The 144179-nt window shown below is 38.0% G+C and overlaps 1 protein-coding gene, 1 non-coding gene and 1 pseudogene across 3 annotated transcripts; 1 reads left to right on the top strand and 2 right to left on the bottom strand.

Annotated features, from left to right (window-relative positions):
- Nucleotides 1-6809: 6809 nt before the first annotated feature.
- Nucleotides 6810-6891, bottom strand: TRNAS-CGA (transfer RNA serine (anticodon CGA)). Its single transcript has one exon. It is a non-coding gene; the product is annotated as a tRNA-Ser (tRNA).
- A 17942-nt stretch (nucleotides 6892-24833) lies between these two features.
- LOC145987860 (uncharacterized) lies at nucleotides 24834-141422 on the top strand. Of its 2 annotated transcripts, XM_083122617.1 has the most exons (20): nucleotides 24834-24962; nucleotides 30490-30687; nucleotides 35736-35794; nucleotides 48864-49047; nucleotides 49550-49722; nucleotides 53644-53905; nucleotides 57074-58075; nucleotides 62558-62904; nucleotides 64184-65125; nucleotides 77055-77187; nucleotides 84519-84947; nucleotides 90318-90510; nucleotides 101887-101950; nucleotides 104527-104670; nucleotides 105466-105566; nucleotides 106742-106811; nucleotides 115243-116342; nucleotides 120024-120131; nucleotides 130240-130365; nucleotides 140236-141422. In XM_083122617.1, exons 2-20 carry the CDS (start codon nucleotides 30499-30501, stop codon nucleotides 140604-140606), a joined length of 5997 nt encoding a protein of 1998 aa, XP_082978743.1. In that variant the 5' UTR covers nucleotides 24834-24962; nucleotides 30490-30498; the 3' UTR covers nucleotides 140607-141422. The 2 variants fall into 2 exon arrangements, with proteins under 2 accessions (XP_082978743.1, XP_082978744.1); XM_083122618.1 differs by lacking the exon at nucleotides 64184-65125.
- On the bottom strand, nucleotides 96638-98185 carry LOC145987558 (26S proteasome non-ATPase regulatory subunit 11 pseudogene; annotated as a pseudogene).
- Nucleotides 141423-144179: the final 2757 nt, after the last annotated feature.

Raw genomic sequence — 144179 nt, 5'->3', positions numbered from 1 at the left:
GTATTTAAATAATATGTTTTGTATATATGTAATGAAAAAACTTTGAATACGTACATAATTTAGTGTTAGCATCTTGCATATGTATTTTCTTATTTTATGTTATGTTATGTTATATTTTCTTTATATGTTTTATGTAATTTTTAATATATTGTGTCGCATTGGCACATATTATGGTAGGGTACACAGAGGCACTTGCCCCCCTCCCCCAAAAGCTATAAGTAACAGAAAAGAGATAGTATCTTGAAACTGCAACGAACAAAAAAAAAGAACTTCGAGCAACATCAAATAGCAATATTTCAATAATGACCTTTCCAGGTTGCCAAAGAATATAAAGTTTAACATAAATAGGCTAATAGGGACTGTACCTACTGGATATTGTAATTGATTGATTTGGTGTTTTAAGTCCACTTTATGCACACTAAGGCTAATTGGAACTGGACCTACAGTTTAAAGTGGGATCCGAATCATTATGTGCCTTCACCCTACTTGATATTTACAGGTCGATAATGTTAATTGATGACTAACAACATCTTTGGGCCTCTCTGCAGAACTGATTAAGGGAGCCCTTTATAAATCATGCTTCATAATGATTCCCTCTAGTTTCCAGTATGCAAGATTTTTTACGCACAAAGGAATCTATCGAGAATCCAACAACACATTGTGTTGTGTTGTACAAGCAAAATCGGATTAATTACATAATAATGGTTAGGATCTGTACTTTGATGAATTGTGGAAAAAATTGTAATACTTTTTTTGACCTTGCTAAAACATTAAAGCATGGGTCCCTTAGTCCACCACGGACTCTATTTCCTTCAAAGGGGAGAGACTTTTGAATCACTACAGACAATGTTTGCCTACCGGTTACGTTAACCATTTTGCAAAATATTGTGTGAATTGTATTATATTATAGTTGAAATACATGTTTCGACACCTGACAAAAAATAGGAATCCCTTGATTGACCAATGACTTCTTGGATTACAATGTCATCATTAATATTTGATATTAAGTTTCATAGAAAGAAATTGTTTTAATAGGGCGCAAATAATTTTACGGGGGCTCCCAGGGCCGACTCCCGCCGCCCCATATAGCTATGGCTCTGAACTTGGACTATAAGAATAGGAGAAATTGTGAGCGAAGCGAGCAAGATAATTTTACGAAATGTATTTTTATTTGTATAAAAATTTAAATCGAAGGGTGCAATTGCCCCTCTGTGCCCTTTGCAAGTACCCTTGGCCGTCTGGAAGAAAAATGCAAGGAACACGTCCTCCCCGATGGCGCAGTGGTAGCGTCATCGCCTTGAAATCAAGGGGTCCCGGGTTCGATACTCGGTGGAGGCACAAAGTGGTTCGGATCCCACTTTAAACTGTGGATCCAGTCCCAATTAGCCTTACTGTTCATAAAGTAGACTTAAGAAACCAACTCAAACCAAACCTACCTGTATTATTAGTAAAACACATTTTATGTGTGTGTTGGATATGGTATGAGATTTGATTAGGAAAAGCGATGGATAATGTAATATTTATACAAAATAAATTAATGTATTATGTTCTTACAACAAATGTAATTATTACAGAATAGGAAGCCAGTGACGAAATTAGCCGTAAGTTTTTTTTAATTCCTCGCAGTAGTAAATATTGTTACAAATAAAATCCAAAAATTTAGATCCTCAACTCAGGTGGATAAGAGATCAAATTATAATTCTCAGCTTGCATTTACCTCCGATTATTAGAAGTATCATTCGACCGAAAAGCAATCTCTGACTGTTGGCTGATACATGCGACGTGCCTAAAATACAGGAAAACGTAACAGCATAATCGTTCCATTATTTTTGTTTTGTATTTGTATTGCTTTTGTTTTATTTCAAGTATAATTTACCCTTTGTATAATCGCAAAGATGAAAATGAATGGTGAGTAGATGAAATGGATGATCACAAATCCATGTGGATCACAAACAGTACAGAGTACTACACAGATTGTTGGCCCACATGCCAGAACCTAGTAAGCCCGCAAGAATGAAGTTCCTAGGATATATTATGTGGAAGAAATATTGCTATTTGAATGATTCCCGAAAATACACCATTTATACAATAGCCATCATCTAATTCATTCACCGGCTCGGTAGCCGAAGGCGTTAAGTGGTCCACTTTCGATTTCGCCTCCGAAGTTCCCGGTTCAAATCCCAGCATGGTCATAGGTGTTCTCTGCCAGTCAGGCATGTATCCAGGAATTCCTTTCTTGGGGGACTAAACACCAGATTTTTAAGGGGTATAGATAGAACCTCACAATTGTATGTTTAAGGCCAATGGTGGCAATTGGGTTCAAAACGGGAGTGGGGGGTGCAAGAAAAGTTTACTTTCTCTTCCCTTGGTATACAAGGGTTAGCATAAAGAGGTCATAGTGTGAAGGCAAAAAAATGGGGAGCAACTATCCCCAAAATCGTCGCCACTGTTCAAGGCTGCCAAATTATTCAGAACGTGAAATCGGAACATTTTTTACTACTCAACTCCTCTGTTTCCATGCATTAACATTGTGTGCCGGAACCATCTCAGTATGTGTGTTTGTCCATTTCTTATCATCAGACATCAAAACATCTATGGCGTCTTCGACTGTTTTTACGAAGCTGTTACACACGCACGGGATGGACAATCCACTCGAGGACACGAGACTCAAACTGTGGGCTGCGAACTGGACCTAGAAATTTCTCGAATATTTCTCTCTGATTCGAGCCTGAACACCACTATTGTGTCTTGTCCTCCCATGTTTACAGTTCTTATAAAAGCCGAAACTCACCAAATTATTCATATTGAGGCCTAAGCACTCGCAAGTGTTCACAATTGTCTGTCACAACTTCCGCAGTCTTGTCATATATTGGCACAAAACAAAGTAAGTCTTCTCGAATACAGTTCGAAACAATTAATTCACAATGAAAACCCTTCCGATCCCAACACATCTAGTGTTTCTTCTTCCAATATGATTAAATGCTTACTCATTTATCTCCAGTGACGTGCCCAAGGGAGGGTTGGTGAGGTCATAACCCAATTTGACCAAGTATTCCTTAAAAAAATGAACGTCAAAGAAAGGAAAAGATGGCAAAATGAGGACTGACCACCAAAAATAGTATGCATAACCCTCCTCTTCTAAAATTCTGGGAAAATTTGGTCCGGGCACAACTAACTCATCACTCAAAACTTTGATTTTCAGTTGATCTGTGCAGCTTATTTATTTTTTAATTAACCGCTCCAATACCCGTTACTGCTTAAATATTCACTTTAGAGAGAGACCTTCGATCTCTTCGGCCCTCGACACTGAGGCTCCGGAAATTCCGCTGTCGTTAATGTCTTCTGCTTTGGAGCCGAACTGGAACTAGTAGTAGACTTCGTTACTTTATGGTATTTAGTCCTTTTCATTTTCGAATCACTAGATCTTATAAAGCCACCAATAGACACTGACTGATCACTAATCGACTGTATGAACTATCACACTTACCTTTGAATACTCATTAACCGATTCTGTTGTACAGATCAACCTGGAAATTGAAGCCGCGTATTTTAACCTCATTATATTCTAGAACGTTCCACAGATAAAACGATTCGTTAATGTTGCCAGTAGTTCGACTCCATCTCTTATTCAAGAACGTTCCCTCTCGCGCTTTCCAGAGATTAAAAAATTACAATGAATCGTCCTACGTGTGGCGCTACGTTTGCAGCTTCCAAATGCTGACAAGTCTTTGCATAGTGTTGCGACAACACCGAAAGCGCAAGAAAAGTTTTAATGTAATATTATCAACAACAGGCTTATAGAACATTCTCCGCGTTGCCTTGGTAAGTATTTCTCTCCTTATATATTATCGGAACACTATTCAAGAAAACAAAAACCTAATTTTGCCGGATCCTGTGGCTGAGTGGTTAGCACATCGCGCTGCGACGCCAAGGGTCCCAGGTTCGAATCCCGCTCAGCCATGGTTGTATGTGAATGTCCTTTTATCATTTTCATCATTTCATCACTCATTCCCATCTTCGTAAATTAGCTAAGAGGAACAAAACGCGAAGTAAAATAAAATAAATCAAATAAAAAAAACAACAACTAATTTTATGTAGTGTAAACTGAAAAAATTAAGGGGGGGCTCAAGCCCCCTGATCCCACCTTGGGTGCGCGCTATTAACAATAACAGGGTTATAGAACATTCTGTGTCTTGGCTCGAAAATTATTTATCTCAAATTATCATCACATTATTTAAGAAGCCATGAACCTAATTTTATGTAGCGTAATTTCCTGAATGGGGTGCTGGAGCCCCCTGATTCCCACCTTGCATACGTACTTGACTCGATAATTATTTCTCTCCTTAAATTATCGTCACGTTATTTTATTTCACACCACAAGAAACCAAAAACCTCATTTTAACTATCGTAAACCGCAAACTTTCGGGGGGGTTCGAGCCCCCTAAGCTCCCCCTTGGATACGTGCCTGCTGCGAGTGTCCCTTTATCAATTTAAACTAATCATCACTCATCCTGTTCGTCGCGATTAGCCAAAAGTGGAAGAAGACGATAAATAACAAAAACAAATTTATCCTCATCGTGGCGATCAACTGGAGAATGTTAAAAGTAGCGTAAAAATATTAAAGGGAAATTCCAGGACATTCAGTAAAAAGACATATCAGAATATGCCCGGACAAGAACTTTCCTTAGAATGAGACATTTAAAATAAATGCAATAGGTTAGCTGGAAAGAAAAGCCGGCAGTGGACTACAGCCTGCAGGGACAAGATATCACGCAAAAAATAAACTATGCATTGTTTTGGAATAAATGTATTCTTCTATCGCGTATTTGATCTCTTGCTGTCAAATCAAATTAACAGCTTTGGTGTATAATATCAAAAGATGCATGAAAACACAGCGTTTCATGGTCCATCTGCTACATTCTACGCCAGGGGTTTCCAACTGGCGGCCCGCGGGCCGCATGCGGCCCGCGATGCCTTTTTTTGCGGCCCGCGAAGCCTGTTTGCTGTTAAATGAAAGACAATATCACAGGTAGAATTGATTTTGCAGTCAATAATGATCATCAGAAGAATCTAAAGTGACGTAACGTTCTCTTCACACCATGCATTCAACCCCTTCGCTATGCGGAATGAACTTGCCCGCTTCCCACCTCTTCGCTATGCGGAATTGCAGGAATCGTAATAAACTGATGATTTTCAACGTTACTTTGGAGGGGAATAACCTGATCCATTTTCCAAGCTGTTGGCGTCTAGCAGAAGATGAAGAAACACTGGACTTTTCTGAATTCCGTGCAAATATTAAAGAAATAATGGACGAGTTTGACTCCAGATTTAAAGATTTTGAAGAACTTAAAAGCAGCATCCAGCTATTTAGCAATCCTCTTGGCGTTAATATCGAAGAACAAGAAGCTTTTCTCTCCTACTTGAATTGTGAGATTTGCAAGGCGATTTCCTTCAAACTAGGCAAGAAAAGGGGCCCGAGTTTTTCGAAAACCTTTCAAAGGAACGCTTTCCAAACCTTCGTAGTTTTGGTCAAATAATGCAGAAGCCGACTGGCAGATTCTTCACTGCTTCACCTTCTGAGACTTTCAAATACAGAAATTGAAGTGGACATTCCAACTTTAATGAAAGAAGCAGATCGGCCTCAATTTTCTGTTCAGTACTTACAATCTTTGTTATTTTTAATCCCCCCCCCAAAAAAAATGCGGCCCGCCAATCAACTGCTGGATATAATTTTGGCCCTCGAACCTTTTGAAGTTGGAAACCACTGTTCTACGCCATTCTACGCATAGCTTTCAACCGCTCGTGTCCGCTTGGTGACGTCACAAGCTCTAGCCAATAACGTGCAAGTCGCGGAGTGGCCCCCCCTGCTTATCTACGACGAGAAGAATCTTGACTGGGCTTATGTTGTTATACTCAGTCACAATTATGTTTAAAATGTGTATTACACGTTTCTAGCATCCGATTTTGTTAACTTTCAATTTGAATTTTATTTTATGTCCACTTTTATGCACAGAAATGTTAATCGGAACTGGACCTATAGTTTAAACTGGGATCCGAATCTGAACCACTATGTGCCTCCACCGGGTATCGAACCCGAGACCCCTTGAATACAAGGCGACGAAGTTCGTCTTGTTTGTAAATGTATATAAAAAATTACGTTTAGATTAACTTCGTTATTTAATAATCCCTTATCAAATTAACTGCTTGTTCTGTTTTGTTTGTACTAATGTGTACAATATAGCTAATGTTAATGCACCGGTCTTCAGTTGCACTAGGAGCTTAAGTAGGGCCACCCTTGATTCACCTACCTTACAGATTTGAAGAAGTTGAAGAAAATCTGTGCAGTGAAATACGAATATGACGAATAAAGGAATATATGTATATCAACCTGATTTAAATCAATCCACCCTTGCTCGAACCACAGCTCTATAAAGGACAAGAATGATGGAGGACAAGAATTTTATGTGGAATCCGGGATTGTGTAGCATAAAAAAAAATCGCTGCAGTCAGGATTGGAAACATCCATAGTATTTTCAGCGAAAAATGCAGGATCGACCACGACTCAAACCCGGGTCTCTGGCATACCGTGCCATTGCCATTCTACGTAGTACATCTCATGTGGGTGCTTAATTTAATGAACAAATATCCATGTCTTAACCGGGATTCGAACCCGGAACCCCTGGCACAGTAAAGCGCTGTGCTATCCAATCGCTGATAAAATACCGGCATATAAGCCTACAGCATGGAGATCGACAGTTTTTCGTTTATAACTTAACCGGAAATATGTTGCTCTAGATATAAAATTGGAACGCTGTGGACAGGATTCGAACCTGTGCGGGTAGAACCCATTGGATTTCGAGTCCAACTCCTTAACCACTCGGACACCACAGCTCACACCTTTAACGACTGCTCAACATGTTGTAAAAAGAAGCATTACTACGTGTAGGAGAACGAGGGGTTATAGAGTGTTATCCACTGATTCGTAACGCTTTATCCCGCTTTACATTGTAGGTCCGTCCCGTAGTCTCGACTACCGATAACCCTTTATGCAGGCACATATCCTGGGGGGAAGGGCTTAGGGGGCTCGAGTCCTCCCCGAAAGTTCATGAGGTTTTTTGTTTCTTGTGGTGTGAAATTAAATAATGTGACGATAACGTAAGGAGAGAAATAATTATCGAGGCAAGACGGAGAATGTTTTGTAACCCTGTTATTGGAAATAGCAAGTATCCCAGGAAATTTTTCAGTTTACACTAGATAAAATTAGGTTTTTGGCTTCTTGAATAATGTGACAATAATTTAAGAAGAGAATAATTATAGAGGCAAGACGCCTTCAGGAAATGATTCAGTTTACGCTAGATAAAATTAGGTTTTTGGCTTCTTGAATAATATGACGATAATTTGAGAGAAATAATTATCGAGACAAGACGGAGAATGTTCTATAACCCTGTTATTGTTAATAGCGCGTATCCAAAGTGGGGATCAGGTGGCTTGAGCACCCTCCCAGGAAATTTTTCAGTTTACACTAGATAAAATTAGGTTTTTGTCTTCTTGAATAATGTGACGATAATTTAAGGAGAAATAATTATCGAGGCCGGACGGAGAATGTTCTATAACCCTGTTATTGTGAATAGCACGTATCCAAGGTGGGCATCAGGGTGCTGGAGCCCTCCCCACCAGAATTTTTTTCAGTTTATATTACATAAAATTAGGTTTTTGTTTTCTTGAATAATGTGACCATAAGTTAAGGAGAGAAATACTTATCAAGGCAAGATAGAGAATGTTCTATAACCCTGTTGTTGATAATATTGCATGAAAACTTTTCTTGCGCTTTCGGTGTTGTCGCAGTACTACGTAAAGACTTGTCAGCATTTGGAAGCTGCAAACGTAGGGTCACACGTACTGAGATGGTTCCGGCACACAATATTAATGCATGGAAACAGAATGTTCCGATTTCACGTTCTTATTAAAATGGTAGCCTTAACAGTGGCGACGATCTCTTTCTTTGCCTCCACATTATGACATCTTAACAAACTTTCCTTGCACCGTCCCCTACCCCCCCCCCCTTTTCTGGAACTCAATTTCCACCACTGGCCTTAAACATACAATTGTGAGGTTCTATCTGTACCCCTTCAAAAGATGGTGTTCAGCTCCCCCCGGAAAGGAATTCCTGGATACGTACCTGCCTATATGTACTGTACTATATGTCCAGAAACTAAATGCTCGGTGGTTGTGGCCAAATATGGAACTAACGATGGTATGAGAAATTATTTGCAAGATATAACAATGCCCCTTCACATTTACAATACGGGAGTTTTTTCACAGTAATGTAGACGGGAGAGAATAAGTTTCCACAGAAGTCTAGTTCTGAGTTGCAGACTTTAAAGCCCCTATCACACGGAACTGGATTTCTAGTACGAATGCCCTAGTTGGCGCTGAACTGACTTCTAGGTAGAAATCATGGCCGCCTGGCTGACTGCTTGACTGGTTTGGAGGAATGGGACATGTTCTACCTTTCCTCGACTGGATCCTGTGGAACAGCCAATCAGAACAAAGTTTGGCCATGTGAAGATAATCTGTGAGTTTGCAAAGGAGCGTTTTTTGTCTGTGGTTTCCGAGTGTTGGCTGTTTATGTTATAGTCTCTCCTTTCTCCGTTTCTCGATAAAAAAAATAGTAAAGAGATGACGTGCAGTGCATTCGTGCAAACATGATTAGCTGAAAATGAAAATCCTTATTATTACAAGTGTATTAATAAATATTTGGCTTTTTTTGTGAATGAATCCTGCGAATCTCATGTATGAATAATGCAAACCCGAGTTAAAAAGCTTGTTCGGTACGCATTGATTACCATATTTTTTTCGAGCCAATCTCTAGTTCATAATTTTCCTTTCTTAATAAAAAGCACAAAGCAGTAATTCTCCTACAACATTCTTCAAATTGCTCGTCCACGTCCACCTTTCAGCCGGCTTTAGACGAAAGCATAAATGCTACGTAAATGCTTCCAAAAATCTAATAGACGGTGTTAAAGGCGGAGCTACTGCGGAGCATGCGCGCTCGTCTGGTTCCCCTCGAACATCCGGTTACGCTTACGATGCTATGGACGTTAATATGAAAGGGCAATGTGGAGATTCTTTTACAAGGAAATAGGGTGTCAGCTGTGTAGCACGTGGTTGTACAGTTCGATCGGGAACAAATTTATTGAGTCAAGTATCACTTCGTAGGTTTTTGAAGGACGTAGAGAGACGAAACCTGTTCATACAAGCAGAACGAGAAAGGACTGGTACCCGGAAAGGATTTTTACGACTTGCATTTTGTTACAAACATGTTGATCGTTTATCTGCGTATTGTGTTGTGGTGAAAAGCACGCCTCTTAGTGAGGTTTCAAACCGAAGCGACACGCGACAGCAGTGGTTCGTACCGTAGTGACAAGCGACACAGGCCCATTTACTCTATAAATAAGCATTTACCGCTCATGGGAAATCAAGTTTCAGGCGGCACAATACACACCATTGGTAATGTGAGCGACATGTGCAGCGTCGTGTCGCTTCGGTTCGGAAGATTTCATTGATCACTGAGAATTCACTTTATTTTAAGTGCCACGGAGATTACACACCGAAGCAACAAGCAAGCCCCTTTACTCTAAAGGAAACAATTCACCTTGCATACGAGCACAACAGAGCGAGGCGACACGATGTATGGTACTGAGAAAACAATAGTCCAGTCCAAGCGACACGTGCATTTTCTCGTGGTGAATTGGTTCGAAAGGAAGCTTTCAAACTGCAGCGATGCGTGTTTCTTGGAAACCAACATTAAGAAATAAACAACACCTTCCGAACGACAAATTGCAGGTGTCGCTTGTCGCTCGGACTGGGCCGTTTTATACTAATGCCGTGCATTGTGTTGCCCCGGCCTGTTATTTGCGCAAGCGTGACTGGTGAATGGTTTGCTTTAGATCGAATGCTTCTGTGCGAAATCCCGATATCGCTTGTCGCTTCAGTCTGAAAATTGTTGCTTGAAGTAAATTCGTGCAAGTGAAAGTGGCATGCCATATAATAGGTTTTCCCTAAATCCCTCAGGCGGAAAGGCGATGTTGAAAGCACATATATTCACTAGCATTTGTTATGTGTCATTACTTCTGCAGATTTGTTGGCAAAGATTCAAAAGCATACTTTATAATATAATAATATCACTAGTTTTATTTTTTATAGAATTATCTTTCCCTCACTTTTCCATTTACAAAATAATTGAATATATCTAAACGTCCGTCGTGCGTGTACATGAGATACTTGTATGTCGTAGTGTGCTATACAACTGGGGGCCACAAAGACACGTCTGCAGTTGATCATCCGACGGATTCTAGACGTCCACTCCTTCATAGTAGAACTTCATAGTCTATAGACCGTGTTAAAAATGTAAACATAAACATTGGTGAGGTCTTGCCCGGTCCCCCCGGAACTTACGGTTTAGGCCAGTCCCCGTTGTTGCCAGTGCAGATTCACCGACATACGAAGTAAGAAATGAACTGTTTTCATCAATTGTGCGACGATAGTCAAGAAAGGTATTTGTTAAAGTTCTACTATGAAGGAGTGGACGTCTAGAATCCGTCGGATGATCAACTGCAGAGCAGATTATTAAAATATGACGTGTCTTTGTGGCCGCCAGTTGTATAGCACACTACGTACTACAGAATCTACGTACATACAAGTATCTCATGTACACGCACGACGAACGTTTAAATATATTGAATTATTTTGTAAATGGAAAAGTGAGAGAAAGATAATTCTATAAAACAAGTGATATTATTATATTATAAATGAATCTTTGCCAACAAATCTGCAGAAGTAATGACACATAACAAATGCTAGTAAATATATGTGCTTTCAACGTCGCCTTTCCGCCTGAGCGATTTAGGGAAAACCTATGATATGGCATGCCACTTTCACTTGCACGAATTTACTTTAAGCAACAAGGGAGTTTTCAGATTGAAGCGACAAGCGATATCGGTGTTTCGCACAGAAGCATTCGATCTAAAGCAAACCATTCATAAGTCACGCTGGCGCAAATAACAGGCCGGGCCAACACAATGCACGGTATTCGCGATTAAAATTAACCGATATGCCATCTGCCGGGATTTTCAGGAAGTACTCTAAGTAGGATACGTTGTGTTGAAGTCGTTTAAGGCATGGTGAATATGCGAGAAAGTAAGGTCTACTGTTCAGGTTTTTTTTTTTTTTTTTTTTTGCTCTAAATAGTTTTATGGGTCAGAACAAATTAGAAGTTTTCATGTGTTTCCACCCCGTGGAATCAACAAAATGAAATTTGTTAATAAATCAGGGAAAACGTAATTGACAGAAGATTGGTATGGGGATATAACACTGTAATTCGGCAAGGAAATTACGAAGAATGCACAAGTCTGCTTACTTTATTTATCGAGAGATAAATATATATTTCCATGAAAGTAAAGTTTTAAATTGTACTTTATAAATAAAGCTTTTTTTTCCGAAAAATCATGAAGCGTCTTAACCAATGCGTCCATGTATTACCGGTGTTACGTATGTGTGAAATTTGGAACAGGTGCAAGTCGATTAAGAGGGAAGATGAAAATAGTTTGAGAATGAATTAATGTCAAATGTAACCAGAAAAAAAGTGGACATGCTAATGTTACTGTTTCATTCAGTACGATGTCCTTTTTCAGTGAGTAGCTATAGCCTGGTCATGAAATTGTGAATATTCTTATTAAACCAGCCTTTCTCTTTCGAGAAAGAACTGCAAGGATATGTTCGCAATTTTCTCCTGTCCCAGCTTTTCAAGTACAGGTCAATTTCAATTCCTTTATTTTCAAATAATTTCTGAGAACTCCAGCTACATGACGTGCAGATGATACAGCACTGCTTTGGACAACCAGTGCGTATACATGGTTTCGTCTGCATTTTCCGTGTTATTTTTGCCTATCATAATTAAATGCTTCGTTCTCAGTACAGCTTCACGTTTGTTAGAGTAACTGTAATTCACATCGCATTCGCAATATTTAAAAATAATGCGTAATTTAAACGTTTTCTACCATACCAGTCATGACACGTATCGCTGCAGTCTGAAAGCTTCCTTACGTGTCGCTTGGACTGGACTGTTCTTTTCTCAGTACCATACATCGTGTCGCCTGGCTCTGTTGTACTCGTATGCAAGATGAATTGTTTCCTTTAGAGTAAAGGGGCTGTTGCTTGTCGCTTCGGTGTGTAATCTCCGTGGCACTTAAAATAAAGTGAATCCTCAATGATCAATGAAATTTTTCGAACCGAAGCGACACGACAAGCTGCACGTGTCGCTCAGATTCCCAATGGCGTGTATTGTGCCGCCTGAGACTTGATTTCCCATGAGCGGTAAATGCTTATTTATAGAGTAAATGGGCCTGTGTCGCTTGTCACTACGGTACGAACCACTGCTGTCGCGTGTCGCTTCGGTTTGAAACCTCACTAAGAGGCGTGCTTTTCACCACAACACAATACGCAGATAAACGATCAACATGTTTGTAACAAAATGCAAGTCGTAAAAATCCTTTCCGGGTACCAGTCCTTTCTCGTTCTGCTTGTATGAACAGGTTTCGTCTCTCTACGTCCTTCAAAAACCTACGAAGTGATACTTGACTCAATAAATTTGTTCCCGATCGAACTGTGCAACCATATGCTACACAGCTGACACCCTATTTCCTTGTAAAAGAATCTCCACTTTGCCCTTTCGTATTAACGTCCATAGCATCGTAAGCGTAACCGGATGTTCGAGGGGGACCAGACGAGTGCGCATGCTCCGCAGTAGCTCCGCCTTTAACACCGTCTATAACAAATAGTACTTTACAGTTTTACACCAAAGCATTTCATGGATCATTTCGGTTAGTTGTTCCAATTACAATGTATAATACATACAGCACGAAAGGCACGTCTAGTTCCACCGTTTATGGTGAGTGCACGGTGTTTACAATTGAAAAAGCTAAAATATTATTCCATACGTGTACAGTAAACGTTGTAAAGTATGTATTTTATCAGCGCCATTCTTCTCTACATAAAACTATTTAATACGAAGCTATATTCCTATCGGTTAAATAGTTATCGTATTTTAAAAGTGTGAAGTGATACGTTGTTTACTACTCACGCGGCCGCCATTATGGGAACAAAATACTATCGACAAGTTTGGTGTAACAAGTATCGTGTTGTGGCGAAAACTAGCAAATGGGTAATGAGTTCAGCGTCAACTAGAGCATTTCTACTTTCAATCCAGTTCCGGGTGATTCAGGCTTGAGTCTATTCCAACTTGCAAAAATAAACTAGTGCATGTTAACGAAGTAGGCAAGATTGCTGACGATCCTTAAGACAAAAGTTCAAGTTAGTTTCTTGGATTGATAAAGTGGGAAAGTGGTATAGGCCTGGCCCTGTTGTCTGAAGGTCGCAGGTTCGACTCTCTTTTAGAGCCGATTATTTTTTTTATTAAGTATAATTAGTGTATTATTGACATTTATAAGAACCAAAATACGATAGATCTAATTCATCGTCGATGCCACTTAGGGTGTTTTTCGTGTAGTTTCCCCAATACTAAATTACTTCTAACACAAGGCAATAGGGTAGACGGAGAGAGATATTGGCGAAAATTGTAACCCTTTGAGGCCCACCCTGTGAAGTGAAATATGAGTTGATTGTTTTTAAATAAAATAGAAGAATAACGACAAACCATATATCCAGTGGCGTAGCAACATATCGCGAGGTCCTGGGCGAGATGAGAATAAGAGTCCCCAACCCGTTTTTAAATTTGAAATCTCAATGTGACTCGATACAAAATCTTTAGAGATGTGTCAGCAAATTATCGTATTTTTATAATAAATTATTGAAGAAAATTGTGTTTAATAATTTCACTCACTCTAATAATGTCTTCTTTGTTTTCCGGGAGCTGAAATATGAAGCTGTAGGAAGGAAGTATGAACTGATTATGCATATTATCCATTGCCTTCTTGAGTTGCAAACGACCCAAGCATTTAAATGCCTCGCACTTGCTTCATGGCAGTTGGAGGTGCTATATTGTTAACCTATTAAAATCGGGAGTGCAAGGTCGAGAGATAGAAGAAAAGATAAGACAAATTGCTTTTTATTCGAGAAATGAATAAATGGATAAAAATGTCCACGCAAGATATCATGAATTTTTGTGAAAATGTTACACATGAGAATTATCACAATAATTTTATATTTTTCCGGGCCCCCTTAGGCTTAGAGCCTGTATGTTACGCCCCTGATTTGACGTATTATAGCGTTTAACTAGAATTTAAAGCCAGATAGAAACAGACTGTTTTAATTTTATTGCCTACAAAAATTAGCCTGTTCCATCTTTCTTCCCCTCACTTCTATTTAATACATTTTTGTATCAATCCCATGAAACGCGAGCGTCCGGGCCGCCGCCCACTTCGCCTAACCCTTGATACTCCACTCCACTGCACAAACCTCCTTTTAGGGGTGTCCCGATCCCGACTTCGGGAAATGACTTCCCGACTTTTCGGGATCCCGACCAGTCGGGAAATACCGAATGGTCATTTTAAAAAGTTGATAATTCTCGACGTTTTCTGCATTGCACGCGCCTGGAACCTATCGGAAATTGTTTGCTTTTATCCCAGAAGTGTAAAAACAATAACTTAAGTTAAAATGACGTGTAGAATTCGAGATTTTCAGAGCTTCGGGAAATTTCGAACATTTCCCGTCCCGAAAATTTCCCGACTTTGTCGGGAAGAGGCGAATTTTTCCCGTCTTGAATGTCGGGATTAAAAAAAATTCCAGTCCCGACCAAAAAAATTCTGTCCCGCACACCCCTACCGCCTTTACAAATTCTTGGGCACCCCGCTGCAAAACAAACAAGGATGACGTCATACTGCTGAGCAAACCTTCGCGATTAAAATTACCACAAGAGCGCTAGTGTCGCTTCCAATATGGCCGCTCTACATAGGATAAATCATTGTTTACATTCAGTAGTAGTACGTAATAGCAGCGTGTTGTCATGGCTGGTATGGAAGAAACGTTTAAATTACGTGATATTTTTAAATATTGCGAATTCGATGTGAATTCCAGGAACTACAACGAAGGTGAAGCTGTACTGAGAGCGAATTATTTAATTATGATAGGCAAAAATAACACGGAAAACGTAGACGAAACTAATGTATACGCACTGGTTCTTCAAAGCAGTGCTGTTTCATCTGCACCTCGGTTGTAACTGGGGCTCTCAGAAATGATTTGAAAATAAAGCAATTCACCTGTATTGCAAAGCTTGGGCAGGAGAAAAATGTAAACCTGCCGTTGCAGTTCTTTCCCCAAAGAGGCAGGCTGGTTTAAAAACAACACAGGATAATAATAATAATAATAATAATAATAATAATAATAATAACAACAACAACAATTTCATTGATGCTATCTTCAGTCTTCACTGAAAATTGACTTACTGAATGAAACAGCAACATTAGCATGTCAATTTCGTTTTTCTGACTTACCTTTATGATTACAGACATTAATTAATTCTCAAACTATTTTCATCTTCGCACTCAACCGACTTGCACCTGTTCCAAATTACATGCATAATACATTGTTTTCGAAAAAAAATGTTATATTCATAAAGAACGATTTAAAACTTGCTTTCATGGTAATAAAATCAATTTTCGGAAAATAAAGTGAACATACTCGTGCATTCTTCGTAATCTCCTTGCCGCATTTCAGTTATGCCAATCTTACCAATCAGTTCTGTTTTCCCTGATTTATTTACAAATTTCATTTTGTTGATTCCACGGGGTGGAAAACACATGTAAGTTTTTCAGTTCTCCTGGCCCACAAAACGATTTAGAGCAAAAAACTGAACAGTAGACGTTACTTTTTCGCATGTTCCCCATGCTTTTAACGGCTTTAACGCTTTAATACAGCGAAGTGTCCTACGTGAAGTGGTTCCTGAAAATCTCACCAGATGGCATATCGGATAATTTTAATCGCGAATAGCCCCGTGTAGTTGGCTGCACTTTTTGACTCTCTTTGCACCGAAGCGTCTAGTTGGTTGCACGGTGCAACACCGAGTCGTCTAGTTCGTTGATTTCCAGTCAAGTAGTGTATTTGGTTGGTGTCGGCACCGTCTGCACTACCTTTCGGACCGGTGTACGTTTGGTGTATGGTCACGTGGTGCGTGCTAACTAATCAAATGACCGTTTTAAGCAGCAGACAGGCATTTGTTGAATCTTCTGAACTTGATCATCGCTTTCCGTCTAGTTGGTTGCACGTAATTTCCTTGCACCACTCTGACACTGGATACACCTGCACTGCACCGAGTGTCAAAAAGTGCAGCCAACTAGACGGGGCTAGTGAATGGACATTTCCACTCTACGGCACTGGATTTTTAGTAGGAATGCCCTAGTTGGGGCTGAACTAACTTTCTAGGTAGCCATCATGGCCGCCTGGCTGACTGCTTGACTGATTTGGAGGAATAGGACATGTTCTAATTGCTACTAACTTTCTTCGACTAGATTCTCTGGAACAGCCAATCACAGCAAAGTTTGGTCATGTGAAGATAATCTGTGAGTTTACAAAGAACCTTTTTTTGTCTGTGGTTTCCGAGTGCATACAGCACGAAAGGCATGTTTACAATTGAAAAAGCTAAAATATTCTTCCATACGTGTATAGTAAACGTTGTAAAGTATGTATTTTATCAGCGCCGTTCTTCTCTACCTAAAACCATTTAATACGAAGCGATATTCCTCTCGGTTGAATAGTTATCGTATTTTAAAAGTGTGAAGTGATACGTTGCTTACATCTCGCGCGGCTGCCATTATGGGAACGAAAGGCTATCGACAAGTACGGTGTAACAAGTACCGTGTGAGGCGAAAACTTGCAAATGGGTAGCCAGTCCAACGTCAACTAGAGCATTCTTACTGGATATCCAGTTCCGTGTGATTCAGGCTTAAACTAAAATATGATTTTAACTGTATCACTGCATGCCATTCATTTTATATTAACGTTGTGCAAAATAGTTTGTGTTAATGGACATTTCCACTCAATTTTTTTTACAGCAGTTTTAAAAACTATACCCTGGAAAAATACCCCCTGCAAGTTCTCGCGTTTCTCTGCGTCCAGTTTAAGGCAGAAACGAGACTTCCAAAGTTGCGAGGCTAGCGTTGCGCTGAAAACACGCCGCCGCCATGTTACTACGTCACTCCTTAGGGAGAGCTCGTTTGTCGTCTGCTTCGAGCGTCCAGTTCCGGATGGGTAGCCCACGGTGAGCGAACACGTGCAGCAGTTTTACAAATCTGTCCCGATTTAAATAATGGAAGGAGGAGCGATAGGAGAAAGGAAAGCTATGCTTTGTAATGATCATTCTTCTATGAAATATCCGTGCTGCTCACGTGCAAGGTAAATGGAAGGGTTCAGTTGCGTGTGTGTTCTCAGGCCATACGAAAAATATTGCTTATAAAATTGGTTTGCTGACCAGACACTCAAAAATAATTTTTAAACTTATATTTATCGATACTTACCGTAATCTATGTAGTGCAAGATAGGAATTTTCATATTCTTCACTTTATTTATAAAGCCTATTTAACTTTCTTTTCCATAAAGCAATTTCAGTTTGTGTTCCATTTCTGTTGCGCAAATTATGATCAAATATTTTTGTGCAGATAAGAGAAAATACACTGAGAAGATTACATTAGTTGCACAGTACATATCTATACTTAGTTTATGTATAATTATTACAAGGAAATGATGTGTATAACCATGGGCGTATTTAAGGGGGATTCAATGGGTCCAACCCCTCTCTTTTTTTGGTTCATTAAAATTACCAGTTTCCTTGTTCTATCCCATTGTTCATGAAAAATTCCTTCGGACTTATTTCATTCTCTTAAATTAGAGACGTATAGGACGGGATACGGATGGGAAGGAAATTTCGTAATTCCACACACCAGATGGGACTGCAGACCAATATCTGCAATTTCCTGATAGTTTCGGAATTTCTGCGATAAGAAACTACATTGAGACTGTCAAATCAGTTATTCCCCCCCCCCCCCTCGAATCATATTAAAGAAATTTGGTTCTTAAAAACGTAGTGACACAAGATGAACAGAAAAGTATCAATACTAATAAGTAGTGTGACTACATACACAAAACTTTGTCGGGTCCAGCACCCCTCCCCCCCCCATTGCCATTTGCAATATACATTAAGTGAAGAAAACTGTCATTAACTGCAGGAAATTTAAAAACTCACGTACCTTTTTATACCGTATCACCTCTTATATTGCAGAAATTGGCGTGTAAACCAGTGTGTTCTAAAAGTATTATCTTAAAATTTGCGAAGAAAATATTATGACGAAAATAATTGTAATTCCAGAAAACGCATTCCTATAACATTAAGTTCTTGTCAGTCAGAACTAACCTATGTATTCGCAATGAACAAGGCTGTTCACGTGTTCAGCCACTGACTGTTACAAGGTTTGTTTTGTCACCCTAATGGGATAACCCTCTACCGAGTGGCTGAATTATAGTAAATACTACTATACTGCTAGGGCATAATTCATCTCCAAGAAATGGACCACAGATTTTTGCACTGGAAGTTGTAAGATACTTGTTTTACACAGTAACAAGTTCATTTTCTGTCGCTTCCGCGGCTCATGCTAAGTTGACGGGACGAGCAGAAGCCCCGCCTCCACGCATTTCTAAGTGATGACGTCAGAGGACCTCGTGTCTGTGGAGAGAACGTTTTCAAATCTGTGACGTAGGAGGTGAATTTCAGCGGTGTTTGAAGGCGTGTTTCTCGAGAACCGAAACAAATATCGCCGAGATATTTTGCACATCTCATGTTTGTGTCATTATCTGTAAAATGAATGTATTTAAAACGTTTTTCATGTCAAAGTGGAAATGTCCATTCGACATAGTTTGCGAAAAATTGACCTTAGAAGTTGTACCAGATTGATGATATACTTCACGAAAACGAATCGGCCTCTGATTGGACATTGCAGTTATGACGTTCTCGTTCGGCAGTGAAAGCGGTCGTCTGCTTCGCGCTCTGCAAGAAGGTGCTGCTCCTCGCTTGTAACGTTGAACATTGAAGATTCTCTGTTATTTTCATAATGAAAATTTCTATTATTAGAATTCTAGAATCACTCGTCTCTCCACTGCACGGAGGTTTCGATTGTGGATCCACATGATTGAACCAAGGTGTGACGTCATATAGTAATCGTATCATGGATGCTACACGTTGAGGCACAGACCACTCTTCCACGACCTTTGGGTAACGTTCTATTACAGAGCGATCAAGGAACTAACTTCCTGTGAGTGAATTCTATCCCGGGCAAAATAGGCTTTTCTGTGCATGATTCCTACTTCCCTACACTTCCCTTAAATACATAAACTTGCATTTATTGTCGAATAAAATAAAAAGTGGTATAATATATTTTTTACAGAAGCCTAAGTGGATAAATGAAATGCTTTGTGAACGTGATATTGTGGTCAAGTCGGTACGATAACTTCCCAATATACTAATGGTCCTGGGTTTGCCTGTTTTTTTATTTATTATTATTTAATCATGGATTAAAAATGCATGTTCTGTGGTTACAGATTTTTAAAAAAATCACTGTCTAAATGCGGATTCGAACATCCACATGTTGGTGTCTCATTGGCAACTAAAAAAAAAAAAAAATCTGTAACCGCGCTCGAACACTCATCCTTGAGAGCGTGAAGCCGTAACACTAGGCACTCACCTACAGCTTCTATTGGTGGATATTTATTTGTTTATCATGTAAAAATTAAAGTGCTCACCTGAACTTTGCACCACGCCATGAAGGCGTATAGGAGGTGTGGGGTTAGGGCCCCACACTTTCTTGATCTCGGCCGAGCTGGGATTGATGTGATCAGCACCACGACCCTGGCCGCCTTTACCTACCAGAGTTTCCTCCAGGGTTTTCCCCAGATACATTTTTTTTACCTTCTGCCACCCATGCATATTCTTATGGAATACATCATTGGAATGCAACTCACAGGAAAGAGTATATCTTAGTTTAAAAAATACTTGAGGTGGGAATGATGTGTTCAGTCACACATTTGACCTCAAAATTTTTCGTCTTTGAAGTTTTGCTTGCAACGCCACAACCAACCGAGCATTAATTTTCTGGACATATAGTACATAAAGGATTTACAAATTCAAACTTTGGCTCTGTCCGAAAGGTACAAAGTACAGACTTGAAGTATGGTCTTGGCGGAAGTGACGTCACCTAGTACAGTTCGAAAGCGCCAAGAACAGAAGCACGCAAGTGCATAGCTCGCAGTGCAGATGGTTGGTGACTAGGTCACGTGGTTTCTGCACTCGTTGTTCATTTGTTTAAAATCACGGAGGTAGAAATCCAGCGACACAGGTAGATATACGTTATGGGGCAGCAAGTTGTTGGTTATAGTTCTTCTAATGTGTGGAAATGTATGTGTACAAACATTTGAAAATGCTATGTGATTTCTAAGGTGAAAAATAAGTGTTTAAAACGCGAGGAAAACAACGAGTACTCAGTTTTATCTACTGATCGTATTTGGCGCTGCAGTCGAAGTGCAATTCGAAAGACGTGTACTTCCAGTCCACGACTCGAAGACCGCACTCCAAGACCATACTCGGAGGATGCTCGCTTCAAGTACGGTCTTGCACCTTTCGGACACGGCCTAAAACTCGTAGCTCTCTACGCTATTCACTCGACCTTGAATGCTGGATTGGAGGACCTCACATAGAACAATGAAAGAATAAGAGGAGTCAAGGAAAAATGAAGATATGACTGGATAAACAGAAATATGAAGAAGAAATTATAAAACTGAAAGAGACAAAGCGAGAAGTTGCATGGAGAGGAAATTCAAAAAGTGAGGAAGGAACAACAAATACCCTGTGCATATTGAGCATCATTAATTTATTCATACAACCCCAACATCCCCTACAACATCCTAAAATATCCACAACACACCCATATTTTTTTTCCCACATAGAAACAATTGATGGTCATTTTGGCTGTAAATTTACAATCACAGCCCCCTAAATATGAACTTGCAACCATCAGGTGGAACATCCTGAATGAACCCATTGAAAAATAGGACATATTTGTTTTTTTGGAGTAGCATCGTAGACCGCAGGACATGACCCTCAACGAAAGGACTGTCCTACGAAACAGGGGTGCCCATCCCCCCCCAAGGCCCATGACGCACTCCCCCCCAAAAGGCAGAACATCCCACCCGTTTATGCCGAATTAATTACTCAAATTATTTTTGTCAGACAAAATTTGCGGAGAAATATAATACCAGAGGTGCAACCACAAATTTTTGTCTTGGGGGGGGCAAGTACCAGGATGAACGTACCAATAATAATAACAATAACATTACTAATGGCTTTATTATTTTTATTATTATTATTACTACTACTAAAGTGTGTCCCACGAACGGCGCAACTGGGAATCAAGAGTGGCGTTACTTTGTAACCGAAACCTGTACATACATAAGTCATACACCAAATGTTAGCCCTGTCCAAGTAGATATTTTTAAACATAGAAACAACAAACGGGGTGCAGTGTTGTTCATGCAGTGTTGCCAAATGTAAGTGAAAGTGTAAATTTATTTTTCCACAAAGCATGGAAAATTGCATGTCAAACATTCGTACGGAAATTTGGACGTCAATTTCCACCTTGGGTAGGTGGATTATTTCCCCATCTATAGTTCAGAGAAGAAAACCGATCGTTTTCGTGTATAGCCAATCCTGAAATGCCTCGTAAAGGCGTACCGGTCCAAATGGGTGTTTTAAAAAATTATGAGGTACAGTGGCAACACTGTTGATGTTTGAAGGCAACATAAGGTGTGTTTAGTGATGGTCTATGACATGGAAATACTGGAAACAGGAAAAAAAGAAAATGAAAATTTAGTGATGGTCTATGACATGGAAATACTGGAAACAGGAAAAAAAGAAAATGAAAATTTAGTGATGGTCTATGACATGGAAATACTGGAAACAGGAAAAAAAGAAAATAAAAATTTTCTTTTTTCCTGTTTCCAGTATTTCCATGTCATAGACCATCACTAAACACACCTTTTGTTGCCTTCAAACATCAACAGTGTTGCCACTGTACCTCATATTTTTTTAAAAACACCCATTTGGACCGGTACGCCTTTACGAGGCATTTCAGGATTGGCTATACACGAAAACGATCGGTTTTCTTCTCTGAACTATAGATGGGGAAATAATCCACCTACCCAAGGTGGAAATTGACGTCCAAATTTCCGTACGAATGTTTGACATGCAATTTTCCATGCTTTGTGGAAAAATAAATTTACACTTTCACTTACATTTGGCAACACTGCATGAACAACACTGCACCCCGTTTGTTGTTTCTATGTTTAAAAATATCTACTTGGACAGGGCTAACATTTGGTGTATGACTTATGTATGTACAGGTTTCGGTTACAAAGTAACGCTACTCTTAATTCCCAGTTGCGCCGTTCGTGGGACACCCTGTACTACCAGTAGTAGTAGTAGTAGTATCAAAGACGTTATTATCATCATAAATTACGCAAAAGGGGGTAGAAGTCGGTGCTAAAGCATTTGTTTGGAACAAACGATTTTAAATATTTTTTTAGCACCGTCAATTTCACATTAACTAATAATGGAAATCAAAAACACAAACTGTATTTTTGAATGGCAGAAAATGAATGATAAGTGTATTCCGAAGATACATGTGTAACTTTCATGTACAGCATATGTTTTAAACATATGACATAAAATAGAAAATACATTTGCAACAAGTTTACCACTAAATTGTGTACGTATTCAAAGCTAATTAATACAAATATACAACACATATTATTTAAGTACATTAAATTACACAAAAAGAGGAGAATGCGAGCGAAGCGAGCAAGAAAATTTTTTAGATCCAATTTTTGCAAATGAAAACAATATTGATTTAATAGGGCGCAAATAATTTCACTGGACGCCATGGCATTTTCTCTTTTACAATTTTCCGCTATGATTCCAGTTCTGAACTTGACTAAAACGAGAAAAGCAGATAAAGCGAGCGAAGCAAAGAAGAAAATTTTACAAAATGAATTTTTATTTGCATAAAATTTTAAATCGAAGGGGTAATTGCTCCTCTGTTCCCCCCTTGCTACCCTAGAATTGACTTCGGTCGAAGGTTGGGGCAGCAATGATCCTCTGGCCCCCTCCCCCCCCCCCCATTAGGCTCACTGCCATTGTTCGTCAACCTTATTCTGCACAGTTTGTCTGCTCGACTAACCTGTATTAATGCCATCCAAACCGATTCTAAAGGCATAAGAGGTGGTGTTTCATTTCAACCCTATCGTCGCGATCACCCACATGTAGGTATAAAAACTAAACATAATAACCAAAACCAAAAATCAGTAACAAGTCAAACGATGCGATCTCCCCCATTTTTGTGTGAAGATATATAGAATTGGTATAAAATTTTGTCCCCCCCAAAAAATCCCATGACGCAGGCGCGTCATGAAATCCACCTGTGGGCACCCCTGCTACGAAGCATCAGCGTTTTGGCGCTAATCAAAGGGGTGCTTCCCTGTTTGTCACCCTCGCCATGATGGCGCCCCAGTATACCGTCCCTGTGGAAAGTCATGACGGAACAGAAAAGAAAATGTTTATTCAACACTGCTCTGTGTGTGACCGATTTTTGACAAGTAGGGTAAAAAAGACGCCGATTGTGTGTTTTCGGAAGGGCGCCGAGACAAGAGGGCGCACCGAGATTTTGTTTACAATGCAACTGGATTTTATGAGAACTTGTGGGATTCGTGTATCAAAATTCGAAGACATGTGAATTTATACTGCGAAACGTGAAACTTATAACATTTTATTAAAAGAAGTAAAATAAATAAATCTATGCGCTTGAGTTGAGGGGTTACGCATATCCAATTACTCCCGACAAGCGGCGGGGTTCCATCCGCTACACGAGCCGTGATCAATTTTGTAATAAATGTAATGAGCAAAATTAATTTCAACAAGAAGTCATTTCAACTTGTTATAAAATAGTCACAAAAGTTGTCAGAGTCAAAGGAGAAATGAAACAGAGTCATTGTATTCAGCCCAACCCTGTGGCCGAGTGGTTAGCACATCGCGCTGCGACGCCAAGGGTCCCGGGTTCGAATCCCGGTCGGGCTTGGTTGTTTGTGAATGTCCATTCATCAATTTCATCATTTCATCACTCATCCCCATCTTCGCAAATTAGCCAAGCGGCACAAAACGCGAAGTGAAATAAACTAAATCAAATCAAATCATTGTATTCAATATGTTGGGCCCCTTGCCGGAGAGGGGCGACTAGTTTGTAAGGGGCCCGTACTCCGTACCATAGTACTATTATCTGTGGGCCCAACCCGACCCATTCGATTTCGGCGCCCATGGTCCACACCAATCTCGAGTACGCAACTGTTTATTGTTTATTAATTATTTTTTACTATATCATATTAGCATATCTTGGTTATTCGTAATAGCTGATAGGTAATGCTTTTATTTTTAGTTTACAACGAATTAATCTTTCGAATTATCTTACCTATCGTTCATTGCCCCACTTGTTTTGCGGGATTAGACGTGATAAATTGAAAAGGTGTAAAAATAAAATCAGTATCTTGTCACGTACGTTTTGATTCAGACAATTAATAGCGATAATGTTGAAGCAAATACAAAAAATATACGAAAACATCTTGAGGTAATATAAATCGAAGAAAGAATGAAATAAGGCACCATGAAATAAATTTCTGAATGTCTTACTTCCGTAAAACTCAGCGTACTTACAAATCTGTCGTAGCAGCAGTGAAACGTCATGAAGTTTGCCTGTTGTGATTGGATACAAGAAATTACAGATATGGCTGCCGGACGATGCAGTTGTGGTAGATTTAGCGGTGACTGGAGATCATATCATTGCTTCTGATTATATACAAGAGTAAGCTTATTTTTTGTACTGTGTAGTTAAACATTTTAACAAATTCAATCGTATACTTAGTGTTTAGTTTGCATTTCTTTGCACAAACTTCGTACAATCTATTTAGAAAAGGGGAGTAGGCGAAGCTGCAAGTAGTAAACTTTGGATATGGGTATTTAAATACATGATGCAGTAATTACACCCATTCGTTTGTATTGTGGTGAGGATACACACTTTATGCTTTTTACAATATATATTGGCTTTTCTGCAAGTTATTTACATGGGAGATTGTAATGCAAGAAAACTGCATCCATCATACCTCTGAGATCCATGTTGAGTATTTGCGTGTTTTATTACCCTAAACGAATTTTTCCCAATTTTCAGTTTTGCTCTTAAAATGAATACTATATTAGCATATAAATTACAGTACAAATAATTTGTAATAATCCCACAAGTTTATTGGACAAATTATTCATTTTACACTGTTGACTAAACATTGAAAGCCTAGCTACTTTCAATTTACCTGTAGATACATATGTGCAAAAGCTAATGTAATTTTTACATAGACAAACCAAAATATGTTGAATATGCATGATGACCAAATAATATTTCTTATTGGGAAACATATCCCTAGTATGATTTTCCCCAGTATTATACATTAATGTTCCTCTGATACAATTTTGTCTGAATGATTCTGCGAAGATATTGATAATGTTTTGTTGTTTTAAGTTTATCACTTTTAAAGATATAAAAAAACAATTCAAAATAGCTACAAACATCACAATTACAAAGGATGTGTCAAAGGTTGGTGGGTGTTCATTGTATTACATGGAGCAGTCCACCCAATATTGCCTACATTATATATTCTGTATGTTGTTTATTTTCAGTTAAGCTAAGTTCATATCTCTCAAGAAGAAAATCAGGTAAAATTTAAGTATCCCTGAAACGCATTTCTTCAATTTTACAGGAGAAAGTACTTACCGAACTGACTTTCTGTACACTTTTGAAAGGTCGTGGAAGTGTTTTTTACCATCGCTTAATTAATATCGCTGGTAAATAATGTATTTTAGAAGATTAATGCCTCTCCGATGCATGAGAGCTGTTTCCTCTATGTCCTTCCACTACATGAACCAAATGCTGCGTGCGCTCGATGATGTAACCCCCAGTCAGTGTTTCCAGCCACGCCATTTTTTTTTTGCAAAAACATGACAATTTTAACTGCTTGCCTAACCTAACTTAACCTAACCTAACCTTGCCATGCATGGTTCGTGGGGCTATCCGTGAATGGTTCATGGGGCTATCCATGCATGGTTCATGGGGCTATTTGTGAATGGTTCGTGGGGTTTTCGAACCTGGGAAAAAATACAAAATCGGTAACACGAAAGTAGGTATTTTTCGATGAAGAAGGTTGCAACACTGCATAACCCCTCATCATCGACAACGCTAGTCAAGATTTCTCTGCCATATTGCATGTAACGCAAGTGAAAATGAACAGACAAAAATTTCTCTGTCGAAAATTGAGATTATTTGCGTGAAAAAAAACAAAATGGCACCTTCAAGAATCCTTAGGAATGCAGAATACATAAGTACCAATGTGAAAAAGAAGAAAATAAAGGAATTTCAGACGTTTCGGAGATACTTAACATTTAATGAAAATCATTTACTTGCAGGTTATGTTTTTATCTTTTGCTGTTACATGTACGAGATATTTGAAATGTGTTGCTAACGTAGAATATTGAACATAAGATGGGTGAAGATAATGAGAAATGCGAGGGCATTTTAATTCATGAAAGCTCTTAAAGTGCAGCTGTGATGGAAGGAATTTTGGAGAGAAAATAAAGTTTGATGCTGTATGAATGTAAAGGAAGTGAAAATGTTTGAAGAGCTCAAAAAAGAAGTTTGGTAACTGAAAGTAGTGTCTTCAACTTAATAATTGCCCAGTAAGATTTCAATGAGCAATCAGTATTGTAAAATTGTAATAACGGAAGAATAAAGCATTTGTTGCAAATTTGTCACTGTAAGGTGGGTATTGCTACAGAGTCAAACTTCAAATTTAGTTTTTTGTGTTTGGCTGATATTGTATGTTACGTATTATTTGCCTATCAATTTCTTACATGAGTAGATACATAGGTAGAGTTACTGTGAGTTAAAGAATCTCCTCCTCCGCTGTATAAATGTAACATTTTTCTTATGATGTATTTTTATTTGCACACTTCTTTAAGCAGGAGAACTTCACTAAGCTACTTTTTGATGTGCACAATTACTGCCTCCGATGATATGTAAAAACATATTCATGTTTTACAAACTTCAAATATCAGTTGCTTTCTTCATCCTCTCATGCACATTGTAGAAATCATCCATAAGCCTATGGTAGCTGGAAGTTGTTTCAATTTCTGCTCAGGACTGAATATCTTGTGTAATTAGGGGTTTGTGACCAAATGTTACCCTCAAAATTTCAACTTTTTTCCTTTTATTTAATCTACAGATTTCAGTGTTTTATGTAATATCTTTATTTCAATCCTCAAAGTGTGACCAGCATTCTTCCAATTCCTCATATCCTGGAGCATATTCACCTTTTTTAAAAAGAAAAACAAAATATTGTTGTATACATGCACAAAAATCCAAAAGGCACACAGAAATACTAACAGTATTGATGAATCTAACACTCCTAACCAAATAAAACTGACCCCATCTAAAAGGATACCATTGTCACGAAGTATGCACACTTACCTTGAAATTATGCATTTACCACTATGTAATTGCAGGATGAAAAGGATATTCATGAATATGTCAGTCAGTTTCCTTGTAACCAACATTCATCCATTTCTCATATCCTGCAACACTTTTACCATTTTTTAAAAATAAAATATTCTTGTATTGTCACACAAAGCCAAAAACTATGTAAAATTCTAATGGCATTATACCTAATATATGTCTATTGTAATGTTATAACTGATTCCACATAAAAAAAACATCCATTACTTTGCAATAACACAACTCCTCAACTGAAACTAGCAGAAAATATTAAAACAATCTTCATAAATATATATAAAAAAAAATCACTTTTTGTGGGTGTACAGTGACTCACCAACATCATGTAATTATGTACATTGATTTTCTAAATGTCAAGCTTCAGCTACTAAGTAAAATTTTGATTGTATTTAGAATTTTCCATCAAGTTTCATGTAAACTTTACAATTAGGCAAAACAAAAACTCAGTGTTTGATGGATGTGGTGATAGGGTGGGAAAAGCTGTCTCATTGCATACTTGCAGGTTGGAAGTAGGGACAAAGGAAACTATGTGTCAGAACTAATTCTTACAAGATCACATTTGATGTTCTCTGACATCCACTTTCCTCTCTTGTATGACCATATTTATTCCTGAGTACAAGCAGCATGAAAGGTAATTTGTATATTACTAATATTAGTGAATTGGAATAAACACAAGTGTAAATACAGTTTTCAAAATTTAGTAGTGTTGATAGTGAAATAATGTACTCTGCAGGCTGTGACACATCTGAATACATTTTTCCATTAATAAGTCAGATGTGTGTATATTTATAACATTACCAGCAATAATGCCTACATCGTGCAGAAGATCCTGATTCATCATGATCACAATAAATACAGATTAATAGAAATGCTACTTGAAGAGAACTAAAATATAACAATACCAAAAGATTTATATTGCAAACCATCTTTCTTCTTCTCAAAAAAGAAAGTTACGAAATCAAGTGCTCCCAAATTATTTTGATAGTACAAGAACATGAATAGAAATGATTTATTTATGGAGCTCAACAGGTGGAGCCTCCCTCCTTTTTTTTCAATCGTGTTCAAAGAGTTGCATGCTCATAAAACTAGAGAGGTTGAAGTAACGGACTTTATGCTCTGGCAGTGAAATATATATTTTTTTATTGTTTGTGGTGTATCTTAAAACAGGAATATTAAAATGTTACACCTTATATGGTCTATTTTACTGTTAATTACTTTGTAAAGAAAGAGCTGATGCATACTTCACAGCAAATTGTTTCCTTATTCATTTGCTGAGGTTAAATGAATCATAGTTGTTATCAAGAAATGCTTTACATGATTCATGAATTTGTCCTGGAAATACCAGGTGAATATGCACAATATGTGCCAGTTTCAAGTTCTTTGGATACCCCCTAGAGAAAGTGAAATATCTTAAGGTTTTTGAAGATTTTGTTGTTTATGAACGTTTTCAGTTTATTTTAACTCTCGGAAATGAGTTATTGTGAAGTAAAGTACATCTGTTACCTTAGCATTTTATTTTACTGTGAAGCAGAACGGTCCGAAGCCTTCACGCAAGTGAATATAGCACCCAAAACGACTTCACAACAGCAGCTATAATTTCACGTAGTAGTTTAAGAATGTTAGGTTTGGTACTGATAGTTATTTTCAGAATGTTGTTTCGCTATTTTAGTGTACATACAAACAGTTATTAACAAAAAACAGTACTTTGAAATTGCAGGCTTTAACTTACATGGACCATTCTTTCGGATCAAATATCTCTGTTATTTGTACTTTCCTAATGCTGGAACCACTTTTATATTGCATAAAACATTGAAATCTGTCAATTAAAAAAAATCGATCTAATTCTCGACGGGGTACAGTGGGTTGTTGAACTACTACTAATTGTGGAAAGTTTTAATTTTGGCTTTGAAAGATTTGTTAAATTATGTAAAGGAAAAAAACAATAATCCATTGATATCCTTCAAAATAAGACATTGGTGTTAATAAGATAATTGTGTTAATGTTAGTAATTTTATGTTGTTAGGTTCAGGACAATAGTTATTTTACATATTTGTTAAGTGTTAGGTTTTTTACTGTTAGATTTTCAAAGTACTGTGGTATGTTCGCAGATGATTGTAGGTTCGTCCTTATTTATTTACTGTTCACTCACAAAAATTATTTCTTAGGAATTTAAGCCCAAAATACATGCTTGATCTTCTCTTAGGTTTCTAGTTTTGCCCAATTTTATGCTTCTCTGTTTAATTATGTGGAATTGACTCTCACAGCTCTACTGAAACTCTGTTGTCTTTGAAAGACTGAAGATTTTGATGGTATTGCAATTGCAGCAGTAAACTTCATTGTATAGGAATGTGAGAGTGTTAGCTATAAAGGTAAAGTTTAGATTTTTTTTTTTAATGAGGTAATATTTCTGTTATAATAAGGCAGGTCAGTTAGGTTTTTTGCATTTACTGGATACCTACTGAACCTGGGAGTCCTTGAAAAATCAGAGAAATCAGCCAATGGGTGAAGAGGTTATGGTTATTAGAATTTCAAAACACCAAGAAATGGTCTAGAAATGTATTTTAAAATTTTCTGGGAAGCCTAGAAAAGCTAGGAAATTTGTTTTGCAAAACTGATTAGGAACTCTTGATTTTTCTATTTTGCATGCTTTCTTATTATGCAGCATAATTTTTGTACCTCAATTTTTCATAGAAGGAACAATAATCATGTAATGTACAAAACTCAGACCATATAAAATACATTGTTTTTATACTAGCAATCTGTTTGTTCATTTCAGTTACACATAATGGCAGGGAAGGGAGGAAAGGACCTGGACTTCACCCTCCCCTCTGCCGATCCATGCCATGTCAATAAAAGTATACCACAAGGGTGTATACAGCGTGAGTTGGGTTTTAGCAAGAAAAAAGGTGGCCCTCCAAAAGAATTCCTGTGGGCTGCTGAGGATAATCTGGTGAAAAAGCCTTTTGAAGAGATGGTAAGACATGAGTGCTATGTGGAAATACTAATATGACAGTGCTTCTAAAAGTTCTTGTTTGCCTGCTTTAGGATTTTATGAGCTTCATTTTTTAATTTTACAAAGACCATATTTATGCATGTGTAGTGCGTGTGCATGTATAATGCTCACCCTGGTTTTTTGATGGGGAAATGTGACAAACAATTATATCTTGTATATAATGCGCAATATAATTCAGGTTCAAGCAGAGGCGTGGCATGCATGTAACCGCTGTTACCGCAGGTAACAACAAAATATAAAGAATTGAAGAACCTGTCTTAAAATATTATTACATACATAAACTGGTAATATTGTCGTAAAGTAAATATTGCAGGCTAACATTTTTTCTGACACCGGCAAAAGCGAAGAGGAGGACTGTTCCGGTACCCTCCTGAGGCAACATAAGGAAAGGGCCGTGAGCCCACCCAAAGAAGACCTTCCGTCACGGCAAAGACTGTTTCACGGCGGGAGGAGGAGGCAGGTTATTGCCATGCCTGTTTAGCCGCCACAGTTGCTGGTGATCCTTACCAGATACAGATCAGTGTTGCCATACTCAATTGACAGAAAAGAGCTAAGTCGCCTAATCGGGTCTATCTTACTCTGAAGGTGTCCAGTCACACTGGGAAACAATGGTGCAGCGGTAGCGTCGCAACTTTGTAATCAAGGGGTCCCAGGTTCGATACCCGGTGGAGGCACAAGTGGTTCGGATCCCACTTTAAACTTTAAACTTTAGGTCCAGTCCCGATCAGCCTTACTGTGCATAAAGTGGAATAATGCCAAATCAAAATAAAAAAAATCAAATCACACTGGGGAAAAGCAAACTACCACTTTGTCCTTCTTCGACATCATGGGCGAGAAGGATGGGGATGGTCAAGGGGTCCGCTGCCCTTCTAAAAATGTCAACCTAAAATTCTATATTTCACACATATATTACTATTTCGGTTACAGGAATTTGTGATAATTGTTGAAAGGCCTATTTAGATTGACATACGTTATCACAGGAATGAGATAATTTCTGATTGAAGCAATGTTTTTGAGGTAGCAGCACTGTTTTTGGGTGAAAACATTATGTAGGAGCATAATTTCCCGATTGTTATCTTAGCATGCCCTGAAGTGTCAGGTGTCGCAGGTTTGAATCCTCAGTAAGAAATGGTTATTTCAATGTTTGTTATTATTCTTTTACTTACATAATTATAAAAATTAATAATTACATAACACAAAATAATAATAATTTTATTTCAATAATTCACCATGCATCCTCATAGTCACGATTACGATTATCCTATAAAGCGAGCAAGGAACGTAAAATATACAAAATAGTAGTGATGTCAGAAATGAGATTTCTGTGGATTTAGCGAAACATGGGAGTAGGAAACAGATAAAGACTAAATCTACTCTACATACGTCTCATTTGAAATGAAAAGTTTCGCGATTTGGGCAAATCTGGTTTCAAAAGAACTAAGATGGCAACAGTAGTAGAACTGGACTTCTTGCAGTGTAAGGTTCCGAAGGAAATATTGTCTATTGGGGAAGCGCCGATGCTGAGAGGGGAGGTGCAAGGAGGGTGCTTCACATGCTACAAAAGTAAACAACGGATGGTGAGAGGGATTGTGCAGTGCGAGTTTTGTGAGTGGTGTCTTTCGTCCTTTTGTTGTTTTCGGGCATTGTCAATTAATTAACAAATGGTGTTAATTACTTTGATGTTTCTGTAAGTATCAAATTAAGTATTTCTTTATTAGGCTAATGTTTATCGTGTCAACAACCAATGTTTGCGATTTCACTCAGTGCTTCTGCCAACATTTTTTCCCTGATTAATAACTTTACCAAAATATAGTATTGAATTGCAGTCGTACCAGAATAATAATATACGAACTACTTGGAAGACATGGGGGGAGGGCATGAGGTGGGGAGGTGTCCAAGTCTTACGGCTCCTTCCTTAAATGTCCTACTGGTAACACTTTTAAAAATCTCATGCCACGCTACTGGGTTCAAGAAATTGCTTTCTTGGTTGTAGGTTGTAAAGCTATTGCTATGCTGATCATAGCATACCGGGGGAAAAGATATACCTATACTTATTCAATGAGTTACTAGTTGCTGTGTGGACCAAGAGGAGAATATCGTCTTGTGCATACAATGAGTCACTATGCCACCTCCCCCACTGTGTTTTGCATCCCAATGCTTTCACTTCCGTAACCACCTTGTTTATTCTGTAGCTGAAGAAGGTGAGATGAAAATCACGTTATGGATTTGCAGCCCTCAGGAAATTATTTTCTATTATTTCTCGCCCAACAAATACTGCTGATACGCATCCTATGTGATGGGAGGCACATGCTTGAATTCAGCCAGAACGGCTGCTGTTACACGTTAAACAGTGACATGCTTGGTTTCATTAATTTTTTTATGATGATAAAAACCCACGGGAGTAATTTGTATTTACGTCTGTTGATATGTATGTGTTGCATGCAGTTACCGAGAGTTGCTAGCATCTGTTCACAACAGTTCTTAAAACAAACTATTTTTGAGGAAGTTATTTTCCATTTTTTCTCTTGCGATGCAAATACTACTGATGTGCCTCCTGTGTGACGGGAGGTATGTGCTTGAATTCTACAAGAATGGTACTATTTTTCTGTCTCAAAACACCCTGATATAATGTGAAAAATCATGGGAAACTGCCATTTTATTTTTATATTGTTTTTCAATTAATTTATTTTATTATTACTAAAGAAATCCAAACCTGGTAATTTGTACATACACCTGTTCATATGTACATGTTATACACAGTGACATAGTGAAAACCTGCGTGGTTTCATGTTGGCTGTCCAAATTATTCTGTGGATAATACAGACCACAGTGTTTGGGGGCAAACATTTTTAATAAAGTGTGCATTAGACATGATTAAATACAATACTTATGCAACCAATATCATATTATTTGTCTTGAGACAACAGAGCCAGAATTTTCAAATGTTTTGGAGTTCCTCAAGCCTGCCTGTGATCCCTCCACCTTGACTGACCATCCTCTTTCTACTGTTGTTCCTATTTCACATGGGGCTGGTAGGCAAAGTTAATTCTAGGTGGCAGCAGGGGTAGCCACAGGGGGGTTTCATGACGCGCCTGCGTTATGTGATTTTTTGGGGGGACAAAATTTTATACCAATTCTATATATCTTCACACAAAATTGGGGGGGATCATATCGTTTGATTGTTCTACCTTTTTGGGGGGAGTGCATCATGGGCCTTGGCGAGGCACCCCTGGGTGGCAGCATGATAGTTGTGTCCTTGCACTTCAGCAGCTGTTTTCCTACTTAAATATCTGGGGAATTTCATGCTGGACATGCTGCTAAATTCCTGCTCTGGTGTAAGATTTTATTGTTACACCACTCCACCTGCAATCAGCACCTAAGATTTACACCTCAAGTGACCAGAAAAAGTGAATTTTCGAAATGTTGGCCTGCTCATGATGCTGATTACTAGAGACCGGATTTTAAAGGGAAAAAGATCATTTAAAAATGACAAAAAAAGTATTGCCAAAAGAAGGGGAAAAAAAGGACTACAGTGTTCTTTTGCACTCCACTAAAAATATTATTTTGAATGAAAGCACAATATATGTTATTCATATATAAAAAGGGATACATTATAATGTATATTTATATGTGAATGTTATATATTGTGCTTTCATTTAAAATAATATTTTTAGTGGAGTGCAAAAATAAAGTATATCTTTTTCATTTCTTTCTTTTTGAAGGTAAAGTACAGCGAATAATCTTACCATCCGTTTCAATGAAATCTTCCTCGCAACAGCTTACCACATTCCATAGCTTGCTTTCACTTGTAACTGGCTTCACCATTTCACCGACACCCAATACTGTTGTCACTGCTACACAGTTAAGTTAAAACTATTCTAAAAAATTTCACACAATAAATATCGAAATCTAGCAGATAAGTACACTTTCAACCCAACAGGCGTACTGCTTACAATGCGTTTGTTGCTGCATAAGCCCCTATCGCATTGTTTCAACAATCGCTGCACCATACTCCAAACACTCGTGGAGGGAAGGTAAGGTAGAAGGTGCTTGTTCTTTCAACACTTTTGTTATTTATCCCATGATCCCTGTTGAAAAATAAAGGACTTCCCTTTAAAATCCTGTCTCTACTGATTACATCACCTCCACAACCCCATCTATGCCTATCTAGGGCTATCTTTACTTTTACCTATTTTAGCTAAAATAATAGGACATTCTTCCATTGATATAACACAACCCTATTGGATATAAACCTTGGTACTGGAATCATGATAGTTACTGATACTTTTAAATTTGCAGATAGTTTAAATCAAATGTATTAAGCACTGTGTGCATAACTGTTACAAACTAATTTAATCCACCAGAAGGCAGCATACATCAATATGATATAAGGTGTAAGTCAATTTTCCAAGGCCTGCTATCACTAGTATGCACAAATAATATGGAAATAGGGTGCAAATTTTGTTTCCTGTAGCACACTGGTCAGGACATATAACAATTGTTCATTATATTTTGGTATAGATGGTGGTAGTGCATGCTTACAAACAGAGCTTTATTTACATTGCTTACTATTGAGGTACATTGTGCAGTTGGTGTTAATGCATACCATTTCGTAATTTGAAGTTTGGAAGTAAATGAAATAATAATAAATATTAACCAGTGTGTATAATTTGCCTACACGTCACCTTACAAAGTTCTAACAAGAAAAATTGACATCAGATAATCAATATTATTCGAAACTACTATTTGTGTAAAATATAAAAAAGGAACAATAGGAACACTATACTCACATACGTAAGTACAATTTTTAACTTTCCTTTTTTATATTTTGGATTTGTGAGTAACACGCGACTAACCTACAAAATACTTGTGTAAAATAGCACCACTGCCCTTCCCAGTAAAATAGTGAAATGTGGTCTGTTATTTTATCACGTTAACGACAGCATGAAACAAAAGCACAATTTCAAGATAATTTTTGAACTGACTAAACTATATTTTTCTGATTGCAGAAATGTCATCTTCCAGGGAACTCACGTTCTACATTTCTTATGGTATTCAGCCCTGATGGGTAAGTTACAAATAATAATTTTTGACTCTCAATGAATTAATATTTGCAACATGTATTTTACACTGTTGCTTGCAAAATCATTAGGCAAGTTGCATGTTGCTATGATTATTAACCTTGTTTCAAACAAGCCCAAGTTCGAACATTGAAACAAAATATGCCAGCGAAGAAAGGATCCTCAGGTCCATCAATGCGATTTGTTTCCCTTAAAATCATAGGGTGGGAAGAATGCGAATGAAAATAGCAATGAACAATATGCTTATATCGTTTGTTCTGACTGTACATGTAATTAACTTTTTTTGTTGTTGGTGTAGTAGTTACTTAATGATGGTAGCAACTTGGTATCCAAAAATGTAAAGGTGTTTGAATAGATCATACCTTGCAATACTCAGTTAGTACAGAGTGTACAGAAATGGACATTGGAGATTTAAGTGTTTCGTATGGTTATGTAAGTTGTCACCTACATATGATGAAAGAGCAACTGTGGAGGTTTTGATTCTACTTGCCCAGATTTGTTTCCTAACGTGACAACACCACTTGTAAGGATGACAGTGACTCCTGAGTGTAAGGTTTTTTGAGTCTTGGAGTTCGCAAGGTGTAATTCAGTGATTACAGTTCAACAGGCCTATTGACGAAGATTTGAATGTGTTGCCCCATCTGACAACAACATTCGTAGGTGGTATAACCAATTCCAGATGACAGGGTGCCTGTGTTGTAGCAGTAGAGTTGATTACACCAGACGTGATAACCTCAGTGTGGAAATAAATGGACCCAGCTAGAAGTATGCGATGTCACAAAAGGCTCCTACGTTGAAGACTTGTAACATGTGTTATGGAAACTTGTTGATTTTCTCTTCCATCTCAGGTATGATTCAGTATTGTATTGTACCGTGTGTTCATTTCGATCTGCAGCCGAGAGATCGGGAGAAGCGTGGCGGCCGGCGCTGACGGAGATGCCGACATTTGCGGCCTGTAATGCCCGCTTATTTTTATAGACATATGCAGACATTTATATAAATATTGCAAAACGATCACTAACCTGTGTTATAACACGCAAAAGTTCTTCTGTAATTCATCCAAGTTCTGCTCTTATATACACAAAAAAATACGCTTTAGAAACGATGTTAAGAGCCACAGATAATAAAACATTTTAATCATAGTTTTGACCAGTAACGTCCTGCTTAAGTTTATATCCTTGAAAGAGTTTTGTGCCGATGGGGATCGTTTGGAGGTTTTGAATGTGCAACACTGTATCAAGATTACGCTGTAGAAGAAACCGTTAAAAATCAATAGTGTTCGTGAGCTTCCTTGCAATCCGAAATCTCCGAGCTCGAGTTTTTTGTTCCTTCGCGACTAGATGAAGACAGAGTTGTAAATGTAGTGGCGAGCAATGTAAACCAAGAGCGTGTTAATTTCGTACTGTGCGCAAGAGTGTTATTCTTGGTTACTTGCAGTTACTTGTTTGCGTTATTGTAGTGTGTATGTGTGACGTGTCAGTGAGACGATTGGAATGCCAGCCGCAAGATTCACGTTAGAACAAAGATTTTTTATGTATGACACGTACCTACGTGAAAACAAACTCGTGTCGAGACGTGTGTAGGTAATTTGTACAGAAATTCCCATGCGTTTCAACTCCACACAGAGATACGGTTAGACATCTTGTCCTTAAATTACGAGAAACTGTATCGTTAAATTTAAAACACCTAAGCAAAAACGACGGATTCTAACCGAAGCAAAACTCGATGATATTGGTGCAGCGTTAGAACGTTCTCCAAACAAACCTCTACGCCGTGTTTCACAAGAGGTGGGCGTGTCAAAATCATCGGCACATACAGTCACTAAGCTACTAAAATTAAAACCATACTCTTATAACACAGGTTAGTGCTCGTTTTGCAATATTTATATAAATGTCTGCATATGTCCATAAAAATAAGCGGGCATTTCAGGCCGCAAATGTCGGCATCTCCGTCAGTGCCGCCCGCCACGCTTCTCCCGATCTCTCGGCTGCAGATCGAAATGGACGCACGGTATATTGCAGAGAAAATACACATGCATAAATCTACGATATTCATTTGTGTACACCCTGTATATTTTCACTTGTCACAATTTCTACACTTAATTTCTTTGTGTTTTTCTTATTTAGCAAGATAATGCAGATAATCGGCTGGGGAAAGTTAGGAGTTGTGTAAATAAATTACTGGATATGAAGAGAGAAATACAACAGTGTAAAATAACTAAAGAACACCATCATTGCAAAAGGTTTTGTGACATTTAAAGGAAGCTTATTGCCATCTAGAAACTAAAACTATGGGCATTGCATTACTCAAAATTTATTATTCTAGTCCAAAGCACTGTCTTAGAGAAACACCTTTCATATTTTTGTGATAAATATGTTAATACATAATGAAAAGGCCCAACTTTGACCATGTTGGTAATGGCATGAATTTATATATTTGTGTCCAAAAAATTTCTAGCTTTTTGATTTGTTGTGTATGTGTGTGTTTGTGAGTTATGAATAAGAATAAATTTTAAGATATATGTTTTCCATTGAAACTATATCGTAGCAATTTACCAGAGTTTTGCTTTAAGATATTCGTAATTTCTTGCGAGATAGTCATTGAATCTCACAGTCCATTTCTCCCCATAATCATCCTTCGCCGTTTCCTGCCTCTGGCTGGGTCGGCATAGAAGTCAAGCCTCTCCATTTTTTCGTGGTTTTCCACCACTCCTCTCTATCCAATATTCCAATTTTGTCCTCTTCTCCTAACACTCTCCGCTATCTGCTCTTTCCACCGACATTTTGGTCTCCCTCTTGGCCTTATTCCCATATAGTGGTTCGGATCACACTTTAAACTGTAGGTCCAGTCCCGATTAGCCTTACTGTGCATAAAGTGGACTTAAAACACCAAATCAATCAATCATTCCTTATTCTATCCCTTCTAGTCTTCCCCAGTATAATAATCCTTAAAAATTTCATCTCCACTGCCTCCATCTTTCTTTCGACTCTCTCTGTCATTGTCCAAGTCTCTGCTCCATACATAATTATTGGCACATAGTATGTAATATACAGGGTGTTTCGTAAGTTCATTTACAAGGCTTGGGAGGTGATTGTACGAGTGAAAATAAGGTGGAAAGTTCATGTAACGAAACTCTGGAAACGGCTTTGTTGCCGAGTTATTGACCTTTGAAAACATGGGAAAATGATTTTCCGAAGTGAATAATGGCAAAACGGGTGGAGAGAAGTCGTCGGTGTTGGGCGGTTCACTTAGAAATTGGGTACGCTCTTGTCAAAAAATCACGCGGCAATGTTGTGCAATGTCGGTGCAAGGGATTCCCCAAAGGATGCGAACGAAGATGTTGACGGGAGTGTGATGGTTGGGTGTGCGTTCTGCGTGAGCTGGTATCGACGAAAATTGGCATGTGTTGAATGGCACCAAAAAACAAAGAAAATTTCCTGAGCGAAGGGCACCATGACGTAAAAACGAAGAAAAAAAAATGAACTGTCATAGGTTGCATACCCTGAAGGGCAGATGGGTGTCCGTGTGATCTGATGTTAAGTACCACATTTCCCGCTAGGGGTGCCAACAGTGTAGGTTTCCTCATGAAGGAGCGCACGTGTCTGCCATTCGTGCTTCAGGTGCTGTGCCAGCAGCAGGTTGTTAAACATTCACGGTTGAATGGAAAGACGTGAGGTTCTTGGACAGTAGTGTTGGGCAAACATTTGACCTAGCAGTGTTATGTGTTAATTCTTAGCCACAGCCCATCGTGTTCTGTGAAGTGTACTAGTGTTAACGGCCATAAACACTTGTAGCCCGGTGTAAGGGATGGCTGCATACACGTCCCAAGAGCTGGCGGACATGCATCTGATTTATGGGGAGGCTGGAGGTAATAGCCGTGCTGCAAGGTGTCTGTATGGGGCACGTTTTCCAAATAGGGTGTTACCATCGCACATCTTATTTCAAACTGTAGACACTCAATTTCGGGAAACAGGATCAGTGTTGCCACCTCGTTGAGAAGTTGGATGACCGCGAAGTGTGCAAACACGACGGTTTGTGGAAGATGTGCTAACTGCAGTGATGGATCATCCAGGCACCAGGACGTGCGCACTAGCTCACGAACGAAACACCTCCCATGTGAATGTGTGGCGAGTCCTGGCAGAAGAGGGGATGCACCCGTACAAATTGAAGAAAGTGCAAGATCTTTTACCTCGGGACTTTGGCCCACGTTAGGACTTTTGCCAATGGTTTGTTCATCAAATTGAAACTATCCCCAATTTTCAGAATACGGTACTATGGACTGATGAGGCTATCTTCACGAAAACTGGTGTGTTCAATAGTAAAAACAGTCATGTGTGGGAACATAAAAAACCACATGCACTGCTAGTGGCACATCATCAGCACAGATTTGCAGTGAATGTGTGGTGTGGGATACTGCATGACCATTTGATTGCACCTTACATTCTCCCTGTTCGCTTATGTGGACCCACTTATCAAGCATTTCTCAGTGAGGCTTTGCCTGAGCTACTAGATGACGTGCCCTTGGCACTGAGACAAAGACTGGTTTCAACATGACGGTGCACCCCCACATTTCGATTGGAATGTGCGCCATTTCCTCAATACCGTATTCCACAACCAGTGGATTGGCAGGGGAGGGCCTGTGCCATGGCCACCTCGATCGCCTGATATTATGCCCCTGGATTTCTTCCTCTGGGGAGAGATGAAACGCCTTGTTTACGAAACACCTGTCGTGTCAGCCGAGGACCTCGTTGCCCATATCAATGTAGCTGCAGCATCGATAGCAGAAACGCCGGGGTTGTTGGGTCGCACTAGACAATCCTTGATTCGCCGTTGTCGCCTCTGCTTGGAAGTACATGGTGGATACTTTGAAAACCGTCTGTGATGAGGTTCCCTTCACATCTCCATTAAGCATACTGTGTACCCTTCAGGGTATGCAATCTATGACAGTTCATTTTTTTCGTTTTTACGTCATGGTGCCCTTCGCTCAGGAAATTTTCTTTTTTTTTTGGTGCCATTCAACACACGCCAATTTTCGTCGATACCAGCTCACACAGAACGCACACCCACCCATCACACTCCCGTCAACATCTTCGTTCGCATCCTTTGGGGAATCCCTTGCGCCGACATTGCACAACATTGCCGTGTGATTTTTTGACAAGAGCGTACCCAATTTCTTAGTGGACCGCCCAACACCGACGACTTCTCTCCACCCGTTTTGCCATTATTCACTTCAGAAAATCATTTTCCCATGTTTTCAAACGTCAATAACTCGGCAACAAAGCCATTTCCGGAATTTTGTTACATGAACTTTCCACCTTATTTTCACTCTTACAATCACCTCCCAAGCATTGTAAACGAACTTACGAAACACCCTGTATATTACCTTCTTGCATTTCATAGGTACATCCCTGTTCCATATTAATCTTCAAGCACTTTGATGTAGTCCTCCACCCATTTGTCCTCTTCTGTTTACCTCATTTATTCTTCCACTTCTCTCAATTATGCTTCCTAGATATTTGAAGCTCTCCTCTACCCTCAACTCTTCCATGTCCATTTTTATTCTTGGTTCATTCCTGCTCTTCTGATTTACTCATTCCAACTATCAAGTTGTCTGTACTACTTCTTCCCTGTTTCCCCATATTATTAAGTCATCAGTAGAGGCATGCAGATTTCGTTTTTTACGAAAACACAAAATGTGAAATAACACATTCTAATGTTAATTTTTCATGTTTCTGAAAGATGTGAGGTCCATTGTTCTACCCTGTTTTGTCATGAAATAATGCGAAATGAACTGCAAAATGCAAAATAGACTGTTAAACACGAAATTTAGAGTTTATTTACAGATGTGACACTCACTAAAGTCAGAATTGTCCTGTAAGTTATGCAATTCACGGAAAATTGATTAATTCTGCTGTAATTTGAGAAGCAAAAAAGGACCCCATTGTACAGGAATAAACTTAATATTCTGGTAACGGCATAAATGTGGTATTAGAAAGTATATATTTTTATTTTGTGTAGTAAGTGCAGTTTTTAAATCAAATTTGGGAATATATTCACATTTTTAAAACCAAAATGTCATTCTATAGGTATTCTGCTTTTTCACCGCTGTAACAACGAAATTTTAAACTGAAATTGACTCAGTTTATGTACCAAAATTTTGCTTTTTTATTTACCAAAAATATGTGCCTCTAGTCATCAGCAAACAACAGGGCCTTCATCTCTTCCTCTCCTATCTTCTTCCCCACCTCTTTGTTAATTGCATCCATTGTAATTATAAAGAGCAGTGGGGAAAGAGCACTTCCCTGTTTTCGTCCATTACTTATACTTAACCACTCTGTTCTTCCCACTGGTGTCTTCACACAACTCTGGTTGGCCTTGTATGTTCTCTGCACTCTACAGAGTGGTTCCTCGACTCCTTTCTCTCTTAGAGCGCTTCCAAATCTTTGTTCTGTCCATGCTATCATATGCCTTTTCTATATCTAGGAATGCAATAATCAAATAATTTCCATACTCGTAGTGCCTTTCCTGCATTTGCCTTATGGTGAATATCAGGTCTACTGTTGATTTGCCTCTTCTAAATCCATACTGTTCCTCTTTCATATTCAGCTCTGTTACTTCCCTTATTATTTTCTCTAATATTTTCTCATACACTGATAGATATAAATTATAAAGAAGGTAACCAAGTTCGTAATCTGTGTGGGTTACCATGGACACATGGACAATCTTTTATGTCAATCATTTATGGTGCAGTCGTTTAGGATGGAATACTGTGATTGGCCATCAAGTGGTTGTAGGTGAATTCATGTATACTTACTAATTTGCAGGATTTGCATTACTTTAAGTAAGGGTATAATTCGGAATGACATAATTTCCCTTTACACCATATGGTACAATGGTTGTTGATATTCATGTGAGTAGCAATTTCTATTAATTGTCATTATGTCGAATCCTATAACATTTGTTGAGTTTCGGTCTGAAACTGAAGAGATTGGTGATTATTTGCTTTGTTTTGAACAATTATGTGTTGTTCAAAAGTTGCCTGAGGAGCACAAAGTGCAGTTATTGATTTCGGTGATTGGAGCTACCACCTTTAAAGTATAGATAAATCTGCTGGCTCCTGAGCAAGTTCAGTTACAGCTTTATTTAGTGCTGAAAGATAATCTATTGTCTCATCTTAAGCCTAAGACCAATAAGTATGTCGAAAGTTTTAAGTTTAGGCAATGTGTGCAAGAGATTGGTGAATCAGTTACAGTTGTAATATAATTAAGCCTTGTTTCCATATTAAAAACACTAAGTTGCTGACCAAGGCAGTTTATTAAGATAAAAGCACTTAACAGGTAACGTTTCAACCCTGTATCAGGGTCTTCCTCAGACAAAGAACTAAACTAAAATGATGAAATATACTACACACAGAAAGATTACATACACATAGCAGGGTCACTAGCCACACAACAACAAATCAAGTTGACAGTCCTTATCTAGGAAGATTTCTCCAAAGGAATTAAACATATCACCTCCTGACAGTTGTTGACTAATGAGTCTACTACACTGACAGGTTATTGACAGGTCAAGATTAGCAAGAGTCTAGAACCACCTGCTTACCACTCCCCCACCCCTCCTGCCTTTTTGGTTATGGATGAACACCTCCTCCTCTGGTCTTCTTCTTTTCTTTTCTCTTCTTTCTTCCTTGTTCATACTTCTTTTTTCTTCATTCCTTTTCTTCATCCTTTCAACTTTCTCTAACACACTCTTCCATTCCTTGTTTATCTTGAGTCCTCCATTCCAATTCATGATGTCTTCTCCTTTCTTTTCTATTTCTTTGGCCTCCTTCCATTTTCTCACTAGTTCTCTCTTCTCTTTTCCTATTCGCCTAGCCGAATCCCATTCAACTTCATGTCCTGTTTCTCTAGTGTGTTTGAATATGGCATTCCTCTCTCTCTCTTCAATCTCACATCATCCATGTGTTGCTTTAACCTGTCTTTAAGTCTCTTCTTCGTTTCCCCTATATATACACTTTCACATCCTCTGCACTTCACCTCGTAGATAAGCCCTTCCTCTTCTTCCTCTCTTTTCTTCCTTCTTGTTGCTGGCTATACTTAAAATAGTGTGTCCTCCCTTCCTGTAAGTTCTTATACCCACTTTCCTCAGCACTTTGCATATCTTCTCTGTGTCATCGCCCATACTTCTTATACCAAGAAAAAGAAAAAGAGAGATGATTTCTGATACAGGGTTGAAACGTTACCTGTTAAGTGTTTTTATCTTAATAAACTGCCTTGGTCAGCAACTTAGTGTTTTTATCAGTTGCAGGTTTCATGGTTAGACTTCAACAACAGGCTCTAAAATGTATGTACGAGCAATATTTAGAAGAAGCCTTGAACAGTTGATAGTGGGAATTCGTTCCGAGGCTACTAGAAAGAAGTTATTATCTGACGCTTGTTTGACGTTTAGTAAAAGTCAGGATATTGTTGTGCAAATGGAAACATTAGAAAAATAAGTTAGAATGTTTGTCCACAATGAAATTACGAAAGATGTTTCTTATGTTAGCAGGACAGTCGGGATACATAAATGCAATGTGACAAGCAATAATCCGACTACAGTTTCATTTGAGAATCAATCTGGCGGGGCAAGTTCTTCATCTAAAGTGCACTCTTACTCTTCGCTGGATTATAGGAAACAGTTTCACCCTTGTACTAAATGTACAGGAGTCATGGAATAGGTTCATGTCCGGCAAAGAATTCTATGTGAACATATTGTGGGATAAAAGGTCACTGGCATCAACGTTGTAGGAAGAAACAGCGATTCAAAGATTCTGCGGTGAATAAGTCTCAACCATTACAAAAAGGATAATACTTGCAATGATAACTCGTTATTAGACAAAATTCAAAATAACCTAGATGTCTTATCGTTATATCATTTATATCTGGTTAGGCTTAGTCCTAACAATTGTAACTCATCTTCTAACACTATACATGTAGTTACAGCAAAGCCTTATTTGGTAAATTTGAACATTAATGACTGTATTATACAATGTGAAGTGGATACAGGATTTGCTGTTAAGCTTTTTAATTCAGATTTGTATAACAAATGTTTTCCAAATATACCTATTCAGACTACTAATATCGTGATTAAAGTTGTAGGCAATAATGTGTTTTTGCGGCCAAGCATTCCTAGATGTCGAGTATGGTGGCAACACTTACCCTCTACTGACTATCATTTGTTCAGAAAAACTAACAAATCCTTTAATCGGATGATCGTGGTTGAATGTAATTAATCCTTTGTGGATAAATCAATTAATCAGTAGTTATCAGAGTTATAAGAGAACTCTACACAGTTAAATAAGCCAGATGAATTTGCATACAAATCAAACAAGATTTTAGTGCAGTATTTGACGGAGATATGTCCAAGCCTATAACACCATTCAAAGTGGACATTCCATTGAAACCAGGAGCTGTTCCTGTCTTCAGAAAAGCTTACGATATTCCATATGGTTTACGTTCCAAAATCGAAGCTGAGATTGGTGAATTAGTTAAGTCAGGATTGTGGGAACCAATTGCTTACTTGGATTGGGCTTCACCACTAGTTACAGTAATGAAGAAGGATGGTTCGCTGAGATTATGTGTTGACTTCTCCTCTACTAGTAATAAAATGACAGAATGTAAAGTTTAATTGCAGCACACCTGATGACGTTTTTATTAAACTTGTCGGATGTACATTTTTCAGTTCCTGATTTGAAGGTGGCTTATCTTCAGTTACTGTTATCAGACGCAGCACAGAAGCTTACAATTGTCAACACACATATTGGTTTATATAGAATCAAAAGGTTATGCTTTGGAATATCTATAAGTGGAGATATTTTTCAAATGACATTGGCAAAGATCCTTGGAGAAACACCAGGAGATGCTTTCTACTTTGACGATGTCATAACTGGTGGAAGAACGAAGAATGAATGTTACGAGAACTTGTGTAGTGCTCTCCAGACTACAAGCACACAATGTGAAAGCTAATTTGGAGAAATGTACCTTTCTTCCTCAACATGTTGAATATTTGGGATATTTAATAAGTGATAAAGGAATCAGTCCCTCTCCTAAGAACATAGAAGCTTTAGTATGCTGTCCAGGACCAAAAGATGTGACCCAAGTTAGATCATTTATGGGTATGGTAAATTTTCATCGAAGATTTATTCCAAACCTAGCCTCCAAATTATGTAACATTACTAATTTGTTGAAGAAGAATGTCACATTTAAGTGGTCAAAGGATTGTTCTGATGAATTCCACAATATAATTTCGGAAATAAAGAAGATTGAACCAATCATCTCATTTGATTCTAATAAAGAGATTGTTCTTATATGCGATGGATCACCATATGGATGTGGAGCTCATCTATGCCATTGAGTTAATGGTAAACTGCATACTATTGCATGTGCGTCTTATATCTTTAATGAAACAGAGAAGAAATATGCTCAAGTTGAACGCAAGGCAATGAGTATGGTATTTGGTATCAAGAAGTTTTATAAATTTCTACTAGGTCAGAAGTTTGACATAATATCTGATGCCACTGCAATAAAATACATATTTTCTCCAGACAAAGCTGTGTCAAATCATATGTCGAATAGACTTGTTCGTTGGTCTCAATTGTTGTCAGCATTCAAGTACATCATCATATCCTCCTCTCAAGTTCCAGTAGCGGATATGTTAAGTAGATTAGCATTACCAGGGGAGACTTCAGTTGATATTGATGCTGTTCAATGTTGTCAAGTAGACGAGAGAAGAGGACCAATCTCAGTAGAGGAAATTGCAAAACACACGAGTAAAAATCCTCTACTCAACCAAGTAATTACATTTATTAAGAATGGTTGGCGTCAACACTTAACGTTAGGACTGACACAGGATGGTTTGGCACCGTTTTATGAAAGAAGACTAGTTTCATTCCTATGAATCCAATTGTGTGTTGTGGATGGGCAAACCAGTAATTCTGTGTTCTCTTAGAGATAGTATATTACAGCTATTCCACAAATATCATCCTGGAGTAAATGCAATGAAAGAGATGCTCACCTCACAGTTTTGGTGGCCATTAATGTCCAAAAATGTGTTTATTTTCATGCAGAAATGTGATATCTGCCAGGCTTGCAAACCTAAGGTTCGGAAAGGACCGAACAATAAATGGAAAAGTGCATCTTCTGTAGGAGAAAGACTCCACGTGGATCATTTCTTAGCTGGTCGTAAATTCTTAATTATTGTTGACGCTTTCAGTCGTTGGTTGGATGTTTGGCCCGTACATTCTCTCGATTCTTCTGAAACTATAAGGTGGAAACTACAGTCTTGTTCGCTAATTGGCTTACCTAAAACATTGACGTCTGACAATGGACCTGCATTTAATAGTCTTTAAGTTCCAGACGTTCTGTCAACAGTACAGAATACAACATTTGACTAGTCCCCCATACCACAGTCCAAGTAATGGGTTGGCAGAGATATGTCAGAACGGTCAAGGATCATCTTTACAAGATAATTCAACAACATCCTCACTTAACGCCCTTGCAGCTTGATATAAAAATTTCAGATCTGTTGCTGCTGTTGCGTAATTCAAGACTAGGTGAAGAAAGAACTCTTCCTTCACCTTCTGTATTAGCTTTTACTCCTAGAACTTGGTGGACAATATGACTGTGACATTAGAGGAAGTGATAAAGCACCATTTCTGAAGGCTCGGAAGCCGGGAAGGCAACCAGAAGAAGAGTATAGGGAAGATGATTTAGTCTTGGTACAATCCCCTAAATTTGTGAGACCCGCCTTTCCACCGGGAGTGGTACACCACAGAATAGGTTGTTCTTGTCTCTACGAAATTCAGATGTTGGATGGAACTCAGAAAATTGTGCACATTCGATGGATGTGTCGTAGATGGGACAACACTTCTAAAGAAGACACAAGTTCTCGTGGTGCTTTCCCTACACAGTTGTGTGAAGCTAATTTATGGTGGAATGGTCCGCATCATTTCTTTACTCGCCTGAGTTGTCTATGCACGAAAAGAAAGAAGAAAGAAACACCATGGTGGAATGAAAGAACTAGAGAGGCAGTGGAAAGAAGAAAGTGGATGGAAGAATGGGCCAAAGTGCTAGAAGATGATGCAGATGGGAACAGGAAAGTATTGTATGGATTAGTGAGACAAATTCAACCCCACTTCATCTGCCCTCTTCAGTCCCTGCCCAGTACAGTCTTTCCTCAATTTCATTTCTCTTCTTCCTTTCCATTTCATTTCGCTCATTCCAAAGATGTTGATCCCTCTTCTCCATTAGATCCACAATTTCTTCAGTCCTTCCTGTTAGTGTTTCAATATTCAATGTCCCTATACGTAGCCCGTGTCATCTCTAATTTCCAGTCCGGCTTGGTTCTGTCTTAACTGGTTACACCTGAGTGGTGGGGCTGACACCTCTGGTTTCTCAGGTACACCCTTGTTTTCTGTCAGGGTTCTAACTCCCTTAGCCTTTCTGGATCCCTCCAGGCCCACAAGGCAGTGGGGGCAAACACTTTTATGGTGGTGTCCATTTGCCATGACACAAGGCTGTCGATGGGTATCTGTGGTATTTGCTGGGTATGTCCATGCCACTGGACATCCTCCACACCCTGATAGCCTTGCTGCCTCGGTGCGGGACTGCTTATTAGGGTTTCCCCTTATTCGCAGCTACCCCTCATATTTGAGGGAGGTTTTACTATCCACCACCTGTGATCTGTCCAGTAGCTGAGACTCGCACTGGACTATTTCTCCCCATTGCCATTAAATCACACAGTCCCCACAATCTTGTAACTATAGGAAAGGAAGTTATGCATTTTGGATAATTTTAGGATGTACAGACTGCACAAAAGTGTCATGTGCGATTTTTGTGAACTCTGTGAGAGATCCGGACTCTGGAGAAGTATCGGTCACTATCAGTGATTAAATTTCATATAAGAGACTTTTCCGATGCACATGCTTTTACTTACCCTATTTGAAATATTAAATCTTGTAGTTAATTGTTTTGAAGTATTGTGCCTTACTTACTATCATGACTATTATTATTTAAATAGGACAAAGGTTGCTTCAACGCACGGGGACCATAACGTGTATGTGACAGACCTACCAAGTGGGAAAAATGTGAACACGTTGTCTGGACATCCTCGGACTCCCTGGTGTCTTGCTTTTCATCCATCCTCCAACCAGATACTTGCTTCAGGCTGCTTAGGTGGCCAAGTGCGTGTGTGGGACCTTCACGTAAGTTAATTTCTTCTCATCACTCTTTAAAATGTATTTTGTTTATTAGTATACCCCTAAAGGTATTACATATACTTGAATTGCAAAACAATATACCCATTGTTACGATTATTAACAAGTGCCGTTTGAAAAAGTCCTTTCTTTCCCTTTTGTTACTATGGGATAAATTGAAGATACAAGGCTATAATGCTTGAAAAGGTCCTGTCCTCAGCATCTATCTAGGTGTGTGAGTCTTCATCCACTAAAGGTTAAAGAAATGTAAATGAAATTGACAATTATTGGAAATTAGTAATATCCATTTCAGACATTAAAACAATGCAAGAAAAGTGCAAAACTTGCATTATGTTAATATGGATAAGAATTGTGTGTGGTGATGACCTAATAAGTTAAAAATTAAAAAAAGTAGTAACATGTTTGAATAGCAAACACTGTACTTTTGCTGTTGAGTCTTTACATCTGACTACATGATTGCAAAATTCATCACTTGTTCATATTGTTTCAGGGTGGAAGTGAGGTTTGGACTGCCGAGAGCCAAACAGTCATCGCATCATTGGCCTTTCATCCAACAGACCGCATGCTAGTGATTGCAACATACAATGAACTGCATTTTTGGGATTGGAGCCAGCCACACCCTTTCACAAAGTGTTTCACAGGAAATGAGAAGGAAAAAGTGAGGTAAATGGACAATGCATTACATTCATAGAATGTGGAATTTAAGTGGTTGAGGTACAGTTGTGCATAAAGTATAAATTTATGTCAATTCTGTGTAATTGCTTGTCAGTATCAACAAAAGGAAGACATAAGTTTTTGGTTATGGGTTTCTCCTCCTGTTGCAGTTGTAAGCTGATGGTGATTATAAACCCTTAAATGACCAAGTGGCAAATTGGCATGTGTAAATTTTAAAAAATGTTGCAAATTTTATAGTTTTGTGTATTGCTGATTGAATCTCCTGCAATATTCTCTGTGGATGTTTATGAAGTTTCGAGTAACATAGCATTGAAAACTGTGGAGTTTACCAGAGTTTACCTCCATGCAGGTACTTTTTTTTTGGTGTATGGGGAACTTATGACCTCACACATTGTAGCAGGAAGTAAAACTCTCAAAGAAATCCAGCGTATCTACCCTAGTCAGTGCTGATGTATGGAATTCCGTAGGAGATCATTTATTGATACATAATAATACTGTTTGTCATTAAAAAACTTCTTACATCACCAGTGGCGCAGGAACGTTTTTAATTGGGGGGGGGGGTACGAAATTCAGCCTTCCATATTGTATTTAAACACACATACTACTGCACCTAGAAATACATTTCGGGGGATCCAACCAAATGTTGTAATAATAATAATAATAAATATAATTATAATTATATTTAAATTAAAATATTAATTAAATATGTAAATTAATTAATATTGTATTGTTGTTATTACATGAATAGGTAAAAGATAGTAAAAGAATAGAGATATAACAGCATGTCTTCATTATGTAGCTTACGTGTAGTTAAGATCACCAAGATTTGCATAAAAACAACTGCCCTAGCAAGGAATTTAATGTCAAGTAGAAAAATAATTTAATATTTATTGAATAACAAACAAGGAGTTAGATCCAATTAACGAAAAGTAAAGTTCCTGATTAATATTTTATGGATATTATTATTAGTTGTGTGCATAAATCTTCGGAAACCTTCAAAGCCGTATGAGCCAAATTCCTTGCCTTCCAATAAGTTCAGCGGAAATGACCATCAATTATATAACAAATGCTAAACAGTTATATTTTGATAATTTACTTTTACTACTTGGTAAGTCCTTGAGGGGGTGGGGGTCCGAACCTCCTGGACCCCCTAAATACATCCTTGATACCTAGGTATAATGTGAAGCCATGGGAAATATTCTATTTTAGAAGAGTACACACAAATGTCCCTGTTATTTAATGCAGAATTTGCATAAATATTTTTTCTTTGTTTTTATTAAGAAACAGATTTTAAAACCAGGTAACAATTCTGAAACATATAAAGCTCTGTACCTTGTTCTGGGCTTATTTGAATTTAATCAAAATGTGGAGTTCGATATGTGAAAATTGCGAACAAAGATACATCTTTTCATTTTAATGCAGGTTGAGATTAAAGGGGGTGAGCAGGACCTTGATGCACCCCAACCAGGAATAATCATCTCCCACCCACTGGATATAGAAACCACATTATTGAATATATCAAACTGAAAGAGTTCCACTTCATTCTAATTGAATACCTTTCTAGTTCCTGGGTGTGTGGTTTCGCGTACGTCAGTTTCACTCTGGTACAAATGAAACATATATGTAGATTAACTTATACTTTAATAACACGAAGCATTTAAATAACACTAAATATAATGAAGGGTTCCGCACAAATGGACACAAATATGATGAGGCGTACAACACACGTACGTCGCCTCACGACTGAACTCTGACTCACACTGCGCATGCGCACACTGCATGGCAACAAGCTTAATGAGAATGACAATTCGTCTGAACACTAAGTTTAAAGTTGCATAGGTACGCATAAAAATATCTAAACAATTTGACAGATGTGTACCACATCCAATGTCTTTTAGAAGCCATGTATTTGGTATTTACTCAGAGATCTGTAGGACATTGTATTAAAAAAGAAAAAACTCAGTTGAGATGGTTCCCAATCAACTCGTAAGAAGTCTAACTTTGAAATATTTGTGAAACATTTGATAAAGCATTTATTTGTTATATAATTAGCTATACCTAATGACACTCTTCAAGCACTGAAAGTACTATCATTACATATACAAAACCGAAATCCTTCAGATGTCAGAGGAAGCAAGGAAAGGCATACACTGAAAAGTTTTCTTTTTCTTTCAAATCTTTGGTGGACAATATGAAGAGCCGCCCAAGGTTTCATTTCGTATGTAGTGGTATTATATGCAGATACATGCGTGTGTTTTAGGGTGACGTCAATTTCTCGTTTATGTGAAAAGGTAAACTAATGTAAGCAAAAGCATGTGCATTCCCACCTCGCCGGCCTCCATGGCAGAGGGGTTGGCATAGCATGCTTTGATGCCAGAGGTCCCAGGTTGAGCATGTGATTGTTCATCAATTTCATCATATCATCACCCTGTTCATCAATTTCGTCATATCATCACTCATCCTCATCTTCACAATTAGCAAACAGTGGCAGAAATGTGAAGTAAAATAAACCAAATAAATAAATCAAACATTCCCATCTCACTCAGACCTTGTGAATCCAATCCGAAGTCTACCAATAGAACCTGCATTCATCTGACTAATGTAATTTTCTTACAGATTTACTTTCAGGTTTTACTTAAAATGGCATTGTGTTTGTGTTGCATTTGATACCAAAATTATATTTTAAGCAATTAATACATAGGTAGAAATAATTGCCTTCCTCCTCTGATAATATCGCAAATTGCACCCTGTTTAAATGTCTCGGAAAAATTTCATTTCACCTAGGAATGATATCGCGATGCGATGACTCGAGAATTGTCACAGCATCATCTCGTCTCCTGTGTGGCAAGGTCCTTCTCGTTCTTGTTTGTGCTTATTTTTGTTTCGGTTTCCACTCTGAAGTTATTAGAACATATTCTAGATTCACTTCATACTCAGATAGGCTAATCGGGACTCTATTTTCAAAATCACTCAATATATAGGTTTAAGTATAGTTTTCCGAACACTCTCTTACAAAGTTATGAAAAATATGGTTGAGGTACAGGAATACATTATACCCCCCAAGTTGGTATGTAGTGTCTAGTCTTGTTCGTGTAAGTATTTTGTTTTGGAAAATTCCATTTTATAAATATTCAAAAGAAAATGGTCAGTCATACTCTTCTGATGAAGATTTGTATCTTATCTTTGAATCGACGCGACCACTTCTTTAGAAAAGTGTACCCTCCTTATGCAAAGGAGCATTCATCTGCAGCGTGATTTTCTGTAGCAAATCTGATTCCTTTGTTCCACATGCATTTTAAACAATTTTCATCTTAAAGAGATTTCCAAGTATATAGGTCAATGAACTAACTAGTAGCAACCACAATGTAGTAGAATACGTTTAGAATGATTTGAATTTCTGTGGTAAGGAAGATAATGTGTATAAGTTATAAGCAATATACACTTTTTTTATTGGGCGAACTGAAAGTAGGTTCTTTTAACAGTAGCACCTTGCGTCAGCTGTCAAATTACCAAGGAGGGTACAGGGGGTACAACTCAATTTACGGATTTAGGGGGTACAGTACCCTCTTCAAAAATTTGGGGGGTACAATGTACCCCAGCGCCACTGTACATCACGTGTCGGGAACATTCTTGCTAAAAACCACACAAAACATAAACGGCACATTATGAAACACTTTGAAAGTTTGTCCAAGCTTTTAAAATGTTTTGTATTGTGCTGTTTATATGTTTTGTGTGGTTTTTAACAATAATTATGTTTGCATTTATAGATAGAGTGATAATGAATGAAATTTTCATCTGTACTAACCTAAAATATACTGATACCAATAACCACTAATGCACTCTGTGTTTGATTAATGTACTCCTGTGTTTTAATTATTAATCAACAGTTGTATTTTTAATATCTTTCAGGTATGTTTCCTTTGACCCTTTGGGACACAAACTCATCACTGGAATTGCCAATCGCCCTCTTATTCAGTCTCAGTGGGATCGAGTGGCTGCCCCATGTACATCCTTAGGGTCATCAAGTTCTTCCATTTCAAGTTTGAGAACAGGTACTCTACCTGAACAGGAGCGTCGGATTACAGTGTGTTACCGATCCCTGGTGGAACAATATGAGCAGTTGGTGCAACGCTACCATGACCTTTCTCATGCACGGCCTTTGGCATCAACAGTAAGTAATGATTTCATAAATTAGAAAATTCTTATGAGGAGTCATATGGTGAATTGTTGGTGCTTGGAATTAACCGTTAGTGACTGTTGAACCACAGTAAGCCTAAGTCTATTTTCTCTTTAGGAATGACAAGAGGCTCAGCAGAATTGAAATTTACTTTTTTTAGCTCCCAATAATGCAAGTTAAAGAATAGAAGAAGGTATTTGAAGTTTTTACATATAAATTCTTATTTGGTAGGTCACTACTGTGATGCACGGCGGCGACTGTAGCTCTGTAGACGTGCCCGTAGAGTATGAGTAGGGGCATGCATATTTGAAAAAACACATTGTAGTGTTAATTGTTCATGTTTTTGAAAGGTGTGAGATGCATTTTGTGACCATGTTTTGTCACGAAATAATGCGAAATGAACTGCAAAAAGCGAAATTAACTCTTAAACACGAAATTTAGGGTTTATTCACCGACGCGACACCTTCTGAGGTCTGAATTATCCTGAGAGTTATGCAATTCCCGGAAAATTGATTAATTCTGCTGTTAATATTGGAGAAACAAAAATTGATTCCTTAACACAGAAATAAACTTAATACTCAGATAACTACATAAATGGGCTATTAAAAGTGAAATGTTAATTCTGTGGAATAAGTGTAGTTTTTAAATCAAATTCAGGATTATATTCACAATTTTAAAACCAAAATGTAATTTTATGTAGCATTTTTTATGTGATTATTCACCGCTATAACTCCGATATTTTATTTTATTTACTGCTTTTGAACCCAAAATTGACTCCCTTTTTATACCGAAATTTTGCTTTTTTATTTACCAAAAATATGTGCCTCTAAGTATGAGTTATGAATTTTGAGTCAAAAAACATTTTTAATTCGCTAGTCTACCTCATCAAGTCACCAGCCAATGCCCACGAGCTCTGCATTGGAAGAAAGCAAAAGAACGTAGACTTTATACATATATTAATAACACACACAGACATATACTATACACACCTTCCTACACAATATGTGTACACTTGTACAAAGTTTATACATTGGCCAACGTTTCCCTGCATAATATCCCCTGGGCCCAACTTAGTTGTATGCGCTTTCATCGAACACTAAAGCACTGTTGTGGGGGTGGTGGCCACAATCCTACCTTGTCCAGGCATCCAGGGTGATGTGTTTCGTCCTCCGTCCAGCACTGGTCAGTATGCAGGATGACAGGATCATAGTGGGGTCCTCGGGTTGTGTCTGGGTGAGAACACTACGACTATAGTCAGCCTGTTCTTTAGCAGCCGTATGGTATCACGGTTGAGGGTAACTGGATAACGTACTTCCTTATTAGATAGCCGTCTTAAAGGAACTCGAAAATGCACTTCTGTATTCCATAACAGTCAACTCCAGAAACTTACTTCTGAATTACTTTGCAGTTTTAAGCCAACCGTCGGCTTCCCCTTTATCGTTGTCCTTTGTCCTGTCACCTTTGATTTCAGAGTTGCCACGTCTTTTGGAGTCATGTCCTCCTTTGGAATATCTAAAGGGTGCCAATGGCCACTATTGGATCCGTGAACAAGTTTGCAAGTGGCCCTGGGGCTGTCGCTTTCCGGGACTCCAAAGAGTTATTCCCTGTCCGGTGCTGCCTGCACACAATCACACACACACACACACACACACACACCCCAATGAACATTAATCTTCCATCTAGATTGCATCTCCTATCCATCATTTTGATGTTATGTCACTTACGGTTACAGTGTTATTAAATATCACGCTCTATTGTGCTGTAGCACCACACATGTATAAGAATGTCACTTCAATATCACTCAAATACACCTACATCTCTCATACAATATCAAGGTTTTTACCCCTCATAACAAAGACATGGTTCCCATCAATAAATTTAATTACCCCTACACATACTATTATATACAATGAACTGATACTGATAAACAATTGTGATTGAAGGGTTGTTTTAATGCCGGAATATTACATATAATTTAGATATATAAATGGTGAATTTGTATGGGGGTTGCGATCGCTGTTGCAGACGGGTGAATCGTGGGTGAGCAACACAGACATGCCACCTTTCAGCAAAGAACAGACCCCTCCTTGGACGTAAGTGCGGAAAGCAATGAATCAAGGCTTTCCTATACATTGCTGGACAGGAGAAGCGACAAAACGATGCCCACCGGCATTTAGGGCCAAAGAGAAGTCAGGCGTCCGTCCGACGTTGCAACATGTAGTCAGCAACGGAGAACTTAGCCTTCCTTTTTTTAAATAAAAAACTTGGAATTTAGCTCAAGATTGGTAGAGGCTAGTACATGAGTGGGCTGGAAGTGATATCTAGGAAAATTTCCCCCTTACCCATGAAATTGGGAAAAGTGGATTCCGAAATAATAAGCATTCCTGGAGCCGAACCAGGGAGCCGAGAACGTATTCCCCAACCGACAGTGGGGACAAGCAGCTAGACAGGCCAATGTGAAATATATATGCACGTAGAAAATGATACAAAAAGTAGACAAAACTGTACATTACACTACGGTCACCACAGTAAACCAAAGTAAACGAAAGATTTTAATACATAGTATTGTTATGTTTCTACAATCATGCGAAGTTGCATTGAAAATAGTTAAGTACTTCTTGCAGAAAAATAATAAAAAATATATAATGCATCTTCAAGGAAAGCAGTGTATCAGATTCACTGAAGAGGTTTACAGTAATTCGGTTGTGACATCAACCCTATGCACGCAAATTGCATGAAATTGATAGGGAAGCATCACAAAGACCACTCTTCCATGTAGGAATTTCTATGTGTACAAATACTTCTTACACACACTGTAAGTTTTCACTTGGGACTATACTGTATCAATTTATCAGTGTTTTGCTATAAACTATTCATAATGTCATTAGATGTAATTCTTCCTGAATTTCGAGTCCGCAAAAGTATAGTAAAACATATGCAGACTCCCCAATACACTTGGATTCCAAGGAAGTATCAGCAAGTATCAGTGATCAAATTCCAACTTGCACTTTCCGATGTCGATACATCAATATTGGTTCCACCATAATTATCATTGACATCAACAAATTAGACCTAGCACATAATTGTCATTTGCAAATTATGAGTTTTGTACCCGTGAATGTATATGTAACACATTAATGCAATAGAAAAACTTTGTTCCAGATCGATCGTGGCACAGACCCAATGGATGTTGATTCTGAAATGTCACCTCAGGATCTGCGCACTAGAGAGAGATGCAGGTCATCAGAACCTAGCACCAGCAGAGGATACAGTACATTAACACAACCAGTTCAAGTCACACTCCCAGGTCGATCTGCATCTAGTAGGAGAACTTCCCAGGTATCCAGCGGTGGAGATGGCACTTCAAGTTCAGCCAACACTCGCGATCAAGCTTCCACGGCTGGTACTGCATTTCTGTTCTCGCGCAACAGAAATGAAAATGGCAATGCTCCGAGCAATGATCAGGAAGAACTGTTTGAAGGTGGGTCCTCGTCTGCTGAACAAGAGTCCGAGAGCCAAACAGACCATCAGGCAACCAACCAGCAAAGTAGCCGAAACGATGAGCAGACTACAACCACCCAATCAGCAGATAGATCCGGTTCAGGACAGAATTTATTGTCAGCTTCCAACCAAAGTGGTGAACAGTTGTCGCGACCGCCATCAAGGAGCAGCACTCGCAGAATTTCTGCTTTCCGTTGGTCACTCGATAGGAGTCAAGGTGTCTCGGCAAGTGACGGGGGTATTAGCAATGAATCGGAAGCAAGTTGTAGTAATTGTGGTGCGAATGTTAGTGTTTCCTTCAAAACAAACCTTTCCCATTCAAACAAACCTGTCACAGCAAGTGTACATAGTAATAGTGGGACAAATGTACCACCACCATCCGTAAAGACTAATACAACAGCAGCAGGTGGTACTAATGTCGAGAGTAGAAGAGACAGTTTCTCTGACAGTTCTAGTTCGGAGTCTGAGTCTGGTTCGCAAATGTCTGCTAACCTGGGTGAAGCTAGTTCAGTTTCAGAAGGTGGTGCAGGCAGAAATCCTAGAATTAGTATACAACTAGGGGAAAGTACTCATTCTCCAAATATTATCATAGGTAGTCCTCAAACACCTGAGCCTTCCGTTCCATTCGTTGTTGAGGCAACTTCTATTGAGACTTCAACTCAGGTAAGCTAAATGGTTGCTTATTTCTACCTTGTGTTTTTTCCCCTCCTAAAGCAAGAACAATTTGAGCACATTGGGTTATTTTAATGTAGTGTTTTCAGTCATAATGCAAAATTTTCTAGATTTTGGGGTTGGTTTGAGAAAGAAAGAAATGTTACATAAAAGCACAAATTTTTGACTTTCACATTTTACCACAAAATACATGCATGCAACATAGACATGTGCTAATTTCTAATTGTTAGATATGAACAGTAATACAAACTAATGGATCATTTTGCTTGAAATTTGCTTAAGTAATATAACTTTTTTTAACATTATATCTAAGGAAATTACTTAGGTGTGCACATTAAGGAAGATAGTCTAGTCTCATAAACTTATTCATAGTTCCTCATAATTTTGCCTTAACGCCGGGAGCGTTTTCAAGCAGGAAATTTGAAATTTGCCAACATATGAATAATATTTTTTATCTTGGAAACTACAAACGCCAGAGTTACAAATGATACCTTCTTTTGTTCAGTGTAGATTAGGCTAAAACCCTATAGTCCAAAAAATCCTAATTTACCTTCACAAATAGAAGAAGAAAGTAATAACAATTTCCTCATATTTCCAGGTACATATTCCATTTTTGTGGCAAGAATTGCACACTTGCTGCTGATACTTTGAGAAAAAATAATTTGTGTGCTTTTTATTTACGGAAAATTCTAAATTCTCAAGATTTTCAATAAAATTTATTATTTAGCTAACTGTGAATGCTAGAGTTACAAATTATAGCTTGTTTTCTTCAATACATTCTAGGCTACAAGCCTATATCAATAAAATACTTATTTTCATTTAGCAAATAGAAGAAATTTTAAAAATTTTATTTTTCTTAACGAAATTTGAAATCTTTCAGGCTCCCACATAGGCAATGCAGGGAGGTGAGAGTTCAAAAAATTACCTGCATATTGCCTGATATGTGTTCCATTCTTTTGCCAAGAATTGCACACTTACTGTTAATTTTAGAGAAAAAAGTAATTATTTTTTTCTGCAGAAATCTCCCCCTATATGGTCTAAATTAAATTATGCTTTACTAATTACTGGCATACTTCAAGCCTCATATGACACTTAAAAACTATATCTCCGAACGTTATCTGTGCACAGGGTGTTCCCAACACCACTCCTTGGGACACCGGTGTCCCAGTTGACATTAGCGACCATACTTGAGAAACACAAATGTTCCAGCCAGCGTTAAGGGTTAATGTGCAATGGTTTTCACCACCATGCTAGTAACTTCTTGAAGCCCAAATTCAATAACTCTTTAGGGAAATGAGTGGAACTGCAAGTAAGTTAGTGAGAACAGGTTCATCTAAGAGTTACAGTCAACTCTCGATACAACAACCTTTCACAGTTCCCGGGAAAAGGGTTGTTATTTCGAAGGGGTCGTTTTTGGAATTTGCACCAATTTTCAGCTTAAACAGAGCTCAAACTGACACAAAGATTCCTAGGAGACTGTAACACCATATATCCTGGTAGTTATACAACCTGTTATTCACAGGATGCATGTTGTGAGAAGGAAAATAGAACATAAAAACGTTTTCACCAAAAAGGATTTAAAATAATTTTACTTTCTTTCAATTGTGCACAGTCATTGCTCTTCCAGGAAATTTTTACAATTCTAGTTCTTGAGAAACCCGTTTGCACTGAGACTTATGGAAAGGAAAACAATCTCTCGCTTATTGCAAGCGAAACTCGAAGAATCTTGACACCAGTCACACTGGCGTCAGCAAAAGTCTGTAGATAATCAGACAGAATGAATGTTGGATTTTATACGGGTCTACTTGAGCATTGTCTGTTACAAGATTAACTGGTGAGATAAGATCTCTCTGGAGAAACAACACAACCTTTCTAGGCACCAGACAAAAAAAAGGCATAAATTTCGTTCTGGTTTGGCTGTGTTAAATACATCGTAAGAAGATTCAAGTTTTCTTTGTTTCAGCCAACTTCGTAGTCCCTCCCCCATTCAAGGGAACAGTCCAAACTCCTTCCTCGACTTGCATTGTAATCCAGCCTGAAAAAGGAAGCATGCAACTTTCAATCTGTTTTCACCCAATGCGTATTCTAGGACACATTAAACAGTGTCCCACTCGATAATCATTCGAGTTTGGAATTGGATTTCACTTTAAACTGTATATTTAGTCCCGATTAGCCCATCAGCATAAAATGAACTCAAAACAAGCTTTATGAAACCTGGGCATTTTCAGATATCAAAATGGGAGATTGTTATTTACTCTCAAGTTAATAGACTATTTAATGTTGGATTTAGGAGTATTCTCGATGTCAAACATCTGCTCTTCCAAACCTTCTCAGCGTCCATTCTTACATTGAGCACTTGCAGAACACGAAGTCGTTTTAACTTTTGTTTTCTTTCTGGAGATTGAATTTCGTTATCTTCAAATCAAAACAGCTTTGCGAGATTCAAAACTATGACTTTTTGCTTCCCCCTGGATGAGTCATTGATGTTATTAGCAAGATACAGCTTTGCAGATGCTAGACAAAACACAGGTGCCAGCTGCAGCTTAAAAAAAAAAAAGGAGACTGGCTGGAAGTTCGAGCAACAGGTGGTGGAAGAGAAAATCCTCAGCATTTTAAGATGATGCAACTGTTGAATACTGATATCAGTAGTGTGAAGAAGAAAGAAATTACCCTTGCTTTACGTTTTACTATGCAACAGACAATAATACGGGCAATATTTCCTATGCAGTAATCAGTAAATAGCATTAAAAAAAAATAGGACCTGAATTTTGCAATTATCTGACATTGCACACCAGTAGTGGAGAATGAGCTGGGAAGGGGGGTCACTTTTTTTTTACTTGTCCTATGTTTTTTGTTCATTTTCAAAAATGGACCCAGAAGTGGTTGCCCCATTTTAGACGTCAAAGGAAAGAAAGAGGGGTCCACTTCCACCCTCGCCTGTAATCACCCCGTGGCCCGTGTGCACACAGGAGCAAGAAAATCGTGGCTGACACAAACTACAACCCCTCCCCTACACATTTGCTGAGAGGAAAAAAGAGAGAAGTCACTCAGCCAACGGAACACTTTTTGGCAAATATTACGACATTGGCACAGTTAGGAAAATGTATGAAGTGGGAAACGGGAGTTATGATGCACAATATAATCATGTAAGAATGGATGCTCCACATTTGATGACGATGCACGTAAGATCGAAATAAACTTATGCTGAAGCTTGGATGACAAATCATTAAGTGGGTTGACGATCTTCAGTTGGCCTATGTGGCTTTGATTATCTCTAACAGTTTCGCTTTTTTATGAAGTGTTACAGGGAACAAAGAACACGTTTTGAATGAAAGGTGTTACCAGAAGTTGTCGGCTACAAGGCCAAGAGTTGCTCGCTCACTCACGGGAACCTGCTAAACTCTAGGTCAGATCGTCTAGATTTCCAGACACCATGCATCTGTATTTTGGAACATTACTGCGATCTTATCTCTAATTTCTCAAGGTGGTGTATTTTTCGATGAAAGAGCTTGACCTGCCATACATAGTCAAAGACTGCAAGTCCAGCACAGTCATTTCAGGCTGTTCCCCCCTCCCCCCATCCAATGGTCAACAGCTCTTAGGACAAGGAAGCAAGGTCGATTTAAAATAACATCCAAGCACATTCACATTCGATCTTCTTTTCTCGCGTATCCAAGAGCAAGCGAAATCTCACAATGGCAAAACAAGCCTAGTGCGTTGGTAGCGGCCGTCGGAGCAGGGTAACATTGGCACACTTGGGGAAGGGTAGGGTAGAGGTCAAGTGCTCTTGGATATCACTCAAGCTTGGTGTGATGGTGTCTATTTATAGATCAGACCCCCTTGCGAGCGGTAGAGCGGAAACTTTGAAATTCTGTACTGCTTATAATAAAGTTTGTCTTGGAAACTAACAACAACATAGTAATGGGACATGCCTTTTTTTGTTTAGTACATATGAGGCTATAATCTCATGGTCATAGAAATCTATTTTGCTTTATCAAACAGAAGAAGAAAACGAAAGTTCGAAAGAAGAGTAGGCTTTTCTGTTCTATTTTATTTATGAAATTACAACTTTGGTTGTCCCACCGCAGGTGGGTGGTTGAAAATGGTACTAACATTTTTCCCACTCCCATTGCAAAAGTTACAGGCATGGTGTTGTTCTTACTTTTGGAGAAAGAAAATGTTTTCACAAGTAAAGCAATATGCCTCGTATATACAAAAAAAAGTAACAACATAAAGGCATTTTTCCAAAATTTTTATCTCTGAAACTGATAACAATATAGTAATGAGTCATACCTAATTTTATTCAGTTCAGATGATGCTCTGGTCATAGAAACCTATTTTACTTTATCAAGTAGAAGAAGAAGACAAAAGTTTAGAAAAGCAGTTTTTTTTATTAAATTTCAACTTCCAATACCATTTAGACAATTGAATGTTAATCCTTAACCTTCTTAATATGTGATATCATTTCTACAGGATGAAGCAAGCCAAAGATCATCACAGGCTCCTCAGTCAGGCAATGCTGAGTCTTCAGATGCAAACCAAAATGGAGCCTTAACAGGCTTTCACATACGATCCCAGTGTGATTTACCCCGACCACCTGACAGATCATCGAGGCTGTCTACCTCGGAACCTTCAGCATTCCAACCCCGAGCCGCATGGGTGCATAGGAATGAGCGACAGGAGCGACCATCAGAGCAGCCAGTTGCTCCTACAGAAAGTTCCCAGACCAGTGAAAGGATAGACACAAACTCTGATTTAGGAGTAAGATTTGGAATCCAACTTCTGAGTAGGCATATAGATAATATGCAGCGTTTGTGTAGGTAAGTTACGTAGGTTGCTTTCCTGCTTCACAAACTGAAACATAACATGAGCTGAACCGATACAGATACCGATTCTTACCAATACTGATTTTCATATTCTCCTTGATTATGATTCAGTGATACTGATTCTCACCAGTATTGATACTGGGCTCATGCTTATTCTCAGTGATAATGATACTTGATCACTGTAACCATTTAAGGTTATTCTGAATACTTTTTAAGATGTCTCATTCTGGAATGAACATATTTGTTGTACTTTCACTAATTAATTAGCAAACCAACATTTTTACAATCCTGTCCAGTGTTTTGCAGTTGGCATCTGCATGCTTATTATTGTTTAAACTTAGCTATCGCGAGCAACAAATGTGCAGTCTTAGTTTTCTTAGTGCATATTGCCATTTATTGGTGACTGGAATTCTGATCTGTATAAACAAGATGAAAAATTTGAATATTATATTGAAAATTTCAAATTCAAGTGCAGGGATTAGTTATTTTTGAGTAATTTTCTTTAAATTCTTGTGGCCACTCAGTGTTGTACAGTGTGTTTAGAAAAAGCTGTGTAATCTCAAATTTCATTGCTTTTAATTGATAGAGATGTGTACAATGAGTTAGTTTTCTGCATCTCCACATAAAGATTCACATGAATGCTCTAGAAAGAATTTTAAAAAATGTAACTGCTTAATGTAATTTTGTAGAATTTGAAATCTTGTAGTGTTTTTCTGAAAGTAGGAATTTTCAATAACAATATTGCTGGTGCAGGCCAGCATTTAGGAGCACCTAGTTTTCTATTGTTGAAGCAATTCTCAGTACTTGCCCAGTTTTATTTCTACAGCTCAATAACACATGAAATTTAGTATTGTGGTGTTGGATTTCATGGTAAAATCTTAAGCCAAGCAACCCAAACAATGGTAGAAATCAAAAGTGTATTGTACCTGCATTCAATAATTATTGTGCAACCATCCATAAATACAAAAGGCCTTTATGTAGTTTTTATATAGTTTAATAAGAATTGTAATGCTGACATCTGGGAAGAATTTTTACAAAAGGCAAACATTATAATAAGAATCACGTATTTTATTAGTATTTCTGACACACTTCATTTGCATTTTTTACAGTATTTCAAGTATGCCAAATTGTTTTCATTAAATGAAGTAACAAGACAGCCTTGTTGATTAAGTGGGTCACTGAAAATGGTCAAGATTGTATTTTGGTAAAGTTACTCTGATGCAAGATATCAGTTTTGTTGTTGTAACACCTGTGTTTAACTTCTATCTTTGAGGGCTCGCTTGGAAATTCTGCAACTCCAGCAGATTCGAAGAATGTGGGAGGATTTGCAACGTCAAATCCGGTCTCTTCATGCGGCTGTTAGAGACAGCACCAATGCATTGACAAACTCACGAAGGGGGAGGTTGCAACCTCAGTTGCCTTCGGAAACCGAGCTGCAGGATGGTCAGCAGAATGTTCGCTCCGAAATTACGGAAGACAGAAGCATGTCTAACATAGTGCAAATGAGTGTTAGTGAGATGCTAGAACTGGCAAGGATTAGCGGGAGTGAGGAAGAGGGAGCTTCGAATTCGAGTCAAGAGCCAAGTGCTCCGCTAGCAAGTAGTGTACGTGAAAGTGTTGCAAATGGTGTTACACAAGCTGGTGTTAGTGAATCATCAAGTGGTGGTGCTAATTGTGATGATGCGGCACAAGATGGCAGCGGTGGGCCTAATGCACCCAGCACAAGCTCTTGTGCACCAGCTAAGGCTGAATCTTTGCAAGAAACTGCAGACTGTGATAATGCATGTGCCGAAGTGGCCCCAAGTCAGAGTGAGCAACAAGAAGAAAGCGATGGAATAACGGCGACAGCACTGTTGCTGCCAGACGTTAGTGAAAACATATCGCAGCCTGCTGGTAACACATCAGCAGTCGAAAATCAGCTCAGGGACGAAAGCCAACAATCTACGCAGGCCAGTGATGAAAAATCATGTTCCTCCGATCATAGTTCTAAATTGAAAAGGCATCTACCTCCTTCCTGCCCGTGTGCTTCAAAGTCTGCTTGTTTCTCACCAGGCACTTCCAGAGATCAAGCTGCCAACAAACCCAGTAGTTACAGTCAGCTGAAGTTGCGGTTGACTCGAAGGTTTTATCTTCGCAAACCTAGGCTGTTGGCTTGTTCAAGAGGAATTAAGAGATATGCGCTAACAAATACCAGCAGTCAGAGGAACATCCAAAGGTAATGTTTCTTTAATCTTAGAGCCACGTAATGTGCTAAATTTATCTATTTGCTGAATAATAGATTTACTCACCAAAATAGAGCATGCTGGATAACCAGGAACCAAATAAACCATTATGATGAAAATCTTACAATTTCAGCATTCTGCCAGTTTTGCATCATCAACATCAGAGGAGGAGGAAGGTATATAGGTGTTCATTTGTTTTAAAACTTCTATATTGCATGTAAAGGAGCAAATGTGTTGACTTGTGTATGCCACTGTTTCCACTATCTCCTTCCAAGACAATCTCCACAGCAGTTGTAACCTGGATCCTTCAGCAAAACACTCCTTTATGACCTGTGTGATATCAAAATCCAACCATGGTGGCCATGCTTTCATATGATTATTGGGCTTAAGTTTTTCGCCAGCTGGCAGACTCCTCCATGTCCACACCACAAATTATTGACTAATGACTAAAGTGTCCTGTATTTGTGAAGTTAGTTCATTAATTCGACGCAGCCTGATGTTTGGCAGTTTGAGCTGTGGATGCTAAGGGGGAAATACCATTTTACTTTTTATTTTCCAAAGCTTACAGTATTAAGTCTTTGGTGTTCTAGATGAATTTTACATTGTAGGACTTAGGAAGAAGCAAGTAAGACTCAAATGCATGAAACAACCATGAAGAACAAGATGCATTAATGGAACTTTAAAAACTGATAAGAATGCAATATAGAACTGAAAAAGTTACCAATAAGTAAACAAATACAAAAATAATGTTTTCTGTTTCTAACTAAAGATAAATGGACAGCTTGTGTATTAACATTATCTTTAAGAGAAAAATATGACTTTTCATCATTGTACAAACCATGCATACTGAACAAGGAATCAAATCTCGCATTCTGTACTTTACCATTGTTCTTTTGAATAGTTCTTTCTATTGCATGAAGAGGGCATTAATGTTCACATGTTCAAGGCTATCAAATTGCATCTCAATGGACTTTATAAACTTACACAGAGGCTGAAATTGTGGAAATTCAGGATTTCTACTAACCATGAAGTCCTTAAATTCTGCGTGAATTATTGGCATCAGGAATTGTATTTCCAAGAACGTGAATTCTGCATGAAAAATTGCAACAAATAGTAAACTAAATCCAATGAAACTTCATGAAGATTCTAATGTAAAATTTTCAGTTATTTTACTTTCTTTTCATGGAAGAAGAGAATATTGCTAAACTGATCCAAGAGTTGTTTCTAGTAGAAAATGAAAACCAAACATGAACCAGTCATTATTTCTTTAATGTTAAAATTATTTGAAGAACAGTGATTTACAGTATCTAGTGGACACAGAAAGGAATTTGATTGCCCCAGCTGAATGTTAATGTAATTTTGTAATGTAAATATAATGTTAAAAATGAACTTTTTGCACTTGTAATAATAATGATGATGAAATAATAATAATAATAATAATGATGATGAACCTCTTGTGACATTCATCTGTGCTATTTTTCATAAAGTATTTACACACTGTGTAAGATGTACAAGGAACTGTTCGTAAATATGTAGTGTAAAATAGTAGCAAATAATTTTAATGATTAAATAGTTGTTATTTTTAGCTAGAAAGTGCAAAATTCACCTAGAAAACTTCAAATGTTACTTGACTTTTATCTTGGTGTTAGAATAACCACCCAGAAAGGTTGGCTTAGTAGCTCACTGGTAGAACAATGGCAGAAATTGTCAAAGATCCATTATAGATACCTGGGTGAGACATGATTTTCACATACCTTTTCACTAAATTGTAAGTTTACAAGCATATACCTCCCCTCATACAATCTCAGAAACATTTTGGTCCATAACACACCGTCCCACCACACCTACCATCTCCAAAGGGGCAAGAACCTACGTAATCCTATTACCTGTCCCACCCTCCAGATTCACAATACTACTACTGTCTAATTAAAAATTATAGATACAGGAGTTTGGACTCCAATTAAAAATTAACCAGTATAACTAACTAACTAACTAAAACTAACTAACTCTCTAGCCTTCTTAAACCCGAAGGTTCATGGCTGCAGCAACACAGGCCTTCCATGTTTCCCTATTTTGAGCAAGTTCTATATACTCTTTTCCATCCCTACCGATTTCCCTTAGGTCCATCTCAACGTTGTCCCTCCATCTTCGTCTTGGCCTTCCTACAGGTCTCTTACCATCAGGTTTCCCAACAAGAATCCTGTAAACTCCTCTCTCCTCTCCCATTCGTGCCACATGGCCTGCCCACCTAAGTCTTCTTGATTTAATTATTCTAATAATATCTGGACATGAATACAAATTATGTAGTTCTAAATTATGTAACCTTCTCCACTCACCTGTCTCCTCATCCCTTTTAGGTCCAAATATTTTCCTAAGGATCTTATTTTCAAATACTCTCAATTTATGTTCCTCTTTCAATGTAAGGGACCAAGTTTCACATGCATATAATACTACAGGCAAAATTACTGTTTTGTATATTTTAACTTTCAGTTTCTTAGATATTAAACGAGAAGACAAAAGTTTATGAAGAGAGAAGTAACATGCATTTCCTGAATTAAGCCTACTTTTTATTTCCTCTTTAATATAATTTTCATTTGTTAATATTACTCCTAAGTATTTGAATTTGGAATCTGGTTCAAACGAGTTGTTATCAATAATTAGATTTTGATTATTACCTAACACTTGGTTTCGGCCTGTAAGCATATATTTAGTTTTCTCTTTGTTAACTTCCAAACCTATCTCTTTAGCAGTTTTGAAAAATATTTTAGCATTATTCTTAATTGTATTCACATCATCCCCCAGTAAGTCTACATCATCTGCATATGCTAACAACTGAGTCACACCATTTAATTTTAGTCCTTCTTTAGTTTCTTTTACCTTCCTAACAGCATATTCTAAGGCAAAATTAAAGAGCAATGGAGATAATGCATCTCCTTGTTTTAACCCATCATGAATTGTAAATTTGTCAGACATATTAATACCCACACGAATTTTACTTTCTGTTTCACTGGTGCATACTTTTATCATACTAACAAGCTTCTTAGGTATTCCAAACTCAACTAATATATTATATAGTTTATCTCTTTTGACTGAATCATATGCTTTTTTGAAATCAATGAATAGCTGATGGACATTTTGATTATATTCCCACTTTTTTTTTCAAGTGTCTGTCTGATGTGAAAAATTTGATCTGTAGTTGATCTGTTACGTTTAAATCCACATTGATAATCACCTATAATTTCATTAGCATATGGGGTTAGTCTTGTTAAAAGAATGTTAGATAATATTTTATATGTTGTTGAGAGTAGAGAAATTCCACGGTAATTATTGCAGTTCATTTTATCACCTTTTTTAAACACAGGAACAATTATGGATTCTTTCCACTGTTGAGGGATTTCTTCTTTATTCCATATTAAACAGATTAATTTATGAATTTGATACATTAATGAATTTCCACCATATTTAATTAACTCAGCTGGTATTAAATCAATGCCAGGTGCTTTGTTATTCTTTAGCCTTTTAATAGCATCTTTAACTTCAGTCAAGTTGGGTTCTGGAACTAAAGGTTCTGCTGTGTGTACTTCATTCACTTCTGATTTATCTCCTACATGGACATTTAAAAGGTCATTAAAGTAGTTCTTCCATCTATTTAGAATATCACTTGGGTCAGCTAGAAAATCACCGTCTTTATCTTTTATCAAGTTTACTTTAGGTTGCCACCCCTTTCTAAATTCATTTACACCTTTATATAAATCTCTGATATTTTTATTTTTGCTGTTTGTTTCAATTTCGTTAATTTTGGTTTTCAAGTAATCTCTTTTTTTACTTCTAAACGTGCGGTTAACTTCTCGCTTTATTCTATTATAATTGTTTAGATTTGTATCATCAGAGTTATTTAACCACCTAAGTCTAGCCTGATTTCTTATTTCTATTAGATTATGACATTCATTATCAAACCATGGCTTACTTTTTCTCGGTTCATGGTATCCTATACTTTCTTTAGCTGCTGATTCTATTGCATTACGTATGTGCTCCCAATTCTTATTTACGTCTGTTTCATTTATATTTTCATCATCATTTAAATCCTGCAAAACATCAAATCTATTTGACAGTTTAATTTGGTAATCTTTCTTAATTCTTTCATCAGTAAACTTTCCTGTATCAAATTTTAGAACTTTTAGATTTTGTTGCTTATGATTTATCACTGAGAGTCTTTCTCTTAATTTAGCAATTACTAAATAATGGTCACTAGCACAGTCAGCACCTCTATGTGTACGAACGTCAATTATACTAGTATGCCTTCTCTTATCAATGAGAATATGATCTATCTGATGGTGAGTTTTACCATCTGGAGAAGACCAGGTATATTTATGGATATCTTTATGTTTAAAAGTGGTACTTTTCACAATTAAATTCTTTGAGGTTGCAAAAGTAATCAATCTTATACCATTATCATTACTTAATTCATGAAGACTTTCTTTACCAATCGTGGGTTTAAATGTCTCTTCTTTGCCAATTTGTGCATTACAGTCACCTAACAGAATTTTCATATCATACTGAGAAAATTTATCAAAGACCTGTTCTAACTCTGCATAAAAATCATCTTTAGTATTATCATCTTTATCTTCCGTTGGTGCATGTATGTTTATTAAAATAATTTTACACCACCTACCCTGTAAAACTGCATATGATATCCTATCATTAATAAATTCTACTGTTTTAAGAGCCGATATAATTCTATTATTTATGAAAAAGCCTGTTCCAAAATTATGATTTTCAGTACCACCATAGAAAAAAGTATAATTTTTAGTTTTACAATTCCCTTCTCCTGGCCACCTAACTTCCTGGACAGCTACTACATCTAATTTATATTTAACTATCTCATTAACTGTACACTGAAATGCCCCAGGCCGGTAAAGGCTCAGAACATTCCAGGTGCCTAATTTAATATCCTTCTTCCTAACGTAGATCTTATCCTTAGTCCAGAGACCTCCCAAAGTAGTCCCCACCCGGAGATCCGAACGGGGGACTATTTTACCTCCGGAATATTTTACCTTGGGAACATCCATGGCCTTATATTGTTGTTTAATTAACCAGTATACCTACATAAAAATGAGTTACATCAAAATTTAACTTATTCAATTCTGCGTTAACCTTTTGTGTCCCAAGTGTCTCGATCAAACCCAAATGTAACCCTCACGGTCCCAAGCGTCTCGATCGAGACGCTGTGTCAAGGTCGTAGTTTTTACGTTATAACTTTTCTATTTTTGGTTAGAATTTCGATTTTTATTTATATATATATATATTGTTCCTAACACATGTATTTAACAGAAATGTTTCTTGCACCTTTTTTTTCTTCATGTAAATGGAGGGGAAAACGCGGGAAAAGGGACTTCTCTTTTGAGTCTCTTTTCAAGGGAAAATTTTTGCCGACAAAGGAAGACTGGCTTTGTTGTTCTAAAGCAATGCTTTTCACTCCTGCCTGTTAACTGCATTCGAAGGAAGCTTGTTTATCAGTATCCGATGTCAAAATGAAGGTTTTCCGTGAGGGCGCAAGCAGGGGGTGGGGGAGGGGGAAGACAGGTTGTTGAATCTGCATTGTGAGAATGGAATTTTGAAGCGCGCTGAAGGAAACCTTTGTTTTTTAGCACAAGTGTCCACAAGAACACAATTTTTTTAAGAAAAGTATTTTTAAGGGAATTTCCCCCCTTTCCCCCTCCATATGTACGCCGAATGTGCATAAATTATATATCGTCTGAATCTGTGATTCATTCTACGTACAACGGTATCTTTCATATCTCTAGGGCATTTAGTTTCTGAGCTATAGTCATTTCAATGTAACACTGCAGTTCGCTCAATTCCGAAGCTTGAGACAGTGGCATACAAGCCTTTTGTTTCAGGGGTACAACTCTTGTAATATGGGTCATATGACAAAAATGAAAATATTTTTCTGTTTCTTACATGCCAGCGATAATTTCTATGTGCATTTTGAACTTTTCATATCCTTTTTTTCGGGGAGGGGGGAGAAACCCCTTATTTTCTTTAAAAAAATATATTTTTCAGGGGATTTCCCCCCTTTCCCACTCCATAAGTACGCTGAATGTGCATAAATTATGTATCGTCTGAATCTGTGATTCATTCTGCGTACAACGGTATATCGTTCATATCTCCACGGCAAATAGTCTGAGCTAAAGCCATTTCAAGGTACCACTGCATTTTGAAGCTTGAATCAGTGGCGGGCCAACCATTCATTTTTGGGGTAGAACTCACGTTACTTTGGCCATATGATAATAATGCAAATATTTGTGTGTTCCTTACATGTCAGCGATCATTTCCATGTGCATGTCGACACTGTCATGTATTTTTTCTTGGGGGTGGGGGGCATTTTTTTCCCCGAAATTTTGGAATTTTGAGAGTTAGCCCCCTCCCCACCGCCACATATATGCCGAATTTGCTTAAATTTCATATAGTCTGAATCTCTGGTTCATTCCGCGTACAATGGTATATCACTCATCTCTCTAGGGCAATTAGCCTCCGATCTACACTCAATTAATTGAAACTCTGCATTTTGCTCAAAATCGGCTCGGGACCAAGGGGGTTACATGTGAAAATGGCCTTGGGACTCAAAAGGTTCTATGCTAAACAATTTTTTTTTGAGTATGCTTTGTGCTTTTTATAGTTGTGAGAACAAAAAAAAAGTTTTTTTGAGCTTTGCAACGATCACTCTTTGAAATTCTATAAATAAATAAGGGTTGTCCGATGGTAATGAAATTTTAGTACGGGGCAGGCAGAATTACTAATTTTCAGATTTTTAAAATTTGTCAAAAAACAGTTCTTATCAATTTTTTGAAACAAATTTTTCTCAGTATTGGATAGTCCTAAAAACACAATATTGATCTTGTTTTGAAGCTCTTTGCATCTGTTTTTAAAATCCATTATCATTGTCAATTCACATTGTGAAACATTTTATACAGATTTTTATTCAATGGAGTAAAGATGTATGTGGAACGTTGCAACACTGCACACAGCAATGTCCGTTGAACAGTTGCAACTGCAGGCTATCACTGCTGGTCGGTGCATACAATGTTGCCACGTTCCATGTACATCTTTACTCCGTTCAATAAAAATCTGTTTTAAATCAGTTTCATGATGTGAATTATCAATGATGATGCATTTTAAAAACAGATGCAAAGTGCTTCAAAACAAGACCAATATTGTACCCAGTACCCAGTACTAAGAAAAAGTTGTTTCGCAAAATTGATAAGAACTGTTTTTTTGACAAATTTTAAAAACCTTAAAATTAGGAATTGTGTTTAAAACCTTCCTGCCTCCATCGTTCTAAAATTTCATCACAAACATACCACCTGTTTTTTATGTATAGAATTGCTAAACAAAAAAACACATTTTCTTGTTCTCATGACAATAAAAGAATAGAAGGCCTACTCGAAAAACAATTTGGTTAGCGTAGGTTAACTCGTTTTTATTTAGGTCTACTGGCTAATTTTTAATTGGAGTCCAAACTCTAGTATATATAATTTTTAATCTGACAGTAGTACCTTTACCTTCTTCCCAAGGGGAATCTGCCATACCTCCAACTGTATTTACATCCTCCCCCTTCGTAACATTGAAACACACTCTACAACTGCTCCAAAATTAATTACCGGTGCATTTCCCTCGTCTTGGGAACTTGCTCTGGTATGCTATATACCTAACACAAACAACATAATAAACTTCAACGATTACCAACCAATCGGCATCCTCCCAGCCTTGTCTAAAGCGCTAGAGCATGTCATTAGCGATCAATCTTGGGACTTTCTAACGTGAAATAACTTAATAGATCCTTTTCAGTCTGGCTTTTGAAGTAACCGCAGCACTTGCACGGCTCTTGTCAATGTAACCGATGACATGAGGCTAGCTTTGGACAATAAACAACTTAGGATTCTGGTCCTTCTAGACTTTACAAAAGCTTTTGAAACCATTGATCATAAAATTTTAGTCACTAAATTATCATCGTTATTCAATTTTTCCTACTCCGCGGTTAATTGGTTCTGCTCCTATCTACAAGAACGTCAACAATGTGTTGTTGACCTATGTGGAAAATGTTCGTGGAAAAACATTCCATGTGGTGTCCCTCAAGGAACCGTACTCGGCCCCCTCTTATTTGCTCTGTATATAAACAACCTCCCGATGGTGCTTAACGGCTGTAAATACCATATCTATGCCGACGATTTTCAGTTATATTTCTCTTTCCCCCCGCAAGAAATACTGCATGCAATAGAAATTGTGAACAATGACCTTAAACAAATAAGTACTCGGTCTGCACACCATGGCTTACATCTAAACCTGACTAAAACCTAGTGTATTCTTGTAGGTTCGCCTAGAATTTTTAGCAAAATAGATAAATCTAGCCTTCCTAAACTTAATGTAAATGATACGCATCTGCCCTTCTCCACTACTGTTAAGAATCTGGGTGTGATACTCAACCACCATCTCACCTGGGCAGAGCACGTTAACTTGGTATCTAGAAGAGCTTTCGGTGCATTGCATTCACTCTATTGGCTCAAAGACTTCCTCCCTGAACGCATAAAAATTAAACTGGTGCAGGCTCTTGTCTTTCCCATTGTTGACTATTGCGACATTGCTTTCATGGATGTCAATCACGAATAAGCTAAACGACTGCAGCGAATCCAAAATGCCAATATTCAGAGCATTTGACATCATCGTACTTTGCAAAGGTCGAGTCGCTTAAATTAAGCGATAAACGTAATTTTCATAAGTTAATTTTACTGTACAAAATCCTCCAAATAAAAGACCCGCAATATCTCTATAACTGATTTCAACATCTTTAAGACTTTCACAGCCGCAACACCAGATCGCGCGAAAGGTCTCTGCTCTCCATTCCATTCCATTCCACTCCACAAATCCAATTTTTATGCAAATTCTTCTACTGTTACCTCAGCAGGCCTTTGGAACAAGTTGCCACCTAAAATTCATGTCTCTTCCTCATTTGTGACGTTCAAAAAATTGTTAAAGTTACAAATTATATAATGAAAATTAAATGTTTGACTTCCCTAATAATGTGGCGGGTGCAGAGAATGATAGGACATAAGGCACAAAAATGATTTAACGTAATAGTTAAGATGAATTATCGTCAAAGTATACCGTTTTGGACTGTGTTTAGGTAAGTGTAATGTTATGTATTTGCTTGTACGTGTAAGGGCAAAAATATGTATTTGTGAGTGTGTGTGCCCGTATCTGTAGGTTAGATTACCATTCTTATATGTATTTTTTGTTGTATTTTTTATTTCTCTGTAATTTTTATATATTTGTTTTTTTTCTTTCTTTTTTCAATATTTTAATTATTCCACATTCAAATTTTTTTGTAAACATGGTCAAGTGGAAGAAAAGGCTCCACAGCCTTAACTTCGCCATGTAAAAGAAGACTAAATAAATAATTAATAAAGTGCCTTTGGTGGCTTCTACGTGAGGCAAACATCCATTGCCCTCTAATCTTAGGATCACACTGTCATTGTTACACCAGTGGCCATTATTCTAATATCTTCTATCAGCTATGAGAAATCTCGTATTTCCGTGTTGCACAGTTTAATAGTTATTTCTGATTAATTTCGAAGACTCACTGCCTTCATTCACTAAAGTTACGGATTTGAAGCGGAGATGTAACACGTCACTTCTTTGTTAGTTCCCAGGCGGTGGTAGTTGCATTTTCTCCCATTTGGTGGCACTGGTGTGTGTTTTCCTGGCTTGCGTCAACTTCAAGAGATACTGCCTACCCAAACTTGCATCCCCTTCAAGAGATACTACCTACCCAAACTTGCATCCCCTTGTTGTCTACAAGGCCACATACCAATGTCACAACAGCTACATTGGCAGAACCATCCGCACTGTTCAAAGAATGGATCGAGCAACATGTAAAAGATTCCAAAAAAGACAAAGGATCACCTTTCACAACACCTCCGCTCCACAATCCACGCCATCTCCTCCACATCCATACTTCACCCAACCGACTCTTATCATAGAAAACATCATCAAAGAAACCCATACTATCATTCAACAGAAACCAGCGCTGAACCTGGACAATGGACAGGCACACCCAACTTGGCACCTCATCCTCCGAAACATCCAGGACCTCAAAAAGAAAAGATGCAGTGTGCCCGCTCGACCCCCTCCAACCATGAGAAGAACAGGAACTACACCACACCGAGCAATACAATGCAGCACACAGCCCAGTCCCCCAACGTCACCTGACAACGGAAAGCAGAAAGCACAGCAGATGTAGCAAGCTAGGAAAGGAAATACACACCAGCACCGCCAAACAGAAGAAAATGCAACTATTACTGACTGGGAAGTAACAAAGAAGTGTCGTGCTACCATCTCCGCTCCAAACGCTGTACCCTTAGTGAATGAAGGCAGTGAGTCTTCATAATTAATCCGAAAAAAACTATTGTTCAACACGGAAATACGAAATTTCACATAGGTAATACTGAAACCACGTTTATCGCATCCCATCATGAAATCTTCTATCAGGTAGCAATTTTCTACACATTACCACCTCTTGACTTCAAGCACTGGTAGAGAGCTTATGTACAGTCACGAGTGCAACCATACTCCTTGTCTTGAAACTAGGTCACACAACAACTTTTGAATCCAACTCCAAAATTCAAGCTAACCACAATTTCACAGACCCCTCCATTCAAACTACAACTGAATTTATTTAAATTGTATTTATTTTGTATAAACATAAACAAAAAGCACATATCAAAACAAATAAAAAGCAATGTTTCACAAACTTCTTTGTATTTTCAGACACTGAGAAGCAGGTAGTAAATCAAAGTAAGATTTACATTTACACAGTTTTATCAAAGTGCAATCAAATTATTAATTTTATCTCTTTGTGAAGTTCCAATTTTCAACTTTTAGCAAGTACATATTCTGTCATGAACAGGTTAGAACTTAATTATGAATTAGGTTTATTGGCTGAAAATGACATAGTGTTTATTTGTTCAATAATCAGGCTTACTCAAGTAGAAATGCTAGAACTTTGATTAGATCTGTGGTAAAGTTAGTCTGCTTTGAATGGTATATTTTTAAATATTGGTATTGATAGGGATTTATGGTTGTACCAGTTTGAAACTGGTAGCAGTTCAGATTCAGAAATATATGTTAAAAAGAACAGGATTGTTTTTCTGAGTCGCACACAGGGAGAATTATTCTGCAAGCATGTGATCAAGCAAGCAAGATATGCTTTAGCTTTATTTGTCTCGTATATTTTACATTATTTACAAAGGAAGTACTTACAGTTGCAGCTGTCTTTTATATTTCAATGAAAGTTGGATTTTAATAGTACAATAAAACACACAAACAAACACACATATGGGATTCCTCGATGGCACAGTAGTAATGTCATTGCCTCATAATCAAGGGGTCTTGTGTTCGATACCTGGAGAGAGCACATAGTGGCTTTGATCCCACTTTAAACTGTAGGTGCCATCCCAATTACCCTTTCTGTGCATATAGTGACTTCAAAACCAATTCTAACACACACATACGCCAGACCCTGTGGCCGAGTGGTTAGCACATTGCACTGCGATGCCAAGGGTCCCGGGTTCGAATCCAGCTTGGGCTTGGTTGTTTGTGAACGTCCATTAATCAATTTCATCACTCATCCCATCTTCGCAAATTAGCCAAGAGGCACAAAATGCGAAGTAAAATAAACTCAATCAATCAATAACACACACATATGTGTATGAATACATAGATACAGGGTGGTATACGAAGCAGTAACAGGTCTTGCATTGTGGGCAGATTTGTTTTGTGCACTGTGTTGAGTGCCACGGTATATTTTTTTTTGTAATTTTTATGTTAACTTACTGGTTCACCTTTCTACTTAAATATCTATTACAGTAACAAAAATGAGGAGTCAGTTAAACCCTGGTATGTTCGAATATCTGCCAACAATGAAGATCAATTTAATGCAGGCCAAAGCAGTTGCTCAGGAATAGATGAGGGAGACACCAACTCTGCTGTAGAAACAGAGGTAAGTTGTAGAAGGAATTGTCATTTTGTTTATCAATACTAAAATGTAATGTTTCAGATAATGTAGCATATCCTCAATCTGCCTGGCTTATTCACAATGTGAAGCTCACTCTGTATTGGTGCTGCCACACAAAGTTTCTTCTCAGAAGGTCAGCATTTGACAAGAATGCGAAGGTCAACATGTTAGACCAAATATTTTCTACTATGTGCATGTCTCCTGTGTGTGAATTGATGTTTGTGTGCGGAAACATGTTCCTTGTGTGGTATAACTTCTATATATTCTCGACATTTCATTACTGCAAATGTGCATTTTGTCAAAAGATCATTGGTAATACATTTCAACATTACATATATGTTTAACAAACATTAGCCAGCCTCCATGGCAGAGTGGTTAGCACAGCATGCTACGAGGCATGCTGGGTTCGAATCCCAGCCTGGGCATGCATGTTCTTTGTGAGTATCCCTTCATCAATTTCATCATATCATTGCTCATCTAAAGTGACAGAAATGCAAAGTAAAATAAACCAAATCAAATGAAAATTAACAAACAATTATGCATAAGAATAAAACTTTTTCAAAAATTAACTAAATAGAAGTCTAGAAGTCCTTAAACTTCTAATTTTAAGTATGTCATTTTGTGTAACAGTTTATTAGCAACCATTTGAGGCCCAAAATATGTCAAACCACGTCTCATTCAGTAACAAATGGTCATTGTTATGGTCATGAACATGTCCCATCACCGCTGTTTTTTGTGTTTTGAAACTGAAGTGTGCTGCTATAGTTTTCAAGTAGCTTCCGAATTGTCCTCACAGTCCTGGGTCAACACTGAAATTTTAGATCTCCCACCAGGTATTGAACCCAGAACCACTTGCAACAAAGTGAGAATGCTAATGGTTTATCTGTACAAGAGGCTTTAGTAAGTTGTAATCAATGGGTCCCGAGTTCATAGTGGTTTGGGTCCCACTTTAAACTGTAGGTCCAGTCCCGATTTGCCTTTCTGTGCTTAAAGTGTGCTTAAAACAACAATTCAAGAGACTTTTGTTCATTCTAAAACTTTAGACACACTCATATTTTTTATTATTTTGAATATATGTTTATGAAATCATTTTATCTTTCTCCTCCTTCACAATTCCAGTTTCATTTTTTTATAAATCAAAATCACTCTGAATACTATTTCTATTCTTGGATGAGCAAGATGACTGGAGATCAATGTTGGGAGTGGGATGTTTAATGTGATTAAGGTTTTTCCATATTTTGGTCATGGGAAGAAAATAGGATCTTTTTCATTGTTAACTAATTGCAAAAGAAAAACAAAACAAAACTATATTGTTATACAGTCAACTCTCGATTCTACGACCTCGGGTATAACGACCCTCCCGGAAACCGTGAAAAATTTAGAAAAAAATTAGAAAAATTTGGGAAAAAAAAGTTGAAAAATTGAAGGAAATCGGCCGAAAAATGCTTTGTTTTTTCCTCCACTCATTGCCTTTACGAGCGCTCTACCGCTCACAATTGGGTCTGAACTAAAAATAGATACCACCACACCATGCTTGAGTGATATCCAATAGCACTTGACCTTTGCCCTCCCCTCCCTCAAGTGCACCAATGTTACCCCGCACCCGACGGCCTCTACCCAACGTGCCAGGCTTGTTTTGCCACGCTTGCTCTTGGATACGCAAGAAGAGAAGATCGAATGTGCTTGGATGTTATTTTAAATCGACTTGACTTGTTTCCTTGTCCTAAGAGCTGCTGAAAACTCGCGGGGGAGGGGGGGAGCAGCCCGAAATGACTGCTGGACTTGCAGTCTTTGCCAATGTGTATGGCAGGTCAAGCTCTTTCATCGATAAATACCCCACCTTGAGAGATAAGATTGCAGGAATGTTCGAAAATACAGATGTGTGGCGCCTGGAAGTCTGGCCCATCTGTACAGCTCTTGACCTAGAGTTCAGCAGCTTCCCGTGAGTGAGCAACTCTCGGCCTTGTAGACAACAACTTCCGGTAACCGCTTTCATTCAAAACGTGTTCTTTGTTCCCTGCAACACTTCATAAAAAAATACCTAGAGAGGTTGTGTTGTTTCTCCCGAGAGATCTTATCTTACCAGTTAATCTTGTAACAGACAATGCTCCAGTAAACCTGTATAAAATCCAACATTCATTCTGCCCGATTATCTCCTGACTTTTGCTGGCACCAGTCTGACTGGTGTCAAGATTCTTCGAGTTTCGCTTGCAATAAGCGAGAGATTGTTTTCCTTTCCATTGGTCTCAGTGCAAACGGGTTTGTCATGAACTAGAATTGTAAGAATTTCCTGGAAAAGCAACGACTATGTACAATTGAAACAAAGTAACATTATTTTAGATTCTCTTTTGTGAAAACTTTTCATGTTCTATTTTCCTTCTCACAACATGCATCCTGTGCATAACAGGTTGTATAACTACCAGGATAAATGGTGTTACCATCTCCTAGGCATCTTTGTGTCCGTTTGAGTTCCCTTTAAGCTGAAAATTGGTGCAAATTCCAATAACGACCCCTTCGAAATAAGGACCCTTTTCCCGGGAACTGTGAAAGGTCGTTGAATCGAGAGTTGACTGTATCTGCAATCGTTTGTTAGGCTTGTATATATTGTTTTACCTTTAGCCGCCGGATCTCTCGCGTGCCTGTATTTTCGTTCACACCAGTGCATTTTCAACCGTTCTTTTCAAACTTGCTGCGAAGTACAAAAAAAAAAAATCGTATCTCGAGAACTAATTGTCGAAGGCAGATGATTTTTTTTTTTGTTTCCTTAAAGACGGGGCTTTTAGCGGAGGTAAAATGTATACACTGTTCACTCCCAATAATTAGTGTTAAATGAAGAAGAAGAAATTGATTTTTTAAATTGCTTACAGCATGCCCCTGTGCCCTCCTAAATAGATAAAGTGAATGAAAAAATGTAATATGTGAAGGTGGTACATTCCTACAACTGTGCAAAGTTTCATTGAAATCAGACTGATACTTCTTGAGTTAAAAAATAACATTATAAAACGTGGCAGTGGAGTCATTCCATGCCAAATCAACACAGATATGTGCAATTTCAAAGTTTGCATAAATTGCCCTTTTTGAGCCCACTTAGCTATACTAAATGTACTGTAACTCCACCAGTATTTTGCCTAGGAAGCTCAAATAAACATATTGTACAGGGAATTGAACACGCTTTCCAGTGATATATAACAATCTACCTTTGGATAAAAATATAATTTTGTCACGTGAACTTGACCTTTGACCTTGAATATCTCAAAACATGTAATCACCAAAAATCGTGAAAAAATATATATATTTGGTCCCTTATGTCATACTCTAAAACATATCAAAAAATCATTCTGGGACTGCAATGGGATCAGAAGATACAAGATAATATGTGTAACTATGTGACTGATAAAAGCCTCATTACATGAACTATGACGAGTCAAAAGTCCCTTAACACCCCCTACAAAATGTAAATGAGTTATCCTGGTCATGAAAGAAATAGGTTAGGCACAGGGAGATCCCTAGCTGTGTGTATCAAGCACAGGTCTGGCATATTGTTGACCACCATATTGAATTCAAAGCAACAAATTCAAAGGAAAGGGGGTGATGTGATATATCAAATCAGGCAAGAATTTCACGAGAAATGAAGTGGCGAAGGTTTTTCCAACATATCTTTAGCCAGCAAAAAGTTATATGCATAGCTTTCACTTACGATATATGCACATTATCTGTGAGCACACTCGTTGACGTCTCACACTCAAATGGAACATTTGGCAATGTAGCAGGTGCAACATCATCGCAAGCAGCAACTATGCCTTCTCTCAGATGGTCAATATTACGGATGTTTAGTGCATGCACCATTCTCTTCAAATGTTTCTGAAGGTAGAAGTCCTCTTAAGATGTTAGATCTGGGAAATGTGCAGGCCTTTTAATAGATCCCTGTCTGCCCATCAATCTACCTAGAAATTTACCGTGAAGAAATTGCCACAATGTCCACATAGTGTGGTCACACACTGTCCTGTTTCAAAACTCTGGAAAAGTGCCATATCCCGTAAACAAGGAAAAGAACATGTTGACTTAACACAAGATGCCCTCACCATTTAAGGTTCCATTGTTGAATATGGACCAACCATTCCCGTTCTCCATACACTATATCACATCACTAGGTTACCAGCAACAACCATTCGGCTGGAATCTGTCTACTGTAGATTATCAAATCACAGGTATTGCATATTCTTTTTATTAACTTCACCATGAAAAATTAGCCTTGTCACTGAAGAATTTTTCATTCCAAAGGAAGTGTCACGTAATTATTTGAGATACTTTTCCCAATATTCTTCACTATTCAACTATTTGGTTAATGTCGCTGATTAAACTCATATGCAATGGTGTGAATATACTTCTTTCTCTCCCGAGATGTCAGCGTGATCTCTGTGAGTTCCTAACACATTACGAGCATTCTAATGCTTTGTTTTTAACACCTCGAAAAGGAAAAAATGGTTACAAGCATGCAGTAATAACTTTTTGCTGGCTAAACATACGTTGGAAAAAACTTTGCAGATTCATTTCTCGTGAAATTCTAGCCTGATTTGATATATCACATCACCCCCTTTCCTTTGAAATTTTTGCGTTGAATTCAATATGGCAGTCAACAATATGCCGGACCTGCGCTTGACACACACAGCTAGGGATCTCCCTGTGCCTAACCTATTTCTTTCATGACCAGGATAACTCATTTACATTTTGTAGGGGGTGTTACGGGACTTTTGACTCGTCATAGTTCATGTAATGAGGCTTTTATCAGTCATATAGTTACACATATTATCTTGTATCTTCTGATCCCATTGCAGTTCCAGAATGATATTTTGATATGTTTTAGAGTATGGCATGAGGGACCAAATATATATATTTTTTCACGATTTTTGGTGATTACATGTTTTGAGATATTCAAGGTCAAAGGTCAAGTTCACGTGACAAAATTATATTTTTATCCAAAGGTAGATTGTTATATATCACTGGAAAGCGTGTTCAATTCCCTGTACAATATGTTTATTTGAGCTTCCTAGGCAAAATACTGGTGGAGTTACAGCACATTTAGTATAGCTAAGTGGGCTCAAAAAGGGCAATTTATGCGAACTTTGAACTTGAATAATTTAACAATTACAAGACACAAGAGACTCAAAATTTTCATAGTTCCATGCATAGTTTTAACTCCCCAAATTTCATGAAAATCTGAGTTGGTCAGGTTGTGGGCTGTGTTAATTTCATATTGAATGACTCAGTGGTGCCAGCTTCGGGACAATGTCCTGAATTTCGCTTCTAGATTCGGCCCTATGGACGCTGGATGTACCAAATTTTGAGGGAAGCACGACAAAAGACCACTGAATGAGCATATGTCATGCACTTGCTGCAACTTTGAAAAGAAATGGAATTATGGGTTCGGAAAATTTGCGTAATTATGAAAAATTTTGAACTTTGGGCCTTTGCCCCCGCTTCCTTCCTAGACCCTTAATTGTCAGATGTTACTTAAAATGTTGCTTTTTACTCATTCTTACATTTAGAATTTAAATTGTTCAAAAATATGCAATGGTCGATGAGTTACAGCCTTTTATCTTCAATTTATCCCATAGTAACAAAAGGAAAACAAAGTTTTTTTTCAAAGGGCTCTTGTTAATAATAGTAACAATGGATATATTGTTTTGTAATTCGAGTATATCATACCTTTAGACGAAAGCTAATGAACAAGAAAATACAACTGAAATGGTGTGTATAGTTTTCAAGAAATGACACTTTAACCTCTACTGGCCTGATGATACCATATGGTATCATGGTGCTGATTACGAAATGAATGTGCTTTTTGGACCTTCATTCTCTTATGTTTGGGTGGAAACTCTGACACAGGTCTGGAGCAAGCCTGGGAAATTCACATTGATGACCCCCCTCTCCCCCCCTCTCTGCCTCTCCTCTCTCCGCAACATATCCATGACACATTTCCGAACAGAGTTTCACATTTTGGCTCATTATTCAACTTGTATGGCACCCAGGAAAATGATAATTCTCTTGAGAAACGTCCATTCTTTGAAAAGAATACTAAGGTTTGCACCTTCTCTCCAAAATAGTGGGGGAAGAGGGGGCAAACTCCAGATTTTTGTTTTTTCCCATTTGAATTTGGGGGGCACACCACCCCCCAACCTTCCCCTTGGTTCGGCGTTCTGAATTGTACACGGTTGCATGCTCTGATGTTTTAGCTGCAAAATAAGACTTATCCGAAGTAGATTGCTCCCATAGTGCCAAAGTTATAACAATTTTCTGAGCAATATGCAAATTACCTATTTTTTGTAAAAAAAAACAGTTTTACATTTTGGCTTATTATTCAACTTGTATGGCACCCAGGAACATGAAACATGTTTCATTCTCTTTGGAAACGTCCATTCTTTGAAAAGAATACCAAAGTTTGCACTTTCTTCCCAAAATAGTGGGAGAAGAGGGGGCAAACTCCAGATTTTTGTTTTTTTCCATTGAAATTCGGGGGTCGTGCCCCTCCAAGCCCCCCTTCCTTGGTCCAGCATTCTGAATTGTACATGGTTGCATGCGGTGATGTTTTAGCTGGAAAACAAAAAGTTATCCGAAGTAGATTGCTCCCATAGTGCCAGAGTTATAACAATTTTCCTCCAAAGAGTGTCCGAATTTAAACTTCCTGCCAAGAAGCCTGGACCAGAACGGGGTTACTTTCGTAAACATTCTCAGCTGTCTAAAGGTTAATTGCTGCCATGTGCTAACATGTGGTCAGGGCATATTTCGACCCCGCGTTCCCCCTGAATCCTTAATTGTCGAACGTTGCTTAAAATGTTGCTTTTTACTCATTCTTGCTTGTCGAATTTAAATTTTTCAAAAAGATGCAGTAGTATACAAGTTGTAGCCACTTCAAGAATGTGGCGGTAACAAAGGTAAACGAAGGGAAACAAAGGAAGTTTTACAAACTACGCTTGTTATTATTAGTAATGATTCCAGGTTTGAACTCCAGTGGAGGCATATTGCACAGTGGTACAGATCCCACTCTGTATTGCAAGTCCAGTCTAGATTAGCCTATCTGAGCATAATGTGAACTTAAAACAAACTTTGGTTTGTAGCATCAAAACATGAAGACTATAGAAACATTATATACAAATGAAAGTTCACGAAATATTCACAATGGTAACTTGGACTATTGCAGGGAACTTTAGTATATTTGTACTTTTATAATTTTGTTATATTATCATTTCCCTCAACATGAAGCAGGAATTTTGTACTGAAATTGGAATTGATAATTTTTCCTTTGTTGTCAATTTCAGAGTACCGTGTGCCAGAAGTCAGTGGCTAGTTCAGGTTGCGAAAAGGGAAAGAGAAAAGGCAGCATCCACTCGGATGGAGGAGACTCTGCATCCAGTTCCTCAGATGCAGCTCCTGTCGAGACAAAGAGAATCCGCCGAGCATCGGAGGGGGACACTGCAGTGTTGATTGCAAGTCACAGCAAGAGCAGGCCAATTGGAAGCCCTACACTAGAAATTGGCCAGCCTTCTTCCTCGCAGGAGAATAATGATGAGGACGATGGCGACCAGGCAAACGAGACTGAGCGAAGCAACAGTTCTGGGCAAGATAATGATTCAATGGTGGTAAATAGCAGTGGGACTCCTGAGGTGAGCATCGAATCAGGTTCAGGTGCTAACTCCAGAGACGGAGATAACTCGGAAGGTAGATCGCGGCAACAAACAACAACAGAGGTAAGAATGGCATTATAATGTGTTATACTGAAGGACACAAAAATGCGAACTTCAAGGTCAACCGTGTCCCCACTCCCCTCTTCGCCACGAGCCAGGTGGCATTGTTGCATTTGTAGCTTTGTTTCGATACGAACAATAATCCAGGAATAGCAAATACTGTTAATTTCAGATGAGTTTGAAACTTGACTGCAGATTCATGTGGCATGGGCAGAATGACTGTTCAAGCATTAAAAATGCCGAAAAGAAGCCCACTTCCATGTGCCACGGAAACACTACAAAAGAGGGATGAATATAACCCGATTAGATGAGTTTGATGAGGATTTATGATCGTGGAGAATATCCAACTGTTGAAAGGGCGAGGCTTGATTTAGCAGAAAAAATAAACTTTTGGGGTTCAAGAAAATTCATGTTACAAATTCTGCAGAATTTAAAGAAAAGTATAAAATGAAGTATAAAGAAGTTTCAAGTATAAAGTATAGAATATTCTATTACAAGGGAGATAGCATCAGGCTAACATGGCAACAGTGCCCTGGCTACCTAGAGGCTTGCATTTTTGTGTCTGCAGTATAGTAGTGACTATCAACATAAGTGTACATTTGCAATCTGAAGAAGGTTCCATTAAAATGAATGGAACAAGTGAAAGTAGACAAACAAAATAATCATCTGAAACTCGCAGCGTTATTCAAAGAGGTGTTCTTTGGTTACCAGCCAGGTTATGTCGGCGTTAGCATCCAATGTTTGAACTGCATAGATTGCTCTCATCGGAAACATTCCCTGATGATGAGAACATTCTTCCATGTTCTAACAGTATATTTGTGTTAGTCTAAGAGCTCTAGTTAAGCTAAACTGTAGTTCTCCTGTATTTGAGCCAGCCCCCGTGGCAGAGTGGTTAGCACATCGCACTACGATGCCAGGGGTCCCGAGTTCGAATCCCGGTGTGTGCATGAAGTTTAGTTTTAACCTTTTGAGTCCCAAGGCCATTTTCACATGTAACCCCCTTGGTCCCGATCCGATTTTGAGCAAAATGCAGAGTTTCAATTAAATGAGTGTAGATCGGAGGCTAATTGACCTAGAGAGATGAGTGATATACCATTGTACGCAGAATGAACCAGAGATTCAGACTATATGAAATTTATGCAAATTCGGCGTATATGTGGCAGGGGGGAGGGGCTAACTCTCAAAATTCCAAAATTTCGGGGAAAAATGGGGTCCCCCCTCCCCCCAAGGAAAAAGTACATGACAGTGTCGACATGCACATGGAAATGATCGCTGACATGTAAGGAACACAAAAATATTTGCATTATTATCATATGGCCAATGTAACGTGAGTTGTACCCCCAAAAGGAATGGTCGGCATGCCACTGATTCAAGCTTCAAAATGCAGTGGTACCTTGAAATGACTTTAGCTCAGAAACTATTTGCCCTGGAGATATGAACGATATACCGTTGTATTCAGAATGAATCACAGATTCAGACGATATATAATTTATACACATTCGGCATATATATGGAGGGGAAAGGGGGGAAATCCCCTGAAAAATACTTTTTTAAAAAACCGGTTTCTCTCCCCCGCCCCCCAGAAAAAAAGGATATGAAAAGTTCAAAATGCACATAGAAATTATCGCTGGCATGTAAGAAACAGAAAAATATTTGCATCATTGTCATATGACCAATGTAACGCGAGTTGTACTCCTGAAACGAAAAGCTTGTACAGCACTGTCTCAAGCTTCGGAATAGCTTCATCAACTGTTAAATGCTCTGTAGGATAGTAGCAATTAGAGCTAAGCTCATTGATATTGTCAAAGACAAACCTAATCTTCCTCAGTCTGTCATAATTGGGATCTGGGGGGGAGGGTTTCTTCGTGTTGTCCTCAAAGTGTAGGAATCTGAGCAAGTGATAAAAGCGGTTACATGAAATCTGTTGTTCGTAAAATTGTGTGTGAATGTGGGGTTTTCTGAGCCAGTAGTCTCGCCAACATAATCTGCGGTCATGTCCTATCAGTATCGTCAAACCAACGAATGTCTTCATTTCGTCAATGGTCACGTCACGTTCGGGGTTTGTCGTTGGGTGCTTTGTGATATGTTGGTGGTAGTACCTGTTGGTCTCAGTCACCAGATGCTGGAAGATTTTTTCGGAGAAAGTCAAGGAAAAAAAGTCCAAGTAAGAGGATGCATCGTCAATGTGTCGAACCTTCAGTCCAGCCTGTCCTAGGAAAGGTTGGGGGTTGCGAGCACTTCTACCAGTTCGGGAAGGGGGTTGCCAGTCGGATGTTGCAGGAGGAGGGGAAGTGGAACGTCTTTGTGACATATCATCAGAATCAGATATATCAGAGGGAATGTCAAGCTCTTCTTCATCCCACTCGGAGTCTATATCCATATCCTCCAACTCATCTCGGATTTCATCAGAACTGAGATCACCGGGGGCAGCCATGGTCGACTATAAGCCTTTTGGGGACACAGCAGGCACAAACGACACTGGCACACTTTTCACACCACAAGAAAAACACGTAGATGACAAAAAAGTCCTTGGAAGTCTGTCACTTCACTCAAAAAATATCCTCGCGCTTGGGCACAAAATGACACACACCTACGCACAACTTTCATGGACGAAAAGCTAGAATGCAGTGAAAATTGAGCGCAGATTCTTGTAGCTGCTTGAAATTCTATTTTTAGACAATGCAGGGTAACCTGTGTTGCAACTTGCGGAACACTTGTGCTCAAAAACAAAGGTTTCCTTCAGCGCACCTCGAAATTCCATTCTCACAATGCAGATTCAACAACCAGTCTTCCCCCACCCCCACCCCCTGCTTGCGCCCGCATGGAAAACTTTCATTTTGACATCGGATACTGATAGACAAGCTTCCTTCAAATGCAGTTACGAGGCGGGAGTGAAAAGCATTGCTTTAGAACAACAAAGCCGGTCTTCCTTTGTCGGCAAAAATTTTCCCTTGAAAAGAGACGCAAAAGCGAAGTCCCTTTTCCCACCTTTTCCCCTCCATTTTCATAAAGAAAAAAGTGCAAGAAACCTTTCTGTTAAATACATATGTTGGGAACAATAAAAAAATCGAAATTCTAGCCAAAAATAGAAAAGTTATAATGTAAAAACTACGACCTTGACACAGCATCTCGATCGAGATGCTTGGGACCGCGAGGGTTACATTTTGGTATCTCGACCGAGATGCTTGGGACCCAAAAGGTTAATACTAAATTGTTGACATTGGCTTGATTTGATTGACTGATTTTTCTTCACTCTTCTGCCTCTTTTGGTTAATCGTGAAGATGAGGATGAGTGATAATTGATGAAGAGACACACAAAGAACACATGCCCAGGCCGGGATTCAAACCCGGGACCCCTGGCATTGTAGCATGCTGTGCTGCTAACCACTCCACCTCTTGTTGATATTGATATCATGGGACAATTGAGGAGCTATTTGAAAAAAAAAAATGAGTGGTGCCCTTGGTCTATAGACAGTGAACTTATCACGGGACTACCCAATCAAAGACCTTTGTCCTTATAAAGTTGATTCATCATAATTTTGTTTAATGTTAGTGTAACGTATTTCAAGCTCAGGCATTTTGTGTATTTATCCTCCCATCTAATTTGATTACTTCTTTATTCATATTAATCATTGCAAATAGATAGATACATAACCAAGTTTATAACAGTACAGTAGTCCCCAATATCTGCAATTGATATGCACCATGGTCTACTATTGTTAGTATTGAACCTTATATATAAAAGTCATATTTTGTTTACATGAGGGCTGAACTGATGCCGATGCTGATATATCGGTATTGGCTGATATCACGAGTTAGTATAGGTTCAAATTTAATCACCAATACTGGCCATCTGTGTATTCTGCAAGGTGTGCAATTTTGTCACTGATACCGGCCAATACTTTCCCAGAGTCCAAGTATCTCATGGAGTTTAAATATCCAGGAAATTGGCGTTATTTTTAAAACACTAAATTGATTTTGTTACTAAATCATATCTCATGTGCAATTGTTAATATATTAAATGATAGATTACTATGATATAGTTCCAGTGGAATAGATTACTATGATATAGTTCCAATAGAATTGATTACTATAATATAGTTCCAATGGAATAGATTACTATGATATAGTTCCAATGGAAAATTTGCATGTTGAAAGTTACAAATATTCTGAATTACGTTAAATTGCTACAGTTTTCAAGTATTGATATTGGTGAGAATCAGTAAGATTGTTTGGTAGTGGTATCGACTGTGCAAATCTGTTATTTTTTATGAACGTACCAGAGGCGTGCATGTAACCGGTATTACCACCAGTAACAGCAAAATGTGAGGAATTAAAAAGTTTTCAATAAAATAACAACATTGTTAAATATGTTAACCAACAGCATTGCCATCAAGTATATATTGCAGAGGCTATTTTTTCTTCAGCCGACAGAAGCAAAGAGGGAGGCCGTTTCTGCTACCCTGAAGAGGTAACCAAAGAAGAGGGTGCCAATGCAAGAGAAGAGCAGGGAAAGACTTTGGGGCAAAGTGTGCTATGGTGTTAATCATATGCTTGTTAAGGGGCCCTGTTATCATTCAGGCTTGCTGGAAACAGGCCAGTGTTGCCCCATTACATTGGCAGAAAAGAGCTAAATCCCACCTAAAATGGGGATACTATTTCTCTGAAGCAACTAGAGCTAGACTGCAAAGCCAAGGCTGGATTTAACTACAACAGACCAGTTAGGTAATAGACAAAAAGATAGTTCCTTGGTATGATTCGTGATTTGGACAAACCTTCCTCCAAAAAACGAAGTTGGCAATGGTAGTACGTACAGCTGGAGTTCCCTTGCACAATTTGACTGTTGCTGGAAAAGTGGAATTCTGTTGTCTGCTCAGTGTACAAATATCAAACTACTTCTTCTTCCCCTTGACACCTCAATTGCAAAGAAAAGGAGATGATGAACAGACAAGCTTCGACCACTATATTAATTGGATTTTCGCGGTAACTGTTTCGTGAGTGTTTGTGGCTAAATCACTGAACGACTTGCAAAAAAAGAACTAAATAAAACAAAAATCTAGATCGAAGGCATGATTTTTTTGGGTGGGAATGGAGATGATAACGTCTAACGGACATAATTGTCGTACTGATCGCCAGTAACACTTTTGAAAAAGTTACACCACACCACTGGAATATACCCTGGTTTTGTAAAATATATGTCTAGATATGAGGCAGAAACCTGTTGCAGCCACAATAATGTATAAAAAGTAAATGAACCATTCATGCTCTTTGTGGAACATTTACTATTTTATATCAATACTGTATCAGTAGGGCAAAATTTTCATATTTCCATTCTTTATTACAATCATACTAATGTGGTGGTATGTGTTGTAGTCTCTTCAGCTCATGATTGCCCGCCTGGAGCATCTTGTTCGCCAGCAGAGAGAGCAAGGGGAACCGACACCGCCGGAAGACAGTAGCAGGCCAACCTCGGAGGGAGCTCAAAGAACGCCGAATGCTGCTAACCTGTGGGGCCTTCGAGATAGATCATCGGTGGCAAGAGATGACAACTCAGGAAGCGATAGTGGTGAGTTGAGACGTAAATATTTTGAAAAGTGAAGGTGAAAATTGTAGCTAAACCAGAGGTGGCAACCTAGTTATTGGCAATTCCATGTCGGTGCACTACCTCTGACAAGGAAGGATCAGTCCATGTGGTTGTAGCTAATATTTGAACAAGACCAGCTTAGTTGAGTTGTAGAACCCAAAAGAAAAGATGCTTGGCCCAATTTGTCATTCTATGGATCATAGGTGGTGAAAAGAGAGGGGAGGCATGTGCGTGGATATCAGGGGAAGAGAAGAAGAGATAGTGAACCACTTCTGTTAGTTATACAGGGTGGCACATATTGTATCTACCAACATCAGTTGGCAACCCTGTCGGAATGCAGGTGTGCATGCACAGAAGTCTGGCAATCAGTCTGCCATGGAATGTTGGTAGGTTGAGACACGAATTCTAGAGACCTCCGACCTGGAGACTTCTGTTTCCGCATGTTGCCATTAGCTTTCTATTGTCTGATCCATCAACTCATGTTTTGACACACTGGAATGGGTTGATGGCAACCCTCATTGGACTGTCATTTCCGTGCCTGCTGCATTTACTGAATGGATTTTTTTTTTCCGAACACCTGTTTGAAGAAGTTGTTATTGAAGAGGTTAACACACTTACGATTGATGGTTAGGCACTGATGTTGAGGAAATTGATGGTGATTTCTGTGATAATGCAACATTTAGAAATAGCCATTTCCAAAACAAGGTCCATCGTTGGTTTCATATTCAAGAAAGCGGTACTTCACCACAAAATCAGGAGAGAACAAAATTCCCTGAAGTGTACTTGGCTGATACATACAAAATCAGGAGCTATTATGCGTATCTGTCTATAATATTCAGCCTATGGCCTGATCAGTATGTAGACAGATTCCTTCCTTGTCACTGTTCAGAGACTATATTTCGAGGCTCATAGCTTCTATGCTTATTCTCCGTAGCAGCTGTAAGTTTAGTGTGATGTTTATTTTGATACTATCTATCCAAAACACTACATAGAAAATGAAATTGTGGGACAATACTTGGGGCTTCTTCATTGTGAGCTTACAAGCCAACCTCTGGTCTCCCCACAATTTTTCACAACTGAGATCTCTAATTAGACGTAAGCGAGTTACTAACTTTTTCCACGAAACTTACCTGTAGAGGTTCCATGAATTTTGGTGACCCCTGCCACCATCCACTTGGAACTTGTTGCTTCACTGCTGGGCTGGCTTCTGGTTCCTGTCGTTTCCCTGCATGCTGCTAGGAGCGCTACTGTAGCAAATGCATCTGCTTCAGGTGTTGGGTTTCAGTTGAAGTAGCGGGAGCCAAGTGTAACACGCCTGACCGCTGTCGATGTTCAGTTCATGTGGAAAGTGCAAAATTGCATGCGTCTCTGATTTTCGTGTCAATCAGCATGTGTGATGTGTGACTGACTGAAACTTTTTCGACCGTGTGCTTGTTGAACTTGAGGTGCTCTGCTAGTCTGCTAGTTGGTTGGGATTTTTTCGCATTTGGTAAGTGCTGTTGCATACATTCACTGCCAATGTAATGCAAATTGCACTCACACTGGGCATCATAAACTCCTGGGTTTTCAAGGGGTGAGAGGAAATATTGTTTGTGTTTGTTTAAGGCACTGACTATTTTGGTCACTGGTTTGTGTGCTAGTTTGTCGAACTGTTTCAGGGTCTTGGCAAGGCAGTTGGATGTGATATGATGATAAGGGAGTTTATTTCATTTTATTGTTGGTGATGGTTTGGTGTCGAACCTGCACCTCTGCTTTGCTGCACCATGTTGAAAGTTAATGTACCCATTCTTATCTCGTCCTGTGTCTGATTATAGTAACTCCTTCCCTTAGATCTTCTTCACCTGTGCAGTAAGAGAAGGCTCTTTTATAAAGTTAAGCCACTCATTGGCTTTCTGTTTTGGATGGATGATTGGAGAGAGCATGAATATACCGGTTCCCTGCCCTGGTTTTCTGTAGACTGCGGCGGTGAATTTGTTGTCCCTTTTGATGCAGTCTTGGTTTTTAAGTTCTATCGTAAAGTTGAACCGAGGGTGAATGTTGTCTAGATTTTCCATCAGTAAGATCTATTTCTTAGTCATAGATGGTGTCATCTGCATATCTGCCATATCTTGTGTACTGAGTTCTGGAGAGCGGAGGATGTCTTTCTTGGTTAACTGCATCACAATGTTGGCTATGGGTGCAGAAAGAGGATTGCCCATGGCCAATCCCTCTTTGTATGAAGTTGTCGTCTTCAAACTGAAAGTATTTGTGTCTGAGATAGATTTCTAATAACTGGATACCTCCGATACTTCCACTGGGGTGATTTTGTTGATGGTAATATAACGACTTTGTCAGTATAATTCAAACTCAGTATCAGCACAATAGGTAGCTATGGTGCTATATTGAAAAGGAAATTTAAATTTACATATACTGATAACTTTATAATTATTATATTGATAAAAAAAACTAGAAACAACAAAAATTACAATAGCATCATATTATGCATATGTTTACAAGAACATTTATAAGATATCAATGCTATACATAAAAAAAAATATACCTTTGTTATCTCCTTCCAGGATAAAGCAAGTCTTTGTATCTACAATTCTGAGCTTCAGTTTTCGAAATTCATCATCTGATCAAATCACCTCCAAACGTAGAACATATAAGTGTCACTCTATGCGACCTTCCTCAAAGCACTCATTTGAGGAACTCTAACATTTAGAAACCTGCCCGTTAAGGAAAATGAAAACAGATACCTATTCACTGCTTCCAATTCAACATGGCATCTATTATACATATCAGTGTCATTCCACAACTTTCGAATCTTTATAAGATTATATCACATTCAAAGTTCATTTGAGTCATAAAAGGCTTCTATATAACTTAAACATCCAAGTTATTATAACATTGCCCAGTTTAATGCTTTAAAAGCAACAATTATTGTACAAATATATCACCATTCCATATTGCTCAATCTGTACTTATCTTTTTTCCATCCAGAGATCCTCTAAAGTCCCAGACAACTAGTATTAGAGCAACTAGTTCAAGCCAGATTTTTTAGTATGAGTTATCTTCAATTGTTTTTGTTTTATAATTTTGTCCATAAGTGCTTAACAGCTTGAATGTTTGTGTAGTAAATGTACATATTTGCTCTGTTACAGCTATTTTACTATGTATATCACAATATACTTATCTAATGATTACAATTACCATTTTTTGAATGTTGATACAAAATACCAAGTATGACATCATATTATACATTGAACAATTTTAAAGAGTTGACCTTTGTATATAAACCTTGATGCCAATGCAAATGTACATAATTTCAATAAATTTAATTATAAATTTGAATGTATCATATCTTTCTTGTCTGAAAGAACACATATGATTTAAAATATTTGTTTTTCATTTTGTCAGTCAAAAATAACTGTTATGAATATGAATTCAACATATTGCACAATTTGATAATTTTGTCATTATATACAAATTGGCTTTTTTAAACATCATATTTAATAAAATTAGTTTAAATAATAATTTCAGACATTTAATTGCATTATATGAATAAATTTTGAGTAATCATATGACTAAATTATTATTAATATTGCACAAATGTGGAACTTTGGACTTAGCCTAACCATTTTCAAATGTAGTTATGACAATGTATTATTTTTATTGTCATACTGGCGCTCAACAAGGGACGAACCCACAACAGAATTGAGCACTACTGAGACTTTTAACATATAATAATTAATATAATGCCTCTATATTTACAATCTGTTTTCATGTTCAGCATTATAATCAATTGAGTATAACTGAATATTTGTTTTCCAAGAATACAACAAGAACTTGTTCATCATGAACCATTTTTACATAAACAATGTACCTACATAACATTATTATTTATTATCAACCCATGAAGCACCATTCAGAATTTCATTCTCAACCTGAGAGCATATTTTCTATCTTAATCTTTATTTAGCCAAAAAAATATATTAATTATAACTTTCTACATGTAGAGTAAGTAACTTCTGATCCAACTAATTTTCCCATTGGGAATTCATCCATTTATCTGGTAAGATCAGCTAACAAGACAAAAATCTAAGTCCCTGCATCAAGAAACAAACATCCTCAGATTTACGGAGTGCTGAATATAAGCTTTTTTACATCACAAATGAATTCATGCAAGAAATGTATAAATTATGATGTGCACACCAAAATTATAAATCATAAATAACTGTTGTTCCTGAATTTGCAGCGTCACGGCTCGAACTTACTATTCAGCCCTTTGTGAACACATTTTGGAGCCATAATGCATTCTAGCATTTTTAAAGGAAACAACTACTTAACTGAAGCTTGGATCAACACGTGAATCACTTTGCTCTTTGTCAAGTTCATTCCTATTTGAGCCTACGATTCAATTCTTGGAATCTTTGTGCTCTAGTAAATATTTTTCAAGCCAAAGCTAAATCTTAGCATTCAAAATTATTATGCACATGCCATCACATTATATTATACATTTTTTGCACTCCAAAATACAAATAACAAAGAATATTTGTTATATCAAATTTTTCCACCGTTCAATACAACTAAGGATCAAGAAATATGAATGAGGATCAATGTCGGATCATGAAGATCAACTTAAGGCAAACTTTACAGAGGAATACTTCACACCTGAACTAATGTTTCAAACTCAAGGAAAGAAGCACGAAAAGTGAGAAAATTTTTATATTAACAGCCGACAAAAGAAAAATTATGCACAAAGTATTGTGACTCACAGTAAGACCTTTAACCAACAGCCTAAGAGAAGAACTCAACCAACCAACTCTCATGGGTATGGTTGTGATATGAAGCAGTATCTTTTGTCCTTCAAAACAACAACATAAACAACGTGTTAGCATAATCAATTTCATGCCAAAATTAATATATGAATAATTAAAAAAGTAAAGAACTGAGGTCTTATGTACCACCCTTGACACTCAGTCAATAAGAAACTCCCAACCAACCAACCCTTAGAGTTACTCTACTCTGTGGATGGTAAGTATAGATTAAATTATCCTGCAACAATATTTCAGGATGTACATCAAATCAATCTTTGTTAAAATTAAAAATCTTTGAAAGTCAGATGGGTATACAATCATAATAAGTTGTCAGCTCACATGTGGTCAAATGTTAACACGTGTGCCCAAATTACCGCACCTTTATTGTTAACAGTGTATTCCAACAGAAGAATCAGGCTGCTGAACAAAGTGAATAAATATGCATGAACCCCTTTATTAATATTCAGTTACTTTACCTAGACAACAGGTTACCATCGGGTGTGAGTATTCTAACTACTCTCCCTACCAACACCGTGCAATCTGAGATAAACTATATTTAATTCCAAATTATTATATTGAACCTTTTAAGGCTTGACGATCCGAGACTTTTCTGTGTTTGGATGAAACCTGTCTTCGGTTTCTTCAACATCTCCTTTTAACACTTCGAAGTCGACATGTCTTTACTTCACATGATATCGGAAGCATGTGAACCTATCCTTAGGCCACTAAGTTATACTTTATGTTCACACAGAACAAAGTAAAGTGTAATTCTTTTCTTTAAACAAAGAATCTTTGATAATATTTTTCAACTTTAGGGTTTGCATATGTGATTGATTGATTTCAGCATTGAAACAGAACTATATTCATGACTCAACATGTCAAGCAATGTAACCACTGACCTTACTCCATCGACAATACCCAAATTAAAACATATACTGATACTGTCATAGTGAAAGTATTCAAGATAACTCTTCGTATCAGATGTTACATGTACACAATAAAGTTATTTTGCTAAATTGTATGTTTCAAATTCACATACTAATAAAACTATGTATGTTTCATAACATACTTTTTCCAAATATATGCAATCACATAAGAATGTTACAACACTCATAGTTCATATTACTGTAATTCTAAACTTAATCATAAATGATAAGCATTATAAGTACGTAACAATATTTACCGATCAAGTAATTTTCAGTCACATATCTGATATAATATAGTAAGACATGTCTGCACACTGCAACAATGCCTTTGAAAAGATACATTACAGGTAAGTAATCAAATGATTGAAATGCAAGTCTACGACATTACAACTTTGAAGTTAACTTTAACGTCATGACACCATCGTGACATCTTCTGCGTACATGAGTACAATGCATGATCAAGTATGCTATCATAGTCAAAGTACAAATATGTGAGGAGTAAGCATGGAATGCTTCTAGACTAAATTTTCTCCTCCATAATTTCAAACATCGCTGCCTGAATGTTCTTTTACGAACATGTTTAGGATGAGTTGTTACTTTTCTCCTTGCACCTGGGCAATTGGTGAAAACAGTGTTATTAATTTGTTTCAATTTAAGTTTGGTGCCTTTTCTAATTGTATCCTTCAACTGGACATTTGAAACACTTTGGGGAAACACCCCTTCACCTTGGTCTAGAACACTGTGAAACTTCTTGTCCAAAATCATTTGTGAAAGTTTCTTCTCTACTTGGTTTACAGGTATGTTAATGCATTTTGAAACATAATCCACCTGAACACGAGAATAAGGTTCGATGATATGACAAAGGTTTTGTTCTAACACTGTGTCATAAAGGCTGTCTAAATGTGCTCTAACAATTGGATCATTTTCCAGTTCTTCTTTAAACTTATCCACAGCCTCCTGAAAGTCTACCAGAGATCTCTTAAGACTTGCTTGAGCAACACACTTCATAGCTTCAATTGCACTTCCGGCATACTTCAGAGCCAGTTTCCCGCTTATGATATGTTGCACATCTTCTGGTGTGTTCAACATTATTTTAGACAGCAGCATGTACTTCAATGCAGTCAAAGCCTTTGAGCTTTCCACACTATCATAGCCTTCAAATGCTTCATAGAAGTAAGAGTATGCTATTTTGAAGTCTATCTCATCAGCAGCATGATGAATGCCTGACTGCATATCAAGCGATGCTTGTAGTTTTGGAGGGCAATATATTGAATTAGCTGTAGTCCGAGCTGAGGTAAGTGCTGCACGTGCTTTTGGAAGATTACTCAAGGCATGGTAAGTTTTACTTTCTAGAAGTTGAACCTCTAACAATAAATTCTTGTCTTCTAACTTATTCAGTTCTTTTAATAAGGTCGATCCTAAGTGAAGAGCTTCAGTAAACATTCCAGTGTCAAAATACGAAGCTATTAGGCAGGCTTCCAAATACTGCCAGAGGATAGTCTTTTTCTCTTGTTTTGCACTCTCAATGCACTCCTTGCACAACTGAACCTTACCGCCAATGCTGGCTTCCAGATCCAAGAACATGTCAACCAGAGCACGAACCAATTTTGCTGCCTTCGCCTTACTAATGGTGCAGAGGAAGGGTCTCGTCTGTTTAATAAGTTCAGCCAGTTCTTTTGCTTTGCCATCTTTCTTGTAAGTCTCTCCTAGTTTCAAGATACTTTGTTCTTTGACACGAATTGCATCTTCTTCACTTTCATCTCCCTGTTCTTGCAGAAGCCTGGACATATCATCTATTTCCTCCAACTTATCTGAGGTTGACATTGAATGGGCTCTTTGCACACATATAACTGCCGCCATTTTTGTCTTTTCACCCACCTCGAGTTCATCTTTGATCTCTTCTCTAAGCTCTGTACAAGTAGCTTTGATTTCATCTCTGAACACACTGACTTCTGAGATACTAGTTTTAATAATATCATTCATCTCTGTCAATTGAGCATTAGTCTTGTCCTGATTAGCTTTGAGATCCTCCTGATTAGCTTTGAGATACTCCTGATTAGCTTTGAGATCTGTTTGGCCATCCTTGATAGCATTGAGAGCAGCCATAACATCTGCCAAGCAGAAATCACCCTTTGGATCTGACATATTTAAAGGTAAAAACACCTAACCTCAGAAACCAGAACAAGAAGCAAAACAATACAAAGATTATTATAAGCTTGAACCTTTTCAACTAATCACCTGACGTCTCATAATCTTAAATATATAACGACTTTGTCAGTATAATTCAAACTCAGTATCAGCACAATAGGTAGCTATGGTGCTATATTGAAAAGGAAATTTAAATTTACATATACTGATAACTTTATAATTATTATATTGATAAAAAAAAACTAGAAACAACAAAAATTACAATAGCATCATATTATGCATATGTTTACAAGAACATTTATAAGATATCAATGCTATACATAAAAAAAAATATACCTTTGTTATCTCCTTCCAGGATAAAGCAAGTCTTTGTATCTACAATTCTGAGCTTCAGTTTTCGAAATTCATCATCTGATCAAATCACCTCCAAACGTAGAACATATAAGTGTCACTCTATGCGACCTTCCTCAAAGCACTCATTTGAGGAACTCTAACATTTAGAAACCTGCCCGTTAAGGAAAATGAAAACAGATACCTATTCACTGCTTCCAATTCAACATGGCATCTATTATACATATCAGTGTCATTCCACAACTTTCGAATCTTTATAAGATTATATCACATTCAAAGTTCATTTGAGTCATAAAAGGCTTCTATATAACTTAAACATCCAAGTTATTATAACATTGCCCAGTTTAATGCTTTAAAAGCAACAATTATTGTACAAATATATCACCATTCCATATTGCTCAATCTGTACTTATCTTTTTTCCATCCAGAGATCCTCTAAAGTCCCAGACAACTAGTATTAGAGCAACTAGTTCAAGCCAGATTTTTTAGTATGAGTTATCTTCAATTGTTTTTGTTTTATAATTTTGTCCATAAGTGCTTAACAGCTTGAATGTTTGTGTAGTAAATGTACATATTTGCTCTGTTACAGCTATTTTACTATGTATATCACAATATACTTATCTAATGATTACAATTACCATTTTTTGAATGTTGATACAAAATACCAAGTATGACATCATATTATACATTGAACAATTTTAAAGAGTTGACCTTTGTATATAAACCTTGATGCCAATGCAAATGTACATAATTTCAATAAATTTAATTATAAATTTGAATGTATCATATCTTTCTTGTCTGAAAGAACACATATGATTTAAAATATTTGTTTTTCATTTTGTCAGTCAAAAATAACTGTTATGAATATGAATTCAACATATTGCACAATTTGATAATTTTGTCATTATATACAAATTGGCTTTTTTAAACATCATATTTAATAAAATTAGTTTAAAAAATAATTTCAGACATTTAATTGCATTATATGAATAAATTTTGAGTAATCATATGACTAAATTATTATTAATATTGCACAAATGTGGAACTTTGGACTTAGCCTAACCATTTTCAAATGTAGTTATAACAATGTATTATTTTTATTGTCATAGTAAGCCATCTTTGATGTGAGGTGAGGAATCGGGGTGGAATTATATGTCAACTTTATCACTATATCAATGCTTGCAAGTTTAGCATGGTCAGCTTGTACTATGGAGGTCAATAGTTCTTTGGCATCTGTGCTGTTCGGAAAATGAATATTAGTTTCTGGTTGTGTGCTGAGATTTTCTTTTTTACAAGGTGGACCGTTTTTTTGATTGAGCCCTGCAATGATCAAGTGCATCAGAATTCCCTGTTTGTGAGTTTTTGAAATGCTAAGCTATGACGAGGGAGGGGTGGGGCTTGAGGAGGAGTTTACAGTCCTGTTGGTTGAAAATAAAAACTGCACGCTTCATTATACACTTGCACTGACACTTACACTGATCCCACCGACACGATAGCCCAGCTGTGCTCAATTTCCAAAGCCATTCCAAGAATGGCGGGAGAAGTGTGTACAGTCCAAAACAGACTACTTTGAAGGGGATTAGGGTTACAGGTGAGTAATTGTATTTTCCAGCCCAAAGGCGAGATACTTTTTTAATAGACCTCGTACATGTGAATTGTGTGTGAATTTTCTTCACCAACATGAAAAACGACCATGTATAATTAATTCAGCATGTAATTGTTAACATCTTTATGTCCTTTGTTTTCAGCTGCCTCCCTCTAACTTCATTGAGGGTTTATTCTATCACTGAGGCATCATTTAAGGGGCTTGTAACTTTCTTTGAGGTGATAAAAAAAATAACAAGTGTGTGTGTGGGGGGGGGGGGACAGTTTTTATATACTCTTTTCCATAATTAGCAATTTGTAACTTGGATATCTACAGGATAATTAGTTTATTCTGGTAAATCGCTTTTTGAAAGTTCGAAAATGGTAGTCATCATTAATACTTCACTGTTGTTTTGTTAGTTTTAGACAAATCAGGTGAGGTGCTTGCTAAATTTTGGATGTCAAGAAGGTAAGATGCCTAGGCTGGAGACTATCGTTGATCGTTATTTATTCATATAATGTTAATTGTTAGTTATCAACAGCAGAAAGATCCATAAATTATTTTCAAATTTTAAATAAGATAGACAATGAACCATGGTAATTATTTAGTGTAAAATTTTAATATGTATTATAACAATTGTTACTATTTTCACCTTTGAATTTTTGGAAAAATGACATTGAGATCCTGGAATTATATTTGAATTTTATCTGAGTTACAGAGCAGTCACCCAGGCACTCACAACTAACATGTGTGTTCGTTTGTATATATATTTGTGTGTGTATGGAACTTTTAACACATTGTAGATGAGGCTTAAGTAAACTTGTGTTTTCCATCACAAGAGATGTTGGTCGGACAGAAATGAAAGTGTGATTTTTAAAAGCCTGTAATTTTGTTCCATGTTCATGTTATTTTCACAGCATATCTAACAGTGTGTTATTAATTTTTCCATTATAATTGGTTGAATTATTTTATGGGTAAATATAATTTCAATTTCAAATGTACAAATTATGTATCTAATTGTGTGGTCCATACAGCAGTTACTTGACCTGAAAGGGGAATTAAGAGACTTGTTGAAATTGTCAATGAAAAAGATATGCCAATTACATGGTGACACTGAATGACGAATATGTTCAATTTGCAGAAGTGAAAAGAGATGTATTTGCAACGGTTGATGTATCAGTGCATGGGCATGTGTCTTTTACTAGGTATTGCACTGGAATTTTCTAAAAGTATGGGCAAATGTGTTTTGCAGTCATCAATTTGTGACCTTCATCAAGATTCTGTAACCATCAATCATCTTCGTAGTCAACATTCGGGAAAGTGACAGAAAAGCAATGTAGAATATGACAAAAACAAAAACTAAGCACACAAGCTTTATTTAGATTCATAACATTAGAACATTACATTTCTTACAAGAGCTTTTAATTTGTAAAATTGTCAAAAAAAAAAATGGAAAATGGCTGGGTACATGAGAAGGTTGGCTAAGTAAGAACATAATTTCATTGTCACCTGCACTTTGTTTATAAACCTATGATTTTTATTATTTCAGATAATGAAAGCTATGGTCAGCCCCTTCGGATGAGAATATCTCTTCAAGAAAGAATCAGACGCATGTATGTATAGACATGTACATTTCTAAATTTGCTATTTTTTTAAATACAGATAATAGAAAAATGATTCCTGTTTACAAACAATTTAGTCACTTCAGTAGCCAAGCACATCAGTTGGGAACTCATAATCTCACCACTAAGTATTCTTGGTTAGAATCTTGTCTTTGTGAAAAGTGTCACTTCATCAATTTTATCTAATTGTCTATCAATACCATTGTTGTGATGATTAGCTTCAAGTAGTAGAAACACAATGTAAAATAAGAAAAATACAATGCTTTTCATATTTTTTTACTACATGTACTATATGTTCAGAATGTAAATGCATTGTGGCTTTGACCAATTCTGAAAATAATCATCAGGACTGAGAAATTGGAACATGTAACAGGGTCATTCCACGTGAAATCACCCTGGGCAGGTTGCTTCATAGTCATGGATTTGCTTCCAATGTTTTTTACTGATTTAGGTATTGTTGAAGAGAAAGAGGACAGCCCTAACAGAAAATAACTTTGGGTAATTGTTTGATAGGGAGTTCCAGGTTTTACCACAAATGAAGATTGATACACAGTATAATCAATACATGTCAAACATAATATTAAAAAAATCAGAAAGATAATATTTTTCATAGTAAAAATATCACAGTTTTCAGTATTGGGTATATGAACCAATGTTTCCACTGACATACAGCTATATTTTTGACAAATGGCTCTAAAACACTCACAAATTACCACTAATATGAGTACATATAATAATGTTAGAATTGTTGAATAAGTGAGAGAAGCATTACTATGATGTTTATCCACTTTTAGTTCACATAAATTGTACTAAGACCAGAGTTTTTGTCCAGAATGCACATGGGTCAGTTCATATCGAATAGTCCAGCACTGGTTGCTTGACCATTTTTAAAATTTTCAATACTTTTGTTTTTCTAACCCCTATGCAGGAGTAGTTCAAAGCAGGCATTATTTTTCTAAAACTTGACTTTGTTTAAAAATGATGGCCATTTTTTGTTTCATGACTTCAGGTATTTTTGGCCTTTACAGAGAGTTACGATAATTATGATAACTCAGCTAAGAAAAATTATAGAAAGCTGTGGTAAACAACATTGTTTTCAGTACATTTCAAGCTCTATTTTATGTTCTGTGCCTTTTTCACCATCTCTAATGATAATGGGCTGATATTTAAGGCCAAAATTGAAGTGATTCAATCCCTAAAGATGAGTGATGTTAGCTCTCGAAAGCTCGGAAGCCTATCCGGAAATCACCTGGCTGATTGCCCGAGAAATCCTCTTCAGTATTCACCACCAGGAAAGCTTCAAGAATTATTTCACGAAAAGTATTGTTTTGTAAACTCTAATTAGTCACTGATTTCACTCTGTGAAAAAAAAATGAAACAAGTGAAAATAATAACTTCTTTGCAGAGTTCAGATAGTGAAACAGTAATGATAATCAGTCGCCTACATTTTCTACTTTATACAGTAGAATTTACAAACCATCGAAGTTAATTTGATTGTTTCATTACTGTGACGGATATTTTTTTTCTCACTCTTTCTCTTTCATATGGACTTAATTTTAAGACCACTTCAAATTTTTACATTCTACTGCATATGGAAATCTTTCTGGCACTAATTATTTAGACATCATCTTCAGGAAAGACAGCATGTGACTCTCCAAGAACTTGAAGTGGCAATTCATATGATTTGGTCTTAAAATGTTCACTTGCAATGTCATTATCAACCGAACATTTAATTTCTGGACAAGAGAAACAAGAGAAAGGAGAAAGTATGATGAAGTTCGTGGATGTAAAAATCGGTATGAGAGCTGAAAATCTTGTTCGGGAGGTTGTATTAACAAAAGTTATTAGCTCCTCATGAATATGTGCTCCATTGGTCGCAGAGAAGGTGTTCACCTCCCTGACAATGTATTGGCTAGTGTTATTGCATTGTAATCAAAGGGTCCATGGTTCGATTCCTAGTGGAAGTACATTGCACTGGTTTTGGATTTGCCATTAAACTATAGATCCAGTCTCGGTTAGCCTATCTGAGCATAAAGCAGACTTAAATTGTGTGAATGGTTAGTAGCAAAGTCGGTGCACAAGACATGCACATACATTCCACTTCTATATGAATCAGGTTTTCTCTCTCTCTCTCTCTCTCGCTCTCGCTCTCTCTCTCTCTCTCTCTTACATACTTTCCAATGTGGCAACTTCTCATAAAGTATTTGATGACTTCGTGAAATGTATTTGTGTGCCTTTCATGATTATAATCTGCTTGGTTTCTTGAAATATTATTTTGTTTATAAACATCCAAATGTGAGCAGATTCTCACGTTTTTGTTCACTCGAAACTGAATATGCTCCAGAAAGTTGAGTAGATGCTGAGTTTTTTTTCATATGACCCAATATCTCAACTAGTTTGTATCATTGGTTCCTTGTAAACAAAGGTAGAGACTACTGTTTACTTTCATGTACATGATTTTTTTTCTTTTTTAGAAATGAAAAGGAAAGTAATTTTGATTATTTTGCAAATATTGTTATTGGTGATAATTATGATTGTGAAAAGCTGAATGTTCACTCCCATTTTAGTGCCATAGAACGGGATGAATTAAACAATGGTTGGGTGCAGCAAGGATCATCTCGAAGGACTGGGCTATCACCACGTGGCTTGTCAGATGACCCGAACGACAGGGATTGGGAATGGACACGAGAAAACACCAGACTACGAGCTAGGTGAGATTATTATTTTAAACTATCATGAGAGAATTGGTCTTTGCTGAAAGGTTCATTGACCTCCTTAATAAATGTGTGTTTCAAGGTGACTGCAGTGTAAGAGAAGTTGCATATTTAGACATTTACTTTTTTAGAAAGTAGGGCATGAAGGTTATCCATAAAAATTACCACAAAATGGCAGAATTTTGCACTAAATTATCAGATATTTATCGATATATCGGATCGGTAAAATAATCGGTAATCTTACCGATACACCGATATGCCTATATCGGCCGATACCGATAGAGTACCAATGAATCTGTCCCATCCCTAGATTTTACTATTCTGGTTGACATGCGAATCTGAATATTTACATGCATTATTGACATTTGTAAATGAGAGCCACAGAGATCCAGTTAGTAGGGTACCTGAATGCCATACAGGATACCTAGGTTTGATTCAGGTGGAGAAATTTTCCAACAATGTACCTGCATAGACTGGTTCTCTTAGGTTCACCCAGCCTCTTAATAAATGCACACCTAGGGGTAGCCCCAGAGAATAAGATAGCCAGAGCATGGGCCTAACTCTTATCACCTCCACATTACCCCCATATGCCTTTATGACTTTTGCATTTTTATTAATATTTCTAGTATATAGGCATCATTCATCTCTGTTAATGCAGATACTTATCGAACACTTTGCACAAGGTTCCTTGCATGTTTCAAAATCGCAAACCATAATTTTTGATTACATAAATTGTTTCAGTGGAGATATCCATATTTGTCATGTAATGTATTGTTTTGTTCTCTCTTACAGGCAAGTTCTGGGTCTTATGGTGGACAGTTTGACCCAGTTTTTCGAGCAGCATGCACTCTCAAGCGAAACTCCACATGCAGTGTTGGATGAGCAAATTTACAGTAAGTTTCTATCTAATTAAAAGCTGCCCAAAGTCTGTAATTAAGAATACACTGTGGGACCTTACGAACTTCAATTTTTGCAACCATTGCCCCTAAGAAGACTATTTTTGTCTGAAACAAGGAGAGAAATGTATGAATTGCAGTATGTATATGCTATGATTTACTACCCCGAAGGAGATTTCAGACTAAAGTAACAAGTGACATGATCATGACTACACAGACATAGGAATTTGCCCTTTTCCCTTCCAATCTGTAAATAAAGGCATCCACTATCAACAGCTGCACGTGCTATTGAGAAAACAGTTCAGTCTGAGTAACTGCAGTCAACAAGCAGCGTGTGCAGCTTGCTGTGTCACCTTGGTATGAAGATGTTATATATTCCTTGCCTGACATGTGGTCCTTTATCGGTTTCATCAAATCGGCATTCATCATAATCATCACAGTTAACCTCAAGAGGCAGAAAAGTGATGTAATATATGTGTGTGTGTGTGTGTGTGAAATACAAGCATCATTTGGCGGTGCTTTTTTCTATTTAGAGGATCCTGTTCCGTGATCAGATATTCCATGTTTTATTTGGCCTATTATTGTAAATTTTTCAAAGGGCATTACTGTAACAAAAGATTAGCATTAATTATACCTTTATAGTCATTGGCATACACAAATTAACAGAATCATTCTCTCAATTACAGACTGTTTACAGATTTATTATTAATATGTTGAAATGATATACTCACTTATTCGTGAAACTGGTTTTTATGATCTATTAATTCTGGTGGCTCCTGCCACCATCCTCTCATGAAATTCTTGTAATGTTACTTGGTGAACTTCTGTTGTTCTTAGTTTTGCAGCATACCTCTAGCTTCACTGTTGTTGCTTCCTCATTTGCGTCATTGTCTGCCAGCAGCTGCACTAAAGGGATCGAGATATGGTTCTGTCTACTGTCGATGTTTAATTAATGTGGGAAGTGCATAATGGCACTTTTCCCCTTGATTCGGTGTAACTCGGAGTGTGAGCTAAATATATTGTTAAAATTTCGCACAATATGATTGGAGAGACCTGTAAGTTCTTACTCATACTAACCCTTAGTATTTAGTATGTCGATTGTATCACTGTTTCTATATAAGTTTTGTGTATGTAAGTATGTTAACTTTATATGTGATTGTTTCTATTTACAGACTTGTATGTCCTCCTGCAGTTGGCTTTGGAATTGACTGATCTTTTGCTTGCTCAGCTGATATCAACCAGGTATACTTGCTGTAGTGACTACAGCCAAAAATCTTTCTGGAACAATTCCAACGTAATAAGCTGAGGAATTGAACAGAAATCACACTTGAGCTGATTCTGGTGGGTTGGTATCATCCGATATCAACTGTATGTTTAAATGAATTGTTTCCAGTGTAATTTCTGATACCAGTCAGTGGTGATATACTGGGAGGTATGCCAATTGCCTAAGTGCACAGATACGTATGTAGAGATTTCAGCAATTAAAAACCTGGAACAGCAATACATAAATGTCATTGGACATTTAATCACTACATCATTATTCCTGTGACTGGAATGGGGGTGGAGGAAGAGGAAGCAATGACTCACTCCTGTTGCTGCAGTTAGCATGTAAATTATCACAGCAATGACTTTGCAAATGAAACACAATATTCTAATGTGTTTCAGTGTACACTTTGTGACTTTTAGTCATTGTATTGTTTCAGCAAAGCAACTTTTCCTACTTGTTTGCATGATTATGCGATAATTATAGACTCAGCAGTGTTTACTAATCACCCAGCTCTGTTCTAAAAAAATAATGATGGTATGCATGAGAACATGTACAAAGACAAATTGACTTTCATTAAAAGATTCTGAATGGTAATTATATTGTCAGGCCTGGGTTTGAGGGAACAAGTTGGGGGCTGCAGCCCTCAGCAGGGAGTTATCCCCCACCCCCTAGACAGTTTGTTTCAACTTCTAGATCTTTATTTGTTAAAAACACCAACATTAGGCACAACAGGTTTGGAATATTATTATGTTAGGCAATAGGTGATATGCAAGGGGGCATATGTCGGCGAAAAGGCGAGAACGTCCAGCAGACAGATACCATGTGTTGTTGCATTCCAAGGCTGTGTCGTATCACCTATTGTCTAATATAACATTATTCCAAACATTTTTTTTGAGGAGTGTAATTTGTCATTTAAAGTTATTTTGCATTAACACATTCGGGTCTGGCCTCATAATACAGCATTTTTACCTCTGGCCTGCAGTTTTTGGTTATTTTTAAAAAAATCATAGAAAAAAATATTTCTAATTTGTTTTTATTTACCACACATTTCTTAAATCTACAAACTTCCTCTTTTCAATGAACAAAAATTTGTTAAATTTTCTTTTCATTTTCAGACATTTTTGAATATTTTTTTCAGCAATGTTTTGTGAAAAAAGAAAAAGTACAACATTGTAACAAATGTTAATATAGAGATATTTTAAGTTCGTAATCTGGAAATTTCAATAATTAACAATGCAAAAACTACATAAACTATCAATACATCTTTCGAATCTTGCATAAGAATACTTCTTATGTGCACATAACAAAAAATAATTACAAATTACAGGTAATTAGCTTTTGTATGAAAAAGTTCAAAACATTCAGGAATGCAGAGAGAAACGTCACAGCTGGGGCAGTAAAATGTTGTCTTTTCTTGCCCACTTGCCAGTTTCTTTTTTGTGCCTGTCTCCACAAACTTTACATGACCTACAGGGCCTTGACTTTTTTTCTCTGTAGGGGGGGAGAGTTCCCTTGAAAAAATGGCAGCCTGTTAGCCTATCTGCTATAGTTGACATTGATGTTTGACCTTGAATATCTTCACCTGCTTTGATGAGTAGCGCTTCCCCTACTTGGATGATGAACTCTTCCAGAGACATATTATGATTTTCCCTGTTTACTTTCTTATAAAGTACATACGTATTCACCACTGACCTAATGAACAAATGGAATGCAGAATTTCCGCTATGCGGTCTGGATCTAACGACGCCATTCTAAACAATGCAATGTACATCAACCTGACAACAAATAGTTGCAGGTGCGAGATAAAAATAGGACATGAGTCACCTAGAGGTCGGAATTTCAACCAAGAGGCTTGAAGGAACACGTACATGAGACTAACTACGAACATAGCCCGTAGTTCAATCGGCAAAGCGATTGCATACCGCAGGATGGGCTATGCCCGTCTTTCCTCCACATTGACTTTAAGTGCACTGCAGGCTATGCCCATCGTGAGACCTCAATGTGTTAATAAATCAGTACAAATCGCCAGTTGTTTGAACTATATTATACATTAATTATTGTTAATTTGCAAATATATTTAGTAAATTTTTGTGTAAACCTTTTTTTTTTGTAAGACTCGCATCAAGTTTATTACTATTGTTGTGGGTTGTCAATATACATATAGAAAATATTTTGTCAAATTTGTCATCCCCCCTCAAAAAAAATGCAAGAAACTATGAGATAAAAATCTCAAAATGTGAAAATAGGATGATTCTCTGAAATTTTCCCCCTACCTACAATTTATTTAATTCAAACACTGTTTATAAGTTTAGGCCTGGAATTCCACATACAGGGTGATTCTACAGGTATAGTACAAACGAAAACCACAGATACCTCCCATGAAATAGAGACGAAAGTTCCCCTTCCACTTTGCCAAGAGATGCCTCCGTGAGGAGCTAGACAACGCCGAAAACGTGTGAAAATGAACTTCACACCTCTGTACAGTAAGTACCAGTGAAGATAGAAAGGCGGAACTAACGAAGTCAAAAGGAACACCAAAGTCGCCCATCTGAAAAACACTAGGCGGCAGCTGCGCAACGCATGTGGTTCCACAAAGGAAATAGGAGTGTCCCGCAAGACAAGTGAAGGCAAAGGGTAGCGATCGACAACGGTAGGGAGAAAAGAAGCAATGAAGCATGAACTAACAATTGCACAGCGGGAAACAAACACATGCAGCGTGTGGGGAGTCCCCAAACACAGTGGGGAGACACCGCAGCAAGAACAAAGCACGGTTCAACAAAAGAGAAAGAGGACCGGACGGGGAATGGTACCTGTCAAGGAGACAACAAATGCGGGACGAGGGATTCCCCATAGCAGCACCGAGGGGATGTCACACAGAGGTCGTGCGCCAGCAGGACAAACACAGCAACTACGGGCACAGGAGGTTTATTGCCACGCAAAGGTGCACTTACAGATAGGAATAGTACGTAGTACGTAGTCGTACCCCGGACTGACGTTGTTACAAAAGTTGCTGAAATTGACGACCACCACATTCAATGCAGGCATTGCAGCGTCGCAGGAAATTCTGGCGAACCGTATCAAAAATCCCTGGCATGGTACACACCTCGGCCGATGCTGCAAGGATCCGCGCTACCAATGTTTCCTTGTCAGGCACCGGGGTCTCGTAGACGAGTGTTTTCACATGGCCCCACAAGAAGAAATCCATTGGTGTGAGGTCAGGCGAACGGGCGGGCCAGGGGACAGGGCCCTCTCTGCCGATCCAGCGCTGTGGGTAGGTACGGTGCAAAAGGGTTCCCACTGTGCCATCAAAATGTGCAGGCGCTCCATCCAATTGAAACCACATATGATGTCGCACGTTGAGGGGTACATCTTCTAGCAGCTCTGGAAGGACTGATGCAAGAAAGGTGCGATAGAGGCGGCCATTTAAACGTGGTGGCAGCAGGTATGGACCGATAATCTGTTCATCGATGATACCTGCCCAGATATTCACTGCAAACTGGGTCTGATGGTGCACCTCGACTGCTGCATGTGGATTTTCATAATCCCACACATGGCTGTTTCGGCAATTGAAGATGCCCTCACGGGTGAATGTTGCCTCGTCCGTGAAAAGCACATGGCGCAAAAAACGGGGATCGTCGGTACAAAACTGCAACAGTCGTTGACAGAATTCCACACGTCGTGGGTAATCCCCAGCCTGCAACGCGTGGACTCGCTGTGGATGATAGGGATACAGCAGATCATCATGAAGGACACGCCACACTGTCGACTGTGAGACTCCCACTGCACGTGCAATGCTACGGGTGCTAGTGGACGGTGTGTCGTCCACGCGAGCAAGTTCGTCCTCCTCGACCACCTCGGTGTGCACATGTCTTGAGTGACCGACATGATGGGCTGCACATAACACACCCGATTCACCAAGGGTATGGTGCACGTTCTAAAACAACCTGCTGTCGGGTTGTCGCCTCTCCGGATACCGTCCGCGATAAAGGCGTGCAGCTGCTCGGCCATTGCCATCTGCAAGGCCGTAGACAAAATGCATGTCCCTCAGTTCTACAAATGTGTAGCGTTCCATGGTACGGTGAGGATAGTGCCAATTATGGAATACTGTACTGCAGTGCACAGGTGGCACACACACACACACACACACACACACACACACACTGGTCACAACGGCTTCGAAACAACGTACTCAATTGTCGTACGTCAAGCACACCACCACCGCACCGGCTCTTTCACTGACACGCTACCTGACGCTGCACTTCCAATCAGCCCACACGTCCGCACGGCGCTGTGGTACAATCAGCTGACGTTCCTGAGCCACCCGTGCCTGTGCTCTTCACTACCTGACCACTGCCGTCAGGTGGGGCCATGTACTCTGGGGCCTTGTCATCGTGGAACACATGTAGCGTCCTTCATTCTTGCCCCATTTACCCACAACACGTACTTCGTCTTGCTCAAGCCGACGGGGAGCACTACGTACGATCGTGTGGTGTTTGTGTACACCAATGTGGGGTAACCCAGCAGTTGAACAGACGTGCATACCCCCACGTAGCTTCATTACACGATTGTCCCACGCAGTTTATCTGTCCAGCCTTGCTCGGCCCGGTCTCACACCCACGCGGCAGTGTGAGGCCACGCTTGGTTTCGGAGCGGAAGTCTGCGGCCGAGGAGGGACTCGAGTTGTTCGGCTGGGGTTGCGCTTGGAAGCAAGCAGCCGCGTCAGGTCTGGGAACGGTGGACCTGGTGATCGGGATGGAAACATTCCGACCTCGTCCATTAAAGTTGTCCACCGTACGGAGTGGTGGGGTCCGTACGACACTCCAGCAGCCTTTCCCCCGCTCCCACCCAGCGATGTGCCTCCGGCTTCATTTCTAAGAGGCTGATTGGGCCCCATCACAACTTTTGTTACGTCAGTACGGGGTACGTGGTCCTATCTGTACGTGCACCTTTCATTAGCAATAACCTCCTGTGCCCGTAGTTGCTGTGCTTGTCCTGCTGGCGCACGGCCTCTGTGTGACATCCCCTCGGTGCTGCTACGGGGAATCCCTCGTCCCGCATTTGTTGTCTCCTTTGCAGGTACCATTCCCCGTCCGGTCCTCTTTCTCTTTTGTTGCACCGTGCTTTGTTCTTGCTGCGGTGTCTCCCCACTGTGTTTTGGGGACTCCCCTTGCACTGCACCGCCATTTCTGCCCCGAACCATGTACGCGTCTGTTGCCTGTCGAGTGTCACGGACCACTTTGCTTGCATTCTCGGTGTGTTTTTACATCCTACGTCGTCCTCCCGTGGTTCTGCAACCCCGCACTACTTTTCTCGACTGCACTGCTTCAGTCATGGTGTTTGTTTCCCGCTGTGCAATTGTTACTTCATGCTTCATAGCTTCTTTTCTCCCTACCGTTGTCGATCGCTACCCTTTCCCTTCACTTGTCTTGCGGGACACTCCTATTTCCTTTGTGGAACCACATGCGTTGTGCAGCTGCCGCCTAGTGCTTTTCAGATGGGCGACTTTGGTGTTCCTTTTGACTTCGTTTGTTCCACCTATCTATCTTCACTGGTACTGGCTGTACAGAGGTGTGAAGTTCATTTTCACACGTTTTCGGCGTTGTCTAGCTCCTCACGGAGGCATCTCTTGGCAAAGTGGAAGGGGAACTTTCGTCTCTATTTCATGGGAGGTATCTGTGGTTTTCGTTTGTACTATACCTTTAGAATCACCCTGTATATGAATCTGGGTTGGTACATTACAATTACTTCAGGAACAGAAATTATAGTATTATTTTAGTCCAAACTAGTATGGTAAGATTGCAGTGCTATTAAATTTTCTAAGTACTCACAAAAATTGTCAATTGCTGAATTATATTACTAATTACAACAGATACAAATAATTTGTATTAAAATTAGTATGAATAGACCAATATGAATTGTTTCCAGTACTGATATAAAATTTACCCGTCTGATATTAAATAGCTAAAACATTCATGAATATCCTGAATAATTCATTCAACTCTTTAAATAATGTAAGTAACGGTAATAATTTTTACATAAAAAAACAACAGAAATTCCTTATTTAGACATTTCACTATACAATACTAATTCATATACTGTCACTGTCTAAATAAGTAATTTACTTTCTAAGACAACACATGGTAACATCACCTGGTTATATACACACACAGTGTACTCTTATTATATGTATGTATATTTTTCTGTCATTTCTGTGTAAGAATAAATGTGTTCTTTCAGGAATACATGTTATGTCAATTGTCGTTTCTGTGCATCAAGACTTAAATTTAGATGTAAAATAACATGCCTAAAAGGTTTCGGTTTATATACAGGGTTATTGAAAAGAACTCTACAGCAGTGTGTAAAAGTAATTAAAGCTTCTTTATAACCATGGACCCCCCTGGAAAATTGCCTGATCTTACATAAATGGATTTCTTCCTTTGAGCTTTGGAGAAAGACTTAACATTTTCTTCCATCCTTTCCTGCCACCTTAGAGGACTTATGAGGATGCAAAACTAAAGCTGTAACACAAGTCAATCAGGCAATGATAGGCTCTCGATGCCATCTCCTTATAATCAAGGAATCCCAGGTTTGATAACCATGATAAGTTTGATAAGCTGTACATCCTGTCCCAATTATTCTATGACCAGGCGTTCCATAGTGATTTACACTTTATTTTTTTTTTGCACTCTCACAGAATAGTTACACCTTGGTAGATATGTCCATCTTCTCAATGTAGTCTCCATTCAGCTCTATACACTTGCTCCAGTGGTGCAAGTAATGAAGAAAGAAGGCAGCAGCCTTCCGAGGAACGCTTAGCCCAAAATGCACCCTCACAGCACCAGAACAATTTGTAGACTGCTTCGCCTTTGAGTGCCGAAGCTGCTCCAGGTTTAGAATACGGAGTTACAGAGGCAAAGATTCAGTGGTGTGCACCCACATCTGGACAACTGCTTGTAGGTTCTCGATGTCTGCGAAATGATGTCCACACAGAGGTTTCTTTAAAGCACTGAATAGGTGGTAATGAAAAGGGGCCAAGTTGGGAGAATACGGTGGGTGTGGTAGCATCTGCAACACCATAGCAACAATGGTGGTAGTGATCTCCAGACTCGTGTGAGGTCGTGCATTGTCGTGCTGCAGGACGTAAGAGCCGAAGGGTGTTTACATATGCCGTGCTGTTCATGGTGGTCCCTGGTTCCCGCCAGTCAATCAGGAGGATGCCATCCTTGTTCCAAAACACCGTAGCCGGATGTTTTCCTGCTGAGGGTGCTGTCCAGAATTTCTTCGGTGGGGGGCTCAGTTTATGCTTACACTGCATGGATTGGGCTTTGGTCTCTGGTTCATGGTAATGGAGCCAAGTCTTGTCACTGGTCACAAGTATGGACATGAAGCCTTCTGGATCCTGGTTGTGTCGTTGCAGGAGATCGCGACTCATGTCCTCACTGTTGCCTCTGTGCTGCATTCAGAGCTTTGGGAACCCACCTGGCAGACAGACACCTTCCACAGTTTAAGGGTGTTCAATGTGATGCAGGGTGACTGGCGAGTTTCGTGGCCGCCTCCATTTCTGAGAACGTTATACACCTGTGTTTCCTAATAAGCCTCTCCACTTGCAAGATGGTGACTGGCATCACTGTCACTTTCCTTGTGGAACTGGTTCTCCAGTTGTACGCTGTTTTTTGTGACGGTGCATGCTCTCCACACACTTCTACCAATCACCTGTGAATCTCTGCTGTGGTTACATTCTCCTTCCACAGAAACCACGTCGTCCAGTGCTGTCCCTGCTGATCGCTCTCCATGCTGTCCGTGCACGTATTGTTGGCGAAGTGTGCTGTGGTTCACATGTATTACACCCCTCTGTCCTGTACTGACACCTGGAAGCAGACCTATGTACTACCTATCAACGACCAATATGACAAGCCAAATGGCAGACCATGGATAATGGGAATTTCGAAAGTGTAAATCAATGTGGAACACCTCTCATATCTGTGCATAAAGTGGACTTAGAAAAAACAAAAACTCAGACAATCGTCTTGATGTGTGTAGGGTACCCAATGGAACTCATGCTAAGAACTTGTAATTGTCATTGTAAGTATCCCGATTTGATCTGTAATTTTTCATTTGATACTTCCTGTTCACGGGTTTGAATCCCAACCTGGGCATGAGTATTCTTTGTGAGTGTCCCTTCATCACCTTCATTATATCATCACTCATTCTCATTGTCATGATAATCAAAATTGGCAGAAAAGCGACACTAAATAAACAAAATCAAATCAAGATACCTACTGTGTTAGTATAAATGTTTATAGAGTTGATAATTTTGAATAACTCTGTATATCTAACAAAAAGGCATACTTTTTCTTTGCATCAATTTAACTGATAGTCGTAGTCATTCTTGCATTTTGTTTTCAGACGTGAACTGGAGCAGCAGTGGGTTCACCGCCTTAGAAGTCCTGTTCCAGTGGATGGAAGCCAAAGAGAATTGAGGAACAGAGATCAGCAGTCAAGTTCAATTCGATGGGGGGCACGAAGACTTGATGCCAATGGTTTGCTAAACCCATTTGATAGAAGCGCTTCATCACAATCTTCGGTTAATGCAGCTGCTGCACCTGAAGGCGCTCGCGGAACCAACAGTCAAGGATGTGGCAGCCAAAGAACAAGGACATCCAGAGATATAGAAGAATTTAGGAGGAGATATTATCGTATTACAGGTACTATGCCCGATCGAGGAGATCAAAGTAATGAAGAAAGAAGGCAGCAGCCTTCCGAGGAACGCTTAGCCCAAAATGCAACCTCACAGCACCAGAACAATTTGTGGACTGCTTCGCCTTCGAGTGCCGAAGCTGCTCCAGGTTTAGAATACAGAGTTGAAGCAGATCCAGAGTTACAGAGGCAAAGATTCAGGTTCTACGGCTTGAGTAATAGCAGAGGCAGGCCACCATCTAGGAGTAGTCACCAGGCAGCTCGAACCAATCGACCTCTGTACCGAAGAGTACCAATCATGAGATTAGGAGTGTACAGGAGACCGGAAGTCATATACTCATCCATAAGAGAAGCATTATTGCGGAGACGTGAAAGAATTCTGAATGCCAGTAATGATGCAGGCTCGTCGCCGCAATCCGAGAACAGACTTCTTGCGACTGTGCATTATCAGCCGGATCCTAACTCACCCCATTCCAATGAAAGTGGAAGTGAAACTAGCCACAGACAAGAAAATTTTACTGTTCCTTTAGTTCAAGTGAATGACGTTACTATACCTGACACCTCACTCCTGAACCAACCCAACCCAAGTCGATCAAGACCGCAGTCTCCTCCTCATGTTTTCAACCTGAGTCCTCTCGGCAGAGCTCCGTTTTCACAGCAGCAACGCTCTGGGAGCGATATGTGGCGAAGTGCTCCTCAACATAGTCTGCGGACCCGTTTCCTTCACCCTCGATATGTTGGTCCGAATCCATTCAGTGACGACTACGAAGATCCACATATTCAGGAAACAGTTGACAACATTCTCAGAGGTAATAAGCTCATACCTCTAGTGTTAGTGTTGAATTTATTGGAACATGCTTCGCTCCATTATAATTATTCTTAGTTATTGCATACGTGAATCTCATAACTCCACACTTGCTACACATTTTATTCAATCTACCTTTTTGTTTGGCATTATTCATATTCCCTATTTACATTTTGTGGAGTGTGAGTGGCTTCACAATTACTCCACAAACATGCCACTCAGTGGATCGATCCATTGACCAGCATAAAGTGCACGAAGGTGTATTTTAATTTTTGAATTTCCACCAGAGAGGATTCTCCTCCCCCCATTAATCCCCCACATGCGGTTAATTCTCAAGGTATATTAAATTAGCAAGGTTGAAATCTGAAAACATCAAACCCTGAAAATATTCTCAACAGAAAAGAATCATTGTACAATGCATTACCCACCTGGCACGGACACCCAACAGCAAAAGCAAGCAAATTGACCATCACCATTTTCATTCAATTTGTTTTTCGCAATGAAATAAAAATGCTAAGAAGCAAAGGACATCTGCTTTGCGTCAATAGATTTCCATTCCTTAAAACAGCATAGGATATGCGTATAATAAAATGAATGAAAATACCAATGGACAATTTGCCCATTATTATACCGGGTGTTCCATTCAAATCTCCCTAATTTCAATATTACTGTGAACGAAGTATGATGAATTGTGAAATAACTGTAACACCATATGAAAGGCCAGATCTTCAAGTTTTGTTTTCATGACTTGAAGTTGTCCGTTTGCTCTCTACGCAGCGCCACGGTCTCATAAATAGAAATGGCGACTGTTGAACAATGCGTGCTGGCAGTGGTGTGGTATGCTGAGACAAAATCTGTGATTGCAACGCAACGAAATTTCAGACAAGTGTACGGAGAAGTTGCACCTGATGCTAAATCAATTAGTCTGTGGTTTAGTAAGTTTCTAACAACCGGCAGTGTCCTAAAACAATCTGGTGGAGCTCGCTGTCGTGTACTGGAGGAAAAGGTGGATGAAATTCGAGCGGGGATTTAGAGAAACCCGAGTAAATCCATCCGCCAGGCATGTAGGCAAATCAATGTGCCTCCAACAACAATGCATCGAGTTCTGCACAAGCGGCTTCGGTTGTATCCGTATAAAGTGCAGATTGTGCAACAATTGAAGCCAGATGATAAGCCGCGTCGGAAAGAATTTTGTATGGAAACCCCGCTCGAATTTCTTCCACCTTTTCCTCCGACACACGACGGCGAGCTCCACCAGATTGTTTTAGGACACTGCCGGTTGTTAGAAACTTACTAAACCACAGCCTAATTGATTTAGCATCAGGTGCAACTCCTCCGTACACTCGTCTGAAATTTTGTTGCGTTGCAATCACAGATTTTGTCTCAACATACCACACCACTGCCTGTGTGCATTGTTGAACAGTCGCCATTTCTATTTACGCGACCGTGGCACTGCGTAGTGAGCAAACGGACAACTTCAAGTCATGAAAACAAAACTTGAAGATCTGGCCTTTCATTTGGTGTTGCAGTTATTTCACAATTCAACGTACTTCGTTCGCAGTAATTAATTGACATTAGGGAGATTTGAACGGAACACTCTGTATTTGCCATTTGCTGTACAAGATTCATATTCTGCATTACTGATAAAATGCCCAATTTGATATCTATATTATGGCTGCTCAATAATAAACCAATGTGTGCTTGTAGCAATTTCCACTGATTCAGATACTGATGCTTGAAAATTGTAATCATTAAAAGTTGTTCAAAATATTGATTAACACGAGGGTAAGTCAAAATTATATGCACTTTTGCCATAATTTTCTTCAGGCTGGCCACACTGCCTTCAGTGCTCGTGTGCTAAAAGATGGTACTTTTTTGGTCATGTGGCCAAGGTTTGATCATAATTGCTTCATTTTTTTCTTTCTTTTGTTACAGAGTAAACATGGTCGCTCCACTGGCAGTGTGCACCAAGGAAGAGCAATGATCATTGATCCGATTTCTCTGGTCTGAAGATGTGTCAGAGGTTGAAATTCATCACAGCCTTTCAGTACAATACAGGGAGAGCGCATTACCATGTAGAATTGTGTATAAGTTGATCGAGAGGTTTAAAAATTGCTGGTCAAGCGTTAAACATGAAGCGGGAGTAGAATGCCCATCAACCTCCACCACTGATGGAAAGATTCAACAAGCTTGAGATTCTGTGAACTGATGGTCACCCATCATCCAAAGAGATCATTCTGACATCATCAGATGTACTGAAAGCCTGCGATGAATTTCAGTCCCTGACACACCTTCAGACCCGAGCTATCGGATCACTGATCGCTGTTCTTCCTTGGTGTACACTGCCAGTGGAGCGGCCATGTTTAATCTGTAACAAAAGAAAGAAAAATTGAGCGATTAAGATCAAACCTCGGCCACATGACCACAAAAATACAACCTTATAGCACCCAAGCACTGAAGACAGTGTGGCTAACCTGAGAAAAGTGGTGGCAAAAGTGTAGATACTTTTTGACTTCCCCTCGTATTAGTGTTCCACTCCAATTTACCAAAGGTTTTGTTTTAAATTATTCAAGAATTATATCTCAAAATTGAAATAATATGTAATTACAAAATCTAGTTTATCACACAAAGCTGGTGCAAACTCAGAAGAAACTTGCAGATTTTGTATAATTTCAAGGATAATAGCCTCTGTGAAATTTCTACATGCCATTTTTGTGGACCTCGTGAAAGACCAAAATGCCAGTATCAGAAATTAAATTCCGACCAATAGTGATACCTCAGCATTGGTATCGGTTCAGCCCTGATCTATATACAAGGCTAGTAGCACAGCTAATTGAGACCAAATAATTGGAAGTAGATGATGCCAAATTGTTGTTCAAGGTAAAGAAGTTTGTATTTGCTTATTCATATCATAATAGTCAATTTAGGAAGTGCACAATGTGAAGGGAGAAGAATGAGAATGTGTTGAAGTCATCTTAAGGTGCTCATTAGAATGAACAGTGAAACCCCGATTTTATGTTCTAGAATCGTAATAAATGGTGTACGTACAGACAATATGAATTTCACTGATTTCTGGTACCCAAGTGAAATAAATTTTAATATGGCACATTGAATTAGTTGTGACAGAAACAAAACATTTAATTGTAGTCCAGAAGGAATTATTCTAGTCATTTTGCAAGTTCCATAATGTATATTGATAGTTCACATTGCTTGTTACTATCACTAACATTCAATACAAATGAAACAATCAAAACATGTTTTTAAGTGTCAACATTATTTATTATTAATATTATGGATGCTATTAATTTAGTCAGTGTATTATTTTCATTAATACTAGGCCTGAGCTGATACCAATGCTCTTGCCGATTTCCACAGATACTGATGCTTGAAAATTTTAGCAATCAAAAGTTGTTCAAAATATTGATTAATATTAATGGGCAAGTATTCCATTCCAATTATAAGCATCAATTTAACAGAGGTTTGCATTAAAACGTTCAAAAATTACATCAGAAAATAAAACTACCTGTTAAGTAATCACGGTACAAAATCAATGGTAATTTCAAATTGTGCATTAAAACATTGGAAAAGGATCATCCGGTGTGGGTAAATAAAATCAACCGATAGCACTGTTATTTTCATACAAGCCCATTGTAGTGTGTATATAAGAAATCTGTTTTGTTTTCAGGATCGTTTATTCAAGATTCAGTTGTTATTGCTGATACATCTGTCTCACTTACACACAGGATACAAGCCTGGGATTTTTCACGTTGCAACATACCAGACATAAAGGATGGTAAGTCATTTTTGTTGTTCATATGTCAGGGTGGCCCATGATAACATGGTAAAAATTCATTGTAAAGGTAAAAGGTAAAGTGTTCCCCTGTGCATAGCACCACGCCATGAAGGCGTATAGGGGGTGTGGGGGTAACGCCCCACACTTTCTTGATCCGGTCGTGAGTAGGGGTGATGTGATCAGCACCACGCCCCTGACTGCCTTTACCCCCCAGGGTTTCCCCCAGGTACCCATGTTATTCGACGCTGGGTGGGTGCCGGGGCCGCTTCCAACCGTTAGAAAAGTTCCTGGATTTGAACCGGCCGGGGATCGAACCCGGGACCTTGAGCATGGTAGTCAGATGCGTTACCGACTGAGCCACCGCGGCCACCATTGTTATGCTAGTAATTCAGTTCATTTTATTCTAAAAACATTTTGAAATTTTAGGTCAATATTATAATATTCAGGGTTTGCTTAAGGTGTTCAAAGAAAAGTGAGTTGAAATTTCTGTCAAAAATGGAAAAAAATGTTAAAATAGGGACATAGGGACCACTATTTTAAATCCATAATTTAATTTTTGAGTCCAAAAAATGGGTCCTATTTTGACTATTTTTAAAATTGATATTTTTCAACCAATATTTTGAAAAAATTTAGATCCAGAAAAGTGGTCTGTATTTTAACTTTTTTCTTTTAACTCAGCTTTATTGCGAACAGAATAAGTATGTGGATACCCCTACAAATATAACGTAACCAGAAAAAAGCACAATGTGTACATTTATCCTTTTCTAGTGGTCTGGAGGGATGGGGGGAAACTGCATGTGTCATGCATTTATGTTTTTCACTTCTTACTTTGACTGTAAATACAGTATTTTCATCAATACCTAATTTACCCAATACTGTAGTATATGTGCAGTATTTCAGGTGAATCATTTGGCAACATGACATTTTTGGCTACCATTGTGCCAGTGTACAACACCATGCTATGTTGAAAATTCAAGCACTCGCATATTTCCAACTTTCCCCTCTTTCCATTTTTTGTTATGTGCACTAATAACAGTTAGTTTGCCTATGGAACCAAACTTGTGAATTACCCTGTATTTATAAGAACTGGGAATGTAAATATCAGCTTCATATACATTCATTCAAACAATATTGTCTTAACATTTAATTTTCATTTCTGTTAGACTTTTACTTCTGAATTACAGGAATTTATCTATCAAAATATATCATCATGCTTTACCCTACCTACCCTATCCGATCCTAAATCTGACATAAAACTGTATCCCATTTTCAATTGTTGCACAGCTATAGTGTGATTGTGTTTAAATGGCATAATATATATATATATATATATATATATATATATATATATATGATAAAAGGAAGGCTAAATAAAAAGTGACAGAGGAGAGAGAAAACACTCACCCGACAAAGAAAAAATTCAAATTTTCGTGATGGTATGTCACATCTTCAGGAGTAGAGAGACGTTGTAGAACTAAGTGACAAGATGGAAGAGTAAGCTTACAACAGATTTGGTGGGTTAGTAACGGTCCGTTCCAGGATTCGGCCAGGGAAGCTAGGGGAATTTATGAGCCAAGAGCTCGACCTAACATTACCTGGTCTTGTTTACCCATTGCAGTTAGCAATGATCAGATACTTAACTCCTTAATCTTGCGGATAAGGAAAACAAATATAGATTTTAACATATTTAATTAATAAAGACATAAACCTAACATACTTACACAAACAAAAGGATACACTTGTTACACATGATTGGCACTTATCGCCACACACGACTGTATACTTATAGCACAATACTGTCCCGGGTTCGAACTCTTATGCACACACACTACCGTGTAAGTTACTGGTGCACTCTCTATTCCAAGTCCCGTCACACATCTTGGCAGGTACTCTGTATATCAAGTCTCGTCACACACTGTCCTCTCTTCCAAACTATTTCCCAAAAACTATGGCTTTTGGTGGATCACGTGTCCCCCTGGCGCAATGAAATCGTTCGGCGTTGTTTTTACCAAACCGTGAGAACAGCATCTCCTGGTCATTCTCTGGATCCTACAGTTTCTGCCACATGTTACATAAATTAGTTCGGCGACAATGGACCGTGTCCAGTCGAAGGGATACAGGGCTGGCTCATTTGTCACTTCTCGCATTCCTTCGTCCTGGTCCCTCCCTGGCTGGGGAGAGAAGAGCCCACACAGAAAGAAACTTGGTTCCCAACTTTCCGAAGGAAAGTATTCTCAACTTTGAGCAACATAGAATTGCTATAAGCTTGACCTGCAGTGTTGCCAGGTCCCGAAGAAAAAAAAGTGTTGACAGTATAAAAAAAATGTAATATATATATATATATATATATATATATATGCCATAACACCACCTTCAATAACTGCTTCCGTGTTGCCATCATCCACCTTTTACCCCCCCGCTCTGACACATCTTTCCGCAGGCGATGGGAAAGGGCCTATATAGCAGGCATGCACGCCACTATACCCCCCGGACTCAACCTAGCCAACCAGTAACTCTTTCCTATCCTCCCCGAAACTACCCACCCACCTTACAGTAAACACTGGCTAAAGTATTTCGTGTTTCCTTTCAACTGTTTCTGGCAACACTGACCGTAGAGACGCTACGGTCAGTATTCTGTGCCTCTACTCAAAGTGTCGTTGACCTTTTATCTACCTTCTTGAAAATGCGACTCAAATCGCGAATATTGAATTATTTCTATTCGTGTGGTAAGTGTTTACTGTCTCCTTCATTATTTGTGTATATATATATATATATATATAGATGGTTCTTTCGCCTGGCTTGTCGAAAACTGTGAGTGGTGAGGGGAGGGGGTTGGTTGGGAAAAGGTGGTGGCGAGGGTGAGAATAGGGGATGAGGGGCGTTACTGGGTGGCCTTGTTCAGGCCTGGAAGTGTGGTTGCATTCATGGTCAATATGTAGGCCCTCTCCCATCTTCTACGTATTGAGGTGTTGGTGGATTGGGGCAAGGAGTGGACGATTGCTACCTGGAAGTAGTCATTAAAAGGAATATTGTGGTGATTGGTGTGAATGGCAACAGCAAAGTCCAGGTTTTGGGTAGAGGAGCGGTGGTTGTTGATGTTGAGGTTCAGGGCTGTGGATGTTTCCCCCCGGTAGAAGCTCGCACAGATGTTGCACATGAGGATATAAATTAGGTTAGAGCTGTTGCAGGTTCCTTTGGGGTAGAGGGTGAATTTGCCGATGGCAGTGTGGATCTGGAGGGTGCGGAAAGTGACAAATATGGGGCAGGTTTTGCACCTTGGGCAGGTGCGAGTTGATTGTGGTGGACCAGGATGTTTTGTAGATTGGGAGGGCGTTTGAAGACGACTCTGGGCTTGTCGGGGAAGATATTTCTGGTCTCAGGATCACTGTACAGGATGGGAAGAAGGGAATGTAGAGTGTGTCTGATTTTGTTGAGGTGGGGGTGATATTGGGTGACAAGTGCCGGGGGATTGGTGGCAGGTTTCTTGGTGGGAGAGTATAAAGCAGCTCGGGATATTTGTTTGGTGACCAGGGTGGAAGGATATCCACGGTTGGCCAAGGCTTGGTGTAAGCGGAGGTTATAGTTCTGTCGGGGGGAGTGGCTGAGGTGTTGAGGCATTGACCTCTGAGGGCCAGGGAGAATGGGATGGCTTGCTTGGTGTGGAATGGATGGGAGCTGGAGAAGTGTAGGTATTGCATATGGTTGGTAGGTTTGATGTGGATGGAGGTTTCCAAATGTCCTTCCTTCATGTGCACATCCACATCCAGGAAGGTGATTTGGTTGGTCGAGTGAGTCCAGGTGAAATTGATGGAGCTGAAGTGGTTAAGTTTGTCTAGGAAGGTGGTCAGAGAAGGTTCTCCATGCGTCCAAAGCATGAAGATGTCATCGATGAAACGGAGCCAGAGGAGAGGTTTGAGAGATTGGGTCTTCAGGAACTCTTTTTCAACTTTGCCCATGAACAGGTTGGCATAGGATGGGGCCATTCTGGTACAAATAGCTGTGCCCCGGATTTGGAGATAGTGCTTGTCCTCGAAGGTGAAGTTGTTGCACGTGAGGACAAGGTGAGCTAGATGGGTTCAATTTTTGATTACACCACTTTCACAAATTCCTCCCCCTAACATAGCCATGCATTTCATGTGAAAGAGCTTTCCAGCAGTGTCTGAATCACCCCTATAGGTGCCTTGATTGCCGAAATACTGCACTTTAATTAACAAGATGGCGAAAAAAAAATTGTCAATCACATTCTGCACCCTTCTAATTTCGGAATTACAAAAGTTATGAATCTGCAACTTTGCATAAGTTTCAACTTCAAATGGCCCTTTCAGTATCCCAAATTTCAAATTAATAAAAAAAAATGTATGGTAGAGGACCTTTTTGAATTAACATGGAATGACTCTGTACAAGGCTCATTCACATTGTTTGTGTTCATAGGTGCAGACTCCATGGGGCTTTGGGGGGGGGGGGCTCGAGCCCCCCCAATGTCAATGTTGTGGGGGCAGGGCCCCCCAAATAATTTTGCTTAAGAGGATCTAATGTATTATTTTGCTTCTCTTGTAGAGTTTACTCTGAATTGTGCCACATGAACTGAACTTTAAATACACATTTGAAATTTTCTAGACCATCAAATTTGGGGGCTGAGACTGCTAAACCATCAACTTTGGGGGCGCTATGAACGGAGACAGAAAAACACATGACTTATTACTATATACTATGAGTATTGTTAACATTTTTACTAAAAAGAGTTTCAAAATAACGAGGTGATATGACAATTATACCAGTAAGTTGTTTAGTGAATTCTGAACAATTTGAGGTCAAAAACCCTACTTTCAGGCAATATTGATATGTACGATATTTAGTTATCCTCGAAATCTCTTCCTCTAGTCCAAATAATTCTAAAGTATTTGAGTTTATTTAACACTGGCTTGCAGTAAAGTACGCAAGGAAAGCTTATGAAAAGTCTGTATTGTGAAAGCTGGAACGGCTATGATCAAAGGCATTATTGCTAAAGCACGGCATGCTATGTGTTTATTTATTATTGCAAAATTAAATTTAAAAAGTAAAATATTGTAGCAAGAACAAAAAAGTAAAACTATTTGCCTGCGATTTGTGTTAGCATTTATGGAAATAATTAAATAAAACTGTTAAATATTGTAAATATTCGTTATTTTTATGGGTACGTCATCACTAAGGTTCTTTGCACCCATCACATGTCCCTTCTTTACAAGTCTGTTGCGGACATTAAAACACACCCATGCCCCTCGCCGGGACTCGAACCCAAGACCTCCGGATCAAAGCGAGTTGAGCCGACCACCCAACACGCTCGGCTACCGAGGCCGGCATAAAACTGTTATGTTGGCCTCTTAATGTAAATACAGGGTGATTACAAATGATTCATCGGGTTTTGGATGAATGTATTGCACAAAGTATTACATAAAAAATAGTGAATGATACATTGTATGAAAAAGCACATTTTCAAGTTTCTTACACATCATTACAAATGTTCTGTGTGCTCTCCTCGTGTTACACGCAAACATCTATGCGGTAGTAAAGTTCGACCCATACATGTTCGAGCATGTCCCTGTCAATGTTCACCATCGCAGCAGTGATGCGATCCTGGAGTTCAGACAATGTTGTCGGTGAAGGTGGTACGTAAACATTGTCTTTCACGTATCCCCAAAGAAAAAAATCACAAACTGTAAGGTCAGGAGACCTTGGAGGCCACCTGCAGAGTGCCAAATCATCCTGAGAGCAGCGCCCAATCTACCGGTTTGGAAGTTCCTCGTTGAGATGGCGACGCACTTCTCTATGCCAATGAGGCGGAGCTAGGTCTTGTTGGAATATGAAGTTGGGGATATCAGTTGAGGAAACAACCAGTCTTGCAACATGTGTAGGTACATTGTACCCGTCACAGCTTTCCCAGGGAAAAAGTAGGGTCCGTACCTTTCAATATCCTCTGTAACATGGAGATTTGCCGTGCCCCATATGCAGAGGTTGTGATGATTCACGTGACAGTTTACGTGGAACGTTGCCTCATTACTGAACACGAGTCGGGGGTTAAATTCGTCATCTTCCATTGCTTCCTGGAAAAGTTCACAAAAGTTACGTCTGATGGTGCGGTCGCGTGCTTGTAAACATTGCAGCAGCTGTATGCGATATGGTTTCTGATGTAATCGCTTGCGCAGAATCTTCCACAAAGTTGGCTGAGGAATGCCCAGTTCGCGACTTGCACGACGTGTAGAATTCTTTGGGCAACAAAGAAATGCCACTCGGACACACTTCACTGTTTCAACTGCAACACCTGGTTGTCCGGAGCTTTTTCCTTTATAGAGGCAACCTGTGTCCTTGAACTGTCGATACCACCCCAGAATGCTTTGGTGGGTTGGTGGCTGTATGCTGTACTGTCTTCGAAACGCACGCTGCACGGTAGTGACGGAATCAGTCTTCTCACATTGCAACACACAAAATGCTTTCTGTTAATTAGTCGCCATTTTGCAAACTGTTATCACCCTGCCGCCTGGTGCATCACAATGAAACCTGCAATGACAGAAACAAAACTTTAAAATATGCTCTTTTCATTGGTTATTTGTACAAACGGGTGGGCATTATATATTTGAAGCTATAAGACGTCAAAACCCGATGAATCATTTGTTATCTAAAAAACAAATGAGCGGACACACGTTTTTCATGTTACATTTCATTTGCATGAGGAATATAATACCTGCTTAAGAACTGCTATACGAACACGTAATTTTTATTTTTAAAAAGGGACGGAGTGAGTCATTCATTCATTTATTTCAGTGATCAGAGCCCCCCAATAATTTTGACAAGTCGGTGCCCCTGTTTGTGTTCATTTCACACATGCTAACTGTTTGTGTGTGTACATGTTTGCTGTCAGCATTATACATTAAGCATAAGGGATACTGAAACTTCCATAGTGTTGAGCAACCAGTGAATGTACTCAGATCATTGTAAATTTTGTGGGGGACGTTTCTTTTGAAAAGAAGAACAAAATAACGTACCTATGAAAGATTGTAACTTTCCTCTTGCCCCCTTTCCTAATTTACATTTTGCAAGTATTATATAACTATTTTATTTTATAAGAATAAAAAAAAAATCAATTTTTGAAGGTTAAGTTCCCAGAAAAATATTGACCGGTATTAACTAACTAACTCTCTAGCCTTCATAAACCTGAAGGTTCATGGCTGCAGCAACACAGGCCTTCCATCTGTCCCTATCTTGAGCAAGATCTATATATTCTTTTCCATCCCTACCGATTTCCTTTAGGTCTATCTCAACGTTGTCCCTCCATCTTCGTCTTGGCCTTCCTACAGGTCTCTTACCATCAGGTTAAAAAAAAAAAAGGTAAAGTGTTCCCCTGTGCATAGCACCATGCCATGAAGGCGTATAGGGGGTGTGGGGGTAACGCCCCACACTTTCTTGATCCGGTCGTGAGTGGGGGTGATGTGATCAGCATCACGCCCCTGACCGCCTTTACCCCCCAGGGTTTCCCCCAGGTACCCATGTTATTCGACGCTGGGTGGGTGCCGGGGCCGCTTCCACCGTTAGAAAAGTTCCCGGATTTGAACCGGCCGGGGATCGAACCCGGGACCTTGAGCATGGTAGTCAGACGCGTTACCGACTAAGCCACCGCAACAAAGCCCTTAAAATAAAGCTTTCCTTCCAACAGCTTCTTCTAATTCTACGTAAGTTAAGCACAAGAAAAATCGCATGTTTACGTAACTGATAGGTAAAATTTATGTCTGGAACCAGGATTTCTAAATAGAATTAGCCACCCATTAGCAATTCAATAATTCTGTTGCTTTTTCCAAACCCACATAACTGTTACATCAAAATTAATATAACTCGGTATTGTAGTGGTTATTGTGTCTGCTTCTTATTAGTATTTATTAGTAGGACGAATACAAAGTTGTTATTTTGTATACCATGTAGATATTTGAAAATGACAGGTAAAAAAAGGTAAAAGGTAAAGTGCTCCCCTGTGCATAGCACCACGCCATGAAGGCGTATAGGGGGTGTGGGGGTAACGCCCCACACTTTCTTGATCCGGTTTCCCAACAAAAATCCTGTAAACTCCTCTTTCCTCTCCCATTCGTGCCACATGGCCTGCCTACCTAAGTCTTCTTGATTTAATCATTCTAATAATATCTGGACATGAATACAAATTATGTAGTTCTAAAGTATGTAACCTTCTCCACTCACCTGTCTCATCTGTTATTAGGTCCAAATATTTTCCTAATTATATTATTTTCAAATACTCGCAATTTATGTTCCTCTTTTAATGTAAGGGACCAAGTTTCACACCCATATAATACTACAGGCTAAATTACTGTTTTGTATATTTTAACTTTTAGTTTCTTAGATATTAAAGAAGAAGACAAAAGTAACGTGCATTTCCTGAATTAAGCCTACTTTTTATTTCCTCTTTAATATAATTTTCACTTGTTAATATTACTCCTAAGTATTTGAATTTGGAAACTGGTTCAAACGAGTTGTTACAATAATTAGATTTTGATTATTACCTAACACTTGGTTTCGGCCTGTAAGCATATACAGGGTGGCGCACGAAATGTCTTACCATTTGTTTTGTTTATTACACATTTATTTATTATCGAAACATTACAAAATGAATGCATAGTGAATTATCAGAGTATGGAAAGTTTGTTTAGTGCAGAATGTGTTCAATGTGTCCACCATTATGGTTCACAACCTCTTGCAAGCGAACCTTTACATTTGTCATAACCCTCCGGCACAAGTCCTCCGAAATTTCACGGCACAACTGCACAATAAAGGCCTTGAGTTGCACTACATCTGCAGGCTTCCTTGCGAAAATTTATCTTTCAAGAAACCCCTAAAAAAAAAAGTCACAAGGATTAATATCCGGGCTATGCAGGGGCCACAATCTCCCACATTCGTGACGTTCAGGAAACCGATTAGACATTACACGCACATTAATCATCTCATACAGGAAATCAGTAACAATGTTTGCAGTATGTGGGCGGGCTCCATCTTGCATGAACCACTGAGTGTGTAAATGGAGACCTGTTGCCAAGAGCTGCGGAATAAATGAGTTCTCCAACATTTCCTTGTATCGTTCTTTGTTTACTGTGTCGTCAAAGAAAAACGGTCCAATGATTCCATGAGTTGAAATTGCTACCCACACACTCACTTTTTCTTCATAATTCTCACGTTCATGCAGTTTGTGAGGCTGTTCACTTGCCCAGAATCGAACATTTTGCTTATTTACCACACCATTTAAATGAAAGTACGCCTCATCTGTAAACCAAGTGTTGTGCAGAACATGATCTTCTTCCACTAACTACGAAGCAAACTGATGCCTTCGTTCCTTGTCCACTGCCGTTAGTTTCCGGACAACTGTCATTTTGTAAGGGAACAAGTGAAGATCAGAGTGGAGAATCCTTTGGATTGAACTACGAGATATTCGTAACTCAGCAGCCACCCTTCTTGTTGATTTGCGTGGACTTCGTGCCAAAGCCACGCAAACTGCTTCAATGTTCTCAGGACGGGCGCCGTCGATTATTCTCCAACACAGAGCCAGTGGTTTCTAATTGTTGGCACAATCTGCGAGTGGTCTGTTTACAGGGAGCCCATCTTGTACCAAAGTGTGCACGAAAATACCTTTGTGTCGCTACCAAACTCTTTTTCTGCAAAAAACATTACAACTTTCACCTTCTGTTCGACACTCAACCGGCCGTTATCCGCCATCTTGCAAACTGCTGTTTCGCAACAAAATAGAGTCCGATACTGACTTCTCTTGACATCTACCTGATTTTCCATGAACCAACTCACCCGCATACGTGTTTTGAACATTCAATATATGATATTAAAAATTTTATGAGGTGATTGAATGGTATGACATTTCGTGCGCCACCGTGTATTTAATTTTCTTTTTGTTAACTTCCAAACCTATCTCTTTAGCAGTATCGGTCATTAAATTTTAAGTGATACTTTCTGATATTGATGCCACTGATACATTGGCAACACTATCGGTACAGCCTTGCTTTCTTAAAAACTCTCACATTTAATAATAATGTATTACATAGAGGTTGTAATAGATTTTCTTTTACAGCTGAAAAGAACTTGATAGTCCCAGAATGCAAAATCCATAACGATGCTAGTGTAGATATATCAAGTGATGGTCGTCTTTTGGTAGCTCTTCTCCCGCCAGGCCGCTTGAGTATTACAACAATGCTAGGTAAGATTCAGGTGTGAACAGAAACTCCAAATAAGGAAAAGATAGGACAGGAAAATAGAATGAGACATGCAATGCATCAAGATCATTTTATATATAGAGGGATCATAGTTATACATGATTATAATTTATTTATTTATTAACCAGTCGCCTATGACAGAGCGAATGCTCCAATTACAATAGGCATTACAATTTGCTATATACAAATGTCATTCACATAAATACAAACACACAGTAGTTTTACACAAAATCTTAGATAGATATGAATACAAAAAATTATACAAATACAAAAGTTACACAAATACAAACAATTACATATATATATATATATATATATTACACATTTTAGACAGAGGAGAAAACTGAAAAACAGAAGAAACAAAAATAAAGAAAGAAGGAAACGTAACAAGCTATAAAAGTTTGAGAATAATAAGGAAATTATACAACTTATACAAATACCACTATTTAAATGAGAAACAGCAGTAATCAATACAAAGGAAGGTTCAAATTTGAATTCATTTATATGTATACAATTTTGATTATAGATATACGAGATAAAAGCTAGAAGTTATATTTGAGACTATAAATACATCACTTCAAAATTGGATCTGTTTTATTTGTATATTATATCTAAAATGTTATTTAAACTATATGAAAAGTTTTTAATATTCAAAGCAAAATCCAAATCAATCCCAGTCGAGACAATATTATTGTTTTTACTTAATAATCTAATGATTGGAGAATTTTGATGAAATTCTGTGTTTGATTTGTTCCAATAAAATGGTTGTCTTACTCTTATTACCTTATAATTGACATTAAAGTTTATCAACTGTAAAATATTTTCACACTCAAGTATACCGTTAATAAGTTTGTATAGTAACATATGGTCAGCCATTTCGCATCTTCGTTGAAGTGCATCACATGAGAATTCATTTAGTAATTTAACATTAGGAGATGCGATCTGCATATGAAGATCTCTTGTATTTTTTGTAGTAAATATGTCGTAAAAATTTATTCTGAACCTTTTTCAATTTTATTGATATGGCATGACATATATGGGTTCCATACCGTACTCATGTATTCTAATTTTATTCGTACAAGATTATTAAATAAATATACTAAATAGTTGATTTTAAATAAATCTTTGGAGTTTCTTAAAACAAAGCCAAGAATTTTATAAGAATCAATAACTACTTTTTCAATATGAGTATCAAAGGTGAGTTTGTTCTTTAACCATATTCCCAAATCCTTGGTAATGTTTTTTCTACTTAGAAAATTACTGTTTATTATATGTTTGTGAGTGTATCTTATATGTCGTCGAGCAGAAGAAAGTACAAAGCATTTATTGACATTAAAAGAAAGCTTATTTGTTTGTGACCAAACATAACAATTATTTAAATCTGATTGAAGAGCTAGACAGTCAGTCTCATTATTTACTCTCTTGTATATTTTTACATCATCGGTAAACAATAAGCACTTGGGATATTTATTGTTCGTGGTAAGTCATTAATATATAATAGAAAACATAAAGGGCCCAATGCCTGAGTGTACAAAAAACTGAAAGGAGATTACCTGATTATATGTTACAAATTGGGTTCGACTACTTAAATAAGAAGTTATTAGTTTTAATAAACTTATGGAAAAGCCAAAGTTTGATAATTTCTGAAGTAAAAGTGAGTGGTCTAATTTGTCAAAAGCTTTGGCAAAATCAATATATATTACATCCACTGGGGATCCCTCATTAAATGAGTCTGAAACAAATTGGGTTAATGTGATCAAGTTAGTTGTAGTACTTCTGTTCGGGTAAAACCCATGTTGCTCTGTAGTTATTAATGGTTTGCCATGCCTAAATATTTTTTTTATAAATAATTTGTTCAAATATCTTAGACGGAGCGGAAATGAGAAATATAGGTCGATAGTTTTTACATCACAAGGATTACCAGATTTAAAAATGGGGACTACTTTACTAATTTTCCAAATATCAGGAAATATTTGGGTTTTTAATATCTGATTAAATATATGACAAAGTGGTATGCGTAATACGTCAGTGCAAGCTTTAAATATATAAGTAGGAATTTGATCCGCACCACTAGATTTACTCGATTTTAATTTTTTTACAGATTCGTTGTAATCATCATTAGTTACTGAGTGAATGTTCAAACGATGAGTTACCTCGGTATAGGAAGGTTTGGGAATTGAATATGAGGGGGGAGTAGTGGAATACACACTGAGTCGTTCCATGTCAAATCACCCAGAGGTGGTTGCTTTACCATTTTGTTAATTTTTTATATTTTCACCATAGGTGGTCTTGCTAGTGACCTGCTCAAAAATAATTTTTTGTAAAAAAAATCTTCCGCCATATTGGATTTCTGCTCATTTTTCATCACTGCGGGAAGCAAAAATGAGTGTTTACAAGGGTTTTGAAAAAAGGTTGCCGAGTGATTTCTATTACAGATGGAATGTTCTAGTTTTCACTGCCTGAAAGTAGAGATTCTGGTCTTTCAGAAAATGTATATATATGTAAGATAAGAATTAAGTAACTGGGACTTTAATGGGTTTCAATATAACCATCGTAACGGGAAATTTTGCCAATTTTAAAGGTCTGTAAAATCAAAAGGGCTTGAAACCACAGGATGGAATTATTTTTGCAAGAACTATGAGTGGAAGGCTTTTCAGCCATGGTGAAACAAATCCGGGGTTGTAAGCCCTTCTGTCCGATTTTTAGTTCCGAAATCCGAAAATTTCCAAAATTTGTGAATTTCAAGGTCAAATATCTCTAAAGGGGGACCTGCCAAAAATTAGAAATTTTGGCCATGGATACTCCTACTAGTACTTAGTAAAACCTGTGAATTTCATTTTGGGGTTCACACCAATGTTCATGTTACAGGCTGTCAAATATCTCTAAAAATGACATCGTGAAAACATAATAATAAATAGGCTTAAAGTGACCTGATTTCCATTATTTTATAATCTAGTTGTTTTATAAGGGTAAACAGAAATTAAAATAGATAAACTAGTAGTTACTAGTTGATATATTTCAATATATACTTAGTGTGCTTTTGTTAATGAAAATCAAATCAAATCAAAAACACTTTTTGGATTGAGAAGACAAATGTTAGTAAACAAACAAGAGTACTATTATGTCAGTAAGTATATACAAGTTGCATGAACATGTTTCTTAAAGGTTTATGAATATCCAATACTATCAAACCTTACTCAATACATCCACTCTGGTACATAACAATTGTATGCAAAATATAACATAATATATACAACAATTGTCTGTGAAATATAACATAAGCTACCTGTAAAATATGACAAGCATTTAAACGCTTGAGAATATACATATTCAAGTTCTTCCTCTATTTTTTGTATCCCAATCACATATACACTGTGATATACACAGTTTACAATTACAATTACACAAGACTTAAAATTACATGAACTGAATCCTGATTTGGACAATTCTGATGATGACGACGAGAAAAAAATTACTTACAAACAATGGATAACAACAGATCGTTGCAATTTGATCACTGTTGTAGAAACAATTTCAGAGTTTAAATAAAATTTAGCTTCGAAGTTACTGCAATTAAAAAGTCACCACTTTATTGCTCAGAGTCAATCAGAATTTTGCAAAAGAATGAAAGAAAGTCTTTCTCCGGATGAATGTGTAGTGATTGGTGATTTCTCTGAAAACTTCACATTTGTTGTACAAGATGAAATCCAGAGTTACCACTGGATTAATGCTCAAGCTACTGTCCACCCCTTTTGTGTCTACTTTAAGACTAATTCTTCAGATGATCTATGCATCAAACTTCTTTGTATTATAAGTGACTGCATTGTACACAACACAACTGCTGTTTACGTTTTCCAAAAGCAGCTGATTCCATTTGTTCAAACGTTCATCCCAAATCTAAAGAAAATTTATTATTTCTCAGATGGCTCAGGAGCCCAATATAAGAACAGAAAGAATTCTTCTGACTTATGTAAGCATAAACAGGACTTCGGTGTGGCTGCTGAGTGGCATTTTTTTGCCACAAGCCATGACAAGGGTCCTTGTGATGGGATTGGTGGGACGGTAAAAAGACTTGTGGCAAAGGCAAGTCTGCAGCGACCAACTGAGGGCCATATTCTTACACGAAAGGACATGTATGAGTTTTGTGTGGAAAATATTAAAGGATAAACTTCATCATGGTGACTGAAAGTGACAAAAAATGAGCAAGGTTTTCTGAATGACCGCTTCAAAGAAGCTCATAGATTTGAAGGAACAAGAGATCACCACTGCTACATACCCAAGGACTCTTCAACTCTTCTCATCAGTAGAATATCTGCATCATTTCAAATTAATCATGTAGAGTTCAGAATTGATGACTCACCACGAATATTTCATTTTAATGAAATAATTGAAAATGACAATGTCGTTTACATTTACAATAACAAGTGGTATGTAGGTAAAGTAATTGAAATGTCAAAAGAAAACAATGATGTTAAAGTGATATTCTTCAATCCTGGTGTACCATCAACGAGCTTTACTTTACAAAGAAATGATGTTGCTTGGGTGAAGTTGAACAATATAATTGATGTTCTGACACAATGTGACTTCACCACTGTTACTGGGAGAACACACAGCATTTTACTCAACAGAAAAACACAGAACTGTCACTAAAGTTACAAGCACATAAGAAGAAATAGTCCGTTGATCAACCATCTCCGTGCCAATCAGTGTTTTCGGGACCACGCACCAGTCAGATATTTTTTCTTTTTTTCATGGCTCCATGGATTGAGAGACAGACAAGATCCCCTGTAACTTTGATGTCCATGTGTAGATAGTGTATATATATATATTAGGGATGGGACCGATTAATCGGTACTCTATCGGTATTGGCCGATATAGGCGTATTGGTTTATCGGTAAAATTACCGATTATTTTACCGATCCGATATATCTATTATTATCTGATAATTTAGTGCAAAATTCTGCCATTTTGTTGTAATTTTTATGGATAATATCCATGCTCTACTTTCTAAAAAAGTAAATGTCTAAATATGCAATTTATCTTGCACTGCAGTCACCTTGAAACACACATTTATTAAAGAGGTCAGTGAATCTTTCAGGTTCTTCAAGGGCCATTTCTAATGTTATATCGGATCGGTAGAATATCGGTTATCAGTATCGGTAAATTTTATATCAGTACTTTATCGGTATCGGCCAAAATTTCATATCGATCCATCCCTAATATATATTGATGTAATGTTGTATTATGTGTAGTGATAGGCTATATGGAATTGTAAATGTCATTGTGATGTAATATATTGAATTGCAAACTGTGTATATCATAATGGTATATGTAACTGGGATACAAAAAATAGAGGAAGAACTTGAATACGTATATTCTCAAGTGTTTAAATGCTTGTCATATTTTACAGGTAGCTTATGTTATATTTCACAGACAATTGTTGTATATATTATGTTATATTTCACATACAATTGTTATGTACCAGAGTGGATGTATTGAGTAAGGTTTGATAGTATTGGATATTCATAAACCTTTAAGAAACATGTTCATGCAACTTGTATATACTTACTGACATAATAGTACTCTTGTTTGTTTACTAACATTTGTCTTCTCAATCCAAAAAGTGTTTTTGATTTGATTTGATTTTCATTAACAAAAGCACACTAAGTATATATTGAAATATATCAACTAGTAACTAACTAGTTTATCTATTTTAATTTCTGTTTACCCTTATAAAACAACTAGATTATAAAATAATGGAAATCAGGTCACTTTAAGCCTATTTATTATGATGTTTTCACGATGTCATTTTTAGAGATATTTGACAGCCTGTAATATGAACATTGGTGTGAACCCCAAAATGAAATTCACAGGTTTTACTAAGTACTAGTAGGAGTATCCATGGCCAAAATTTCTAATTTTTGGCAGGTCCCCCTTTAGAGATATTTGACCTTGAAATTCACAAATTTTGGAAATTTTCGGATTTCGGAACTAAAAATCGGACAGAAGGGCTTACAACCCCGGATTTGTTTCACCATGGCTGAAAAGCCTTCCACTCATAGTTCTTGCAAAAATAATTCCATCCTGTGGTTTCAAGCCCTTTTGATTTTACAGACCTTTAAAATTGGCAAAATTTCCCGTTACGATGGTTATATTGAAACCCATTAAAGTCCCAGTTACTTAATTCTTACCTTACATATATATACATTTTCTGAAAGACCAGAATCTCTACTTTCAGGCAGTGAAAACTAGAACATTCCATCTGTAATAGAAATCACACAGCAATCTTTTTTCAAAACCCTTGTAAACACTCATTTTTGCTTCCCGTAGTGATGAAAAATGAGCAGAAATCCAAGATGGCGGAAGATTTTTTTTAAAAAAAAATCTTTTTGAGCAGGCCACTAGCAAGACCACCTATGGTGAAAATATAAAAAATTAACAAAATGGTCAAGCAACCAATTGATTTAAAATTGGGTGATTTCACATGGAATGACTCCACTGTTAAAATACTTAGCATAGGAATCGGCAATTTCCTTGCTGGACTCTAAGATTATGGGATTCATAAGTCATTTGTTTCTGTTTGCTTAAATTTCTCTTTTTGTTTTTAATGAAATTCCAGAACATCTTTGAGTTTCCAGTAATATTTTCCTCAACATTTTTCAAATATCACTTATACGAGGATCACTATTTATATTTTGAGCCTAACAATGAAAAAACAGGAATTTGGCATTGAAAACTGCTTTATTGTTTTTCGAAGTATTCTCCTTTATGGTCAATACACTTTTGCATTCGTTCGAAACCATTTGTCAAAGCAGTTTTTCCAATCTTCTTGAGACACCTCCATAATATGGTTTTTGAACGCATCAACGGCATCTTCCGCCGACGAAAATCGTTGTCCACGCAATTTATTCTTGACATTCGGGAACAAGAAGAAGTCATTGGGTGCCAAATCAGAACTGTACGGCGGATGACCCATCAATTCGATTTTTTGACTGTTCATAAAGTCGGTTGTTAGACGAGATGTGTGACAGTTGGCATTGTCTTGAAGAATGATCCGACGGCGTTTGTTTGTTTTCCGTATTTGACCGAAGACCTCCTGCAAACAAATTGTTGTGTACCATTCAGAGTTGACCGTTCTACGTTCCTCTAAAGGCACAGTTGGCACATGACCAGTTTTCCCGAAAAAAACAGGCGACCATTTGTTTCGATGTGCTTCGAGCGCGAACAACTTTTGTTGGATTGGGTTCATCTTGAAACACCCATACAGTCGACTGCTGTTTACGTTCCGGCTCATATGCATATATCCATGATTCGTCACCTGTTACAATCTTATATACGTCTTTTGAAGCACCACGATTGTATTTATTGAGCATTTGTTTGCACCAATTGACGCGAGCGTCTTTTTGAGTTTTTGTCAAATTGTGTGGGATCCAACGAGAACATACCTTTCTCACAGCTAAATGATCATGTAATATTTTATATATGCTGGTGGAACTAATGCCTATGGTTTCCTCAATCTACAGTATGTCACATGACGATCTTGCAGTATTAGGTTTTGCACAGCATCAATGTTTTCTTGAACAACAACTGATTTTGGACGACCTTCGCGAATCTCGTCGGTGAGCGAATGGCGGCCACGATTAAATTCGTTATAGCAGCATTTCACAGTGACAAAGGATGGGGCTTCATCGCCAAATGTGGAAGTAAGTTGATCGATGCACTCTTGTCTTGATAATTCACGTCGAAAATCGTAAAAAATCATCGCACGAAAATGTTCACGAGTTAATTCCATTTTATTGTTGTCGCGCAATCTCCAAGGCAACATAAACAACACAAATGAAGCTATTGACAAAACATTTGAAGTACGTTATGGTCAATAATGCCAGACGATTCCGTGCAAATGTCAAATCACGCCTAACTTCAATCGGTGTTGCCAAGGCTCAAAATATAAATAGTGACCCTCGTATGCGTTACTTATCATACTCTTTAAATTCCTACGTGTGTGTATAAACATAATATTGTTGTTATAATAGGATAAGTTCTTCCTTTTCCTATAATATTCCTTGTTCTTTAAAGTTCTTATTATTTCTGATGTGAACCAGCTTGGATATGATCTTTTATATCTTCTTTTTGGGGACATACCTACTTATAACTGCATCTAATAATGAGTAGAATTGTGATAATGCAGTATTAGGATTATGATGTTTGATTATTTGATCCCAATTTTCTTTCTCCAGGTCCTTATATAGGCCAACAAAATCCGCTTTTGAATAATTATAAGTGGGTACGCCACTGATATTTTCCCTGAACTTTATAAATGAATTTAGAATTTCAACAATCAATGGGTGATGGTAATCTTCAGGTACAACTGTATCTATAGATCTAATGACATTAACACTCTTTGAATTAATTAATACTAAATCTAAGGTTCTTCCATTACCATTCTTAATACTTTGAAAGAATGGAGATTAAACATAGAAAGAAAATTTGCTAATGGTAAACAAATAAGATCACCTTGCAATAGATCATAATCTGGGCCAGCTATAAGAGGTAGATTAAAATCGCCAATAAGTATAATATTATAAGGGTTGAAATTAATGACATCTTCAAATTTTACAAAAAAATCATGATATGTTTCAATTTTTGAATTTGGTGGAAAATATACTGAGACAATAATGTAAACATTTCCGTCTATTACAACCTTAATACAAACTACTTGAACGTTGTCAATGTTAAATTCAGTTTGCTGGACACTGAAGCAATTTAAGATAGCCATTAATGAACCACCCCCATTTCTATAATTTCTGTCTTGACGAAAGACAAGGTATCTATCACCTATAAATTCGCTGTCAAAAATACTATTATTTAACCAAGTTTCTGTTAACAATATAGTTATAATTGGCGGTTAATATACTCTTGTTTACTTGATCTAATTTTGTTCTAATTCCTCTTACATTTTGATAATATATTGAAACATAGTTGTCGGTTTGTCATACCTTTACTTCAAGTTGAGGATATCATTTATTGAGTTTAATATATGAACCACCGAATCATTTGTTTTCTTTCTTAACTTAACATTACCAGACCAATCAATCCATATATATTCATAACCTTTTTCCATTTTAATTTTTCGTGCTTCACTGAAGGTGATTTTCCCTTGCATTGTGAGACTTTGATTTACATAAATAGGTACCCCTATGGTGAGACCAATGGCTTTACAGTTTAGATTACGTTTAACTTTTCTCCTTTGAACAAAATTATCTTTATCAATCCTCCTTACAAATTTAACAATAATATTGGGTGCACTTTGACCTGGATGTTTTTTGAGCCTGTGGCTGGCATCGATCATGCTGTCATTAATTTTGATGTCAAGAGCACGACCTACACTTTTAACGGTTGCAAGAGCATTTTCATTTGGAACCTCTGGCACACCACAAACTTCGAGCATATTCCTCCTGCTGTATTGATAGAGTTCATCAACCTGAGTATGAAGTTTGTCAATTTGCTTTTATAATCTCGCATGATCACTTTTGAGGTCTCAAAATTTTTTTTTTATAAGTGAGTATTTCCATCATATTTGCTACCATATTTTGCATTCTCTGAAACTACCATTTTTTATATATATACTTCATATAGATAGCGTCTCTTGTCCCTTGACTATTGAGGGAGTAATGGGTAATAATGCACTTCATTTATATTGTATTGTATAATTGAAATATGAATTTTTGTAGGTATAACATTGACACATTAAACATTTTTAAGCCAAAAAAACCAGTGAACACAACTTTCAGGAATTTATAGCATCCAAATTATCAAATTCAGTGGAATATAATGATTTTCTTTTTCTCCCTCAGGAATATACAGTCTTCAATGGCCTACATTGGGCCAGTGCCTGTACACGACAAGTTTTGAGCAAAATGCAGTTTCAGTAAGCATCTCTCCAACGTCTCGCCACTTGTTGGTAGGTCTTGCATCACGCCGAGTAGCTTTACTTCCCACAGAAGAGCATATCATGGCACAGATATTCCGCCTCAAAGATGGCCACTGTGGGAAAATGGCACAGTGCACAAGGTCAAGCTGCAAAGGGCACCTTCACTGCATCAGAGACATTAAGCAGGGGCGGGAACAGGGCTACATGAGCCTTAATTGCATCCGATGGACACCAATTCCAGGTGAAGGTCTTGTTTATGGAACGAATACTGGTCAGTTGAAGGTGTTAAGGTAACATGGTGCAGCTACAACAATGATAATTACAGTGCTATGGCAACAGTGAAATGCTGCATTTTTTGCCTAAGAAATGTGTAAAGAAACATTGACTGCACCCGCTTGTCGGTTCAACATTGCACAGAGTAACTAGAGAACAAGAGACTGCTATGTTATAATTTTTTTCCCTTGTGATAAGTGTGCAACACAATAATCCTCGAACAAGAATGAATTTGTGTCCAGTTTAGGAACTTGCTTAATTTTAGTGAGTCTTTGACTACATTTTACGAGGAGGAATACATAAATCTTTTTATTTCAAATCCCACATGAATATTTTCTGTAATGTTGCATAAAATGAGCACATGACAAGGAATTTGATTTTTGCAAAATGTAGATATTTTCATTTACTATAGCAAAGGTATTATTAGAGCTTGTCAGTGACATTTATGCAATGTCTTCTTTTTAAGTAAGCTTTGTACTTTTTTCTTGTGCTTCATATATGAAATGATGTCTTAACATTGGTCAACAATGGACTTTAGGATAGGACTTTTCTGACCAAAGTCTCTTGGCCTGATATTTTTCAGAATTATGATGAAGATAAGCCTTGTACATTATCTCAGAATGTGATGTATTTCAAATGGAATTTTACAAGTACAGAAATTCACCATGTGTTTTTGAAATGGTTCATTAGTTATTTTTTTCTTGTTTCTGAATGGGTGTTTTAAAAATGTCATAAAAATGATACTGTTAGATTTATTTTCAAGTGCCAATCATTGCAATGAGAACTGAAGATGAAATAAATAGGTAGTATGGACTTTTGTAAATAATTCAAATCATATATGCAAAATAAAAAATATATTAAAATTTGCTGTTTTATTTTGTTGATACTAGCATGTTTTTATTTTCTCTTCTACATCGTATTTTTAAGAATAGAGGTTAAGTACAGTGTGTTCCTCTGACCCTTGAGAGCCTGACGGTGGTCCGCTTGGCTGCTGCCCAGACGGCAACTCCCGTCAAATCGCGTCTGATGTATCCACTATGGAAACCGCTAGCTTCAAAATGACTTCGAAGTTCTCAGAATTAGTTACAATTCCAATCAAAATAAGCAAGTTAATTGTCACAAGGGATGCTGTCCTCGTGCATCCACACATTTCTGGCATCTTTTTTAGGAAATTTGTGGGCTGACCAAGAGATTTGTCCTAAAATGCTTTTTTTTTTGTTCCTTAGCCAGATAATGTAGGCGTTTACATTAAAAAAAATGCCTGGTGTCATTTCTGAGTGGAATTCATGTTCTTTTGTGTCTGTTTCAGTCAAGTGCTTTTTTCAAAGATAATTGCTTTTTCAGTAACTAATCTGTGAAAATGATAAAAATGTTCATCACGTTTAGTGCCTATTTGTATTTTGTGCTTATTTTGCCTTCTTATTTTGAGTGTTTGTAGTGCCTATCAATCCTCATCCTGTTTATAATAATGATGCAACCACAGATGGTGTAAACAATGACACTGAAAAATATCATTAAAAATATTTGAAATATTTTCGAAGTCAGTAATTAAGCTTGTGAGAATTCTTTCAGTGTATAATGATGAAAACTTCTGTTTCCGAAATCGCAGACACTTTATTTCTATTCTAACATAAAATATAGTAGGCAAATTATTGGGCAGGGTCAAGCCCCACAGGTTCAATCAAGATGACACCACTGCCAGTGTTCCCTATTTTTGTTTCACTAAACTACAATCATTTCTTTGCGCTGAATGTACTTCTGGCTTCATGGCAACACTGGCGTCAAAAGCATAGGGATGGGAGGGCACGGCCCTTAATAATCGATAAAAATGATTTTTTTGGAAGGTGACATCGAACTCTCAATCATACTATGTTATGATTATTATTGCAAATTCATTCCTGCAACAAATACAGTTACAGTCATTAAAGTGTCAATTACAATAAAAATAAGCACGTACCTTGTCACAAGAGATGCTGGAAATGGAAATTTGTTTACATGCAACAGTTCAGCTTCTGAAGTTGCTTCAGTTTCTCTCCTTTAGTTGTTCTAATGTGTGGGGGTTTATTGCAGAGACTTTATTTTTCAATTTCCCCCATAGATAAAAATCGCATACAGTGAGATCAGGAGACTGTGGGGGCAACAATCCTTTGCTAATGACCCGGTCTTCAAAATTTTCCGAATAAAATCCAACGACTCTTCAGCTGTGTGTGAGGTGGCAGAATCTTGTTGGAAAAACCCTGACTGACATTCAATGTCAGTTGTTCAAAGAATATGTCGTCCATGTATCTCTCTGCATTTATGGTATTTTCATAAAATATGGGCCCTATAACTATATATGCATTTACTGTGCACCAAACACCAATTTTCTGGCCACGCAAAGGAGTTTTGTGTATAAAATTGGGTTATCTGAGCTCCAATACCTGTTATTCTGTGATGCAGAATGGAACCATGCTTCGGCAGAGAAGAATATTAAACGTGAATCAATTACCCCACCATTAACATTCCCCAAAATCTGGTTACAGAAATTTACCCAACTCGTTATCCCGTGGTGGTAGTTCCTGGACAACATTGACCTTGTACAGTTTCAGTTTTAAAAACTTGGTAGCTCGCCATGCTGTTGTTACGGAAATTTCTGTTTCCTGTGCAAGTCGTTTGAGCAATTTTTGAGGAGTATGTTCTAATCTTTCTCAGACTGCATCCAATTTCTTCTCGGTAAGTACACACAGTTTTACCAATTGCTTCTTATCGAGAATAGATCCTGTTTTCCTGAATTCGTTCACAAGGTTTCGCACGGTACTTCTGGGAATTCTGTTGAAAATCGTCTACGAGTAATAACATACGAACCGTACATAAAAACTTTTTGTTGTAATGTGCCATTATTAAAACTATAGCAAAACACAAATAACACTTGGAACACTAAACAGTTTATAGAAAATAGCAAGAACACTTCTAGCATGTAACAACTTTAAAAATATGACTGAACTGAAATCGCGAAGTTACTGAAATTGAATGGGGTTAAGAAAGAAATTCACAAGTTATGCGCAAAGCCATGTCTCTCAAGTTGCCTCTCTGGCACCGCGAACTGTTAGGAAACTAAAAGTGCCCTTTTAGCATGTCTTGTTACCAAAGCTCCTCGAAATTTCCTAAAAACAGACCAGAAATGTGTGGATGCACGAGGACAACATTTCCAACATCCCTTGTGACAATTAATGTGCTTATTTTTATTGTAATTGTTAACTATAATTCTGAGAACTTGAAGTCATTTTGAAGCCAGCAGTTTCCATAGCGGAGATATGAGATGCAATTTGACGGGAGTTGCCATCTGCACGGCTGCCAAGTGCAAAAAAAGGTCACTGTATATTATTGAAATACGTCAAGTTACTGAAAATCTTAGGGTGTCAGTTATTCAAATGTTTTAGAATTTTCCACTTACATTGTTAAAAAAATTGATATTGATGGGTTTTCTCTCTTCTATTGTGCCTCTTATTAATTTGTGAAACCCCGATTTTATATTTTCCTGCTTTGTAGGTTTTACTTTTTTGATCTCATTCAAGTAAAATGATTGTACAGTTCCACAAAGAAAGACCACAGCCA

The sequence above is a fragment of the Lepisma saccharinum genome, chromosome 5 (assembly GCF_977018435.1).
Source record: "Lepisma saccharinum chromosome 5, izLepSacc3.1, whole genome shotgun sequence".
In the NCBI taxonomy this organism is placed as follows: domain Eukaryota; kingdom Metazoa; phylum Arthropoda; class Insecta; order Zygentoma; family Lepismatidae; genus Lepisma; species Lepisma saccharinum.
This window is presented reverse-complemented; position numbering and strand designations above follow the sequence as displayed.

What these genes read in the sequence shown, in the direction of transcription:
- LOC145987860 (XM_083122617.1), top strand. Translation starts at nt 30,499, where the DNA reads ATGGCAGGGAAGGGAGGAAAGGACCTGGACTTCACCCTCCCCTCTGCC. An exon ending in TGCGTGTGTGGGACCTTCAC is followed by an intron (nt 49,048 to 49,549) that starts GTAAGTTAATTT and finishes ATATTGTTTCAG; the next exon opens with GGTGGAAGTGAGGTTTGGAC. An exon ending in CACGGCCTTTGGCATCAACA is followed by an intron (nt 53,906 to 57,073) that starts GTAAGTAATGAT and finishes ACTTTGTTCCAG; the next exon opens with ATCGATCGTGGCACAGACCC.